The sequence below is a fragment of the Rattus norvegicus genome, chromosome 7, assembly GCF_036323735.1.
Source record: "Rattus norvegicus strain BN/NHsdMcwi chromosome 7, GRCr8, whole genome shotgun sequence".
In the NCBI taxonomy this organism is placed as follows: Eukaryota; Metazoa; Chordata; class Mammalia; order Rodentia; family Muridae; genus Rattus; species Rattus norvegicus.
The window spans coordinates 22260427-22403513 of NC_086025.1; the positions used below are offsets into that span (position 1 = coordinate 22260427).

Here is a 143087-nt window from a genome sequence, read left to right on the forward strand (position 1 = left end):
AAAAAAAGCAGCCGACTTATAAACTGCTAGGCAATTCATTCAGTGACAAGCTTTAGCTATCTTCTGTATGTGTTTTCAAGGTTAAGCCTAAACTCAGGTATACTTTTTTTTTTGACCCAAATGATAAGATATAATTGCCCACCTAAACATACAAAGCCCAGTACACATCCCTCAAGAACATTCATAACAACCTGTAAAGTACAGCGTGGAATCTTAACGTCAGCCTCCATGCTGTTCCTCGGCTACTCTCCCCTCCACCCCTCTTCCGTTTCTCTCAGGTATACTTAATACATAGAATGATCTTCGGACTCTTCAGAGATGGGCGGGATGTGGCATTTAAAGTGTTTAATAAAAAGCATCCCATTATAGAGACCTCTGCCTACCTAGTGGGAACCTAAGGTCTCCTAAGAAGGTAGTTGGAACACAATGACGCCACCTAAATCATGGTAACACTAACCACTGGGCAAAGCTGCCCTGTGCCTCTCCAGCTGGGAGGGCTCTGCTCAAACCGGACACTTTTGGGTTGATTGTCCTACTCTGCCCGGTCAAAGGTCAGTCCTCCAAGTTCCTCCATTCTATCAGAATCTATCAGGCATCTCTCGGGACAACTGGCACAAGCGCCGCAAGACCGGGGGTAAGAGAAAACCCTACCACAAGAAGCGGAAGTATGAGCTGGGACGGCCGGCGGCCAACACTAAGATTGGCCCTCGCCGCATACACACAGTCCGAGTTCGAGGAGGCAATAAGAAGTATCGTGCTCTGAGATTGGATGTGGGGAACTTTTCCTGGAGCTCTGAGTGTTGTACTCGCAAAACAAGGATCATTGATGTTGTCTACGATGCATCCAATAACAAGCTCGTCCGCACCAAGACCCTGGCGAAGAACTGCACTGTGCTTATTGACAGCGCACCGTACCGACAGTGGTACGAGTCCCACTATGCACTGCCCCTGGGCCGCAAGAAGGGGGCCAAGCTGACTCCTGAGGAGGAAGAGATTTTAAACAAAAAACGATCAAAGAAAATTAAAAAAAAATAAGATGAAAGGAAAAAGAATGCCAAAATCAGCAGTCTTCTGGAGGAGCAGTTCCAGCAGGGCAAGCTTCTCACCTGTATTGCCTCAAGACCAGGCCAGTGTGGCAGAGCAGATGGCTATGTGCTCGAAGGCAAGGAGCTGGAGTTCTATCTGCGGAAGATCAAAGCCCGGAAAGGCAAATAAACTGCCATAGCTCGTGTAATAAAGGTGTTTGCTGTTCTGTATGTATATTGTCAAAAAAAAAAAAAAGAATCTATCAGACCTGGGTCTGATGGCGGAAGGCCTGCTGCTGTGTGGCCACTGATGATTAGCTGCTAGGCATCCGCTGGGAATCTCCTGCCACTGCCCCCAACAAAGCCAGCGAGACCACACGGGGCTAAGACAACGGTCTAGGTAACGGGAAGCCTCTGTCATTTTAATTGACACATAAACCATTGGCTTATACCTCCTCCTGCTATAATTCATCCTTCTCAGATCTCTGACAGGGTTGGCTGACTAACTGTAGCTCTGTCAGTTTAATAACACCTCCAAGCACCCAGCTCCTCCCTCAGGGCAACAGCTGCCTTCTCTTCACAGGTAAAATGTCAGGCCTCAGGCCTCCCTTTCCTAGAGCTACCACTGGGTCTTCAGCCGAGCCTGCTACCGGACTCTGACGTGGAATAAACTCACAAAGCAGACTTCAAAGGAACTCTTTACTGTTCTTCTATTTAAAGAAACTTTCTTCGCAATGGCTGTTCTCGGCAACCAACCACCTGTGCCTCATGATGAATGGCTGGATGGCGGAGGGGGAGGGGCTTAAAGTTCATGCAAGTGATATAGGAAAGTGATCTAAGAAATGTAAACACAATAAAAAATGTCTCAGATGCCTTTCCCTCTGTGCTAGTATTAGATTAAGACTTCAAAAGTTCAGAGTGTTACCGTGAATCAATGGAGTTCTGGTAAGTTATTAATTCACCACTGGCAAAGACTTCTGATATCATAGTCACGAGCTCAAGATTTAACTTTTTTTTTTTTTCGGTTCTTTTTTCCGGAGCTGGGGACCGAACCCAGGGCCTTGCGCTTCCTAGGCAAGCGCTCTATCACTGAGCTAAATCCCCAACCCCGATTTAACTTTTCCTTTGGTTGTTTTCTTTTCTTTTTTTTTTTTTTTAAGATTTATTTATTATAGATGAGTACATTGTTGTTGTCCTCAGACACACCAGAAGAGGGCATCGGATCCCATTACAGAGGGTTGTGAGCCACCATGTGGTTGCTGGGATTTGAACTCAGGACCTCTGGAAGAGCAGTCAGTGCTCTTAACCGCTGAGCTCCGGTTGTTTTCTTTCTTTTGTTTTCTTTTCTTTTCTTTTTCCCGGAGCTGGGGACCGAACCCAGGGCCTTGTGCTTGCTAGGCAAGCGCTCTACCACTGAGCTAAATCCCCAACCTCCTTTGGTTGTTTTCTAAGTATAGACTTAAATTGCTTCTCACTATGCTAACACACACACACACACACACACACACACACACACACACACACACACACACACACCCATAAACCAGCCATCTGTAAAGACTGTTAATGCTTTTAACTCAAAATCACTTTTTGGGTCCCCAAACTTTCACTATGACTCAAAGGTGTGAGTCGGCTGCCTTTTCTAACTGCGGATTTTGGTAGAGTACAGACAGTGGTAACGCTAACATATCCAAAAGCTTTATCTCCTTTTGAAAACGTAAAGAAAATTCTTACAAGCTTCGAAGGATCAACTTGAATCCGCCTCTCACAGGTCAGACAGACGGACTCCAGGTAAGAACTCCTGTCAACCAAGCCTGAGTTTCCCCACCTGCTGCCTATTACTGAGGATGGCGTCTCTCCCTTTTCTCTGGTCTTGGAACTCATCTCCCTCAGCTACCAGGATCATAGGCCTAAAGGTTTCAAATTTACATGCAAAATAAGAAGTTTCCCCTAAACTCCTTAACTTTACCTTCTGACCTAGTCCACCACATCCCAGAAGAGTTCAGATCGACTGCCCATTTCTCCAGCAAGTCACCGGCTCCAGGTGTCCCTTTGGAATCTACGTCACAGCTCCAATGCTACAAAGAGGACTGCACTGCCCTCGCCCCCGATGGTCCTGAGAACAGGGACATCAAGCAAAGCAGACTTCACTCCTCTCTCCCCCTCTCTTCCTGGCCTTGGCCAACATTCCAGCTTTCTTCTGTCCCTACCAACGATTCCCCAGTGTCAGCAGGAGTTAGTCATAGAAAAATGGCATCTCTTCTTACCATTTATCATCAACACAGAAAGACTGGGACTTTAGGTCTCAAACCCTGGACAACTGGCTAACAAGTGTCCATCAACGTATCAAAGCAGACACTGGCCATCAGGTTCTCCCAGCATCCCTCAGTCCCTACCTGTTACAGGGTATGGCTGGCAAACCCTGCCCCCTACCCTAAACAGCTCCAGCCCAGGGGCTGGGTTACCCTTTCCCATAGAATTCAGTAACTTTTGTTACCTGGCCCTTCTGGTCTACCCTTTACTCTCTTGGCCAGTCTTTTGGCCCTGGCTTCCCATCTTGGTCAGGGGCTCCTCTCCCTTCCCTCCTCTCCCTTCTCCCCTCCCTCCTCTCCCCTCTCTCCTCTCCCTTCTCCCTTCCTTTCTCTCCCCTCCCTCCTCTCCCTTCTTTCCCCTCCCTCCTCTCCCTTCTTTCCCCTCCCTCCTCTCCCTTCTTTCCCCTCCCTCCTCTCCCTTCTTTCCCCTCCCTCCTCTCCCTTCTTTCCCCTCCCTCCTCTTTCTCCCCTCCCTCTCCCTTCTCCCCTCCCTTCTTTCCCCTCCCTCCTCTTTCTCCCCTCCCTCTCCCTTCTCCCCTCCCTTCTCTCCCCTCCCTCCCCTCCCTCCTCTCCCCTACCCCCTCTTTCTCCCCTCCCTCCTCTCCTTTTTCTCCTCCCTCCTCTCCCCTCCTTCCTTTCCCTCTTACCCTTCTTACTCTCCCCTCATTCCTCTCCCTCCTACCCTCCCTCCTCTCTCCTTTCTCCCCTCCCTCCTCTTTCTCCCCTCCCTTCTCTCCCCTCCCTCCTCTCCTTCCTCCCCTCCCTCCTCTCCCCTCCTTCCTCTCCCTCTTACCCTCCCTTCTCTCCCCTCCCTCCTCTCCTTTCTCCTCTCCCTTCTCCCCTCCCTCCTCTCCTTTTTCTCCTCCCTCCTCTCCCCTCATTCCTCTCCCTCCTACCCTCCCTCCTCTCCTTTCTCCTCTCCCTTCTCCCCTCCCTCCTCTCCTTTTTCTCCTCCCTCCTCTCCCCTCATTCCTCTCCCTCCTACCCTCCCTCCTCTCTCCTTTCCTTTCTCCCCTCCCTCCTCTCCCCTCCCTCCTCCCCCTCCCTCCTCTCCTTTCTCCCCTCCCTCCTCTCCCCTCCCTCCTCTCCCTCTTATCCTCCCTTCTCTCCCCTCCCTCCTCTCCTTTCTCCCCTCCCTCCTCTCCCCTCTCCTCTCCCTTCTCCCCTCCCTCCTCACCGTTCCCCCCCCTTCCCTCCCTCCTCTCCTCATATGGCTTGGCTCAGCCTGACCATGTTTACTGGGACAGTTTACTTGCTTCAGGTTTAATGTAAATTATTATTTCTATCTGTCTTCCAAATGAATGAGACTGAAACTGTGATTTATTTGCCAGGCTCTGCATAATTACTGGGGGGATTACCCATAATCTAATTCTCTTAACTAGACTGGCTACTTCCCCAGCTGTGCTCCCCAAATACTTGCGGTTTGAGTTTTCCTGGGCTATTTCTGCTCCAGCAGTCTGGTGTCCTGGGAAGCATTTTACTTGGGCGTGTGCTTCGGGTCCATCAAGACTAATGGAGACCTCCTCTTCCCCCCCCCCACCCCTCCCGCCTTGCTCTGAGACTCCCCTAGCCAGGTAACTGAAAGCCCTACCTCTATTCCCTCCAGAAATTGGCTCTAGCCATTTGTATTTAACCAATAGGGAAGCAAGGTTTGCACAAAGAAGGCCGGTAAGAATTTGCCCATCTTCAGCAACCAAGTCTTGGGGTACAGAATCTAGCATCTGAATAATGACAGCATCAGACCAACCCCCGACAGTTTAATCATCAGCTACCCCTTTAATTATAATGTCATCTTCATATGGTGAGCCACATGATCTCCTCCAAGTATCTTATACAGCAAGGCTCGGAGCTCTCTTGCTTCCATTCAGGCCTTCTCTAAAGTTTAGAAGTAAATACGTCACAGGCAAGTCTCATTACGTGCTGCCCTCTTAAAGTTTGCTTTGGACTCCACCTTAGTCCACATCTCTACTCTGGGAGTTGACCTCAGCAGCAGATCCTTGCATATTGTCATGGAGACTTTAAGTTTCCAGGCTCATTGTCCAAATTCATAGCCAACATTTTGACTTTAGTGACATCATCAAACTCAGCATATCCAAAACAGCTCGAATTGTCCCCTTCTGACTTCCCAGTGAACAAAAGCTATCTGAAGAAGCTACTCCGGAGAGGGCTTGGCCTTGGCTGGCTGGAACCTTGGGATTCTGCAGAGAAGCAACATTGTAAGTCAAAAGTCAGTCTTATCTTGAGAGTTCTTGGTCCTTCCAATAGCCAACAATCTTCCCCTTTCTCTCACGCAGCACTCTCCCGATGACTAAACTCTTCAGAAGCCGCAGATGGTGGTACTCATCTGTGGTCTCAGTATTTGAGAGGCTGAGGCAGGAGAATTGCCGTCAGTTTAAGGCCAGCCTAGTATATTGGTATGTATAGAGACCCCGAAGGATCCTAGTTCTTACTGAAGTGTAAGAGCTATTAAGAGGCTTGGCCTGGTAGAAAGTAGGTAGGTTATGGGGTTCCTGTGAAGGACCCTAAGGGCTCTCGCCAGCTTTACACCCACTGCCTCAGATCAAGATTAGGCCAAGTACCAGCTTCCCGCCTTGGGTCAAGGCTAGGCTGAGTTCCATTCTCCACTCACAGGGACACAGGGAGGAGCAGGGACATTCTTGAAAAACCACAGAATGTACTGATAGTCACTTGACCCTCTGGTCCCAGATAGAGTTCGAATGCACGTCCTATGCTTGCTAGCCAATAGATTCAAAGGTCAATATGCTTAGCCAATAAGTTTAAATTGTAGCTGATGTAACCTGTACCCCTAAAAAGTATAAAAACTGCTTGTTATAGCCATACGGGGTTGCTTCCAGTCACTTGCCATGAGGGGCTTGATTGAAGGTGGACACCAACACACCAGAAAAAAATAAGCCTCTTGCATTTGCATTGAACTGTGCTCTCGTGTCTCACTTGGGGGTCTCCTGGTAGTCAAGACTCACTTCCAGCCTTACATCCTATCTCAAACAGACAAAACAAGGGGCTTAGGAGTTGGCTTAGTAGGTAAACGTGTTGCTGTGAAAGCAAAAGGACCCATGTTCAAAGCCTAAGCACCCACATAAAAAGCCAGTCAGACATAGCTGCATGGCCCCACACTTGAATAGCAGGGAGGGCAGACACATCTCTAGACCTCCCTGATTAGCGAGGCTTACTAGTTTACCTTCTATTGCTGTAGGCAAAAAATTGGACAAAAGCAGCTTGGGGAGGGAGGTTTACTAGGCTCACACATCCTAGAGCAGGCACTCAAGCAGGGCTGGGACCTAGAGGCTGGAAGTAAAGCTGAGGCCGTGGAAGAATTGGGCTTACTCACTTCCTCCCCTGGCTTGCTCAGCCTGCTTTCTTATATAACCCAGGGCCACCTGCTTAGGGGAGGCACCGCCCACAGAGGGCAGAGCCCTCCAACATCAACTGTCAATCAAGAAAATGCTCCACGGATTTGCCTAGGGGTAAATCTGATGGAGACATTTGCTCAGTTGAGGTTCCCTCTTCTTGGATGACCCTAGCTTATGTTAAGCTGACAAAGGCAAAACAAAGATGCAAAGCAGAGACCCTGCCTCAGACACGTGTCTGTCTGTCTGTCTCTCTCTCTTACACACACACACACACACACACACACACACACACACCCCATAACTATGAAGACATAGACCCTGCCTCAGACATGTCACACACACACAGACACACACAGACACAGACACACACACACACACACACACACACACACACACCCCATAACTATGAAGACATAGACCCTGCCTCAGACATGTCACACACACACACCATAACTATGAAGACACAGACCCTGCCTCAGACACATCACAGACACACACACACACACACACACACACACACCATAACTATGAAGACACAGACCCTGCCTGCCTCAGACACATCACAGACACACACACACACACACACACACACTATAACTACAAAGACATAGACCCTGCCTCAGCCTCAGACATGTCACATACATACACACCATAACTATGAAGACACAGACCCTGCCTCAGACACATCACAGACACACACACACACACACACACACACACACACACACACACACACCATAACTATGAAGACACAGACCCTGCCTCAGACACATCACAGACACACACACACACACACACACACACACACACACACACCATAACTATGAAGACACAGACCCTGCCTCAGACACATCACAGACACACACACACACACACACACACACACACACACACACCATAACTATGAAGACACAGACCCTGCCTCAGACACATCACAGACACACACACACACACACACACACACTATAACTACAAAGACATAGACCCTGCCTCAGCCTCAGACATGTCACATACATACACACACACACACACACACACACACAGACACACACACACACACACACAAAAGACATAAGTCATGATATTTGCAGGAAGATGAATGTAACTGGAAATCGTTAACACTCAATAAAACACAATAGGGTAAACACTGCTTTATCCCAAACGAGAGAGATGTATATGTCACTATGTCCGTGTACATAGGTGTGTCTGTGTGTGTATACACATGTCTCAGAGTCTACCACTACATATAGCCAACCTCAGACCCCTGGACCACATATAGCTGAGCATGCTCTGAGGTAACATCTGAGAGAGATTTGCCTGCTGTGCCATGCTGGAGCCCATCTCTCCAGTGCTCCATATGCGTTGGTAAATGTATTGCTTTGTGAATTTCTGTTCCTCGGTGACTACAGAAATTTATGTAACCTCTTTCAGGCTGGAGCGTGTCATTTGAGGTAATGGATCTGTGTTCCCTGGGACGCAGTAACTCATACTCGCCTCTTTGTTGTCCATCCAACTTTTCATTCATCAGGCTCAGATCAAATGTCATTTCCTCAAGGAGAGATCTTTTACTCCACGGAAGACAGGCTCTTTTGTCAGCGTCTGTCACTCCCAGCCATCATTCCAAGCAGTGATCACTGCCTGCCTCGCCTCAGCTCTAAGCCACTTGCTTCACATTCGAAGTTGCCAGCACTTAGGCAAGAGCTGAAGTGGGACCCGTGATTCCGGCTGCCCGTGTGTCCCAGTACCTGTACAGAAGGGGCTGCCTCGACCCCCAAACTTAGTGAGTTATTTTCAGGATGATAACTCAATTTTCCATTTGAGTTCCTAGTTGAAGCTCCACACATTTTTTTTTTTTTTTGGTTCTTTTTTTTCGGAGCTGGGGACCGAACCCAGGGCCTTGCGCTTCCTAGGTAAGCGCTCTACCACTGAGCTAAATCCCCAGCCCCGAAGCTCCACACATTTTAGAACGCCACATCACACTGTGGCATACAGAATGAAGAGTGCACGTAAACAGAAAGCGACATTCCTCAGTCAACTGTCTGAGATGGAGGGCGCGTGACACCTCCAGCTTTCTCAGGAAAAATGGCAGAGGTTGGCTTCTGATGGGTAGTTTGTTGCTATTTGAGACAGGGTTTCTGTCTTGGGACTTACTCAGGAGACCAGGCTGTCCTCAACCTCAGAGATCTACTGCCTCTGCTCCCTGAGAGCTCGGATTAAACGCGTGCACCAATTACATCCAGCTCTGGATGGGTGTTTTTGAGTGGGAATTTTAAGAGGCTCCTTGAGCCGGGGAACCCAGGAGATGCACTTAACCTGTTAAACTTGCTAACCCTTTTTGGAGCCACTAATTACCTTCTATTAAGATGTAGTTGTGGTTTGAATAAAATGGCCCCATAGGCCCATAGGGAGTGGCACTATTAGGAAGTGTTGCCTTGGTGGAGGAAGTGTGTTACTGGGTGTGGGCTTTGAGGTCTCTGATGTTCAAGCGACGCCAGTAGAACTCTCAGGTCCCTGTCCAGCACCGAGTCTGCCTGCAAGCTACCATGCTTTCTGCCATGATGATAACGGACTGAACCTCTGAACCAGCCCCAGTTAAATGTTTTCCTTTATAAGAATTGCTGCGGTCATGGTGTCTCTTCACAGCAATAAAACCCGAACTAAGACAGTCTTTAAATCAAAGTGAAGACATCTGGAAATGAATGTAATTGCAGCTCTCTCACGTCACAGGACAAAAATTGCAACTGTCTAGTTTAAGGGTTTTTAAATTGACTTTATCTTCTGATTGTAGAACTGGGTTCATTTCACAAAATAGAATGAGCGTTCCAGTGAGGTAGGTAGAGGTCTCCTTCACAGACACAAAGGGGCCGAAGAAAGTGGGAACAAGAAACCCAGGAGCAGACTGGGCGTTGGAAAGTTCCTTCCCTTGTAAGATAGGGACGGGGAAACAATGGAAGACTCAGTACCAGGTTGCCTGTGTAAAGATTAAGGCAGAGGCAGCTTCAACATCATGCAATTCAAACAGGTTTCTGGGAAGGTGAAGCAGTTGGTTAGTGGTAAGTGACTCCATTTTGAATCCTAAACCAAAATAGTGACTCCCTGTAATTTTTAGTCAGCACCCGTGTTCTTCATAGTAAAGCTCTCATTCCTAAAGGTAAAGATGTTAAATTACCATATATGTGTGTGTAGGGATTGGGTGTGTGCTCTTGAATGCCAATCAATGCCTGTGGAAGCCAGAAGAAGACATTGGGTCCAGCTGAGCTGGCGTTTCGTGCGTGAGTGCGTGCGTGTGCGTGTGTTCAGGTGGGTGCTGGGAGCTAAATTTGTGTCCTATTGCAAGAGCAGTAGTAATCATCTCTCCAGTCTTATACACGCCACCCCAAATGTGTTCTAGGGCTGGGCGAAACAGTGCATACCTGTAATTCCAGAACAGGAGGGGTAAGAGTTTGAGGGCAGATTGGAGATTGCTGCACGCCTTCAATCCCAGCATTGAGAGGCTGAGGCAGGCAGACCTCTGTGAATTCAAGGGCAGTTTGGTCCTCATATCAAGTTCCAGGCCAGCCAGAGCTGCACACAGTGTGACAGTCTCAAAAAACAGAATGGAGTTTAAAAGCCAATCTGGGCTGCACAGAGAGACCGTCTTCTAGAAAAAGAAAAACCCACAAGAAAATGTTTTTGGTTTTGGTTTTGGTTTGTTTTGAGACAAGGTCTCACTATGTAAATCTGGCTTTCCTGGAACTTGCTAAGTGGGTGCCACCATGGAAGTCTCTCTCTCTCTCTCTCTCTCTCTCTCTCTCTCTCTCTCTCTGTGTGTGTGTGTGTGTGTGTGTGTGTGTGTGTGTGTGTGTGTGTCCTCCCTTTGCCCATCTGAAAAGGTGCTAAATCACCGCTGTGAAAACTTTGGTCTGACCCCTAAAATAGCTTCAGGATCAAAATGATCAGCTTTCCCCAGGAGTCAGTGCCTTGCACCTCACACCTTTGCATAGTGGGAGAGTGGAGTCCCACTAGCTGAACCGCACTTAATAGGTACTTAACAAATTGTTATTGAAGCTATTTGCCCGGTTTTCCTGGGCAAATTCTGGCTCAAGTCTACCTTGGCTCCCAAACTCGAGTGTGGGCAAACTGCAAAGCTCAGCTAGGCAGCGTCGTGCACTTGGCTCTGACCCTGCCAGTCGCTAGGAGGGCGTGACGCGCTGCCCGCACGTCTCCTCCCCGTCCTTTGGCCTCCCAGAAGCGCTCAACGAACGACTCCCACGTCCTCGGTTTCATTCCGGTCCGCAAGGAACGCGAGTTGGACCCCCGCCGAGGCCCGGGGCTGACGGAGCGGTGAGCGGAGGATGCGCGGGCTGGGATGCGGCTGGGAGGATGCGCGGGGCAGCCTGAGCTAACCAGCCAGCCAGAGTCAGAGCTGGCAGGAGGGCGAGCGGGCGAGCGGGCGGCTGCCGGGGCGCGGCCACGGATCCGGGTAGCCTCCGGGCGGCCACATCAGCGGCGCCCGGCGGGTCCGGGCCGGCTGCGCGCGTGCGCGGGGCGGGGCGGGGCGCGCGAGTGGCCGCGGGCGTGGGGCGACTGTCAGAGGCGGCGAGGAGGCGCGGCGGGCCCGCGGGGCTGGGCCGGGCTCACGGACCCCGGGGGCGTCGCCGCTCTTGGGCTCGGCGTAGGCGGCTACGGAGGGAGCGGAGGCTGCGGCTCGGCTGGGTGTGGGAGGGCGGCGTTGCGGCCGGACGCTGGAACCTGGGCCGGCGGGACCCGAGGCCGCCCGACTCTATCCAGCCCTGCCTGCCGCTAGCCTCGGGCTCCGCGCCGGGTTCTGGCGGTGGTGACCCAGGGCGCGCGCCGAGGGATGGAGGAAGGTGAGCTCGGATGCAGATGCTGCGAGCCGGGTTGCGCTCACCCCTGCTTTGGGGCTCAGCAGCGTCGCCACCCTTTATGGCTTTATGGATGGATGCACAGTATGCCTCAAATTTAAGAAGCCTCGGTGCCCATTTATGGAGAAAGCTGGCATGTTTGTGCGTTACTTATATATTACATTCTCAGGTATAGTGCCCGGCTGTCATCTTTTTGTAAATGGACGTTTGTTGACCGAAGCGTCATGTAGCATACGTGCTACTTTTCCTTCTAAAAGGTGGCTTTTCATGTATCCATCTAGTTTTGTAACTGTCACCACTGTTCAGGTAATTTTTTTTTTATTTCCAAAGGAACCCTATACCTTTTAGTTGCTTGTTACCCATTCCCCCCCCCCCCCCCACTGCCCCAACCCACTGGAAACCACTAATTTTTCTGTTCCTATGCATTTGCTCTTTGGAGACACTAATGAAACCATACAGTATTTGTGGTTCCCCACCTCCGTTTAAAGACAAGACTTTGGCTCTCCCCTTATAGTTCAGGCTAATCTGAATTTTCGGTCCTCTTGCCTCAACTTCCCAAGTAGTGATCTCACACAGACTTGTGCCACACCCCACCAATGTGTCTGTGGCTTTTTGTCTGGCTTCCTTCACGTAGCTTAATGTTTTTAAAGCTCATTCATGTTGTAATTATTGTGCATCTGTTCTGTACTTTCTTAGAGCTGAATGACTGATATGTGGTGTGTCACAACCACACCCGTTCACCCATTAATGAAATTGCATAGCTTTTTACTTTTCAGCCATTGGATATGATGCTGCTAGACTGTCTGTAGATGTGCGTTTTAAAGTCCCCGAACATAGGTGTGGAGTTGCTTGGTGCTTAACATTTTGGGGAAACTTTTAGACTTTAATCAAAGTCGTTGCTACATTTAATACTCCACCAAAGTTTATGCGGTCTGCATCTTCCTTAAACTGCTAACACGTTATTTTCTACTAGTTTTTTTTTTTTAAAGCTATCCTAGTGGGTGTGACTTGATATCTTTTCCTGGTTTTATTTTGCATTTCAGACCAGAGATTAAAAAGCCTTTCTATGCTTATTGGCCATGCGTGTATCTGTTTTGGGAAAATATCTGTTTAGATCCTCGGACCCTATTTTTTGCTGTTTTATTTGACTTTTTGTTATTGTTATTGAGTTGTCTTATTCGTTTTAGGAAAAGTTCTAGATTTCTTACTGGTACTGGCAAATTTGCATAAAAATATAATTAAGTGGTATTTGAATCTTTAATAATGCTTTACCCTTTTACCTGGTCATTTTTGGCATTTTGTTGTGATTATTTTTACTATTTATTTGGCTTTCTTGAGAAAAGCCACAGGAGGTGTGGTCCTGGGGTTCCTGCTGGGACTTTAGTTGGTGTTTTTGTAGAGTTTATGTTTGAAAAGTTTCACTTATTGTTAGCTACAAATAACCTGTGTTGGGTTACATAGAACAGAATCCCATGTGTTTCCCAGTAAGAAGGTTTTTTCCTCTTTTAGTCCGGGTAGTTTCTATTGCAATTATCATATATGTGGATGGTAGATAATGTGTTTGCCTTTTTGAGGTAGAGTCAGTCTCTCCCTCTCTCCCCCCTCCCCTCCCTCCCCTTACTCTTCCCCCTCCCCCTCCCCTCCCCCTCCCCTCCCTCCCCTTACTCTCCCCCCTCCCCCTCCCCTCCCTCCCCTTACTCTTCCCCCTCCCCCTCCCCCTTCCCTTTCCCCTCCCCTCCCCCTCCCCCTCCCCCCATGAGTGTGTGTGTGTGTGTGTGTGTGTGTGTGTGTGTGTGTGTGTAGCCCCGGCTGGCCAGGAACTCACTATTTAGATCAGGCTGGCCTTGAGCTTGCAGCAATCCTCCTGCCTCTGCCTCCCAAGTACTGGCACCCCAAGTGAAAAACATTTTACTGGAGCTGAGATTAAGGGTCACCTGGGACTGAATGTCAAGGTGCTTTCTTTTTTTTTTTTTTTTTTTTTTGGTTCTTTTTTTCAGAGCTGGGGACCGAACCCAGGGCCTTGCGCTTCCTAGGTAAGTGCTCTACCACTGAGCTAAATCCCCAGCCCCTGTCAAGATGCTTTCTACATGGGTGATTTCTGTGTATGTACAAATGCAGCCTAAGGTCTTTCTTTCCAAAGTTACTAGGAGAGATGGCATTTCTCTGAACTCGAGTTCTTTTCTCCATGGCTCTAATTGCTACTAAAGAAAAAAAGTATTTAATGAAGCTTGTACGGTGAAGAACTTTTAAGGCCACTGTAGCAGTATAAGGGCTATGACAATGGGTTTGGCACTGGGGAAGGAGATGGGACTTAACCCTGACTGTGGTGTGGAGGAGCAGAAATGCACAAGTGAAGGGCAGGGGTGGGGCAGTGGGTAGAAAAGTGCTAAAGGTTGGCATCCCTAGAGAGGAGGATTCTGGGAAAATCATCTTAAAATGATTCCTCCTGAAGATGGGCCTAGCCATGGGACACCAAGAATAAGGATCCAGACCCAGTTCATCACATACTGGGGGAGAGGGTTCCAACCAAACTGGCTCGGCAAGGTTCTTTGCGGAAGATGCAATTTGTAACAGGTGTGGGTGGTCCTAAGAGGAGGAGGCTGAGTAGTTTGGTCATGCAAGGAAATCTGTTACTGTTTAAACATAGGCTATCAAGTTTCAGGAACTTTATAGGAAAGAGGAAGGTTAAAGATTTCCAAGGAGAAATAGCGGAGAGACAACCGATGTCAAGTGGATGAGGGACAGCTTGGTCTTGTCCTCCAACCTGGACACTAGAAAGCACATAAGCTAACCATTCTGTGTCTCCCCATGGCCTCCCTCAGAGTTCAGCTGACAACATCATTGGAACCTCAGTGTGTTCTTTCTTTGATTTACCTGAGGAGCTTGATAAGCAGTGAAGGTATAAACCTCTATCTGTTATTGGCTGTTCCTCAGGTACGCTCTGCTCCCTGCAGCTTTCCTTGAGGAAGCTTTCCTTCCCTGCAGCTTTGGTACTTCTCCTTGAGGAAGGCTGTCTGTAAACTGGGCATAGTGGTACAGGTCTGTGCTTCTAGCACTGAATCTCTGTGGATTTAAGGCCAGCCAGGGCTACCTAGTGAAACTCTTACAAATAAAGAAAATCACCCCAAACCCCAAATTTTCTACAAATAGGTGGTAATGAAAACTGATGGGTTTGGGGGAGTTGATTTCTGGTTGTTTTAGGGGTTCGTTTTCTGAGACAGTGTCTCTCCTATGTAGCCCTGGCTGTCCTGGGATTCACTAAGTAGACCAGGCCGGCTTTGAACTCCCAGAGATTCACCTGCTTTTGCCTCCCTAGTGCTGGGATTAAAGGTCTATGCCATCCTTCACACCTCATCCTTGGGAAATTATGGTCTGATTTATGCAGTGGATTTTTCTAGGGACCTCTTACCTCTGTGAAATCACAGCAGTGACGTTTATTTACCCTTGAAATACATAGAAATGAGCATAGAGAGTCATGGGAGCTCCATGTGGGTCCCCAGGAAGAGCAGCCCCATCTAGTTTAACTTTGATGTTGGTGGATTTAGTCATTTTCCTTTCTTCCTGATCAGCTACTAAGGAAATGGGAGTTTTGAGTTAAGGGACAGGACGGGTAAGCATGGTATTGAAGAATGTTTTAGCCAGGCTTGGTGGGAACAGAGGCTTGCTAACCTCTCTGAATTTGGGGTCAGCCTGGTCTACAGCCAGGGCTATGTAGAGAGACCCTGCCTCAAAAAAAATAAATAAAATTAAAAAAGGAATGTTCTAGATTTGAGCAAAACTTGCTATATGTAAGAAAGCGTGGGTCAGAAGATGGAGAGAGAAAGCACGAGTAAGAAATAATTGAAGGTAATATTGTAGAAAGTCCAGAGATTTTTCTCCAAAGAAAAATCTGAGTGGGAAAAATGGGAAAAGCCTTCCTTCATTCAGTTCCTTCTTCTTACCCCCAAGATTGGATCAGTATTTGCTCTTTTTAAAAAACATACATGTAGGGGTTGGGGATTTAGCTCAGTGGTAGAGCGCTTGCCTAGCAAGCGCAAGGCCCTGGGTTCGGTCCCCAGCTCCGAAAAAAAAGAAAAAAAGAAAAAAAGAAAAAAAGAACATACATGTAAACATATATGTATATATCTACATGTATGTACATACATGTGTATTCTTGACTCAGAAGTGGAAGCTCTCATTGAGCAGAGCTTGCATCACTTGGTGATCCGTGCCTCCTTGTTTGCCTTCGAGCATCGTTTCTTCAGAGCGATACGTTTGTTTGTGCTGCAGGACGCGTGCAGTGAGAATGCTGAATTTTGGGTGCCTTGGTCCCAAAGGCTTCTTTCCTTCTTGGTGTAAGGGCTTTATGGCAGCACACTGAAAGACTTTCGGATCCTCCTAGCTCTTTTGAGCCCCAACCACTAAGCTGCAGCCCAGGGAAACTGCTCTCTTCTTGCAATAAGAATTCTTTTTGCAGTAACCAACTCATCTGCCCTGCACCCTCAAACACATTAGCGCTTCCTCTCTCCACCTCTTGGTCTGTTACAGGACTGCCATGACTGAACGGCAGGCACACTGCCATGGTGGGCAAACCTCGTTTGTCATTCCCACCACCGATTCGGACCACACAACCCTTCCGCTCCTCACCCAGAGCACGAGCAGCTACTTCGGCAGCCATGCACTTCTCTCACAAAATGTACAGCGTTTGAGTTTCATGGCCCGTGTTTCTGACAGCCTGTGGCTGAGGAGGAGACATTCAGCTCCTTCTATATATGGCTGACTGCCTAGGAGGTAATGCAAGGGAGCGGGGGTTGACAGAGGACAGCGAGAGAGGGAGGGAGACACAGACAGAGACAGAAAGGCTTCTTTTTGAGACAGGGTCTCACTGTAACCCTGGCAGGCCTGAAACCATGCTGACCTCACACTGCCAGGAATCCACTTGCTTCTGCCTTCCTAGTGCCAGGAAGGTCGGTGCTGCTGCGTGCCTGACCCATTCCGTCTTTCCTTTGTCTCACCTTGCTTCTCCATGATGACCTCTTTTTTTTCTTTTTTTTTTAAAGATTTATTTACTTATTTATTATATATAAGTACACTGTCACTTTCTTCAGACACACCAGAAGAGGACATCAGATCTCATTGCAGATGGTTGTGAGCCACCACGTGGTTGCTGGGAATTGAACTCAGGACCTCTGGAAGTGCAGTCAGTGCTCTTAACCACTGAGCCATCTCTCCAGCCCCCATGATGGCCTCTCTTAAGACCCAGGAGTAGGTCTATTTGATCCCGTTGACCGTTTTTTTTTTTCAATATGCTAATTTACTCCTTCTCTCTCCAGAGCCTAGTAAAATTGAGATCAGGCCTGAGGGTAAAGCTCAGTCACAGCTTAGCAGAGATAGTGTCAGGCCCTGGGCTTGACACCAGGCCTTCAGCAGCAGCAACAGTTGAGACCAAGCAAGGTGTGGTAGGATGCCCATAGCGTCAGTCGCTCTGGAGGCTGAGGTGTAAGGGTCCCGAGTTCAACATCACATCAAGAAAAAAAAAAAAACTGGGGCTGGAGAGATGGCTCAGAGGTTAAGAGCCCTGTCTGCTCTTCCAGAGGTCATGAGTTCAATTCCCAGCAACCACGTGGTGGCTCACAACCATCTGTAATGAGATCTGGTGCCCTCTTCTGGCCTGCATGTGCACATGCAGGTGGAACGCTGTATGCATAATAAATAAATCTTAAAAAAAAAAAAGAGAGAGAGAAAAAAACTGAGATTGGACTCAAGCAATTAAACAAGACTTAAAATTCCGGTAAGATACTCTAGAATTCATTTCTGGTAGAAGCCAGCTGGAGAACTAAGATTAAACCCAAACTTGGTTTCTTCTTCCCTCTTTTATTTTATTTTTGGTGTCTGTGTGCATATGGTGGGCGCAGATGTCTGGGTGGCTACACGAAGGTGCCTTGCCGTGTTACTCCCTTGAGGGTCTCTTGGTGAACCTGGGTATCTGCCGACAGGTAGCAAACCCCAGCTTCTGCCTCCATTCTCCACAGAGTTGGGGTTCTGCATGCAGGTGTGGCCACATCTGGCTTTTTGGCATGGGTCCTGGGGAATTCAAAGCCAGGTCCTCACGCCTGTACAAAAAGTGAGTCCTCTTCCTCACTGAGCTCATTCCTTGGCTATAAAGGATGGAAAAGCCTGGGCTACATGAGACCTGTTCTCAACGAAACACAACAAGACAACAAAGACCCCCAGGCTGAGGAGAACTCGGTACACAAGGTCATCTTTCCACCTCTAAGCGCCTAATGGTGGGTGGTCAAACAATGTAGAGTTGTGCGATCAACATGTCTTGAGAAATCAAAGTAGACCAGGCATGGCGAGATGTGCCTTTAGACCTCGGTATTGAGAGGCAGGTGGCAGGTCTCTGTGAGTCTGAGGCCAGTTCTCTATAGCAAGTTCCAGGCCAGCCGGGGCTACGTTGAGACTGTCTCACTAGGTTAATAAAGTAGAAAACAAGAATAGGTTGAACATAGACATTGCCGGATCGCAGGGTTAAGGGCTTGTTGTCCGGATTTGTAGGTTGATGTCTGTGTGCAGGTGAGGGCTGGCACAAGTTAGGTCAAGGCCATGATTGGACAGTAAAAAAAAGTGAGGCGGGGACAAAGTTTTGGTAAGGCAAGAGAGAAGGAAAAGTGAGAGAATCAAGATGGAGACAGAGGACAATGACCCAGATCCGGGTGGTTTAAAGGGCCCTAGGTAGTTATGTATATTTCTTAAGGGATGGATTTCTATAGGTCAATTGATCTCATCTAGGTGGGCAGTTTATATCTTCATCATTTGGTTGTGAGTTTATTGTTTGGATGTGTTGTGGATTGAGAATTTAGCATATAAATCTAATTATTAAGTTACAGTTTTTTGAGTCTAGATTTTGCCGGGTACCTGGAACCAGAGAGTTCGAGGCTAGCAGAGAGCCACTGGGAGAGATACTAACCAGAGCTAAATTATGGTTAGTTCCATATGGCCCCACGGGTGCCGGAACTAACTCTAGGTGCCACGCTGGAACGGCTCTCAGACTGCCTGGGTCAGAGAGTCCTTGGGGACAGCCTAGAGCTGCTGAGATAAAAGTACCCCGAAATGCCATGTGGCCGGACAGTGCCAGCACTAGTGTGAAATAAAAGGTTCCACCATTTTTAAAAATATTTACCAAAACAGGATTTAGTTAGCCTTCTTTAGGAACCTGAGTTTCTCATAGAGGAAGTAAGATCTAGTCAGAACTGGTCAGATTGCTATCTCCCGGAGATCTCTTTAGACCCTTTGTCTTTTCCAAGTCCGTCAGAAACTTTAGCTCTCTTGACCTGCTGATACAAGTATTCCAAAATCTGCTTCCAGTGTGATCTGAAAAATCTCCCCATTGTTTTTTGTCCCATTTTATAGAGTCCCTGTTTGTCTTCCCTTTTCTGCTCTGAGATAGAAAGGTCTAAGATCTTGCTTCTGCCTTTTCACATTGCGCCCGGTAACTGGTATAATACCTGGTGCATAGTAGGGACTAAAGACGTTTGTAACCAGTTAGCGCCTGGCACACAGTAGGGTCCAAGCACGTGTTCGTTGAATCTCATGACATTATGACCCAGTGAGCAGAGTACGGTGGCTTCCTTCTGTATTTCCAGCACTGGGAGAGATTGAGTCAGGAGAACGGTCAAGAGTTTGAGGGCAGCCTGGGCTAAAGAGAGAGACCCTATCTCAAAAGAATAGAACGAAAGAAAACAGGGCAGGAGGCAGCTCAGCAGGCGAAGGTTCTGGTCACCAAGCCTGACAACCTGAGTTTGATTCCCGGGACCCCTTGAAAGTAGTTCCCCGACCTCCACACACATCCAGCCCCCATGTTCATGATATGACACATGCACATTCACACACACATGTGCATGCATGCAGGCATGCACTCGAAGAGAACACACTCACAAATAAATGTGCAAAGAAAAACAGTACAACCGAAACGTGGTGTCCCACACCTGTAATTCTGGCACGGAAGGCCAAGGAAGGAGAATTGCTCCGAGCTTGACGTTAGCCTTGTCTTCACAGGAAGTGCCGGGACAGCCAGAACCACCTATCGAAGCCCTGTCTCAAACAAACAAACAAACAAACAAACAAACAAACAAACAAACACATGTAGAACAGCAACAAAAAAAGACAAAACGGCAGGACCGTTTTGCTTTTAGTTATACTTTCTTGGACAAGAAGGTTTTATTGGATTTTTTTTCCCCCACTTGAAACGGTAGGGTTCACTTATTTAAAAGATATGCAACCCAAAGTGCTCTCTTACGGTCACATAGTGGTGGAGATGTCGGAGGAAGGCCCTGGGTATGGCGAGCTCTCCTACAGCCCCAGCTTCTGGAAGACCAGGAGTTGGAGATCACGTCAGCTCCCTATCGAGTTCCAGGCTCGCCCAGTATACCCCAAACCCTGTCTCAAAACAGCAGCAGCAGCAGCAACAACAAACAGTAGTGAGACTAATCCGTCTTGAGTTTTACTTAGGAGTAGAGACCAATGGGACAGGTTGCCCACAGGAACAGAAATTGTGAACTGAGTGTGCAGGCGTTCTGAGCTTTTGACAAAGCCAGCTTTTTACAGGTGTGGGAGGCAAAGCGAATAAAAGGCTTAAAGTCCCCAGAGTCAACAGGAGAGAGAGGTTTTGATCTTAGATCAGAGCATCCGTGCGGCCAGGAGAACTTACGGAGATGGGTTTAATGGTGTCAGTTTGTTTCCAGAGAGTGTCTCCGCTGACGCAGCACTGTGATGTCACAAAACTACACCGAGAAACAAAGGAAGAATTCTGTTGGCCTACGGTTCTGATAGCTGGGAAGCAGCTTCGAAATTTTTCGTGAGAAGTAGAGAGGTTTCAGTTCAGACTTGCCCATCTGTAGATTTTTGAGGTGTTGAAACTTGGCTAGTTTTGTAAGTAAGTTTATAGAGGCCTATTTTAGACTAGATTGTCGGAATCAAACTTTGTTGATAGAGAAATGGCTTTGAAATATCCAAAGAACTTAATGGAAACTGCTAACATGTATAGATCTTTCAAATGTACTTCCGTGTGCGTGCGTGCGTGCGTGCGTGCGTGCGTGCGTGCGTGTGTGTGCGCGCGCGCGCGCGCGCGCATGTGTTGTGTATGCACAGGCGCACACACTTGTGCTGTGGGCGCTGGAGCGCTGAGGACAACTTGCAGGAGTCAGCTTTCACCTTAACACCATAGGGGTCTTGGCCATCAACTCAGTCCTTTCGGCCTGGTGGCAAGTGCCGTTATCCACTGAGCCATCTCACTGGCCCTCTGTAATTACCCTAAAGTAATTGCAGACGTTGGAAACTATTATGCACAAACTTGCTCATTTTCATTGCAGTGTAATTGAGTCAAGAGAGTCAGCTCTTGGGAAATGACTCATTAAGATGTGTCAGCCCTTTGAAGAAATCCAGCCTGCTCCCTTACTCTGCCCCCATGGGTAAATGCTTCTGAGCACTTAGGTGCCGCCCCTGTGCTTTCCCCCTGGCTAGGAATTCCAGGTCTTCTCTGATGGCCACTGGATGTTTGGTCACGTGAACTGTGACTTAGACCTCTCCTTTCTCTCTGTGTGGTTTCCTGTCTGGCTGCCTTTACTTCATTGTATTGCCCCACCCCCAGCCCCCGTCTCCTGTCTGTCCTCTCTCCACACTCAAGTTTCTTTGGATCTTACTTGTCCTTTAAAGCTTACTATTTTGGTCTTTCTCGTGGGCACATTTTGTCAAGCCCTAGGGACTATGTGGACTTCTGTATCAAAATCTCATAGACTCACAGAGCTTTGTGTAAGAGAGTGGGGAGAGCCGGTGCTCTAGTCTGCCCGGCTCCGCATGCCATAGCTGGTTTGTTTGTATGTGTCATGTGGAGCCGTCTGAAGGTATTTGTCCACTTGTTACCTCACAGAAGATAAGGCAAGGTGAGTTCACCTGTGAATCAGAGCGGACGGCCTCTTTGTAGCGTAGCCTTAGCCATACATGCCCATACATGCTGGCCTCGGGATAATCTGGAACACCTCCAGTGGCTTCTGTGTCACCAGGTGGCCACCCAGAAAGCCCTGAGTTCAAGTCCAGGGTCCTTACTCATACTAACTTGATAAATATGGGAATATTACTTCAGCTGCTTGCGACTCGGTTTTCCAAGTGTGAATTATGATTACGTAGGATTTTGAGGCTGGCCTGGGCAAATCCCAGGATAGCCTGCACTACTTAGCAGGACCTTGAAAACATTTTATAGTAATTAAAAAAAAAACATTTCAAAGCATCCGTTAGAGATCTCTATGCTAACCTTCCTAGGTTAGTGATATTTCCTTTTAGAGCACGGAGCACAGTGTAACTTGGCAGAGCATGAGCTTAATGTGCTTATACTCCAGGGTTCAACCCCCACATCCCCCCAAATAGGCAAACCATGGAAAAACCGCTGTAGTTCCTTAATGCCCAACATTGTTCAGTAGAAGTGTGTACCTTTTCTTTCTTCTTTCTTTCTTTCTTTCTTTCTTTCTTTCTTTCTTTCTTTCTTTCTTTCTTTTTTGAGACAAGGATTTGAACCCAGGACACGCTAGGCAAGTACTACACCACCCTTTGGTTTTTTGAGTCACTTCTGATCATGTATCACAAAGTGACCAGAACTCCTGCAAAGCCTGGGCTGCTCTCAAATTCACTATCCTCTTGGCTCAAGCCTCTGAGTACCGGGAGTCCAGGCTCAGCTGGACCTGCTCCCAGGCACCTCCCACGGAGCAATGATGTTCTGATAAAGCCTGGCCTATTTCCCCTAGTTTCCGGGCTCCTGTCCGCCATCTCTGCACCTGAGAACAGAGTGCCGAGGACGACTGTCTCTGGAGCGTTCACCCCTACAATAAATAGCTTTTCTTTTTCTGTAAATCGTTACTTACATTGCAGAAAATCTGTGTAGCAAACAAGAAAAATGAAGACAGCTGAGCTGTAGGGAATGGTTCTTTTAAATATGTTCTTTGACAGAGTCATACATGTGTATAACGCATGGCGATTGCTCTCAGCCTCTCTCGCGTCCCTTCCGTTCCCTGTGCACTTGGCCTTTTCCAGGAGCACAGGGTTTGACCAGTACAGTGGGGGTCCTCGGATTGGAAACAGCCATTGGAGCCTGGGGATGGGCTTAGTCTGTGGAGACAGTGGCTCCTCCTTCCAGAGTCTGTCAGTCAGCATTAGTTCACCAGTAAGGGGTAGGATCCACAAGCCCCGCCCACATCCTTGATTGACTGTTGGGAGCGTGCCCTGTGCAGACCCAGTGGAAGGGAATAGTTTTACCTTCAACTTTAAGTTGAGCTGGCAACCCGTTCATCCAGGGTGCCTTTCTTAATTTTGCTTTGTTTGGTTTGGTTTGGTTTGGTTTGGTTTGGTTGGGTTTGGTTTGGTTTGATTTCAACTGATAGCCAACTAAGAAGTACTCAGCCTTGACCAAAGGTAGAGGAGGGATTCGATTGCCAGAGTAAAGTTAGGAAAAGCCAGGTCATTATTTCAGTTCGATGCCAACATAATTGAGTAACCTGGTGCCAGGTTCCTGAAATTGGCCTAATCAGCATGTAGACTTTTCTGGTGAGTCTGAGCACCCGAGCTGACGGAAGGACAGCAGAGCCACTCCGGTGGGAGATCGGGCTTCATTCATGTCCCCGAAGGATCTCGCCGCTGTGAAGCTGGCCCGACTTGGGAAGGTGAGACTGGTAGGCGGTTGTCTGAGTTAGACCTGCCTCAGTGTGGGAGCCATCCGCGTCTCTCCTATCACCCCCTGAGGATGTGAGGTACTGCGATGGGGTCTGGTCAGGTGGGAGCTCTGCTCATTCAGGACAGAAAAGAGAACTGGCTCTCAGCTGACTGGAAGTGCTGAGTAGGCATTTGACCTGTGAAAGCGAGCTGTCGTTATTGTCCTTACCATTTGCCAGCCTACAGAATAATGGAATTCATGACACTTCCATACATATGTACGCTCATGACTTTTTGTGGGACGTCTTTGAACTTAGAGAATAAAAATGACAACTCTAACGGAGCGAGAAATTATTCTTTGTAAAGGGACAGCTTTGCTTTTTTTTTTTTTTCCGGAGCTGGGAACCGAACCCAGGGCCTTGCGCTTCCTAGGCAAGCGCTCTACCACTGAGCTAAATCCCCAACACCTTTGCTTCTCTTTTAAACTTTTCTATGTTGGCTTCGTCCTTTCTCTGTGCTCCATTTTGAACTTTGACCCGTTGGCATCTCTGTACCTGACCATTCCAGAAGCTTCTCTTTTACCTCTCATTTTAATTACACATTTAGTCAAGTGCAGGTTTTAGAAGTGGGTTTGCATTGAAAAAAATACTGAACCCTAAGAGTTGGGGGTATGTGAAAAGGGCAGAATATAAAAGCATATGTTGGTATGGGTTCTGAGTGACAGCGGCTCCTTACCGGAACCCTGGTGAGTGGACGGCTGTCTCTTAGTTTCTACATGTGGCAGTTCAGGGCTCTAAGAGCTGGAGAAATGGCGAGGAAAAGCGATTCTTGTTAATCTTATCATGACATTTTGTCAGCTTATAGAAACACCTCATAAGAACTATTGATTTTACTTTAAGCTTCTTTTTGGGCAGTTTCACATGTGTATACAATAGAGAACCTTATTTATTTATTTATTTATTTATTTATTTATTATTTATTATTTATTTATTTATGGCATTATCTGAACCTCACACTGGCCTCAAACTTCCGTTAGTCCTGCTTGAGTGCTGGGATTACAGGCATGAGCCACCACCCCTGCTAAGTTACTTTAAAGAAGTGCAGGTGGCTACGGGAAACAGAGGCAGAGGCAGGCAGGAGGATCTCTTGAGTTCCAGGCCAGCCAGGGCTGTATAGTGAAACTGTGGCTCAAGAAACTACAGACAAACAACAACAAAAATAGAAGTGTAAATGAAGAAGAAGATAGAAGTATAAAATCAGTTATATAAGAAAAAGAAGAAAGGAAGCAAAAAGAAAGAAAAGGAATGTATTGGATGAGTAAGTTGACCCTGGTATTTGAGCTTCAAGTTCTGCTGAAAGCTTCCTTTCTACTGAAGTGAAATCAGATGTTTTGACTTTCATTAAAGAAAAGCAAAACAGTGCAGTTTTTAGCAATGCGTGACTCTACACTTAGGAAGTGGAGACAGGAGCTTGAGACGTTCAAGGGCAACCTTGGAGATTTGAAGGCTGCCTGGGCCACACGAGATCTTACCTCAAAAGATGGGCCCACCAGGTTTACTGTTGTGTATTCTTAACCCTAGCAGTTGCAAGGCAGATCTTTGAGTTCAAGGCCAGCCAAGGCTAGATAGTGAGACCTACCCCAAAAACCGAAACGTCAGGCTGGCGAGACACTTCAGAAGTTAAGAGTGACTGTTTTCTCCCAGAGGACCCGAGTTTGGTTTCTAGAATCCTCATCGTACAGCTCACAACCACCTGTAACTCCAGCTCCAGGGGTCCTCATGTCCTCTTCTGGCCTCTGTGACCCCATATACCCAAAACATACGCTCACACTGAAACACACATTTGAAAAAAAGAAAGAAATTTAAAAAAATGCAAATCAGCATCTGCCCACCCCAAGTCTTCAGTAGCAGTATCTTGTGTGTAGTTTCTTTTTCTTTCTTTCTTTTTTTTTTCCTTTTCTTTTTTTTCAGAGCTGGGGACTGAACCCAGGGCCTTGTGCTTGCTAGGCAAGCGCTCTACCACTGAGCTAAATCCCCAACCCGTGTAGTTTCTAAATAATGTAAATAATGTTTACTGTGCCTTTCTGTTGGGTGCTAAATGGTATAATATTCTCTGAAACTGCAAGAAATTGATAAGCTTTCCATTCCGGTTGTAAAACAGTAAGGTTTTCTGGCGGTTTCACAGAATACCTATAGGAACTATTTAAGACAACTTTAAAGGAAGTATGTCCTTTGGTTGCCTAAAAGCAGTTTTTCAACTTCAAAACAGTTCTATGGTCCACTTGTTTTCTGTCACAAGCCTTGTTTCAGAAGCTGTATAAATCCTCACCATTGCTTGCCCCCCACAGCCCCTCTTTTGGCTTTTTTTTTTTTTTTCTGGAGCTGGGGACCGAACCCAGGGCCTTGCGCTTGCTAGGCAAGTGCTCTACCACTGAGCTAAATCCCCAACCCCCTCTTTTGGCTTTTGAGACAGGGTTTCTCTGTGTGATCCTGGCTGTCCTGGAACTGACCTGTGTAGACCATGCTGGGTTTGAACTCACAGATACCTGTTTGCCTCTGCCTCCCCAGTCCTGGGATTAAAAGCTTTTGACACCACATCGAGCTCTGCTTCTCACATGTAAAACCTGCTTATGCACAGTCACATTTAGATTGCATCTCGCATCTCCACGTGTTGTTTCGATAGACTAGACATAGTCTAGCAGAGGGTGCTCTATGGAATCCCGTTTGTGCCCTCCTTCTGTGGACACATCTGTGTTTATTCTCTCAACATTTTCTTAGTAAATTTGAGTTGGTCTAACCGTTTTTGGTTGATTTGTTGATTTATTTATTTTGAGATAGGTTCATTTAGGTAGCTCAGTTTAGACTTGAAGTTTTACCACTCCCTCCACCCAGTACTGGAATTTCGGGCATTCTCCCTTCCTGCCCTTTAAGGAGGGGATTTTGCTATTTTGCCCATGGTAGCCTTGAGCTCTCCTCCCCAGTCCTCCTCCCTCGGGCAGCAGAGTAACAGCCTGCAGGTGCACACCCTCAGCTTGTAGCGTGTTCCTGGTGCAGCTGTGTCCCCAGTTCTCCGTCTTCCCACTCTCTTTTTGCGAGAATACTGGAGATTATAGTCCCAAGAGTGCAGTCCGCTCCTCTGAGTCTCCTGCCGACTGAGATCTCTGAGATGTAGTAAGGACTTGGCACAGGAATGACTTGTCCTCATTTCCTTTTTGGGGGGACAGGGAGGCTCAACACAGTTTTACAAATGTTTAGTCTTCCTTCTAGCCATGCAGAGTTTTAGAGCTGCTGACTTTGATGCCATTTTATGGCACGGCAGCCCTGCAGTGACTGTCTGACGGCATCGAATGCCTGTTGAGTGGTGGCTGGCTCATGGCTGGACCTTGTCTAGTTTGGGTAGCATCTGGAGCGGTGTAAGGGGTCTGGTCATCCTTTCCCTCTTCTTGAATCTTCCCCAAGTCATCCAGAAAGTTGACATTGCTCTCGATTACCTAAGTCAGCCTTGTGAGCTCACGAATCAGTTTAGTGGGTTTGCAGCCAAAGCTACCAACGACAGCAGTTTTCCTAGATGCTGACTCTGTGTATTTTAGCCCCGTCTCCAAAGGAGACACTGTTCTTTTACTAAAAAAGAAAGGCATTTATATTTTGTTCTTTTTAAGTGTGTGCGCGGACATGAGGACACACTGTATGTGTGCGTGTAAGTGCAGCTAGCTGCCTGCCCATGGGGGCTAGAGGCTGGAGGCGTTGCGTTCCCCTGGAACTGGTATTTCGGGCAGTGGGAGTTGCCTGAGGTGGGTGCCAGGAACCCCATTTGAGGTTTCTGCTGGAACAGTACATTTTTTTTTATTACACTTTAGAGGTAAACGTATAATCAGGCAGGGGAAGTGTTTGGGGGAATAGTAACTCTGACATTTCCGAGTGCTTTTAAATCCGACGGCTAAAAGGATGTGAAGGTAAAGTGTGCACATTGCTGTAGTGTTCTCACCCACAACCAGAGCAGTTGCTCTCTCAGCCCCTCCTTTTTACACCTTTGCCTGGGAATAGGGTTTTATCTTGAGATATAACAGCAAAAGAAGGTCATATATCCACCCTCACCTCTGCCCATTTCCAACTGGGTGCCCGTCCGCCCCCTCCCCCTCCCCTGCCTCGCCCCCCACTTCCTCCCCCTGCCCAACAGAGATAGCATCTCCACATGGCTGCATTGCTTAAAGTTCTGGGCATCAAACCAGAGACCCAGTACATGCTAGACAAGCTGTACCCCCAGCCTGTGTTTTTAGAGGTCCTGATAAGTAGCACAGCCTGGCCTTGAACCATTGGTACTCCAGTCTCACCCCTCAAGTGCCTCAGATGACAGGTGTGTATCACCATCCCCAGCGCCACCTTGGATGTTAACCCCTGGGAACCAAGAACTACTTACGTAGCACAGGAGGTACAAGGTGGCTTCCTTCACATAGGAATTAGCGGTGGGAGACTAAATGGATATTTTTTTTACCTCTTACAAGTTATTTAAAACATTGTAAGTGTGAGCTGTATGTGTCTGTGTGTACTGCACCTGTAATCCCAGCACTTCCGAGACAGGCAGGAAGATTGCTGTAAGTTTGAGGCCAGCCTGGTCTACATGAGACAGGTAGGAAGGTTGCTATAAGTCTGAGGCCAGCCTGGTCTAAGTGAAGAGTTCTAGGTCTGCATAATGAGTTTTCACTGTCAGTTTGGTTGATTTATAATCACCATGGAAACACATCTCTGGGTGTGCCAGGTATTTCCAGAAATGTTTAACTGAAGAGGGAAGATAAGCCTGACACCCGAGGGCAAAGTTCCATGGATCAGTGAAATTGATTAGAAAGGAAATCAGGTTGGGCACCAGCGCTGCTCTCTGTCTGCTTCCTGACTTCGGGTCCAGCATGACCTCATGTTCCTGCGCTGTCTTCCCAAGACAGATAAGCCCTTCTTCCCTGTCACGCATTGAGAAAGGCTGACCCAGAGTGGGCACCAACTGTGGTTTGGGCATTTTGGTGTTTACCGTTCTCTCTGTTTTCTTGGCTTGGTATATTTTTGTTGGGTCTTTTGCAAGAGGCCGTAGAAATGGGGAGATTTTAAAGGAGGTTGGATTGGGTTGCAGGAGTCTGGGTATACAGCTTAGCTGATAGATTGCTCACTTATCATGGACAGGCACCTATGCTCAATTCAGGAGAAAACCACACGTGCAGAATTTAGTTCCTTTACATAACCCAGAGAAGCAGTGTAGGGAGTCCAGTGGATTAGAATGATGAAGTCAAAAACGAGAAATGGGCTGGACCTGGTGGTGCACAACTTTAATCCCAACATGAGTTCCAGGCAGATGGCTATATTAGGATAGCCTGGTCTACATAGTTTCTGGCCAGCCTGGGCTGAGACTTTTTGTCTTGGGGGAGAGGGGAGAGGAAGAACGAGGGAGGTACACAGAGAAGTAGGGATGGCTGACTGGAGGGAGGGAGGAAGGGAGAGGGAGGGAGGGAGAGAGAGAGAGAGAGAGAGAGAGAGAGAGAGAGAGAGAGAGAGAGAGATGGGGGAGGACTTAAATTTAATCTGGCTTGGGTCTCTAAAGGAGAATTGGGCAGCCATGGCAGTCTCTGCTGATTGGTCCCTGCATAAAGCAAATCAAACAGAACTGATCCCTGTCCTCAGAACCACTGCACAGTGAAGCACTTAGTGGACAGTGTTAGGAGTTAAGATCTTTCAACTAGAACGAGGGGAGGAAGTGATCTGTATGTGATCGGGCAGGTTTACCTTGGCATACCTCTCCCGAAGGCTAACTGGATACAGAGAGAGGGGAAGGAGCAGAACACAGGCCTCAAGCGTCAGGGCCCAGAGTTCGGGAAGTCAGGCCAGACCCCACACACTTCTTTTACCTTTTATAAAGAATCGAGTTTAGCATCATTGCTAAATTCTCTTGATTCAGATTTCTTTCACTACAGGGTGCCTGGTGTTAGTTTATTTCTGATAAGACTGTTACTCTGACACAACTCTTTCATTGTAGCGAGCCTTTTGGGGAACATGGAAAAAATTTTCCATGAACCTAAGTGTGTAGTATTTCTAACTTTTCAAACCATTGATTGATTGATTGATTGATTCATTCATTCATTATTCTTCTTCTGCTGCTGCTTCTTCATCATCATCATCATCACCATCATCATCATCATCTGTATGAGTGTAGATCAGAGGATGGTTTCACGGAGTTGATTTTCTCTTTTAACATTTCTGTGGGTTTCACGGATTGAACATAGAGTCTTCAGGACTCCCTTGGCCAGGCCACAAATTGCTGAGTCATCTGACTGACTTTATCTGCTGAGTCATCTGACTGACCCCAGGAAGTGCTTTCAACTTGGTAAAGTTTCAGAAGAAATTGTTCTGCTTTTTGAGATTGAGATCTTTGGAAACTGTTGTTTTAAAGCCCTTGATCATCGATTGTAACCTGTAGTTGCTCAGTATGTCAAAGAGACTGTCCTAGAGGAAAGACAGTATACATTTGGGGTAGGTCAGCTGGCTTACTCCTCATGTGACAGCTGCCTTTTCATCAGCCAAAATGAATCATGGCTAGACCGGATGCCAGCAGACATGAAGATGTGTCATCCTCCTTGGTGTCCAGGAAACCATGGCAACAGGCCAGTATCATCGTCCTCTCATGGGAAGGGAACAGTGTCAGGACTAACAATAGATAAGAAGCCGGCACCACTCAGACTGAAACTCTTTAAAAACCTCAGAGTTAGGGGCATGAATGCTTTATCTACATGTGTATACATACATGTACACGGTACATGGGTCTTGTGCCTGAGGATCAGAAGAGGGTGTTGGATCCCCATGGATCTGGAGTTATAGGTGGTTGTGAGTAGCCATGTTGGAGCTGGGAGTTGAACCTGGGTTCTCTGCAGGAGCAACAAGTGCTATTAACTAATGGGCCAAGTTTCTAGCCCCACGCACTTTTGTAAGATGTCCACACACTTCAAAGACCAGCAGTATGTGCTCGCACAGGCCATGAAGCGTAAGAAACATGAACAGTACCCGTGAAGGACCCCATGCTTTTATACCATCGCTCAAGCCAATCTACTTGATATATAATTGCAACTTGTGTTGAATCCTCTAATGGAACCATCCCAATGTATATTCTCTCTCTCTCTCTCTCTCTCTCTCTCTCTCTCTCTCTCTCTCTCACACACACACACACACACACACACACACACACGTAAAGCCCAGGGGTTTCTTCTGGATGTGTTCTTTCTTAAGGTGCAGTTTTAACTTGTAGGGCTGGAGGGTGTGTGCTGCTTCTGTGTTAGCCGATTGTTCCAGGCTGTCCCCCACTGTACCTACTTTGACTAGGAGTGCGTTGTGCGTATTCACACTGTCTGTGTACAAATTCACATTCACGCTTGGTCTCATGAAGACAGCCCAGATTAGTGAACGCATTAGAAAGTGCTTCTCGCACCTGATTATGTTTGCAAATCACCAGGGATGTTAGGGGAAAGTGCAGCTTCTGATTTACACCTCTCCTTTATTAAGACAGGGTTTCACTATGTAGCCCTGGCTGTCTCTATGTAGACCAGGCTGCCCTTGAAGTCAGTCAAGGAGATCCGATGGTCTCTGCCCTGAGAGTATTGGGATTAAGGTATACACCACTACAACTCAGCTTCTCTCTCTACTTTAAGTCTGTGCCTGGTTGCTCAGGCCTATGATCCTAACTACTCCGGACAGTGAGGCAGGAGGATTACAGATTTAAGATCTGTCTTGGTAACTTAGTAAGACCCTGTCTCAAAATATAAAAAGGGAAAACAGTTGGGGCGACATCTCCGAGGGGGAACACTCACACAACATACGTGAGACCTTGTGTTCAGTCCTCAGAGGTGGAACGCTCCCACAACATACCCGGAACACTGTGTTCAGTGCCACAGAAAATACAGCAAAAGCCCCAAGAATACTTGAAATAATATGAATGGCGTGTCTTAATCGCCATTCTGTTGTTGCAGGCAGACACCATAGCCACGGCAGCTCTTACCAAAGAAGCATTGAGTGGTGATTACAGTGTCAGAGGGTGAGCCCCTTATCACCAGGGCAGGGAGTGTGGAAGCATGCAGGCGGGCACGGTGCTGGAGACATAGCTGGTCAGCAGGCACAAGCAGAGAGAGACACACTGGCCCTGATGTGGCCTTTGGAAATGTCAGAGCCGACCTCCAGTGACACACCTCTGCCAACAAAGGCGATCCTAGTCCTTCCCTGGCAGCTCATCCACCGGGGACTAAGCGTCCCCAGATTGGGGCCCATCTCATTCAAACCAGCAGAGCACATAAATCGTGTGTCTGCTGTATCAATGGTTCAGGAACTGGGGGCGAGAGCACGGGTACAGAATCAGTACAGACAGGTGTTCTCCCACCACCGAGACACAGGAACTCACGTAGCCCAGGCTGGCCTCAAACTCCGTACATCTGAGGATGAGTCTGAACTTTCGATTTTCCTGCTTCTACCTCCTTAGTGCTGGGACTGCATCATGCACCACCGCGTCCCGTTTATGTGGTGTTGGGCCTCAGACCTAGGCCACAGTGCGTGTTTAGGCAAGAACTGTGACAATGAGCCACCTCACCAGTCCGTGGGTAACATTTCCCCCCAGATGTTTACCATCTGTGATGGCTGAATTTGTAGGCGTAACAACCCTGGAACATGGAGGTCCAACCGCCGTATTTAATCTAGTCAGATTCCTGGAGCGAGTCCATAGGAAGTCATACCATAATCCTGTGGTGAAGGGTATAGGATAGTGGACCCATATGTACGTCATGTTCTGAATCAGGAGGCCCAATGCTGTAAGAATGTTCTGTTACCAGGTTTCTCCCAGAAGTAAAGAGGCCTTAGTACCTGCCTTTCCGACCGACCCTCATCTCTCTCTCCTCTGGTCGTTTCTTATGGTCAGCCTTCCTGTCTCAGGATTGAAGACTCAGCGTGTCTTCATTAAAGTCAGCAGTACAGTGTGCAGTGGGGCCAAGTGTCCCCCCTCAAATCATTGCTGCCTCCATTCTCGTGGAAGGTGCACGGCAGGCTTAGATGTCCTGAGAGGCCTCTGAGGCTCTGGCCCCTTGGGGATAGATGTGGCCATGAAGTCACTGCTGTCCAGCCAGGTGTCTGTGGCTGTGCAGCTCAGTGTCACTTGGTGACTAGCGCCAGTATCTATCAGTGTCTCCTTTCTGGCCTGTGAGACCCCAGTCATGAGCCATCTAGTCAGAGACCTATGTGGAGGCCATAGACCACAGCAGGCTTGAGGAGCAGGCAAGGGCATTCCAAACCCCGTTCTGGTTGGCTTACAAAATGGAGGACTGAGTATTTAGAATCATTCCTTTGAGTTATTTCCTAAATATTCCTAAATAATCAAAGGAATATATTTTTAAGTCGATTTAATGATTTTTTTTTAATGAATGTGAGGTTAGATGGCTCTAAGCTAACTTTATTTGTAAAATAAGGTGCCATACTGTATTCAGGATACCAATGAAATGCCTTTATCATAAATGCCATCTTTGTCTCTTCATATTCTGATGAAATTAATATGGAGTAGCTTATAAATAAAGGAATGTTATTACTTAACATTCACACAGTATCATTTTATCGTGACTTTTATATTGACAATTTAAATTTTTTGATGCTGAAACTCTGGAACAAGCTCAATGTAATTTTCAGTCCTCTCCATAGTGATAGGAGCCATCATGTCTCTCCTCCCCCTCCCCCCTCTTCCTCTTTTTCTTCCTCCTCTTCCACCTCTTCCCCTTCCTCCTCTTCCTCTTCCTCCTCCTCCTCTTCCTCCTTCTCCTCTTTGTAGTTTTATTTGAAAGAGGGTCTCACTCTGTAGCCCAGTCTGGCCCTCTATCTTTGGGCAATCCTCTTACCTCAGCATCCTTAGTGAGGAGAGTACCGCCATGTCTAGCAAATTCCGTTGTCTTCAGAGGCAAAGACCTCATTGGGCTTCAGTTACATGAATTATACAAAAAAAATAAAAGCATCTGCATCCAACATAGATTATAAAACATTCCTAATTTTGTTTGTTTGTTTTGTTTTTGATGTAGGATCTAGGTAGTCCTACCGGGCTTGGAGCTCACTACGTAGAGCAGGCTGGCTTCAGACTCACAGAGATCTACCTTCCTCTGCCTCCCAAGAGCTGAGATTAAAGGCGTGCGCCTCCACACCTGGCTTCGGCACTGCATTTTTATAAAACAGAACAAAACATCATCACTTTTATGTCTCAGAACAGATCTGCGTCCAACTCCTAGAGTAGAGTATCATTCTTGCACTTGTATGAAAATCTGTATGCGCTTAATTTATCTAAGTTTTAAATTTCATCCTTTTCTTTGCAGATTGAATTCCTCTCTTAAATTTCTGGATGTGTTTTCACTCGTGGAAACGTTTTCTACAGAGCAGTCAATGGCTTAATTCGAGCAAGTGTTGGCTGTGACTTGCTTTCGCTGTTCTTCAGGAAGCTCGAGTCTGCCGGATACAGGGCTTTTTGTGATGACAATATGACCCACAGTAAAGGAAGACCTGCCACTTACAAGACAAGTGCCAGTCCGGAGAGCGGAGGGGGTTTTGTAGATTGGACTTTAAATTTAAATACAATTCAATCTGACAAGTTTCTAAACTTACTGTTAAGCATGGTGCCAGTCATTTACCAGAAAAACCAGGAAGACAGGCATAAAAAAGTCAACGGCATTTGGCAGGACGGGCTGTCTGGTGCGGCACAAACTTTCAGCAAGAGATCGGAGCCACATCTGGACTACCATGAGTTCTCCGAGCAGGCCTTCCACAGCGGCGGTGGCCATACCCCAGCCAGCTGCAGCCCCAGGTACGACGACTATGCCGGCTATAACTACTGTGACGGAAGGGAGGCCTCAGAAACCACCGCCATGTTACAAGATGAAGATCCGTCCAGTCAGGGCGATGACGTTATTGTGGAAACAAGCCAGAGGCTCCCGAAGGAATCCAGTGGAGTCATGGCTCTGCAGATACTTGTGCCATTCTTGCTGGCCGGTTTTGGAACTGTTTCCGCTGGCATGGTTTTGGACATAGTGCAGGTGAGATTTTATGTTTAGTTTTCACTGTGTGTGTGTGCACATGTGCGTATGTGTGCATGTGTGTGCGTGTGTGCATGTGTGTGCATGTGCTTGTGTGTGTGCACATGTGCACACATGCCTGCCAACCTTGGGTCTCTTCCTTGGTTGCTTTCATCGTGTTTATGAGGCAGGGTCTCTCTTCCCCCTGAAACTCGCTGACTCGGCTGTCTACCATTGAAGCTCTAAGGCCTAGACTGCCTTTGCCTTCTCAGATCCAGGATTATGTGTGTGTCACCATGCTTGGCTTTCTGTCTGTCTGTCTGTCTGTTAATTAATTAGAGACAGGCTCTTTCTACATGGTCCTCACTATCCTGGAACTATGTGTGGTCCAGACTGCCTTGAACTTACAGAGATCTGCCTGCCTCTAACTCAGCCTCCCAAGTGCTGGATTGAAGGGGTGTGTCACCACTCCCAAACGCTTTCCTCTTCTTCTTTTTTTTTTTTTTTTTTTCTTTTTCTTTTTCTTTTTTTTTCAGAGCTGGGGACTGAACCCAGGGCCTTGCGTTTGCTAGGCAAGCGCTCTACCACTGAGCTAAATCCTCAACCCCCGCTTTCTTCTTTAACCATGGAATTAAATTCGTTCTAGGGTAGCTTCCCCCTCCTTAGGATTCTCTGCACTTTATAGAACATTGTAAACGAACAACCCACATACTTTTGAAGTGTATTTTATCTTTCTATAGTTTACTTGCAAGGGTATTTTCTTAATTACTTCACAGTATGAATGTGCATCTGTTTTTTTTTTTTTAAACAAATGATGGTGTAACATTTTGACATCCATAAGGACAAATGTAGATATTTTTCTAAAAAAGCTGTGAGGGACTGACAGCTTGGTCAATGTATATTGTAGTACATAAACATGAAATCTCACCAGGTTTATTTGACAGAAATGTGATATAGATGTAACTTGTGCCATGGACCCAAAGGTCACATCACCCCAGCTTAAAATTAATTACCATAGCCGCTTGATGGTTATTTTATCATATTCCTTTAAGCAAAAAGGAAACGCTTGATATTCTAAAGGTCTTAGGCCAAATACCATGACATTTTGAGCATTAAAAAAAAAAATCAGAATCCGCTGTCGTCCATATGTGAAGTTGACACCTACTGATTTGTTAATACCAAACATCAGATTGCAGTATTTCATTTTTATTTATTTATTTTCTTATTGTATCAGAAGATGGTTATGTCCTAACTTTTATGGCCTCCCCAGTTTAAGTTGTATATGCATAGTTGTTATTTACATTGTTCTAAGGTACACGAGGCAAGCACCTCCCTGACCTTACACCAGAGAAATAAACGGCTTTCAATGGAAGAGGATTTTAGTGCTTTTTTAAAAAGTTGGCGTTAAGCTGCTGCTGTAAGGTCTGATTTGCAGCTCTTTAGCATATATCTAGAGACATTTTTTGTTTGTTTGTTTTACGTCTATTTGAGTACCCTGTAGGTGTCTTCAGACACCCCAGAAGAGGGCATGATTGACAATTACAGATGGTTGCGAGCCGCCATGTGGTTGCTGGGTATTGAACTCAGGACCGCTGGAAGAGCAGTCAGTGCTCTTAACCGCGGAGCCATCTCTCCATCCTAGAGACATTTTTAATTTATGAGTATTGATACAAAAAAGTGATTCTGTCAAGATGACTGTTCTATATCACCTGAGAATGACATTATTTAATTAAAGAACAATTTTCGGTTTAAAAAATAACAAAAAACCAAAAAAACATGGGTTCTGAGGATTGAGTGTAGATTCCCGAGGCTTCACTAACCCTCACACCATCCTCTTCCTCTTTCTCCCCTTCTCTTCTCTTCCCTTTGGCTTCTCTTTCCCCCTTCTCTTCTTTCTCTTTTCCTTTTCTCCTTCCTCACCTCTTTCTGGCTTCAGTAGGGTCTCACTGTCTCGCTTTGACTGGCATTGACAGGCTTTGACCTTTCGGTCTTTCCTGCCCTAGACCACCGAGATCCAGGATCACTCTACTTATGAGCCCACCTCTGGCTTCACTTCACTTTTTAAAAAAAAATTTTCCCATGCTATGTCAGTTCCTGAACTCTCCTACTGGGACAATCCCACCTTTTAATTGCATTTGTAAAATATCTCTCTGTGTTGTGAGCTGTTTACATTGCTTTCAGTTCAGAAAGCAATTTTGTATCATCCGCTTTATGGTGTTGTCTGAGGGCCTTTATCACTCTCTTCCCTTCATAGATCCCAGAGATGTCTCCTCCAGGATTACAGAGCCGACCGTGACCGGTCCATCCTGAGGGGCAGGCATGTCATTTCATCAGGGCATGGTGGCGCATGCCTGTAACCTGGGGAAGCTGAGGCAGGAGCATCATGAGTTTGAGATCCACCTGTCCTACTACACAGGGAATTTAGGATAGCCTGAGCTACACAGTAGCACCCTGTCTTATTTTATGTTTGTAAATATACTATCACAGCCCTCGTGTATACCAGAAGAGGGCATCAGATCTCATTACAGATGGTTGTGAGCCACCATGTGGGTGCTGGGATTTGAACTCAGGACCTCTGGAAGAGCAGTCAGTGCTCTTAACCTCTGAGCCATCTCTCCAGCCCCTCAGCACCCTGTCTTAAATAGGATTATTTTCAGTTTGGTGCTGGTCTTATGAGCCTGTGTTAGGCCACAGCTTAGCTTCATACCTAAGATGAGTGGCAAACATAGGGCTACTAACTACTTCAGATGTCAACTCTCAATTCCTTCCTTCCTTCCTCCCTCTCTCCCTCCCTCCGGGTCTTGGGAATGTGGTTGTGCCTCTTCAGATCTCTCTCCTCATCTGTAACTGTCATAACAACAGTGTGACTTTCTCATGAGACTGGAACCCAGACTCCAGTCCAGATGATGAAGTCCCACCGGTTCTTAACCTTTAGAGGCATGGATTCTGCAGTCAATGATGCGGTAAAGTAACTGGGCATTGCGGTGCACGCCTGGCGTCTAGCATTTGGGATGCAGAGGCACGAGGCTCACGAGTTTATGGCTGGCCTAGGCTACCGTAGTGAGTTAATGGCCAGCCTGAGCTGTCACAAAAACTCACGGGCTGGTGTGCAGCTCAGCGGTAGAGTGTGATAGTGTGGACTTCATCTGCAGGACTGCCAAAAAGAGTGTGAGAGTAAATAAATCTCAGAGCGTCGGACTTAGTTGTGGTTATTGATGTTAGCTATACAGTAGGCGTCCTGATGCCAGATGTGAAAAGAACGCCAATGGAACTGTCTAAAGTCCTCAGATCCTGATCTCAGGAGGGTGTGGTGATGAGACAACCTGTGCTGTCCCTTAAAACAGGGAAGCAGCCAGGATGCTGTCCCAAGGCTTTAATCCCAGGCACCCAGGAGGCCGAAGCAGGCAGGTCCCTGTCTGAGGCTAGCCTGGTCTACACAGTGGCATTCAGGCCAGTATCCTAAGAGAAGCTGCTGCTTTGTGTTTCAGCACTGGGAGGTGTTCAAAAACGTGACAGAAGTCTTCATTTTGGTGCCCGCGCTTCTTGGTCTGAAAGGGAACTTGGAAATGACATTGGCGTCTCGATTATCCACTGCAGTAAGTTTTTTTTTTTTTTTCTATTTCCTATTACACATGTTACTTATTTCTCTCTACTTAGAGTCTGTGTGACAAGGAGGTTGGTTTTCCTGTCTGGTAAGTTTCCCGGCCTCAGAGTTAGGCGCCCTGAAAGATCGTGGCGTTCTCTCACCTGAGGATGTGGTCCTGCTTTCCCTTCTCACCAGAATGCTTGCCTCGTTCGATGCCAGGCCACACTATCAGGTATCATTGCTGTGCAGTACATGGGGCAGGCAGATACTGAGAGTCTGTGTGCTCTGTGGTGGTTGGCTGAGTTGAAAATAGAGCTAGAATCCTTGGTATTCCTTTATAATCCGACCTGTTACATACTGCTCATCCGTTCATATCAGGGGATCCATATTTATACTATCAGCTCTTGCTTTTCTTTTGTCAGACAGGGTTTCAGATTTGCTGTGTAGACAAGACTGGCTCTGAACACGGATCCTCCTGCCTCTTGAGCATTCTGGGATTAAAGGCATGCACCGCCCTGCCCATTGCTATCTCCTTTTATACTATAGAAACCCGTAGTTTCACTTATGACCGATGACTAATACTTAAACAGCTCTAACGGTCCATCCTTACAGAGAACGTTAGGATAGGAGAGATGTGGCTCAGAGGTTAGGAGCACTCACTTGCATGGGATCCCACCACATGGCGGTTCACAACATCCGTAACTCCAGTTCCAGGAAATCAGAGGTCCTCTTCTGTCCGCCAGGCACCAAGCGTGTGTATGCATGCACGTAGGCAAACACTTATAAATAAATAAGTAGTGCTGAATATATAATATATAAATATTTATATGTCATATTTATCATACTTAATATGTTAGAAGATATTATATAACATATATAATACATATTACAGATATTATAAATTATACATATTATAAATACATACTATTATATATACATATAAATATATAATACATCATATGTTATAAATACACATATTTATGTAATATACAATATATACTATAATGGATAATAGATATTATACATATACATATATACATTTATATAACAGTTGTGATAAGGTGTCACTCTGTAGCCCTGGTTGGCCTGGAACTCACTGTGTAGCCCGAGTTGGTCTCAAGCTCACAGAGATCCCCTGTCTCTGCCTCCGGAGTGCTGGGGTTGAAGGTGTGCGCCACCATGCCTGACTTGACAGTTAGGATAAGTGAATGACGGTACAGGCATAAAACAGACACAACTGGGGTTGGGGATTTAGCTCAGTGGTAGAGCGCTTGCCTAGGAAGTGCAAGGCCCTGGGTTCGATCCCCAGCTCCGAAAAAAAAGAACCAAAAAAAAAAAACCAAAAACAAAAAAAACCAGACACAACTGCGAAGTGACAGTGAGGCATAGCAGACCAACCATTAGATACTGACTTACTGCTCTGTCCAGTGGTTTACTTAGAGCCTCTGTGCCAAGCATGACCTTACCTGAAACAGAATGACCTGGAGAACTAGCTGGACTGGGTCACACTGCCAGGAACGACCTGCCGATTGCCCTGTTTGCGTCTATGAGCCCTGGCTATGAGGCACTGTGCTTACACAGGTTTTCTGTAACAGTTGGGCGAGGGGCGAGACTACAGTGGAGACTCAGGGCATACATTTACATAGCATAAGATTATCCAGACTTAGAGACTTTAAGCAATTATCTTACGATCTGAAAGCCCAAGCAGGCAGTGGTGCCACGTGTGTTTAATTCCAGCACATGGGAGGCACAGACAGTTAGGTCTCTGAGTTCAAGGCCACCTTGGTCTACAGAGTGAGTTCCAGGAGAGTTAGGGCCATTACACCGAGAAATTCTGTCTTGGGGAACCCCTCCCTCCCCAAAAGCAGCTTCCTGTATTACAGATTCAAACCCAAAGCGTAAGGATCCCTTTTTCCCAAGTGATAGTGTGGTGTGATAAATACATGTCAAACTCTTAGATGAGTGATGGGGCTGGCATCTTAAGTTGTGCCCTGGCCTCTAATGCATGTGTACACAATGTGCATGTGCCCCTACAAACACACTAACTTCATGCATATAACACACACACACACACACACACACACACACACACACACATTTTCTTGAAAAAAAATCTATTAGTCAAATCTTGATAAATGTATAAAATTTAAATTTTACGCTTAAATCTATCATTCCGGCACCTTCTTATTGGATCGTGACAATTACTGATATGCTGAATTTGGGTTTTAGTTCTTGATTATTTGGGTAGACCCCCAGCCTTGAAGAAGGGAAAATGAAAGCATGTTTGGCTTTCCTGTAGTTTTGAGAATTAGTGGACGGACGCGACTATCACCCTCCCCTGAGCCCAGGAGGCGTCTCCAGGAGAAACTGAGGCAGTGGAAATGTTTGAGGACACTCCTGGACGGGAATGGAAAGGTGGCTTTCTCGGCACTTGTTGCAAAGTGGACTTTGTTCTGATAAATGCAGCTAAGCGTGCAAGCATTTAAGCAACACGATAACTTTGCCAGGAAGAGTGAAGTTTCCGTTCGATTGCCTCAAAGAACATTGCTCTAAACACACGTGTCATTCTTGAGCCCCGTCCTAGACTCGTAATAGATTATGTCACTCTGTTTCGAAATAGGTCACGCTGTAGGAAATCCAGTTAAAGAAGAGTATGTTTTAAATAAGACTTGTCATCCTTAATCCACATGTTGACATTAAGTCTCGAAAAGGTGAATTGATCTTGTGGGGCAAGTTCGTTGAGACGACGTGCTGGCCAGTTTTATGTTAACTCAGTCCAATCTAGAATTAGCTGAAAGAAGTTATCAGCTGAGAAAATGCCTCCCTAAGACCCAGCCATAGTGCAGTTTTTTGGGGTTGGGGATTTAGCTCAGTGGTAGAGCGCTTGCCTAAGAAGCGCAAGGCCCTGGGTTCGGTCCCCAGCTCCGGAAAAAAAAAAAAAAAAAAAAGAACAACAACATAGTGCAGTTTTTAAGAAAAGTGATTAGTGATTGGTGGGGGAGGGTCCAGCCCACTGTGGACGGTATCATCCCTGGGCTGGTGGTCTTGGGTTTTATAACAAAGCAGGCTAGACAAGCCGTGGAGACTGAGCCAAGAGGCAGCACCCCTCCATGCATGGCCTCTGCATCAGCAGGCCTTCATGTTCGTGCCTGTGGAGCTCCTATCCTGATTTTCTTCAATGATGAACAGCGAGGTAGATGTGTAAGCCAAATAAATCCTGTGTTTCATCACAGCAACAGGAGCTCTAACTAAGGTATAGCCATGACTAACTTGGAACTCACTCTGTAGACCAGGCTAGCTTGGTACTCGTTACTGTCTCCTGCCTCCTGCCTCCTGCCTCCTGCCTCCTGCCTCCTGCCTCCTGCCTCCTGCCTCCTGCCTCCTGCCTCCTGCCTCCTGCCTCCTGCCTCCTGCCTCCTGCCTCCTGCCTCCTGCCTCCTGCCTCCTGCCTCCTGCCTCCTGCCTCCTGCCTCCTGCCTCCTGCCTCCTGCCTCCTGCCTCCTGCCTCCTGCCTCCTGCCTCCTGCATGCAGGGATTGCAGTGTTTGAATTCACACCCAACTTGGCCTCAATAATTTTTTTTTCTATTCTTTTTTTCGGAGCTGGGAACCGAACCCAGGGCCTTGTGCTTGCTAGGCAAGCGCTCTACCACTGAGCTAAATCCCCAACCCCAATAATTTTTTTTTTTAACTCCGCTCTAGTATCTGTTTCAAGTGTAGTATTTTACTCATGGGTCTGTATATATCATGTTTCCTGTTCATATTTTAGAGAGGAGAGTTTCAAAATGGTGTAGAAGCCCAGCACTAGGAGGAAACCTGTCCCGGGGGGTCCCTAGTTGAGGGATCTACCAGAGCATCTCTGTGGGAGGTAGGGCTGGGGTTTCTCTCTTCCGTGGACTGAGAATTGTCAAATAGGTGGGGCTTTTGGAGGTGGGGGTGGAGGCAGGGGCCGGGAGATCCCTGGGAATTCAAGGCCATCCTGGTCTACAAAGAGAATTCCTAACATAGTGAGACCCCGAAAGACGAAGTAGGGGGAGGGGCAGCAGAGGGATTGAGAATGAATTGTGTTGCTGCTGATAAACTGGTGACGCGAATGAAGATAGAGCGAGGAACTGAGGCCGAGATAGGGACAGTCCAGACAGTGAGAAGGGTGGAGGCCAGAGTGTGTGTGGTGTGTGTGTTCGTATGCTAGCTGGACGCTTCTTCCTCAGAGCTGTGTGCGTGTGTGGAGGGAGGCACGGCGGGGTGTACAGGTGCCCTTGCCAGCCAGAGAGCGTGCCTCAGAGTGTGTGCCTCATTCACCTGATGTGGGTGTGGGGACTGAGCTCTGGTTCTGCTTTGGATTTTTGAAACAGGTTTCTCTTTGTAGTTCTGGCTGTCCTGCAACTCTCTGTAAAACAGGCAACCCTTGAACCCAGATCCCCCTGCCTCTGCCTCCTAAGTGCTGGGAATATAATCGTGCACTGCTACTGCCTGTTGGGCCGAGACAGTTGCTTCTCAAAAGTGTGGTCTCTTAATGTCAGCACCAGCAGCCTGTTAGAAGTGTAAATGTTTGGCACCATTCCAAAACTGCTGAACCAGCTCGCAACCAGTAATCTGTTTTACAATAAACCCTCTAGAGACCGGAGAGACGGCTAGCAGTTTTGAGTACTTGCTGCTCTTGCAAAGGTTCTGAGTTAAGTTCCCAGCGTCCACGTGGTGGTTTACAACTGTCTGTAACTCCAGGATCGGGGAACTCTGCCACCCTCTTCTGACTTCTCTGAGTACTGCATCCTTGTGGAGCACACGTGTACGTGCAGTGACACTTGGATGAAATAAGGTTAACCTACCAAAATCAAATAAGCCCTCCAAAGGTTTGTACAGTGTTCACGGAGGTTCGAGAGGTCCTAGGGGTGGAGTCAGGTGAGAGCGGTAAAACCCAGAAGACCAGGGGGGAGAGCTAGCAGGGGCCAGTTGGCTGACAGAAGGCCGTGCAGACTGTTGTAAGGACTTTGGCTGCTTGTGAGATAGGGGCCATTGGAAGGATTTGAGCAGAGGAGCGATGTGGGCTTAAACACATCTTTAACAGATTATCATGTTGTTGGGGCAGAGACCAGTCTGCCGCTGTGATTTGGGATAAAGATGGTTCTGACTTGGACTACTAGTGGGTGTGGTGAAGCTGTTGGGACCTAGAACGAGTTCCCAGAGGATGACAGATTTGGGTGATGGAGTCACAGAGATGGGAAAGTGGCCTCCTCTGAGATTGTAGGTAAATGCTCATTACTGGGAAAGGGTAAAACGACAGACAGGTTTGTAGGTGGGAAAGTAGTAGCTTGTGGCCCTGAGCTGCGGTGCATGGTCAGTACCCAGACATGCAGACCTCAGGTGCATGGGGTTGAGTGCGTGTGTCCTTAGGTCACTGGCAGTAATGTAGCTCAAGGTAGTGGCTTCTTAGTGTCACCTTTTCTAGACACCCACCACGCCCTCCACTTGTCCACTCGCTCACAGACAATGTTGTTTTTCTCTGCTTGCTTTCATGTCTCCTTCTTTGCTCTTTTTCATAATTAAAGGGTTTAAAAATACATAACCAATCTATAATTACATGTTTCCCCTTCCTTTTCCTTCCTTTCCCCCTCCCACGTCTGCCCCCATTCATGCCTTCTCTCAGATCCATGGCCTCCTTTCCCCTAACCCTGGTCCTTACATATCCGTATAAACAGATACAGAAACACAACGTACTAAAGCCCTTCAGTGCTACCTGGATGTGTGTGTTTCTAGGGCTGACCACTTGGTTCTGCAGGACCAATCCCAAGACTCATCCCTGGGAAGGACGCATTTTCCCCCCTCAGTAGTTACCTGCCTGTAACTTTTCATTAGGAATGAGGCTGCGTCCACACTGGGATGGCAGCTGGTCCTGTTCAGGCTGCCTGATTGTTGAGATCTCAGGGGTGTAGCTTCTCTGTCATGGCTAGAAGACACAGTCCCACACCCTGATCTCTTGGTTCTTGTAACCTTTTTTACCTTCTCCTCTTAGACGATCCCTGAGCCCTTAGCATAGGAGTTATGTTGTAGACAGATCAACTGGGGTAGGAGTTGTATTGTAGCCAGATCGACTGGGGCTGGGTATCTGTGGTCAGCTGTTCTCTGCATTTTGAACAGTGGCAGTTTTCTATAATGATCTCTGCTGCCAAATTATCTTCCTTTTATTTATGTGCATGAAGGTGCCTGGTAAGGCAGAAGAGACTAGAGAGGGCATTGAATTCCCTGGCACCGCAAATATAGACAGTTGTGAGCTGCCATGTAGGTGCTGGGAACTGAACCCCTGTCCTCTGGAAGAGTAACAGTGCTCTTAACCATTGAGCCATCTCTCCATCCCAGGATAAAAGATTCTTCTTTGATGAGGGCTGAGGTCTACCTACACTTACCTATGGCCAGAAGGCTGCGTGTTTTAGAGTGCAGTTGGGAATTATACTAGTTTAGGAAAGTGCCAGCAGCAGGTTCGTCTCTAAGATCTGTGACCTCATCAACCTTGTGTGTTGTCTGTGGGCTTATGGTTATGTGAGGGGGGAAAGTGAAGGGGCATGGCAGGATGATTGGAGAAACAGGGTAAGCACTGGGTCAGGGAAGAAAGCCGTGTAACCTTGGGAATGTCTCCATGCCTGCTGTTTCTGTCTTCTAGAAATCATGCCCCTCCCCACAACACACACTTCACTAGTGCCTTCCTAACATTACGTCCCATCACACAATAGCCTGAACATTTGTATGGACAGAACTTTGTGGAATGTAGCTCTCTCTCTCTCTCAGAAGACGTCGGCAGTGACGGTACCAAGTGAATCTGGCTAAGATGCCTACGTCAGTTCTCTGACTCTGCACTCTGCCAGCCGTGGTCTCTGTAGAGCCTGGAGTGTGTGCACCTCTGCTGCTAGTAACAAAGTGACTGTCGGGGGCTGGAGAGATGGCTCAGTGGTTAAGAGCACTGGCTGCTCTTCCAGAGGTTCTGAGTTCAAATCCCAGCAACCACATGGTGGCTCACAACCATCTGTAATGGGATCTGATGCCCTCTTCTGCTGTGTCTGAAGACAGTGACAGTGTACTTTTTTTTTTTTTTTTGGTTCTTTTTTTTCGGAGCTGGGGATCGAACCCAGGGCCTTGCGCTTCCTAGGCAAGCGCTCTACCACTGAGCTAAATCCCCAACCCTGACAGTGTACTTATATAATAAATAAATCTTAAAAAAAACAAAAACAAAACCAAAGTGACTGGTGGCTCTACGTCTCAGGCTTCTTCTGGAGTCACTATAGATTGTTAACTACGGCTATTGACATCTTTCTAATAGTTACCAGAACTGCAACACTAATCTTTGCCTGCCTCAGGAGCTCTAAGTCTGAGGGAGATTCACTCTTTAATCGTTGCTCTCTAGACCACTAGAGCTGCAAACATGACGGAATCGATAGTTACTGTCCGGTTTAGTAAATCCGTCCGTAAAGACAGCGTGAGTAATTGTTCCAGAGCACCGAGAAACCTCAGTGTTTGCAGTAGCTGCACACTTAGAGCCTGAAGGCCAGAGGGAGAGTGCAAAGTAGACTATGTTTTCTCAGTTGAATAGACTTCTGGATGTCACACTTAACCTGCTGCTCCGTTGCTCCTGAAACAGCTGCGATTGATCCATGGTTAAATCTACCCGTAGACAACAACTTCACGTGCTTCCGAGGAGCTGGATATTGGGCCAGGGCCTGGCCTATCTCCCTTATTCACCCTTGTGAACGAAAGCTTAAATGCTTTAAATATTACTGTGTGTGTATGCTTGAGCACACACACACACCGTGTATATGTATGTGTGAGCACACATACGCCATGTATATGTACTGTGTGTGGGTGTGAGGTCAGGACAGCCTGCTGGAGTTGTTTCCTCCTTCCACTGCGTGACTTCCAGGCATCAAACTCAGGTCGCCAGACTTGACCAGTGACTGCCTTCACCTCTGAGCCATATTGCAGGCCGCAGATGTTTTTATAACACTTGAAGGTCTCCCATGAGTAGATGAAGAATAATTAAAGTCTAGCTCAATGTAATATATTTATAAATTTTGCGTGTGCGTGTACTGCGAATGATCGTCCATTGCTTACCAAATTACGACAATAGAAAAACTTGGCAAATTTGGGTGATTTTTTTTTTAATCCCAAGTGGTTAAGAAAGAAAGCTACCTGGATCGCAGAGCAGAAGAGTATGTGAATTCTAACCTTATTTGGGGAAGCGTCCCTCCATTTACCGGAAAGCCGTATATACATTTTGATAATCGGATGTATGCTGTGAACATACTGAGCTCTTACTGCTGACGGCCGCACTCATGACTCAGATGTGGACCTTTTGTTTATGTCCTACTCTTTGGCCAGTACCTCTTTGGTTATAGTCCTTTCATGCCGTGGACTCACGTGCTAACAGCTCAGAATTCTACCACTCTTTCTCTTGACACTCAGCATACCAAACTTGTTGTGAGGATGACAGTTGGTGATGTGGTTATAGTGTCTCTCCCAGCGGATGGATGACTGTAACTTGTCCCCTAAGATCCTGTTTTCCCATCCTGTCTGAGCTGGGTGTCACGTAGCAGGCTGGTTGTAAGTTGGGCATTGTTCTGAGCACTGGCTACACATAGCAGTTATTACTAAAGGTGCGTTTTGTATTTGAAGACTTAGGGTTCTGTGTAAATAAAGCAGACAACAGAGTGGAGCCTAAGAGTGTCCTCCTCCTCACAGGTGAATGTCGGGAAGATGGACTCACCCATTGAGAAGTGGAATCTAATCATAGGCAACTTGGCTTTGAAGCAGGTGAGCGGCGTGTGCTTATTTTTAGAGCATGGATGTGGTTTCCCATTCAAGAATCCAAACAATAACTTAGGACCCCCATCCCAGCTGACCCCATCATTGCCCCATCCTTATGGGTTCTGAAGCAGACTTCCAGTGTTGTTCAGGATGGCCTTACACTGAGACAGAATCCCCCTGCCTCAGTCTCTCAGTTCACTCGTCAGACCCTGCTTTTTGTGTTTTGTTTTTATTTGTTTTAGTTTTAGGTTTTTGAGATGATATCTGTGTTTCTTGGTCTGACCTCAAACTCCTGTGTTTAAATTAATCTTCCTGGGTCTGCAGGAACCAATACCAAAGCTTCCTACTTTAAATTTTCTAAATTAGTATTAGAAGTAAGAAACTAGCATTAATTTTTCCAAGAAATGAAATTATAAATTTTTTTTTGGAGCTGGGGACCGAACCCAGGGCCATGCGCTTCCTAGGCAAGCGCTCTACCACTGAGCTAAATCCCCAGCCCCGAAATTATAAATTCTAAATCGGTATTAGTTGCATAATTAAACTGAGCTCTTTTCTGGTAATGTGCTCACCTGTTGGTTTATGCTGATTTTCCTTTCTTACTGCTACCATTAATATTATTATTAATAAATCCACTCAAATACCAACTACATATGTACTGAGCCAGGAATCATATATCAGTTACAGCTTTCTTCTAGTCTAAGGTGTCTCTTCTGCCTCTTTACCTACTCTTCCATAACTCTTATGTCAGAGGTCTCACCTGTCCTGAGCCACTCTTTGGCGAGTATGAGCACCAGGAATATTCACTAATGTCAGTGTTACTCAGCGAGGCCGCAGGTTGAGAAGATGGTTGTGGGAGTATAATTTTGTGATGTGTCTCAGGGACATAAGGGCTCCTGGGGATGGAGCTGAGCTGCAATCTCAGCTCTAATGCCACCCAGCTGTAGAGCCTTTCTTACTTCATAGAACTTCCTGGGCTTCTCTTTTTTGTGTTTTCAGTCATTGTATTTTCTTAGAAAACTCTGAGAACCTTTCAGCTTGACCTTGTAGCAATCTAAGCAGGGCGGTAAAAACGTTTAAGGATGTTTGTCAGTGGGAGAGTACTTGCCTAACACGTGACATGTTCCCTGTAACAGCAGCACAAAACCAAGACCGTCCAAACATTTATACATCAATAGAGCACTATAACAAATTAAAAAGTTGAGAGGGACTGGAGACATGGCTCAGCGGTTAAGAGCACTGGCTGCTCTCCCAGAGGTCCTGAGTTCAATTCCCAGCAACCACATGGTGGCTCACAGCCATCTGTAATGTAATGCCCTCTTCTGGTGTGTCTGAAGATAGCGACAGTGTACTTATATAGAATAAATAAATCAGACATTTGAGAATGTGTGGATTTAAGCAGTAAGCACCCTTCAGCTGTGAACATGGCCCTCTCCTGGGTGATCCACACAGGTCATTGCAGTAGTCTCCAAGCCAGCCTCTGGCAGTCATTCCCTTGCTATTCTCTCCTGTAACTTGGCTAGGATGGTTGCCAGAGATGGCTAGGAATTTGCTCACCCTAGTTGCCCACACGTTTGGCTCTCTCCCCCAAGGACATGTGATGAACAGGGAACAGTGGTTGGCAGGAGCGGTTACCACTGAGGAAGGGAAGAAGCCTCTTCAAAATGAAGCTCAGTTACCACACACAGCGCCCCCAATGGCCTTGTTTATACTGATTAGCTAATGTTAATTTGATGCTTTAAGAATTACTAATCTGGCTTTTATAAAAATGGCTCTTAGGTGCAGGCCACAGTAGTTGGTTTTCTGGCAGCTGTGGCAGCGATCATACTGGGCTGGATTCCGGAAGGGAAATATTACCTCAGCCATTCCATACTCCTGTGCTCCAGCAGTGTGGCAACCGCCTTCATTGCGTCTCTCCTGCAGGGTAAGTGGATTGGTAAAGGCCGGCTCGGCAGTTTTTGACGTTTCACTAAAAGGATTGATTTCCCAGGATGGGGACTTTTAAAAATATTTGCTCATGATAAAAATGGCAGAAAATGTCCACATAAGCTTGAAAGAGCCTTAGTTCAGATCTATTTCTTTTATTTTTAAAGATTTATTTATTTCTTTATATAAGTACACTGTCGCTGTCTTCAGACACACAGAAGAGGGCATCAGGTTCCGTTACAGATGGTTGTGAGCCACCATGTGGTTGCTGGGATTTGAACTCAGGATCTCTGGGAGAGCAGTCAGTGCTCCTAACCACTGAACAATCTCTCCAGCCCCATCAGATCTATTTCTATTTCTTTATCATCCATCCATCCATCCATCCATCCATCCATCCATCCATCCATCTATCCATCCATCTATCCATCCATCCATCCATCCACTTATCTGTTTATTTTGAGACAGAATTTCTTTGCATGTAGCCTTGGCTATCCTGGAACTAGCTCTGTAGACCAGGCTGACCTCAGATTCACAGAGGTCTGCCGACTTCTGATTCCTGAGTACTGGGATTAAAGGTGTGCACCACTACCTGGTTTATTTTGTTTCATTATTTATAAACACAGTGGAGAGCAGACTTTTCAAGGTTGTCCCTTTGGCCATAGGTAGATGTTATGGCCCCGTTTTCAATAAGAATACTCCAATGGCGAAGACACTGCTTTACCAAAGAGTTAAGAAATGCTTTCCTGGAAATCTCACTGGGGACTTCCTGGCTTGTCACAAGCATTCCAGGACTTCCTAGTTCCTAAAGCAATCCCTCATTTAAATTTTTGGTTGAGGGCACTTCCTGTACCTCTAGAAGACCTGAGTTCAGTTCCCATAACCTTCATGAGGCAGCTCACAGCTGCCTGTGACTACAGCCCAGGGTGAAGGATGAATCCAGCACCAAGAGCTTCTGAGGGCGTCCGCACACCTGTGTGTACTACATTGCTCAGATGCACAAGTGTACACGTAAAAAAACAAACTAAAAACCCCAGACTGCACGTTTCTGTGATAATATAAATATAGACTAGTACTTATGCCTGAGGTAGCATTTTTCTGGCTATATGTTTAAAAAACAGAAGTAGAAAAAAATTAACTGAGCTGGGCAGTGGTGGCACAAGCCTTTGATGCTAGCACTTGGCAGTCAGAGAGAGGTGGATCTCTGAGTTGCGGGCCAGCCTGATCTACAAATCGAGTTCCAGGACAGCCAGGGCTACACAGAGAACCCTGTCTCAAACACCACACCCCCAACTAAATGTTAACAGCATCAGAATTTACAGGACCGTCTTCTTTGTATTTGTTGATATGAGCGCTATATTAGGCACCGTGGATGTAACAGAATAGAGTCATTGAGGCTTTGTCTTCACTACATGTTTTTAAGTTTTTTTGTTTTTTTTTGAGACAGTATCTCTCTATGTAGCCCTGGTTGTCCTGGAACTCTCGATGTAGGCCAGGATGGCTTCAAACTCACGATGCCCCCTACCTCTGCCTCCAAGTAGTTTGTGATCAAAGGCATGACCCATTGTGCCTAGATAGATCTTGCTGAATTAAAATAATAATAATAACAATAACAATAATAACAATAATAATAATAATAATACCTCTTTCTGACTGTTCAGAAAGTGCTACTTAAAAAATTTCAATATATCAAGTGTAAAATATCTGCAATTTTCTTTTTTTTAAAGATTTATTTGTATATTATACATATACACACACACACACACACACATACACACACACACACACACTGTACACACCAGAAGAGGGCATCAGATCCCATTACAGATGGTTGTGAGCCACCGTGTGGTTGCTGGGATTTGAACCCAGGACCTCTGGAGGAGCAGTCAGTGCTCTTAACCACTGAGCCATCTCTCCAGCCCCTATCTACAAATTTCAAAGCTCAGATTTTTAAGTGGCTTTCTACGCTTCTCGCTTTATCTGGCTTGACAATCACTTTATATGGCGGCTTGGTATTTTAGCCGTTTTAATACATGTAAAGCAGGTACTGGAAACTACACCTCACAGGTTGAGGAAGCTTCACCTCCTTCAGCAGTACGGTCAAATGGCAGCTGTCCGCTGGGCTGTGTGTGCAGTGCCAGGGTGGCAGGCCTGAGAAGAGTCTCCATGTAGGGCTCTAAGGGTGTGATCTAGGGAAGGCTTCTCCCATGGCTGTGAAGACATTTCCTCTCCCTTTCAAATGCACTGTGAGAAGAGCAGCTCTGCCGAGCAAAGCCTCCTGGAGTATAAGACGCGAGCATCGCTTGGTGCAGACATAGAGTCTGCTGCTTGCAGGTTTGGCTTCATGAGCTCCAGTGTTGGGCACTCACCCAGCATCATTCACGGTGTGGCCTCTGGCAAGAGTCTAAGCACTGTTCCCTAGAACCCGGGCTTACCGTCTGTGAAGCCGGCATACCACAGTAAAGAGTTTGTCTCCACGGGAACTCCGAAGGTGTGCTGAGATGCTGTTGATTCCTTCCCACAACCGCTTACGTTTCAGACTGACGTACACGTACCGTGTGCGAGCTGCGCACTTCCCATTTCTTTGTATAACACTCTTTCCTTTTCCTCTTTTCTTACTCTTGGTTATAGACGTAAGCGTTACCCTTCTCCCACTTGTGTGAGTCAAGAAAATAAGGATCTGACAGTGTAAGCACTCAGCCACATTTCCTGTCGCTGGCTTAGAGACGGGGACTTGAGCCAGAGTCTCTTGTAAGCTGGATATGGTATTTGACACCTTCAGTCCCAGCACAGAGAGGCAGAGGTGTGTAGTTCTTTGTGAGTTCAAGGCCAGCCCGGTCAACATAGCAAGTCCCAGGACATGCAGAAGTGACAGTGAGACCCTGTCTCAAAACTCTTTGTTTGTTTGTTTTTGTTATAGGGTCTTGTCAGATGTCCTCAGCTAGCCCGGAACTTACCGTGTAGACCAGGCTGGCCTTGAACTCATAGATAACCACTGGCTTCTACCTTTCCCTTCCAAATTCTTGGATCAAAGACATATACCAGCACACCCTTCTTTTTTAATCTTTTAAAAAGATTTAGTTATTTTTATTTTATGTGTATGCATGTTTTGCCTACATGTATGTAAAATATGTCCTTGCCTGGTGCCCTTGGAAACCAAAAGAAGGTGTTTCCCCAGAAACTGGAGTTACATATGGTTGTAAGTCACCAAACTCAGGTCTTCGGCAAGAGTAGCCAGTGCACTTAGTGACCGAACCATCTCTCCAGCCCCAAAGACTTTACTGTTTTTTTTGAAACATATTCTTGCCAGTTTCCCTTTCTTTTTTTTTTTTTTTTTTAAAGATTTATGTGTATGACACTGTTGCTGTCTTTAGACCCACCAGAAGAGGGCATCAGCCACTGCGGATCACCATGTGGTAGCTGGGAATTGAACCCAGGACCTCTGGAAGAGCAGTCAGCGCTCTTAACCGCTGAGCCATCTCTCCACCTCCTGCCACTTCCCCTTCTTTTCTCTCTCTCTCTCTCTCTCTCTCTCTTGGTTTTTATTTTATTTTATTTGCTGTACATGAGTGTATATTCTGCTGGTATGTGTGTCTGTGCACCAGAGTGTCAGGTGGATGCAGAGAATTGAACTCGGGTCCCCTGCAAGAACAAGTGCTCTTAACCACTGAACAAATCATCTCCCAAGCGTATCTTGTATCCTCTGTTCTGAACCATAGAATTCACAGTGTAATTATATCCTGCTTCCTTATACTTCGCTTTGGACAATAAGAAGCATTTTTAGTTACCATATTTGGCATATTTGGTTTTTTTTTTATACTATGCACAGAAATAGGACTTCTCTTTTTAACATTTTCACACTTCAAGGGTTAAAATTAAAATCTTTGGTTTTATATATATATATATATGTATATATATATATATATATTTAAAGCATATACTTCATTTAATTAGAAATTTTAGTTTTAGTCAATGCCACACTGAACCAATACGTTTTGTGATCTCTTACAGTTTGCAGAAGGGCATTTTGCCAAAGTGGTTATAGTGAAATGTTTTGTTTGCTCAGTCAGTTTTTTGAGCATTTTAACTGAGACTGGTGTGCTGTTCATCCATGCTGTGTATTTCAGTATTTGGGGAATGGACTTTCCAAGTCAGCATCAAAAGTAACCAGTGTTCTTTCTCCTAGGAATAATAATGGTTGGAGTTATCGTTGGCTCCAAGAAGACAGGCATAAACCCCGACAACGTGGCCACACCCATTGCTGCTAGTTTTGGTGATCTGATAACTCTGGCCATATTAGCTTGGATAAGTCAGGGTTTGTACTCCTGTCTTGGTAAGTTAACTTGAAACTAAACAATCCATTATTCAGAGTCTCTAAGAGAAACGTAAAATGTCACGAATCCATGGTGACCTTCATCTGTTAGAACTAGGGGTAAAATTGACTGGAACACTGTAACTTGTATGTTAATTACGTGTTGTTGTAATAATATAAAAAATAAAACATGTATAATTGTCTTTTACCCCGCTAGGTCTGGCACCTCAGTGCCCCAAGATATCTGCTAGATATCTTGGCGGAAACACATCCCAGCTGCACACTTTCCTACACTCAAACCCTCACATAAAAGAACACACAACACAATAATCTTAGATCCAATTGATAAGATATAATTGCCCACTTAAACATACAAAGCCCGGTACCATCCATCCCTTAGGAACATTAATAACAACCTGTAAATACACAGAGCAGAATCTTAACATCACCTGCCATGGCTTCTCACCCTCTCCTCCTCCTGTCTCTTCCTTTCCCTTCTAGTCTCCTCCTCTTCCTTCCTTCTCTCCCGCCCATCCTTCCTTCTGCTCCAATGACAGGCCTCCTTCTATCCTGTACCTGCCCCTCACCTGTACTTTACAGATTCAAGGGGGAGAAGGTTCTGGTGAAGTCACCTGATTACTGAGTAGTGACTAGGCAGCTGTCCTTGGGGCAGTGGAATTAGCATCAAAATACAGATAAGTCCAGGGCAAACCACAACATTTACATGCTGTGGTTCTCATACATTGACTGGAACACTGTAGCTTGTATGTTTATTCTGCGCCTGGTTCTCATGTATATTTTTCCCCTTACTGAGTCCAGAACTCTGAGGTAATGTTTATCTTCTGTAATCTTTTTCCTTTCTGCCCCATCCCCAGCTTCTCTTTCTTGAGGAAGCCTCTTCTTGTAGCCCTGGGCTATCCTCAAACTGGCTGTGTGGACAAGGCTCACCTTTAGATCCCCCTCCCAAGTGTTTGGTTACAACACCTAGGTATCCTTTGTAACTTCAGTTGAGAAAATAGAGGATCACAGGCGTTATATACGCTACCCAGCTTTATTCATTACGGGCGTTGTAGTTAAACACGAGCCTGTCATACTCCATAATTTCTGCGCTTTCTTCTAGTTGGCTAGCCAGTTAGGAGTTACCATCCATTGTTTTGTTACAGATTTTGAATGCGTGTGTGCGTGCGTGTGTGTGTCTGCGTGTGTGTGAGAGAGAGAGAGAGAGAGAGAGAGAGAGAGAGAGAGAGAGAGATTGTGTGTTTTAATTTACCAATGGTTATTTTTTTCTACTGGAGAAGGAAGGTTGTCTAGGCAGGCATGGTGGCACACACACGTAATCCGAGCACTTGGGTAGCTGAGGCAGGAGAACTGTGAGTTTGGGACCAGGATGTGAGACTCTGTCATCAGAAGGAAGCTGTAGGAGCCAAAACTGGGTGTTCGGTGCCCCTTTGACTAACTGTGAAGCTAGAGAAGTTTCTCCTGCTTTGAGGGGGGCCTAAGTGGAAAGGAATATACAAGAGGACGAAGTGAAGAGTTTCTCCCAGCACTTCTCCCAGACATACTTGCCTGCCACAGATTAACTGGGCATCACTACAAGCCCGTAATCCCAGCACCCACATGGCAGCCCACAAACCCCATAATTCCATCATAGGTGATCTGACCTCTTCTGGCCTCCTGGTGCACCAGGTCTGCACGTGGAATAGAGACTTGCAGATCAAACACCCGTACAGATTAAATCAACGCCATGATCCTAATGGATAGGTTAGTTCTCTGCCAGTGAAAAGAGCCAATTTCAAGCTAAATTAGATTCTATTAAATGCAAGTGTATTGGGAAGCTGCTCTTTTCTCTCTGTCCCTAAGGACCAAGCCACCATGGGTTGGGGGACAGAGAGAAAAGGCACCAACCACACAGAGAGGAGAGGAGGGGGAGAAGGAGGAGGGGGAGGAGGAGGAAGAGAAAGAAGAGGGAAAGGAGGAGCCCAAAATGTTGGAAAGAGCCTTTGGGGAAGGGCAGCCTAGCCCCTGGGCTGGAAAGTTCAGTGTTGGGGACAGGGGTACCTTAGGTAGGATGCTGGGAAAACCTGGAGGCCAGGTCTGCTTTGATATGTAAAATATGCACCTCAGTCCCTTGTCCTGGAGTCCAAAAACCAAACTGTAATGTCTCGTTTAAATTAAAGCTTCCATATTTTGAGTGCTATGTGGTGCCACATTGAGATCAGGCCTGGGTCGGGTTTCACGGCGTATCTGAGGCTGCCTCTCAGTCTCGTCCCTCCTCCTCAGCTTTCTGAGTGCTGGGATCATGGCTGTGAACCAGCACACCCGACACCACTCTGTTCGTTTTGCAGAGTTGAGGACTGAACCCAAGGCCTTGCACAGCCATGTTGAGTGAGGAGTGAGAGCAAGTTCAGTGTTCAGTAATCTTAGACAATAACTATCAAATGTTGTTGAGGGAGGATATTCCAAGCCTTTGTTTGCCTCTCTGAAAGTTGGCTTAACTTCATTCAGTTTGTAGGGTTCCAGATTCCTTTCATTTCATCTGTGTAATTGACGGCCCCGAGGGATTTCCTTTTTAAATGGGCCATGGGTTAATCCCACAATTAATGAGCAGTTTAAGGTGTTCTGCACCGCCCTTTGTGCTTTGGGTTGTCAAATTGCTGCCCTCTGAGCACTAGGGGCCTCAGAAGCTCAGTGTTTTCATTCTGAATACAAAGATTAGAAGGAGGCACATTTAATTTTTAAGATCCCATTCATCTTGCTGAGAAGCCTGGTCCTTGGAAGCAAAGTTTAATTTCTGAACTACTCTGGATACACTGAGCAGTGTTTAGAGAGGAAAGGAGGCTCCTTTTGGAAGTTGGAAGTTTTGGCTATAGAGACTACATAGCTCAGAGGCTCTAACCACACTGCTCGACCAACTGGACACAGGAAAAGTTTCACAGGATCAATTCACGAAGAGGACGCAGCAGTTGTAAATCTGTATGTGCCGGATGTCAGTGCTGGGAAATACGTAAAAACTACTAACGGGTTGGGAGGGAAGAGAAGGAATGACACAAGAACAGTGGGGGTTCCAGCACCCCCCTTTCCACAGTGGGTGGTAGGTAGGTCATCTAGATGGAAGTCCAGTGAAGAAACGCTGAACTGGACGTGCACACTGGTCCACAGGAGCCTGACAGTCTGCAAAGTGTTCCGGTCGACAGCCACACGATGTGTGTTCTTCTTGTGGGTGTAGAGCACTTTCTATAATAGACCCCATGTCAAGCCACGAGATAAGTGCACATTTAGGAAGCAGACATCATGTCCTGCCTTGTGTCACCGTGATGGTGTGAGACTGGAGGATAGATGACTATATGCAAATTCAGAGAATTCAAAATGGAAACTAAACATCTTAAGCCAGAGGAGCCTGGAGACAGGCTCCATAACCTACCGTATGGAGCACAGACAGGCCTAGGGAGGAGGACTCTCGAGACTATAAATGCCTGTATTAACAAAGGAAGATGGCTGGCAGCTGAGTACCACACAGCAGGGAGCTGACAGAGCAAACAGCCCAGGGTTAAGAGGAGCAGTGAAGTAAGGAACCCAGTGAGAAAGCTGCAGAACAAATCAAGAAATGATGGCTCGGTTTTTCTTAAAGGGAAGAACATTGACAAGACCAAGCTAGACCAAGAAGAGAAAAGGCCCTGAGTAGGAGCAGAAGAGAAAGCAAAGGCATCATAATGGGTGCCGAAGAACGGAGAGGGTCACAGGGCGCTATGAAGGATTACACGCCAAAATCTCCGCCTCCGGGAGGGGGTACGTTTCTGTAAGCATGCACCCACCGAGACCTGATTAGACATGCAGCAAGTGCACTGGAGTAGTAATTACAGAGAAAAGAGGATTACCGGGCGTGTGAAGCCAGCCTGGGCTCCAGCGTGAGACCCTGCCTCAACAATGCAGATAAGCACACACATAAACGTGTTAAAAACCCCAGACAACAGAAGCTTCCGTGAAGCATTCCGAGAGAAGGCGCCCAGGTCGGCACTCAGCCTGGTGTCCTAGCCAAGGGACCCCAAGGAAGCTATCGGCCAGTAGCACTGATGGGCAGAGACGATGCACTCTCAGTAGAGTAAGAGCGAGCAGAATTAAACCAGCATCTGCCGGAGCAGCGCCTGGGTGACAGAGCTGAGGGATAGCACCCACTCCTTCCGCATCCGCTCAGCATCATGCTGGGAGTACAAACAAGAACAATTAGGAAAACGGTATGAAAGGCATCCGAACAGAGAGGAGTTAGTTATCACTGTCTGCAGGTGACATGCTCCTGTGTCCGTTAAAAAAACAACAAAAATCCTCAAGATTTCACCAGTTAGTTTTAGAAATGACAAAAGGGGAAAGAGTTCAGAACATGAACCAGAACACAAAACTCGATTCATTTCTTTATACCAATAAAGACAGTGCCTGAGCTGAGATGGCGTTGTGCACCTGTAGTCCTAACCTTGAGAAAGCTGAGGCAAGAGCTCTTGAGTTCCCATCCAGGCTGCAGGCCACCCTTGTTTCACAGTGAGAGTCTGCCAGCCGACTTAGGTGTCCATCGGAGCATGTCCGCTTTGCTACGGCACTCTGCTGAGGCTCCGGTCATGACTTTCTGTGGGTTTGGTCAGGGATTATAGTGATTATTTTGTCTAAATACAGTACTCTCCCCCTCCTTTTTAAACAGATTTAGCTCACTGCAGGAAGTCAGTGGGCTGGACAGTAGCTAGAGTACTGCCTATGGCTGCATCTCTGTGTTTGAGAGCACAAACCTCTTGACAATACTGCGGGCTTTTAAACTTTTTCATTTTAATTTCTTTGTAGCCTCTTTGGCGCCGTATACATATTAGATGTTGAATAAGCACCGTTTTGCAAAGTACATTGTTCCTCTTGGAAACGATTTAGTTCATAGGATTAGGACTTATTCCAGTGGCCCTCTAAGGATTTTGGCAGGGTGACTTGTCCAGTAATATGATTGGTTGTAGCAAAACACCCTTTGCAGGAGGACGCGGGATTAGAGGAATTGTGTCCGGTGTCTTGCCTCAGGAAAGAGCTCAGTAGAGTAGGATCATTCCAGAAAAGTAGAAATGGCCAGAACCGGATTTAAGGTCTAGTTCAGGTGGAGAGAGAGAGAAGAGGAGCCGTCGTAGTGTGAGCTCTGGGGTGCTTCTGTGTGGCTTGCTGGGGAAGTGCAAAGGCTTGTTTGTATCCGTTCATAGGGCACTGGATACATGCACCGTAATCTTGGAAGCTAGTAGAGTCCATCACCCAGTGAGCAACTGGGATAACAAGCGGGTGCTGCTTGTTTCATTTTCTCGTTTCCGGATTTCTTTCCAGCGCAGAGTGGGAGCGTATCAAGGGAACGTTTCCACAGAGATTTATGCTCTGCATCGGGAGAGAAAGCATGGAGGACGAGGACAATCTACCTAAGATGTAGGTGTGGGCTGCTCCAAGAGTTGTGCTCAAGTGTCTTTAGCAGTGGCCTCATGTAGGGGTTTGACTTCTAGAGTTTAAAGGGTTTCTGAGGAACTCCATTTCTTTCAGTCTAGGACCCCACAGTGAGGTGCATCCCTGAGGTGCGTGGGAGTGGATGGGTAAGTTCTAATGAAGGACATCGATGATGGTGTGTGTGAGGTTCTCAGTCTACATCTGGGAAAGGAGTGGGCTTCAAGCCCCAGGTCGTAAAAGACACTTTGGCCTTAGCATGGCTCACTGCTGTTTCGTCAGTCATTCATGTTTGCAGCATCCCTGTAAAAAGGGAATCCTGTCTCTGTGCAGACAGTCTTCACAGCAGAGTGTTTATTGTGCTGGAATTCCTGACTCTGAGCTGGACAAATCATGACCAGACTCAGGGGTAAGAGCTTCCTTTCCCTTCCACTCCCTCATGATTTTCTCTACTCTGCTATTCTGCCTCATTTTCTCCTTCTGGGACCCTAGTTTCTTAATCTTAAGTGTTTCTGAGGCTGAACTCTGTTTTTGTAACCTCTGCACATCTAAAGGATGGAGAACCAGGGGCTAAATGTTATAATATGTCTGGTCTAGGGGAGGCCCGAGATGGTCCCATCACAGGGATGAGAGGAGCCTCACCTAGAAGGGACTCTAGGATGTAAAGCCAGGATGTAAAGTGTCGGCGCCAGCACCGACACAGTACCGAGAATCGGGCGAAAGCCTACAGGATGAAAGAAACACACACACACACACACACACAGGTTATCATGTCAAGCCAGGAGAGGAAGAGAGGAAGAGAGAGAGAGAGAGAGAGAGAGAGAGAGAGAGAGAGAGAGAGAGAAAGGAAGAGTGAGAGTGAGGAAGAAGAGTGAGAGTCTCCTGTAGCTTTATTCACCACTTATATACCCAAGTTCTCCAGGTAGAAAATATCTGGGAAGCACAGTGGGAAACCCTGGCTCATGACTTACCTTCGGTAACAAAAGACCGACTTCGAGATCTGAATTAATTAGGGAGAAATCCGAGAAGACCAGCCTAAATCTCAAGGATAAAGGCTGAGGAAGCAAAAGGCAGAAGTAAATTGACCACCACCCAGGTGTGGCCCAGGTGTGTCGGTTCCACATGCATCAGCCGGGCTCAGCAGAGGTCATGCAGTGGAGACACCGGGTGTTTACTACTTGGTCTTTTCTTCCTGTGCTGTAAATACATGGGAGAGGCCTCTGTCCAACAATCCCATGACTTCTTAACTGTGGCCATGCAGTTACAAAGCAGCCAGGCCCAAATCCAATATGGCACTACAGTAAAGACCCAGAATCTTACCCCACAGAAACAGTAATCATGGAATTATTTGACCCTAAAATCATCACCAAAATAGGACTTTAAAAAATTATCTCGCACCCGAGAACTCTGATGGTAAGTCATTGAAACTTGAGGCAAATTTTGACATCGAGTTAAAGAGGACTGAGGGCATCATTGCCCCAACTTCAGATGTGTTTAGGGAACTCTGCCCCTTCCTTCTGTTTGTGGGTGGTGTAGGGAAAGTGGGTGCTGTGTTCCATGGCATGCTTTTGGGGGCCAGTGCACAGCTGTGGGCCTCAGCTCTTCTATCCTGTGGACGCTAGGGGTGAACTCAGGTCATTATGCTTCGGTGAGCTTACCCGTGAACCATCACCCCAGCTTACCCGCTCCTCTTTAGGGCTAGCAGATGTTCTCCCTCCTACTGAGAAGGCCTATCAGGGGCAGGGTGGGTGTATTTCAGGGACAGGGCAGGTATATTTCAGGATGGTGGTGTTCAGTTTTTCTGTAAGATGACTCAGTTAATTTCTTGTGATTGGTTCAAACACACAAATCATAAACTCTAGGACACCAGCAATGCATCGGTGTCTCATTAAGGAAAAATCAGCTGGGCACTGATGGCACATGCCTTAATCCCAGCACTCAGGAGGTAGAGGCAGGTGGATCTCTGAGTTCAAGGCCAGTCTGTTCTACAGAGTGAGTTCCAGGACAGCAGGACTACACAGAGAAACCTTGTCTCAAAAAAACGAAAGAAAAAAGGAAGGAAGGAAGGAAGGAAGGAAGGAGGAAGGAAGGAAAAGGAAGGAAGGAAAGAAGGAAGGAAGGAAGGGAGGGAGGGAGGGAGGGAGGAAGGAAAGAAGGAAGGGAGGAAGATGGGCTGGATTAAATTCTCTACTTCACTCTCCCTGTCTCTTCTGTCCTTGTTGTATGAGTCCGGGGATGTTCCTGCTGGAAGTCTGTCTTAGGAATCTGTCTGTTTCTGAGTATGTCTGTCCCTGTATGTGCCCTGTCTTAGGATTTCCATTGCTGTGACAAAACACCATGATCAAAAAGCAAGTTGGGGAGGAAAGGGTTTACAAATAAGCTTACACTTTCACATTGCTGTTCATCACCAAAGGAAGTCAGGACAGGAACTCACACAGGGCAGGAACCTGGAGGCAGGAGCTGATGCAGAGGCCATGGAGGGAGGCTGCTTACTGGCTTGCTCCTCATGGCTTGCTCAGCCTGCTTTCTTATAGAACCCAGGACCACCCACCGCCCACAATGGGCAGGGCCCTTCCCCATCAATCATTAAGAAAATGCCTTACAGGCTTGCCTACAACCCAGCCTTCCAGAGGCAGTCCCTCAATCGAGGTCCTCTCCTTCCAGATGGGTCTAGTCTGTGTGCCAAGATGACATAAGGCCACGGCAAAAAAGGGACTGTGCACAGAAAGGTGTCCAATGGGAAAGGAATGAAGGGCACTTTATAGAAATCTGTCATAGGCTTTACAAGGAATGGAAGTAACTGAGTTCACCTGACCCAGATAACAATAACCATATTGTTTTCAGCAGTAACCATATTGTATCATAACACAATGGACTAGTTTTTAGTCAGGCATGGAAGAATGCATAATTTAACGTTACAGTTATGCATTAGCTTGGTCGACTACATGGAAAATCCAAGGCAAGTAAAGTTGATGCATTGTTTCTGAGAAAGGCAGGTTAAACAGGCTGAGCACACAGTAGGGCAGCACCCTTAAGTCTCAAGTGACCTCAGAGTGTATTATTAACACTCTGGCTGTAAGATCCAGCAAAAAATCCGGTCTCTCAGAACGTTAAGTTATTTTGATAATATTGCATTGCCACACCTTCTAGGCTTAAGAGTAAGACCTCTTGGGCTGCAAAAAAAGACTGAACCAGAAATGATATCAAATAGCCCAGTAGAATATGAGAGAGCCGCCCCAGAGGGGATCCAGTGGTGGAATGGGTCCAGTGGAAACGGTCGGTCATAGTGACTGAGTGGGTGTTAAACCAACAGCAAGGGAAAGACAGCGCTGCAATCGAAGATGGAGCCGGATCCGGCTGTCGACAGATCCCTAAGTGGAGCATGCCTTCGTGAGTGAGAGGTTGTGTTTCTCTCATCTGAAGAGAATGTTTGTGTCTTCCCTCAGTTCCCTGGTGTAAACAACTTTGTCTTCAGGACGCTCTTGGGGCTGAAAGACTCAGGAAAAGGTTTTATTCCAGAGGTTTAGGCCATGACAGCATTTTCAGTCCTGGGTGGAGTAGACATCCTACCCTAAGCAAGCCCCAGATCATCTGAAGACGGTCTGATGTCATTCTGGGCGTGGCGGTGTGCGTCTAACTCCAGCACTGAAGCAGAGGCAGGTGGATCTCTGTGAGTTCAAGGCCAGCCTGGTCTACAGAGTGAATTCTAGGCCAGCCGGAAATACACGGGGAGATCCTGTCTTCAAAACAGAACAAAACAAAAACCAAAGATTTAATTTCCGGTTTCTCACAGGGCCCATGTCTCTTTTTAATAGTGGGTTATGTCAGGGCGGTGGGATGGCTCTGCCTCCTGGGTTGTTCTAGATGCAGAACACGCAGGCTGCCACCATTTGGGTGTGCAGACTTCATAGTCCTGTTTACCGAAAGGTGAGCAGAGCAGTTGGTGTTCTTGTCCCTGGGCGAGCTGAGACAGGAGTGAGAACTTGTTCTGATGATCTGCTGGGGACCGCAGTACCTATGCGCTCTCTGAGGGCACCAGTCATTTTTAGTCACCCATGTCCTTGCTGTGTGGTCCATTTATCTCTTGCTTCTGTGTACGATGGGCTTAGGTTGAATTCTGAGACATAGTTATTAAGCCATTTCTGTAATGTCACCTACCAGCATTGCTCTAGCTGTTGTAGCTTTTACACACCTTGGCCATCCACGTGGTACATACGTTATATGGTATATACCCTATATGATATATATAGGCTAGATATAGAAGAAAATGGAGGGTTGGGAATGTCCCCGTATTTTAGGTAAGGACTTCCAGTGCCAGGCTTTATTATTGAGCTGTGTACAGACTGATTTTCGAGGCTTCGGTTGACAGTAACAGATCCTTTATCTTTTTTTTTTTTTTTTTTTTTTTTTTTTTGGTTCTTTTTTTTCGGAGCTGGGGACCGAACCCAGGGCCTTGCGCTTCCTAGGCAAGCGCTCTACCACTGAGCTAAATCCCCAGCCCCCAGATCCTTTATCTTTAAGACATCCCTGGTTACTGCAGAAGTTTATTTGAAAGGAGGTTGACCAAGACAGAAAACAAAGTCTTCTTATCAAAATAGAGCGAATACGTATTGTCTTGAAAAAAACCTGCCAGCGTTTCTCTTTTTAGGTAAGATCTCAGAAGCAAAGTCGGGTTAGTCTTCATTCTCCAGGTTACCTCAGGAAGGTGACCGGCTAAAGTTCTGTTACAGCATTGACTCCAGCTATTTCAGTCTCTCAAGAACGGCGAGGCGCCCCCTGGCTGTCATGTGTGCTCCAGAGTCTCACTGACTTGACTGGATGTTGACTAATGACTAATGTTGGCATGAAGAATCCACACTTACCTGACTGCCAACGTCCCCGAGTGATTTCTTTAAAGCAGCGTGTCGCCTGGGAGTGATTTTTAGAACATTGGTTCTCAAGAAAGTGTGGTGGTTATTACTGGGTTTTGGAGGAAAAGTGTACAGTGTGTGCTACTGTGTTGGTCACACAGGAACAGTGGCATGTGAAATGTGTTACTCCATGGTTAGAGGACTTTAGACGATGGTGAATGCCAGTCACAAAGTGTAGAAGCCGGGACCTCACAGGTGTGGCTGTGTTTGCCAGTTTAGTGGAACCAGTGGTTTGCACAACTTTGGCTTGACTCCTCTGTAGTTTATTTCAGCACAGGATAAAAGCTGCACATGTGAGCTATGGTGGGTACGAAAACTCCAATGTCCCGTGCTTTCTGGTTTTCAGGTGTGGAACAATTTGTCACATTGGCAAAAACTTGGTGGCTTGAGACAGTGTCTTTTCTTAGTTTTAGAGGTCAGACATCCAAAAGGAGTCAGGTAGGACAGATGCCAAGGTGTTGGTAGTGCTGGTGCCTCCAGAAGCCCAGGGAGAACCTGTTTCATGCCCTTTCTTCCCGCCTGGCAGCCGCTAGTTCTTGTTCCTTGTAGAATCGCCTTCCGTCCACACCACTCTTTCCTCTGTAGCTGCATCTTGCCCTGGCGCTCTCTTACAAGGATGCCAGTGATCACACAAATCACCCACACAACTTTCTCAGGACAAAACCTTGACTTTATCATATCTGCTAACATTAATGGTTTGAGGGGATCTCTGCGGGTCAGTATACAACTTACCACAGTACTCAAGATGTGTTGATGTTTTCATACCAAATGCTATTCTAGCCAGGATTCACTAAACGAGTTTCATTTAGAAAAGGGGCATTATCTTACACTTTAATATGATGCATATGCTTGTGTTTGGCTTTTAATTGACCATTTTCTTCTGCTAATTGTGCCATTAATGGTTTTCTAAAAGTAATTCTTTAATTTTATGATCTCCATTAAACGCCAGATTGAAATAGATCACAGCTCTAGTAAGTCATTTGGAAGTTTTGATTTCGCAGTGAGTTTCCCACTTTTTTTAATGCTTAAGAAACTGACTTGGTGATACCTGTGCACTCTCAGAAGAGCTACAAACAGAAAGGGCTCTCAGCCCCACCCAGCATTGACACTGCATCCCGTATTTCTCCGTTTCCGCCTGCCTTCCTTTACTACCAAGCCTGTAAAAGTCAGGTAGCACCCGCTACAGGGCTCTGCCTCCTGTGTGGACAGCTCAGTCTTCACGAGTTCCAATTCCAGGAAGTCTCACCACCGACAGAGGAGCCTGATGTACGCCCCCAGGTCCGCATGCTGCCCTTCCCTGGCTCCCGGCAACAGCTAATCTCTGTCTGGTTGGATTTGCTTCTTTTGGACACTTCATGCAAATGGGATCATAATGTGAGGCTTTTGATGCCTGGCGGCTTCCACTTAGCATGGTGTTCACTGCTGAAGAATATCCCAGGGTAGAGAGATGACATGTCGGAGTGGCAGTCTCTTGGACGGCTATACTGTCCTTTCTTCACTAACCACTCGGCAAATGCTTAGGTCGTCCCACGTCTGCACTTGTGCTTTACCACTGCGGTGAGCAGTCGCGAGATTATGGGAAAATGCCTGTTTTCAGCTCTCTTGGGAGACTTGTAGACGCAGCATTTTGGCTTATGTGGTAACTTGGTTTAATATTTTGCAGATCCACATGGGTACTCATTATTTTTAATTTTTTCCTCCTCTTTGAGAACAGGGCAGCAGTGAGTGTTGGGGGGAAAGGGTCTCAGCTCCCTAATCCCTCCTGATATTTAGGTTAAAGCCTGCAGCAAGCTTCCTCTGGACCTGACCATGCTGAGGTGCACTCCCCTCAGGAGCGCTCCTTTCTTTCATGCTCAGTGGAGGCTCTCAGCCCCTCCTTCAGCCCCTCCTTCAGCCCCTCCTTCAGCCCCTCCTTCAGCCCCTCCTTCAGCCTCTCCTTCAGCCCCTCCTTCAGCCCCTCCTTCAGCCCCTCCTTCAGCCTCTCCTTCAGCCCCTCCTTCAGCCCCTCCTTCAGCCCCTCCTTCAGCCCCTCCTTCAGCCCCTCCATCAGCCTCTCCTTCAGCCCCTCCTTCAGCCTCTCCTTCAGCCTCTCCATCAGCCCCTCCTTCAGCCCCTCCTTCAGCCCCTCCTTCAGCCTCTCCTTCAGCCTCTCCTTCAGCCCCTCCTTCAGCCCCTCCTTCAGCCCCTCCTTCAGCCCCTCCATCAGCCCCTCCTTCAGCCCCTCCTTCAGCCTCTCCATCAGCCTCTCCATCAGCCCCTCCTTCAGCCCCTCCTTCAGCCCCTCCTTCAGCCTCTCCTTCAGCCCCTCCTTCAGCCTCTCCTTCAGCCTCTCCTTCAGCCCCTCCTTCAGCCCCTCCTTCAGCCCCTCCATCAGCCTCTCCTTCAGCCTCTCCATCAGCCTCTCCTTCAGCCTCTCCTTCAGCCTCGCCCTCAGCCTCTCCATCAGCCTCTCCCTCAGCCTCTCCTTCAGCCTCTCCATCAGCCTCTCCTTCAGCCTCTCCATCAGCCTCTCCTTCAGCTCCTCCTTCAGCCCCTCCTTCAGCCTCTCCATCAGCCTCTCCATCAGCCTCTCCCTCAGTCTCTCCCTCAGCCTCTCCTTCAGCCTCTCCTTCAGCCTCTCCCTCAGTCTCTCCTTCAGCCTCTCCTTGGTGCTGTGGAATTGTTGGCATCTTTAGGTGCTTTGGGAGGTTGGAATGTTTCCAATTGGTTTACAGTAAGTTCATGTTTCTCATCTTTAAAAAAGCAGTGGAGAGGACCAGTGAGGTGGCCCAGCAGGCAAGGCCCTGCTGCTCAGCCAGTGACTTGGAGTTGATCCTAGAGTGGGAGGAGAGAACCAACTTCCAGAGGTCTTTCCAGAGTTGAATTCCCAGCAACTACATGGTGGCTCACAACCATCTGAACAAACAAGAAACCCAAGGAGTAATGGAGTAACAACTGAAGTTGTATACATTACATGCTTATTTTAAAATTCCTCATCTTTTATATTTTAAGAAATGTTATTATAGTAGGCCTGTGTGTATGTCTGGGAACCACCTGTGTGGAGTGCCAGAAGATGGAGCCCAGTCCTCTAGAACTGGAGTTTTAGATGGTTGTGATCTGATGGCAGCTCCCGGGATCAAACCTGGGTTCTCTGGAGGAGCAGCCGGTGCTCTTAACCACTGGGCCATCTCTCCGGCCCTTTTGTTTTCTTTGTGAAAAAAATTACACTTTGTGTATGTGCGTGTGTATCTGTCCATCTGTCTATATCTGTGTGTGTGTGTCTGTGGGGGCAGGAACATGTGTGTGTAGCTGTTTATGTGTCTGTGGAAAGGAGTGTGTGTGTGTGTGTGTGTGTGTGTGTGTGTGTGTGTGTGTGCGCTCGAGTGTGCACGCTGCAGTGTTCATGTGGAAGCCAGTGGCTTTCAGGAGTCCATTTTCTCCCACCAGGTTGATTCAGGGGTTCAAATACCAGTGTCAGGCTTGCCCAGAAGTTCTCCACTCTGAGCCTTCTCGACAGCCCTACTTTACAGGGTTTTGTTTTGTTTTGTTTTGTTTTGTTTTGTTTTGTTTTGTTTTGTTTTGTTTTGTGTGTATGCTGTCTTTTTGTGCCCTAGACCGGCCTTGAACTTGTGATCATGTGTGTACCACTTGACCAAGCAAGTCACGTTATTTATACATTTAAATTGCTAGACATGTAAAAATTACTTTAGGTGCTTGAAAAAAAATTGTGAGAAAAGTGAGCTAAAGTAAAACATCTCAGAGATGATCTTGCAGTCAAATATTCCAAGCTTAAAGTTTGGTTGGCTGCCAGGCTCCGAGGGCACAGTGCAGTGCAATGTCCAGTTCTGTTTCCACACCCAGCATTGGACTTCATTCCTGTGCCATGTTGGTTGTGGCTTAGCTTGAGCTCTGTGAGGCCTGGTTCAAGGTTATGTTGGGGAAGTCTAGGCTAGACCTTGTCCTAAAGCCAGAGCATTTCTCCTCCTTGGACTAACCTTTCCCAGGTCTCCGTTGACTGCTCTCAGAGGTCAAAGGGGCTTCTCCTCTGCATGTTGGTTTCTTAATGATCCCAGTGTCTGCAGGCTCTGGAAGGCTGTTGGGCTTTCCCCTTCCTTCTGTTTCTGTGACGTTCACCCTATGCACAGGTCATTGTCATTTGCTCTCGTGCTCCTCTGCTGGTTTCCTCTTCTGCTCTGTGTGTTACCCCAGCCTCACTCTCTGAGCCTCACTCTTCTGAGTAAGAAGCAGGACAACCTGAGGGTTCGTTTCTCCCCTTGTCTTTGATCTTGTAGTGTCTTCTGTCTGGTGTTAGAAGATAGTTTACACAACACACACACACACACACACACACACACACACACACACACACAGCATTTCTTAGAGCTCATGTAAAAGTTTGTTTAGAAATGGAATGGATGCAGCTGGGCGGTGGTGATGCTTGCCTTTAATCCCAGCACTTGGGAGGCAGAGGCAGGGGGATCTCTCTGAGTGGAGGACAGTGAGTTCCAGGACAGCCAGGGCTACATAGAAAAACCCTGTCTCAAAATCAAAGAGAGAGAGAGAGAGAGAGAGAGAGAGAGAGAGAGAGAGAGAGAGAGAGAGAGAAATGGTATCACAAATCTTTTCTGTGAAGTGTCCTGCAGCCAAGCCTGTTGTCAGAAGGTGGAAACAGAGTCGTGGGGTGAGGGTGGGGTGGGGGTGGGGAGAATGACCCAGACATGTGCACAGAGAAGCACAGCAAGGTCTCAGCCACTGTCAGGGTGGCTGCTCTCCTCTTGTCCATTCTGATGGCCTTTGTTTACTCTTGCATAGGGTGCATTGTTATCCCATATTTGTGGGATTAATGTATTTTTCTTTCAGTTCCATTATTTAATATTTTAAAAGAACATCTTACTGTGAAAGCACAGGCTAGCCTAGAGTATGCTGTAGTGCAGGCTGGCCTTGTGTTTCCCAGCTCCAGCCTCCCGAGGGCTGGGTTAAGGGAATGGACCACTGAACCCTGCATTGAGTTTCATTATAGATCTAAATTTTAAGTATGTAAAAGAGGTAAGACACTTACTGTATTTGATAATAAATCCGCTAAAGTGTTTCTTTTGATTGTTTAGATTTACCGTTGGAAAGGAGGGGTTGAAATGTTTCTCTTTCTTTCTTCTAGAGACATATTATTACATTTCTCCATTAGTGTGTGCCTTTTTCTTGGCTCTGACTCCCATCTGGATTATCATAGCTGCCAAGCACCCAGCTACCAGGACAGTGCTCCACTCGGGCTGGGAGCCAGTCATAACAGCCATGGTTATAAGCAGGTGAGTGTTGGAGTGGGGGGAGGGGATGCGGGATGGGGAGGGGAGAGCGACCATGTCTACGTTATGTACGTACTTACTAAACAAGCTTCTTGGACTGGAAATAAAGCATCAGTTAGATGATGCCTAATACAGTTGCAAAATGGAATATTAGCTTCCCAGAATGACACCGTTGTGCTCCTGTTTCTGTGGAAACATGTTCAGTCCACACTTGATTGAAGCACAGTCTGGGAAAGAGAGGCATGTCCTGTTAGGTGTGGTAAGCTAAGAGTCTGAGGCAGGATTTGATTTGGGTAATACAAAGGCCAAAGTCCAGCATGAAGAGGAGAGGGGGTGATGGCTGGGCCTCTGTTCTCAAGGCCAGATACACGGAGTGTAGGGGACAGAGAGCAGAAGAAACAGCATCTCTAAGAATTTAAAACAAACCATGGAAATTGAATCGATCAATGATTACTTGTGGGTTTGGTGTATCAAGAAGGCTTCACCATGATTGACAGGATACAGAGAGAAGGGACTTGTGGAAGCTGTGAGGAGCATGCTCATCTGCCGTGAGGAAGTCACTAGATAGAGGTCCAGCACTAGCATTAAGAAATAGCATGTAGGCATGCTACTTAGACACAGAAGCGACAGTGCACAGAGGGTCTGGGAATGGGGTGGGGCTACTGTCTGATGGCGTCAGAGCTTCCGCTCTTTTGACTGTCTAGTCCATTCCGGGCCAGCATCCGGCTCATTTTGCTTGTAAGTAGATGCATTTTTTTTGGGATATTTGGGCAGCCGGTTCCTATGGCATTGCCTTACAGTGAATAAACCACAGACTGAAGGTAACCAGTGAATACAACCTTCAGAATCGTAACCAAGCCTCCAAGTTCCGTTGTCATACTGAAAGTGAACGGCTTGCCACCACGTTATATTAAAACAACCCTCGTGTTTGCCAGATCCCCCTAGCTCAGCTCTCTGTGATTAAATGGTAATGATCAGTCTAGTTTTAGTACAATAGAATCTGCCCTTTAATGCCTGGTGAGTTCAAAAATGAAAATGCAGTTAGCTTTAGAGTTGAAGAGTCATGGATGACAGTGTGAGCCTCTGTAAGGCTGAGATGGTGAATCTCTAGGAGGTTCGGGCTAACCTGGTCTACTAGCAAACTCCAGGCCAGCCAAGGCTATATAGTGAGACCCTGTCTCAAACAAAACAAAACAAAAGAACACTGTGTAGAAGGCTATGAAGGGCTCATTAGTCCCATTGTTCTAAGCCCCAGAAATAGGTAAGGGTGCCCTGAAGATTCTTCTAGATAGTTTAGTGTCATTAACATATGTATAATCTGGGAATTGTAACACATACCTATAATCCCAGTACTTGGGAGGCTGAGGCAGGAGGATTGCTGTAAGTCCAAGCCATATTAGGCTGTATAATAAGACCCTCTTCCCCAAGGGGGGAAAAAGGAAGGAAATAAACAAACCCACACAATAAACAAAAACTACGATACCCGCACACATAACTGATGGTTGCAGCTTTCCTTATTTATTTATTTAGTGTGTATTTTCTGTGCGTATGCTCCTGTGTGCCCAGGAATGCACCTGTGGAGGTCAGAGGTCAACACCAAGTACTCTCTTCTGTTGTGCCTCATCTTCATTTCTTCTAACTCAGTGTTTGAGACGGGCTCTCCCTGAGCCTGGAGATCACTGATTGGCTAGGGAGCCCCTGAGATCCTTCCGTGCCCTCCACACTGCAGGTCCCCCTTCTCACCCCTGGAGTTTTATGTGGGTGCTGGGCTCTTAGCTCCCGGCTCTGTGCTTGTGTAGCCAGTTCGTCACCTGCTGAACACCTCCCCCGTCCCAATGGCCGTGCTCGATTCCCGACTTTTCCCGTTAACATTGCTTCCTACTTTGAATAGTCCTTTGTTTTTTGCCTGATTTTGACATTGCCCAAACGTTGAAGCGTACAAGGTGGAGACCCGCTGAGATCATTTGCCACTTCTCTTCCCTGATTGTGGTTTTCTCCCTTTCAGCATCGGGGGCCTTATTCTGGACACAACCGTATCTGACCCAAACTTGGTTGGGATTGTTGTTTACACGCCAGTTATCAACGGTAAGACTTGAAGGTGCCGTCTCTTGATGACCTCACTCTTAGAGAGTCACAGGCGTGGCCTCCTGCGCCTTCCATTTGTTCCTTCAAACTCGAGGTGTAACTCAGAGTGGGAATTACCTTCCCTGGTCTCACTGCATAGAACACTTTGGGAAAGAGCTGTTTCTCAGTTTTTGTTACATGTTGGTCTGACAGCCACACCTTAACTTTTTAAGGCTAATGTGACAAAATACAGTATTTCAGCTTACCTGGTGGGTTTTTCTTCTTCCCTAGATGTCCTGTAGACCAGGCTGGCTTCAAACTCAGAGATCCAGCCTCTGCCCCCCCGCCCCCCTCAGTGCTCGGTGTGTGCTAATCCACCTAGCTTATTTTTTTTAATCATTTTAATTATGAGTGGATGTATGTGGTGTGTGCATGTGAGTGCAGCTGCCAGCAGAGGCCATAGGCATGGGATTTCTTTCCCTGTAGCTGGAGTTACGTACGTGTCAATTATCTGTCTGACATGGGCCATGGGAACCAAGCTCAGGTCCTCTGCAAGAGTACTGCATGCTCTTAACCACTGAGCCACCTCTCCAGCTCCCTCACCCTGCCTGCTGTTCTCACATTTGCTTCTGTTGGTTATCTTGGAAGAAGCAGAGTCAGCCGGGTTTGATCATTGCCCGAGTTCATTCCAGTCACTAAGACCCGCTGCTCTGCTGATGCCCGAGAACTATGCCTCATACTTTCCTCGCCTATAATGAAAATTATAATCCTTATATTAAATACTTATAATATGTACATTAAAGAATCATGTGGAATAGTCTCAGGGATTTCCCATGAAATATGCTGAACAAGATAATTCAGTCCATCTCGGCTGTTTTTGGACGTGGTGGGTATTAAGATGGACTTCAGTAAAGCCTAGTTGACATGATTTAAAAAGTATTTCTACCTTGGCATACCATACATTTTTCCATATAATGTTTTTTTCCTAAAGATTTAACTTTCTATATTCACATAAAGAGTTATACAATGACATTTTCTGCAGAAGTCTCATATTTGATCTAAAATTTCTACTGAACATTGTAATTTTTGTCTACCTATAGACTGTCGAGGGCAAGTTTCCTTATGATCTCCCTCCCAGCTGTCTGTTGTCACCCATTCTTAAGGCCATGGAACTGTCAGCTTCTACCTGGTCCTTCTCCCTGACTTGAACATTACCAGTCCCGGTCGTTGCCCCTCACAAGGCTTGCTTGTTCATTTGTGTATACAGTGGCGTGTACTGGGAACATCCTTTTGAGTATTGAAGTAACCACCCTGAGTTACTGCCTGCTCAACACACATTGTTGCTAAGATGCTAGTCTTCCATAAACATTGCTTGTGTCCTGTCAGTCAGAAGATGAATTTCTTGATGGGTTTCCCCGGGTGCCATATCAAATCTGAACTCTACTGTCTTCCGAAGTCCTTGATACACTGTTGGGCTCTGTGACCCATAAGATGCACCCAGTTGCTAGTCACACAGTTGCTAACTAGTAAGAGGCACCAAACTACACCAACGATTGCTAGTAAGGTACACCAAACTAGCACCACGCTTGCCAGTTAGGGGCGGCAAACTTGATAGGTTTTGTGCCATCCTAAGACTGTCCTAGTTTTCACTGCAGGAACAGGCATGCCGTTCTCTCACCCCTTCCTCCTCTCTTCAGTGAATATTAATCAATATTATTCAATATCATTGAGTGCCATCACATGGCTAAGTCCTTCTTGTTATGTCAACAGTAAACCTCTTAGCTGGACTCCACTAATCCGTCCTTGGAAACAGTGGTAGAAAGTTGTATTCTCAGAGTGGTACAGCGTTTAGAGCTGAAGTGCTCTTAAAACAAGCTCATTAGATTTATTCATCTTCCAAATGTGAGTATTTGCCTGCATGTATGTCCATGCACCATGTGCCTGCTTGGTGCCCACAGAGGCTAGAAGCAGGCTCGGAATCTCCTGGAGCCACCCCGTGTGTTCTGGAAGAGGAACCCGGTCCTCTGCAATGAGAAGTATATAAGGGGCATGCTGTTCTCTTTCCCCTTCTCCTCATATCTAATATTTATTATGCATCTACATAAGCATCAAATGACTACAAGTGTTTTAAGCATATTATGCATAATTTAATACTCATTTAAGTAATTAGTCCAAGATTAAATATCTAGTGAATGATGGTAAGTCACACTTTAAAGGCAGCTTAATTCCCAAACCCATGTTTTTTTTTTCCCTCAAAGCATAGAACTGCTAATTTATCTAATTTATTCGATACACAGATGCATGTGTTTAAAGTAAAGCTTATCTGTGCCGATCTGACTAAAATATCATTAAATGTTTGCAGGCCTCAGAACTAACAGCATTTTCTACAATGCATTGGTCACACTTGCTCTGTAAGTGCAGTGTGAGAAGTGAGTTCTGTGATCAGCTACACATTAAGTTTACAGAGTCCTTGACTACAGGATCTCGTAAGCCATTCTGTGAGTCTCTTTTGGGTACGTCTGCCAGATGTGTTGACAAAGCCCACTGAACTTGGGCTTATATATTGTTTATTTTATTAGTGGGACTTGGGAGAGGACTGACAGCCTCTCACGTGCTGTAGGAAAGCACTCGTCACTGAGATTTATCCTCAACCCACAGTCTATTTTCTTTCTAAATATTTTATTAATTCTTTGAGAATATCACCCAGTTTTGATCATCTCCAGCCCCACTCCTCCTTTTGACTACCCCCCGATCCGCCCACACTCCTACTCTCCAAACTTCTTTTTAAACAACCTATCATCTCTAACTTGTGTCCAGGTTTGAGGCATCCACTGGAGTGTAGTTTACCAGGAACAGCATCCTTAAAGAAAACGGACTTTCCATCCTCCAGAACCCATCACTGTTACTTACTGTCTATGACTTGTCGGTTAGGGTTAGAGGCCCATGACACTCCCCCGCCACACACACAAATATACACACTCCAGGCAAGAATGTGGACTGAGCTGGGTAGATCTTATGCAGGCAACCACGGCTACTGCGAGTTCGTGAGTGTGGCAATCCGTCATGTGCAGAAAACATTGTTTTGGTCTTGCAGTCTTCCTGACCACTCTTCCAAAGTGGTTCCTAAGCTTTGGGGAAGGGTGTGATGTGTACTGCCCATCTGTGGCTGAGTATTCCACTGACCTCTCCTCTCTGTACGTTGACTCGTTGGGAGTTTCTCATTAACAACTGACCATGTCTCTAGAGAGAGGGCAGCTCTGAACCAGGTCCGTTTAGCAGAGTAGAGTAGTGGTTCAGTTCAGGCATGGATTCTTTTTTTTTTTTTTTTTTGGTTCTTTTTTTTCGGAGCTGGGGACCGAACCCAGGGCCTTGCGCTTCCAAGGTAAGCGCTCTACCACTGAGCTAAATCCCCAGCCCTCAGGCATGGATTCTTGCTAAGGTTTTACACCAGGCATGTGTTAGTGGAATTAAATCCAGCCAGAGAGTGGTTGGTTCCCCCAGAGCACCAACACCATCTTCACACCTGTAGGCCTATCTTGCTTACGCTAGTTTTTATTGAGGTTTACAAAGTTCACAGCCGGGTAAGGTTGTTGATGACTCCCCCCAATTAAGCAGCCCACACAGCATCTTCCAGTATTATGAAACTAGCCACCAGGGAGAAAGCTTTCTGGGTTAGTACCAACCTGATCTCTCCAAGTTCTGTAACCAGTGCATATGGTATCTTCAGTGATATTGCTGGATCTTGGAATAGATCTGTTTCCAGCTTCCTGAGGAACCGGCAGGCTGACTTCCACGGTGGCTGTACAGGTTTGCAGTCCCACCAGCAACGCATGAGTGTTCCCCTTACTCTACATTCCCACCAGCATGAGCTGTCACTTGTTTTATTGATCTTGATCACTGTGACTGATGTAAAAAGAGATCTCAAAGTAATTTTTATTTACATTCCCGATGGCTAAGAATGCTGATTGTTTCTATACGTGCTTCTCAGCCATTTGAGAACACTGTTCAGCTCTCTCTCTCTCTCTCTCTCTCTCTCTCTCTCTCTCTCTGTGTGTGTGTGTGTGTGTGTGTGCGTGTGTGCGCTGTATATCTGAGACTATCTGTATCCCATTTTAAATGTGCTGTTTCTCGAAGTCTGTTTTTTTTTTTTTGAGTTCTTTATATATTCTAGATATTTTCCCTCTATTGAATGTATAGTGGTAAAAATCTTTTTCCCACTCCGTAGCCATGTCTGAATGATGGTGACTTTGTTGTACAGAAGCTTTTCAGTTTCCTGAGGTCCCATTTTTCATTGTTCTTAGTGCCTGTGCTATCGGTGCCCTGCTCAGAAAGTCTCTTCCCATGCTGGTGTGTTCAAGACTATCCCCGAGTTCTCTTGACCATATTCAGTGTATTTGGCCTTATGTTGAGTTTTGGTCCATCTGGAGTTGAGTATCGTGCAGGGCAGTAAGTGTGGATTTCTTTGAGTTCTTTCACATGCAGCCGTCCAGATTGGCCAGTGCCATTTGTTGATGCTGTCTTTTTTTTTTTTTTTTTTTTTTTTTTTTTTTTTGCCAGTGTGTACTTCTGGCTTCTTTATAAAAAACAGGATTTCTGTGGACACAGAAGTTTATGTCTGGGTCTCCAGCTTGCTTCCACTGACCAATGTGCCTGTCTTTATACCAGTGCCATGCTTTCATTACAACCATAGCTCTGTAGAAGAGTTCAAGGTCGGGGATGGTGACACTGCCAGCAGTCGTCTACTATTTAGGGTTGGTTTAGCCATCCTGTCGGTGTGTGTCTGAAAATTTTCCTTTCACGGTCTGTGGAGAGTCACATTGGAATCTATGTTGCTCTTGGTCAGGTAGACACTTTTACGATGTTAATCCTTCGGATCCGTCAGCATTGGGATCTTTCCATCTTCTGATGACTCTTTAATCTCTTTCTTTAATATCTTAACATTTGTATCATACACGTCTTTCACAGCTTGGTTAGGGTTCCCCCAACATATTTTCTATTCTTTGCAGCTATTTCTAAGGGTGTTGTTTCCCTGGTTTCTCTCTCAGTCCTTTTGTATTTTGCGTCTAGGAAGCTGACTGAGTTTGGGGGGCTAATTTTGTATCCTGCTTGTTTGCTGGAAGTATTTATCAGCTGGAAGAGTTTCTCAGTGAATTTTTAGGGTCACTTATGTATACTGTCATATCATCTGCAAATAAACATACTTCTTTCTGGTTTGCATTCTCTTGATTGCCTTCCGTTTTCTCACTGCTCTAGCTAAGACTTCGAGTACTGTGCTGAATAGGTATGGAGAGAGTGGGCAACCTTGTCTTTTTCCTGATTTTACTGGAATTGCTTCAAGTTTCTCTCTATTTAGGTTGATGTTGGCTATCAGATTGCTGTAAATTGTATCTATTATGTTGAGGTATGCCCATTATATCCCTCATCTCCTCAAGACTTTTATTATGAAAGGGTGTTTGATTTTGCTAAGGGCTTTTTGTACATCTAATGAGATGATCATGCAGTTTTTGTGTTTCAGTCTGCTTATACAGTAATTAATTTATCAATTTATATACATCGAATCATCCCTGCATCTCTGAGATGAAGCATACTTGATCATGATGAATGGTCTTTTTTTAATATGTTCTTGTATTTGGTTTGCAAATATTTTTATTAAAAAGTTTTTCATCTATGCTCATAAGGGTAATTGGTCCTCTTTATTGGGTTTTATGTGAATTAGTATACCTTGGCCTCATTAAAAAAATTGTGCAATGCTCATTGTTTCTATTTTATAGAATAATTTGAGGAGTATTGGCATTAATTCCTCTTTGAACATCTGATAGAATTCTGAACTAAAACCATATGATTTTTAGAGTTATCATTGAGCAGTATTGTTGATGCCTGTTATTTTGTTGTTGTATTATGTCTACCCCTCCCCCAGCTTGGCTTGTCGGTCTAAGATCATTTGTTTCTGTGTTTTGTTGGGTGTGGTTAACCTCTTTAGGTTGAACTTTTCCCTCTAGTGCCTTCTGTAGAACTTGATTTTTAGGTAGATATTATTTAAATTTGGTTTTATTATGGAATGTTTTTCCATCTATGGTGATTGAAAGTTGTGCTGGGTATAGTGCTCTGGGCTGGCATCTGTGGTCTCGCAGAGTCTGCCGGACATCTCTCCAGGCCTTTCTGGCTATTGGTCTCCATTGAAAACTCAGGTTTCATTCTGACAGGTCTACCTTTATGTAACTTGGTCTTTTTCCCTCACAGCTTTGAGTATTCTTTCTTTGTTCTGTACATTTGGTATTTTGATTATTATAAGGAGACTTCACTAATGGACTTATTCCTGTCCTCTTTCAGGTCCGTGAGCATATTCCTAATAGCTGTTTTGAAGTCCTTACATTGTGCTTCAGCTGTATGCTTGTAATTCTTGGTGTTGATATCTTGGTTTTTAGGGATGGGTTTTTGGTTCATTGATTTCTGTTGTCCTTTTTGGATCTTAGGACCCAGTGGTGGCTGTGGGTTTCTTGGTAGGGGTGCTTCTGAGTCCCTGTCAGATGTGGCTACTGGGGACTTGGTAGAATTTGTTTCTCAGTTTTTTTGTTTTGTTTTGTTTTTTGGTTTTTTTGGTTTTTTTTTTTTTTGTTTTGTTTTGTTTTTTGGTTTTTTTTTTGGTTCTTTTTTTCGGAGCTGGGGACCGAACCCAGGGCCTTGCGCTTCCTAGGCAAGCGCTGTTTCTCAGTTTTGAGGAGCTGACTGAAGGTATAGCGATGGACTGAGGGTTCATAGGAGTGAAGAAAACTGGGTCTGCCGTAAAGACCTGTGGAGTCCACGGGGAATAGAGGAAGAGAGGGAAGACGGGCAGGGCCTCTGCTTCAGGGCCAGGGATGAGACTGGAGGTTGGACCTGGAGGACAGGAAGGAGAGTGAGGATCGCCCACCTGCTCTCCCTCTGTCAGGTAAGACAGAAGGATGGGGTAAGGAAGGACGGCTGTAGGGGAAGCATACTTGACTTTTTTTATTCTTATATTTGGTCATTATTTTTCCAGAGTAGATCCCCACTAATTCTCTGGCCCTTCTCCCATTCAGTTATCCTGCTAGTCATCTGTTGTAAAAATTATCTTCTGGGTTGGCGAGATGGCTCAGTGTGGTGAAGGCCCTTGCCACCAGGACTGAGTTGCATCCCCCAGGATTCACATGGTGGAAGGAGAGAACTGGCTCCTGCAGGTTGTCCTCTGACTTTAATGGGCACCTGATACATGCAAACAGTAAATAATAATAATAATAAAATCAACTTATTTCTAGCAAACCAGATTGTGCCCTTGCTTGAAGATGACTTCCCTTTCTCTTCCTGTGGAGTAGAGCATCAGTTATGTAGCCTAACTCTCTGGACCCAGTCTCACCTCCTCCCCACACATGAAGGACTCCCCTTGTTGAGTGGCTTGTGCCAGGAGCGTCCCCTTTACATCACACTGCTGTGCTTACTCTCACTCTCCGGCACAGCGGCACCCATCCCCAGGCCGGTGTCTGCAGAGCCGTTGTCTCCCTACTCTAGGCCTCCCTGCTTCACCCTGAGCAGCTGTCCCGCAGTGGGTCTTTATTTTGAATGATAACTTCTGTTTTCTGTGATTCTGAATAATGCCCGCAGTGTTAGGGTTTGGCAGTCGCTGTATGAATAAGTGTATGAGTTAAGGAGTAAATTTCATTTTGCTGCAAACTACATGTCAGTGAATCAGAGGGAATTATCACGTTAAATAACACAACTTAGAGCATAAAACAAATGCACAGATTTTTAGGGGAACTGTTAAGGAACACGTAAGGAGGCAAAAATGGAAAAAGCCAGGGTTGGGGATTTAGCTCAGTGGTAGAGCGCTTGCCTAGCAAGCACAAGGCCCTGGTTCGGTCCCCAGCTCTGGAAAAAAAAAATAGAAAAAAGAAAAAATGGAAAAAGCCGCTGTTTCTGTTTATATAAAACTTTTAGCAGTGTTAGCAACATTAATTCTTCCCTTAATCACCTCTCCTGGCGATAACTAGAGAAACTGACTTAATATTGTTCTCTCATCCCTTCTGCGTGTTCAGCCTCCAAAACTCTGTAGATAGCAATATTTAGGCGAGGCATCTTCAGATATTAAGTGTGAATTAAACACCAGAAGAGAATTATTTGCAGGCAGAAGGAAGTTGAGGCCTGTGGTACGGGCTTAGTGGAGAAAGGAGTTTGGGTTTGTCACCAGGGGCGACAACCTGAGGTCAGTGGCTAGAACCCACATAGTGGACGGAGAGAAAGGACTCCTGCAAGCTGTCTCCTGACCTCCACCCCACAGAAGTAAACAAACAAATATCAAGAAGGAAGGAAGAGTTGGCCCGGGTGTCCATCCTCAGCAGAAAGAGAGCACCATTTATTTGGCAGTGTAGGAGTAAAGTTTGGTTAGTAGCGGGTTAAGTAAGTGAAGGTGTAGTCTCTTGGTGGATGGAGTATTATTGATAGTGAGAGTGAACGAGAGCGTGGTGAATCCTGGGAATGCTGTATACTGTGTGACGCCCTTTGTATAAATCCTACAAGCATGGAAACTAAGTGCCGCGTTGTTTAGGAATACACAATTTGAGGAAAACACAAAGATGCAGAAGAATGGAAGACTAAGGCACCTGTGGGAGGGGAGAAGGGGTGGGAGGGAGGACCTCCTCCTGTGATGGGGAGGAGGGGTGGGAGGGAGGACCTCCTGTGATGGGGAGGAGGGGTGGGAGGGGAGAAGGGGTGGGAGGGAGGACCTCCTGTGATGGGGAGGAGGGGTGGGAGGGGGGACCACAGGGCACTGCAGAGGAGAGGGACTCTCCTTGTGAACACAGCAGGCCCAGGCGAGATGCTTCATAGTCTACATTCGCTTAAGCATGGGCTTTTTTATTTAAAGGTCTTCACTGCTTCTGTTCTTCATGTACAAAGACAGCATGACCAGTTTCCCTGGGTAGACACTGTTGAATAACTCATTCACAGTCGCTTAGTGCAACTTAACGAAGCCTTTGACGGCATGTGTTCAGCCCATGTGTCCAGATCAGACCGTCAGACCTGGTGGTCAGAGCGAGAACCCTGGTTGAACGGCCATGGGTGACTCCAGTAGAGCTGCTGGTCACCCATTTTGCTTTCAGACAGCCATGAGGAAAAGTCTATTCTGTAGATTTGGGGGCTGGGACGGGGAGACAGGGCTTCTCTGTGTAGCCCTGACTGACCTGGAACTCACTCTGTAGACCAGGCTGGCCTCGATTTCACAGAGCTCCTCCTGCCTCTGCCTCCCTCTAAGTGTGTTTTACTTATTAAATGTGAGAGTGCTGAAGGCCTTGGAAAGGCAGGCCACGCCTTCCCTTCAGCATAAGAGAAAGCATCTCGAGGAGTGGTAGAAACAGGAGGAAGGGTGGGAGGAGGGGTTAAGATGGAGGGGCTTAGTGCTGTAGCCTCCCTTGTCCCAAGTCAAGTAGACAGGTTTAGTTCCCTAGCACAGTACTTCTTATCCTCCATCCATGTCACGGTGCATGAAGAAGAAAGCCATAATGTTTGGATGAGGTTGAAGGAGGCATTGTGGCCCTCTAAGAATTTAGAGGGTTGTCCCAACGTGCCCATAACTCATGTCCACATCCCAGGTGGGGAGTTCTAATCTAAGGCAGTCATTTTTTTTTTCTTTTCTTTTTTTCAGAGCTGGGGACCGAACCCAGGGCCTTGCGCTTGCTAGGCAAGTGCTCTACCACTGAGCCAAATCCCCAACCCTTAGGGCAGTCATTTTTAAGTTGGTTTTTTCCCCACTACCACTTTCTGAAGGAGCTATTTAAAATAATTTCCTCCAAAGATGGCTACAGTAATATTAACATTGCAGATTCCCTGTATATCTATTTAAATCCATTATATAATACTGCAAAGTTACACATATACATACGTATCACATGATTATATTGCAAATATGTACAGAGAATATACTTTATACACTAAAGAATGTTACACACACACACACACACACACACACACACACACACACTCTACATGAAAGGAATACAGTGTTTTTTCCCTCATTAGAAATGAATGAGCTGGTTGGGGATTTAGCTCAGTGGTAGAGCGCTTGCCTAGCAAGCGCAAGGCCCTGGGTTCAGTCCCTAGCTCCAAAAAAAAAGAAAAGAAAGGAAAAGAAAAAAAAAAAAGAAATGAATGAGCTAGGGTGGAAAATGCAGAGAGGTCAGACATGAGCCAGTTTATGCACATTATCATCAATAATAAAGACAGTGTGTGGAGGTCGGGGATTAAGTGTGCCTGCCCATACCTAGGTGAAAAGTCCTCCGCCCGCACCTGAGAAACCGGCGAATGGAGGCCATGTCTCTCCATCCCCGTGCATATTTTAAACCTGAAGAGTAATTACTGTAATTACTGAACTCTGGCGGGGAGCTGTGCCTGGAGGATGATCTTCAAAGGCAAGTGGAGGTGTTTGAAATGCACCCACGGAAGGGGCCGCATCACTTGTAAATACAGTTTTTAAGGAAACGCACTTTTGTGTTAGGTTCCATTGAGAACGTACAAAGAGAATTCTTGATAGAATCTGCGCTATGATCTATGACGGGAGTGTGAGACATTTACTGGAAACAGGGCTTAAAGAAGTCCCTAGATGAACCTGCTGCTAATTTCTTCTTAGCATCAGGTATTTACACGATTAATGAGCTTATTCCAGCATAATAGACCTAAAATTAGGTCCTGTGGATACTGGGGAGTCTTGCTAATATTGACAGGTTGTCTCTTCTGATGTTTTTAATTTATACGAGACTATCTTTAGATGCCTCCTGCTACCTTTAATCACGCAGTTAGTGTCTGTAGAATTTAAATAATTCAAAAGCTTTATTAATAACAAGTTCTTAAATGCGACAGTGTATAAAACAGTACCAAGAAAGCATGCTGACATCAAAGAAGCTGTTTTATGGTAATAATTTTGCAGTAATTAAAAATTACTTGTCAGCGATCCTGACAAGACCATGAAAGTCTGTCGCTCACTAGTCGCTCACTGGTTACTGTTTTCTTTACATGGAATTCACTTAGTCTGGAGGAAGCCCTAGGGTGTTTGTGAAGTTGACTGAGGAAGCCTTTGGGATGACTTATCCCATGTTAGCCCCTAGCATATGGTAGCACGGAAGTGACAAATGCTGCTTCTGTAGGGTTCTACCAAGGCATCTGCGCCTTCCGTGAGAGCCACAAGGGATCATTAATAGCTTAGTCTCTGCAAAATGGCAGCTATGGTAGGTCAGCTCAAGCCTTACGCACATGCTGCCTGTATGTGCACTGAGGCATCCCATGTCTGGTGAGACACCAGATGGAGCGTTGCTCCCGGAGATTCCCTAGAGTGAAGAAGACAAGAAACACACGGAGGTCCCTGCATTCCTGTGGCTGGCGGTGAAAAATGTTATCTGCGATATCTTGCTTTCTTACTGTTGGATTCTTCTGCATTTTGAAAGGCTGTGAGCCATGGATGTCCATGGATGGTTCCAAGGTCCCATCTTCCTCTCTGTGTCCCCAGAATCTCTGTGACAGTGCTTCAGTTCTTAGGACAAATGCTCTCGTTTCTTTTGGTCGCTGGGATGCATTGATTCACTATCAGCAGAATGAGTCGCTGGCCTTGTGTTGTACTGTCAGCAGATGGACAGTTCATGCTAGCTGTGGGGTTCTCTGGTCTCATTATTAACTTTCAGAGGTGAGCTCTGATTAGAAAACTCCAGATTTAAAAACTACGTTGTCATAAGCATCCAATAGAAAAGTCATTAAGCAGGGGCTGAGGCAATGGCTTAGTGGGTGTCACATTGAAGACCTGAATTTAATTTGTCCCAAACCCACATGAAAGCTGAGCACCGTAAGCTCACCTACAGTGTGGAGACGAGACTTCCTGGAAGCTTGCAGCCACCTAGCCTAGAGTACACAGCGGCAAGATGATGGTGAGGAAGAGACCTTTATCACACACGAACACCTGGGGCTCCTACACATGTGTGTTATGGCGCCAGTACACACACACACACACACACACACACACACACACACACACACACACACACACACACACACGAAATTCAACAAGGAAGCAGAAGTCATTTTAAGTTGGTATGGATACTGGTCATGGTGGTGCACACTGTTAATCCTAGTACTCAGAAGGCAGATGCAGGTGGATCTCTGTGAGTCTGAGGCCAGCCTAGTGGAAGCACTTCCAGGTCAGCCAGGAGTGCACAGTACGATGTGCCTGTCTTAGTTCAGGTTTTATTGCTGTGTTGAAACACCATAATACCAAGGAAGTTGGGGAGGGAATGGTTTGTTCCAGTGTATATTTCCAGGTGACAGTCTGTTACTGAAAGAGATCGAGGCAGGAACTCAGCAGGGCAGGAACCTGGAGGCAGGAGCTCATGCAGGGCCCACAGAGGGTGCTGCTTACTGGCTTGCTCCCCCTGGCTTGCTCAGCCTGCTTTCTTACGGAACCCAGGACCACCAGTGGCATCACCCTTAATGGGCGGGGCCGTCCCCTATTGATTAAGAGAATGCTCTACGGCAAGCCCGCACCCCAATTTTATGGAGGCATTTTCTTAATTGAGGTTCCTTCCTCTCAGATGACTCTGAATAAATTGAAAGGCAGAATAGTACCGTGGAAGCTTCTGACTGACTGATGAATTTGACATCATGCTAAGCGAAGGAAGGGCTTACAGTAGGAAACAGTGAGGCAGGACAGACTCCTCGTGCACATTGCTTGTTGTTGCTGATGCTGGCAATGAACACACATGAATGAATGAATGAATGAATGAATGAATGAATGAATGAATGAATGACAATTACGTCAACATCCTTACAAGGATTGTTGTACATTCACACTAGAAAAGGAGGTGTCTGAGAGGTGCCTGCCGCTGCAGGAGTTCTTTCTGTGTGACTGGGGCAGGATTCTGGGCCTTGTGCTGGTGCTGGGATCTTCAGGGGACAGACCTCTGCATTGATGTGCCTCAGTGACGCTGCCCGACCGTGTGATTTTCAAACATAATTTTAAAGAAATTTGTTTTCACTAGAAGAGTGCCCAGAACATTGTAGGATGTAGTTTTTTAAAATATTTTTTATGATAAACTGAATTAATTAATTAATTTTTAAGTTCAGTATTGTTCTTTGTGTGTGTGTCTGTGTGTGTCTGTGTGTGTCTGTGTGTGTCTGTGTGTGTCTCTGTGTGTCTGTGTGTGTGTGTATGTGTGGGTGTATGTGTGTGTGTCTGTGTGAGTGTGTCTGTGTGAGTGTGTCTGTGTGTGTGTGTCTGTGTGAGTGTGTCTGTGTATGTGTGTGTGTATGTGTGTCTGTGTGAGTGCGTGTCTGTGTAAGTGTGTGTGTCTGTGTGAGTGAGTGTGTGTATGTGTGTGTGTCTGTGTGAGTGAGTGTGTGTATGTGTGTGTGTCTGTGTGAGTGAGTGTGTGTGTGCGTGCGTGTGTGTGTGTGTGTGTGTGTGTGTCTAAGCCAGAAGACAGTCTTAGGAGTTAGTTCTCTCCAGTTACCTTATCTTAAGTTTAGTTGCAGAAGTAGCAGGTTTTCCACGCCCCTTTGTTCCCGAATAGTGACAGAGACCTGGTATGTTTAGTGAACTCCTTGCATTATAGCGGCAGAGTCCTCATCTATCGTAATCTGACTGTGCTGCCACCCAGCCATGAATCCTGTTAGCTGCCATCTTAGTCTTGCCCTGCCTGCTCCTCCTCCAGCCCTCCTCCCTTAGTGACTGTCGCTCATGAGAACTCTCTCCAGTGATTTCTCTCTCCTGGTTCCCAGCAGAGACCCTGTAACAGTGAGACAGGAGATGCTTGACAATGCCAACATCTCAACTGCAGCCAGATCTCTGGGCACAGAAATCAGCACCTGATTCACAGTACACAGAGCCATCCCCAGCATTTAGTGTTGGTGGTGTATGTGAGTGGGGTGGGGCTGAAGACGGCCTCTGCTTAGTGTGGTGATTGTGTGTGGTGTGGGAGGAGGTTAGACAGCCTCTGGGTAGTGTTGGTGTGTGTGTGTGTTTGTGTGTGTGTGTGTGTGTGTGTGTGTGTGTGTGTGTGGTGGGGGCTCAGACAGACTCTGGTTAGTATTATTGTTGTGAGGGAGGAGGGGTCTGAAGACAGCCTCTGGGTAGTATTGGTGGTGGTGGTGGTGGTGTGTGTGGTGTATGTGTGTGTGCGCGCACACACACACACACACACACACACACACACACGCACTGGGGACAGCCTCTGGGTAGTGTGGTTGTTGTTAGTTGGGGAGGAGGAGGACTGAGGACAGCCTCTGGAGTTGGTTCTTGCCTTTTCACAGTGGGGTCTGGGGATCAAACTTGGGGTTGTCAGGTTTTGTGAGCTGAACTGTCCCTCTAGTTCTAAGTGATTGTCTTTATTATCTTTTAAAAAATGTGTTATTTATATATGTATGGGGGTAGTTTTTGCATGTAAGTGTAGATGCCCACAGAAACCAGAGGTGTCAGATCTCTTGGAGTGTGACATAGTACTGGGAACTGAACTTAGGTCCCCTGCAAGGACAGTACAACCTGTAACCACAGAGCCTCCTCTCCAGCTCCGAGCTCCGTTCGAAATCATCCTGTCTATTGTTTGAGTCTGAGACAGGACCTTGTTATGTAGCTGAACTCCTCATTCTCCCGCTTAGCCCCCAGTGCTGGAATTACAGGCGCGCACTGCCACACCCAGCATTTGCTCTCAGTGACATTTGTTGCTGAAGACACGTGACAATGAAATCGTGTGGCTGCATTTCGGTTTTGCCTTTAAAAATATAACAGAGTCGTTATAGCTTCAGCTCACTGACAGCAGCTCATGATCTTCTCTGTTGGGCAATGGTAAGTCCATGCTTGCTTGTGACTGTTTTCTATCACATCTTTCCTGGGATTACAGTAATTCAGTTCTCACTCCCATAGTGAGCTAACTTCATTAGGACATATCCAAACACCAACATTTCACCAGATGACAGATAGGCAGTCACTGAACTTGTATTTATTTTTATTCTTTGAGACAGTGTCTTCCTATTCCTAACCCTGGCTGGCCTGGAATTCACAGGGAGCCTCCTGCCTCTGTCTCCTGAGTTCTTAGGTCAAAGGTGTGCCCCACCATGACTAGCTCCAAAGCTGTCGTTCTGAATGTAACTGCATGTGTGCCCAGCCCGCTGCCCAGCCTCAGAAGCTTCTGACACCACCTCTGTCCTGCCTCAGTTCCTTTAAGCCATCTCCTAAGCTGTGCAGGAAAGACCCCATCTTCCAGGAGCAGCCCCAGGACCCTGTTAGTGAGGCAGTCTCACTGGGGTGGGGTGAGTCTCACTGGTGTGGGGTCTCTCTGGTCAGGATTCTGACCAGTCTGGAAGTCTCTGGTCTGGAGCACTGGGATTCATAGGAGATGCATGTCTTAGTTACTTCTATACTTGAGTGTAAAGCACCATGACCAAGGCAGCTCATAAAAGAAAACACTTACCTGGGGACTTACAGTTTCAGAGGGCGAGTCTCTTTCAGGGAGCATGGGGTAGACAGTCAGGCGTGGTGATGGAGCAACGGCTGAGAGCTTAGAGGTTGGCATGAGAACTAGGAGGCAGCGTGCATGCCAGAAACACAGAGACGCTCTCCATCACGGCATGGAATGGCCTGGGCTTTTGAAAACTCCAAGTCCATCCCCAGTGACACACCTCCCCCAACCAGAGGCCACGCCTCCTAATCCTTCCCGAACAGTTCCACCAGCCGGGAACCAAACATTTAAACACTGATCCCCTGCGGGCCATTCTCATTCACACCACCGTAGTGACAGTCTACAGCAGAGACTTGTCAAAGCTGCTGGTTCTTGGCGCCTGGTTCCGACATCCTCTTGAATGGTTTTTACCATTTGTATCCAAAACTCTCCCTCTCTGGAAGCCATGTACAGCAGAGTGACATTTTGGGCAATGACTTCCTATATGATGACGGTATTAGTTTGTACAGCAGGCTTCGTCTGGGCAGCTGTCTAGTCTGTCATGTAAGAAGAAATACACCAGTGAGTTCAACAGAGCGTGCCTCCGTCATTAAACAACATGGGACTGTCCGTCCAGCTCAGGCGGAATCCTGGTGAATCCGTGTTATCAGTCCAGCACTGGAACTAAATAGACCGCTCTCTAAAGATGCACAGATGGCCCTCAGCCCCAGTCCGGGATACACAAATCAAAACCACAGTGTTCCAGGTTGGCTGTCTTTCTGGTAAGAGTGTCTGTGCTTCAGAAGACAAAAGGAAAATACTGGTGAAGCAGTGGGAAGAAAGGAACCCTTGCATCCTGCTATGTAGTCACTAAGGAAAAGAATCAATATGACTACACAGTTCAACAATCCCACTGCTGGGGACATAGCCAAGGAAATAAAATTGATATGTCAGAGGCATTTACACTTCCCTGTTTACTGAAGCACTGTTCGCAATGGCTATGGGATGGAAGCAATTTAATATGTCACCAGATGAATGGATAAAGGAAATGTGTTCCAAACAAACAGAGGGATACTGTTCAGGGATAAAAGAGAATGAAGTCTGGCCACTGTGTCAACATGGATGAAATGTGGTTATGTTGACTGAAACAAGCCAGACACAGAGAGACAAGTGCTGTAGGATGTCAGTCAGATGAACCTGAAAAAGTTAACTTCGTAGGCTCTCACCGTACAATGGCGTAGAAGCCAGGGAGGGTGTCGGCACGCGCACATGCATGTGCGCTTGTGTGTGTGTGTGTGTGTGTGTGTGTGTGTGTGTGTGTGTGTTGAGCTCCATGTTATTATCAACACTTTATGTGTCCAGAATTAGTTTTTTCTGCTTGTCCTGGTAGGTGTGAAGACTTCCGTTTGCATCTGCTGTATTTCTTCAATGCCCAGTGGGATTGAGTCTCTCCGGTTTACTAGTGATTTCAGTTAACTTCTCCCATGTGTGTGAAAGCATGTGTTATATCCATGTGGTGATGTCCACGTGTGTGCGCAGAGACCATGGCAGGATGTCAGGCATTCTGCTCTACCACTCTCTACCTTTTCCCCTTGAGATGGTGTTCCTCACTGAGCCTGGCCCTAATGCATGGCCAACAAGCCCCATCGAGTTCTGACAGGATGCGGGTTATAGGCTAGGCATAGGCCCAGCGTTTACATGGATGCTGGGTTTAGGATTCAGGTCCTCAAGTTTGTGTGGCAAACTGTCTCACCCACCAGCTCCTCTCTCCAGCTCCTCGATTAACCTCTTTGGTTAATCTGCTAATCTGCTAATCCCCTGTCCTTTTTCTGGTGATAGTTACACGTGTTTGCAGGTTTTCTCCACTCTGTTGCTTGTTTGCCCTCTTTGACTAAAGTGTTTTCTGGCCAGCCAAATTTTCAAATTTTATAAACTTTCCCTCATGCTTACAGTTTTGTTAAAAAAGACTTCTTTCCACATGTATTAGTCAGGATTCTCCGGAGAGTGACAGTGGAAAGGAGGCGTGGGGAGGGAGGGAAAGGGAGAGACAGGGGGAGGGAGAGAGGGAGAGACAGAGAGACAGAAAGACAGAGAGACAGAGACAGGGGGAGGGAGGGAGACAGACAGACAAACAGGGAGAGGGAAAGAGAGAGTGAGAGAGAGAGAAAGAGGGAGAGGGAAGGGGAGGGAGAAAGAGAGGGAGAGAGAGAGAGAGAGAGAGAGAGAGAGAATATGCTAATTGATATACTAGAGAAATTGGCATTTGGTCATGCAGTTATGGAGAAGCCTCTCCAGGGGTCAGTTGTAGTGAACCTCATCCCCAGCCTCAGAACCCACACAGTGGATTCCATCCCCCGCCCCCCTAAGGACAGCTCTTCTCCCGCAGTCTTCCAACTCACATGCTCATCTCGTCGAGAAGCACTCTCCATCCACACCCAGCAATGGTCTTTCTCCATTCACCCTCACGTCCTCCTCCCGGTTGAGCTGATTTGTAACATCAGCTGTCTTTCTGTCATCTTTCTACAGCTTAGCAATTTTACCTTTTGGATTATGTTTTTAACGTACCTGGGATTGGGTTCTGGTTTAGCATGAGAGTCAGGACCAGATTTCTTGGTGGTTTTACACATTAATAGCTGGCTGGCTCACACGGCTTACTAAGACTGCTGCGCCCCGTCTGTCCCGGTGTGCGTGTATATTGGTTAGTTTTTTGCCTTTAATCACGACTGTTGAGTTGTGTCAGGTTTCCCCCCACATATTCTTAGAATCACGTTACACTCCCGTCCATTCACTGGTTAATGAATTAAGTTCATTTACCTCCACTGTTAACTTGGTCTTTCATCCCTCAGATAAGCCCAGTTTGGCTGTGACCTGTTTGTCACACATAGAACATTTTGTTGAATTTGATTTGCTAATAGTTTCGAATGGAAGTTATTTCATGATATCCCTATAATACCTTTTTTTAAATGTGTGTTTACTGGAAGGGTGGTGAATTCTGTTTAATTCTCTGTTTTTAATATTGGGCTGCTTTTTAAAAACGTCTAGTTCCGTGCGTAGAGGGGGCAGTTTGTTCACAGGTGTGCAGTGTCGGCCTTGATCCCCTGGAGCTGGAGTTAGAAGGCGTTGGAAGCCTGAGTGGGTCCCCTGCAAGGACACTGCTCTCACACTTGTCCACCTCATTTACATGTTTATTTCTGGGATAGCCTTCCTCTGTAGCCACCTAAGTAAGGTTAGCATAGATCTCGCTGTGTATGCCAAGGTGGCTCCAGACTCACAACAGTCCCTCCCCTTCCTCTCCTCCCCACCTCCTCTCCCTGCCCCTCCCCTTCTCCTCTCCCTGCCCCACCTCCTCTCCCTGCCCCTCCCCCTCTCCTCTCCCTCTGTTATAGATGCTGAATTTGCCTTGCCTCATTCAAGGTGTTACCTGAATCTCCTCTCTTTTGTTCACTTGGTCAAAGGCTTCTGGTTTATTTCTTCGCTGTGTTTTCTCTGCTGCTGACTTGTGCTCTTCTGTCTACTGTTCCACCTTTCCTCTCTGTTTTGCACATCTTTTTGAAGTTTTAAGAATGTGAGCATCATGGATGTGCAAACTTGTCCTGTGTGAAAATGGGAGGAACACCTCTGATTTCAGGGCACTGTTGCCTCTGTTTCCTTTTAGCCCTGTCTTGTAGTTTTATTAAAAGTTTGACATTGTTTAGAAAAGACCACTGGAGACTCGGATAAATATTATTTGTGCCTAGCAATGAGCATGTCTCTCCTTTTGTTAGTGTAGGTTTGGGGCAGTCTGTGGACGGCGGTTCCTTCAGTATTCTGGCTACAGGACGTCTCTCCATCTCTGGCTCCCACTGCCGGTTCTCGGTGTGACCGAGTGTGCGTGATGTGGCGTGGCTCCTGGTGGTCTTGTTCTTCTGACGCTTTCTCCTCCTACATGATGTGGGCTAGGCTTCTCTTACCTTACCTTATCTTCTCCACACCTGAACCTGGTCCTGAGAGGCAGGGTGGAGTATACCAAGAGTTTCTCTCTCCCCTCACTGGCTGACTTTCCTTCATCCTGTGGCAACTGCAAACCCCAGGGCCCTGCAGATAAAGCATTTCCTCCACCTCCCAGGTGGCTTGGCTTGACGTGAGATGATTTGCGTGGCGCCAGGTCTGAAAGTGGTTAAGATGGTATCCTGGGAGCTTGACTGTAGTCTCTGACCCTCCCTCAGTCTGTGTCGGAAGTACCTATTAGAAACGTTTGGAAGTTCGCTCACTGTCTGGGAAACATGGCCTGTATCCCGGGTCAGCCTCCTGATGGGTTATGCTGGCCCGTGTGCCCTGTGTAAGAACTTGGAAGCTGAGTCTGCTGCTTCCCGTTTGCTTCTGTGACTGTTCTCTCTCCCTCACTGACTCTGCAAGTGGAGAAAGAGTTCGGATGCCCTCTCTCACCTTGGAATTCATTTCAGACCTCAGCATCGACTCTTCTGCACCTGAGTCAGGGAGAGGCTGTTTCTAGGCTGAAAGTGGGACTTTCCCGAGTAATTTTATTCAACTCCTAATTCATGTTCTTCAGTGAGATGAGAAGGTACCTAGCCCGGCAGTGTGAACAAATCCAGCTTATATTTTCTCTCGTGAAGGCGGCAAACATAAATATCTTGTTTCCTAGTTTTATGAATTGATTGTAAGAGTGATTTTTTTAAATTATTATTCCAGCCTACGTTTACATTAGACAGCTAATCAGATTTGAAAACAATAGTGGTTTTTTTTGTTTTTGTTTTTGTTTTTTTACAGTAATAATGTTATGGGTTATTTCCCCTCTCAACATTAAAGAAACCGATGTTCCAGGGAAAGATGTGTTTCCTTGGCCTACCGTGGGGGCAGGAAGAGGCTTGCCTGGGTGGAATTTATGAAGTTGTTTAAGTGAAAGGGTAACCTGCAGGCTTGTTTTTCCCCACTGTTTTAGGGATCGGTGGCAATTTGGTGGCCATTCAGGCTAGCAGGATTTCTACCTACCTCCATTTACACAGCCTCCCCGGAGAACTACCTGAGGAGCCCAAAGGCTGCTCCTACCCATTTAGGACGTTTTTTGGTTCAGGTAAGTGTTGTGTGGGGTTGCGTGTATTTTGTGAGGAACTGCTGCCCGCCGAGACCCGAGGCATGCACAACTTGTCAAACCTATATTTTACGAATGCTGTGCTGAGCTAATGTCAGGGAACAAAGGCCTTCTGTGTCCGTGTGGGTCATGTGGCATTTAGGCTTTCTCTTCCTGCCTCAGGGGCATCTTGTTGGCTAAGAGAGGAGCCACACGTACAAACCCAGGTGGCTCCCTTGACTGAGAGACAGATGGCCTTTCTTCTGTATTACTGCTGTTGGCTTTAAAGTGTGGCTATTTATTTACTCCGAACCAGGATGTTAGGAGACAAGCTGATGACAGGAAACAGCGCGTCACACACATGAACAGCTGTGACAACCATTACAATGTTAATCATTATTTTATTATACGTACGGCTGTTCACCTATAAGTGTGTCTGGGCACCATTTGTGTGCCTGGGGGAGGCTGGAAGGGCATCAGACCCCTGGAACTGGAGTGACAGAAGATTGTGCGCTGCCCCGTGGGTCCTGGGAATCGAACCCTGGTCCTCTGGAAGAGCAGTCTGTGCTCTTAGCACTGAGCCCCTCCTGTGATATCAGTGATGGAGCTATTAACGAAGACATAAAATTAACATTCCAGTTTTTGCATTCTCCTTCTGTTTCTATGGTAGATACTAATGTTCTCCAAAATAAGTTTTTAATCAACCATCTTTTACTTGACTTTATAATTACACCTAATGGGGGAATTTTCAAGAGTTAAGTGGATTGTAGATGACTGAGGTTTACTCTTGGCAGTTGAACTGACGGACGCTGTGAGCTGTAGTATCGAGAAGAGAAAGTCACCTTCAGTTTGTCGTTTTGTGTTTCTGAGATTGGGACTCACTGTTGGGTTAGGGCTGGCCTTGAACTCTAGGAGCTCCTGCCTCTGCCTGCATTTTGCTAGGATTACAGGCAACCAAGGCTGTCTTCTGAGGTGGTAACTTGGATCACAGTGCCCAGTTTACAGGTTCACTTTATTTTTCTACCGGTACTGGGGCTCGAACCCTGTGACTGCCTGACAGGGGAGCAACCTTTCACTGGGCTGCACCACCAGCCGCAGCCCTCACATGCGATTTTCAATGCTGCTGGCATTTCGTGTTACAGGAGTGAACAATAAGTCTGCCCAGGTTCTCCTGCTCTTCGTGATTCCCGGCCACCTGATCTTCCTCTACACAATCCATCTGATGAAGAGCGGCCACACCTCTCTGACTGTAGTCTTTGTTGTTGTGTACCTGCTTGCTGCTGTGCTCCAGGTAAGACGACAGCGTGTAAAGCTCTCCTATGCTCGCCCAGACTGCTGAGAAACTGTGCTGATGGCCGTCTACGTACACAGAGTTAACGTCTCAGTAGACTGGGACAGTGCAGTACACAGAACCCGTGGGTTGCCTGGGTTTCACAGCATCCTTTGTTGGTTACCCTGTCCTGTATGACATACCTTCCAATAGATTCTTGAAGCAGAGAAAGGAAGTACATTTTGGGGTGGTGCCTGGTGTTTTACCCCACCTTCCAGATTAATAGGTGGACTGATACTTTTCTTGGGGACTCTGAAGGCAGCCTGCCTTGTTGCCTTCAAGCTGCTCGAGTTGCCAGTGAGAATGGGAGCCATCTGGCTCCTGAATCTCTTGCAAGAACTTGGTTTGTTTGTTTGTTTGTTTGTTTTAACCTTTATGTTCACCAGTGTCTCTGTGAACGAGTGCAGGTGCAGGCATGTGTGGTGAGGTCAGACGATAACCTTGAATGTTGAGGCCTGCCTTCCACCCTGTTTTATCGGATTAGCCGTTCCATGAGACTCTAGCAAGTCTCCAGGCTCTGCCCCCCACCCTGCTGTAGATGTGCCCCTCTGCACCCGGCTTTCGGAGGGTCCTGGAGGTGCGAACCCAGGCCCCTCACACTTGTGGGACAAGCGCTTTTCCCTCACAGCTGTTTCTCCCACACATGTGACGTGTGCTTTGATGTCCTAGCAGCTGTAAGAGCTGTGCCTCTTCTCTTTTTCTTGTTGGCATGTTGGCAGCTTTTAAACTCTGTGCTGATAAACTCTGGCATGGGTATAAATTATCTCTTGTTTGATTCTTATCAGTTCAGGAGCTCACGTTCTTCAGTTCTGGGGAAGACGTCTTTAAATGTTATTTTTTGGTGAATTTCTTTTCTTGACATGTAACCCAAGCTGGATTCAAAACTCAAATGTAACCCAGGCTGGCCTCAAACTAGTAGTCTGCTGGCCTTTGCCTGTGAGTACTGGGTTACAGTGGTGTTCACCATTAGATTTGCATCAGACTTACTTAAACCTTCTCTGTTTCATTATTTGTTTTCTTTTAAGATGTCTATTCCTCTGTGTTGTGTAGAACGCCTTTACTGCCTAAACTTTAGAAAATTTCTTTTATGTAAGCAAACCCTTCCCTATGCTCCGGTAAACAACTCTAATGAAACTCATAGACAGACAGACAGACAGACAGACAGACAGACAGACACACACACACACACACAGTCTCAAAAAATGAAAGCAGAAGGGGTCCTGGTTTGGAAAAGGAGTTTGGAGAGGGTGATAAATGGGATGTCTGTGAGAAGATCAAAGTACATCATGTCCGTGTGCGAAAGTATCATAATGTAAGCCATTATTATATATAATTAATCTATGCCAGCAAAATATTTAAAAGTGTGCTGCTATAGTAAATGGACACATTTTAAATATTAAATAGTACCAAAAGGTTCGAAGTCCTTAAATCTGTTTCTCAGAGACCATCGGTTTGAAATACCTTAGCTATTTTTTCTGCCATTATTGGTAAGTTTTAAAGTAATAGACCTAAACCTAGAGTTCATGATTAATTCCATTTTGACTTTGGCTTAAAAAACAAATCAAGGGGCTGGGGATTTAGCTCAGTGGTAGAGCGCTTACCTAGGAAGCGCAAGGCCCTGGGTTCGGTCCCCAGCTCCGAAAAAAAAGAACCAAAAAAACAAAAAAAACAAAAAACAAATCAAGGTGCTTTAGGGTTGTTACAAGGTCCCATATTTCTCACAGACTTATACCACAACTTAAAAAAAAAATAGTTGAAGCTGGGTGGTGGTGGCACAGGCCTTTCACCCCAGCCCCCGGGAGGCAAAGGGATCTCTGAGTCCAGCCTGGTCTACAGAGCAAGTTCCAGGACACACAGAGAAACCCTGTCTCAAATAAATAAGTAAATACATAAATAATTAATTAAACAGATGGATGGATGGATTGCCAGTGTGTAATTAAGCCTACTTTGTTCACCAAGGCAGGCGGCTTTGCTCTGCCTGTATTTTTTTGTGTATCGTTTTCTGTGGCATCAGTAATCCTTTCCTTTCCCACTTGGGTCTCTTCCCATAAGCCTTAGTGCTTCAACTGCCCCAGCTCCTCAGGACCGACTTCTTGTTTAACCTCAGGGACTGGGTGTCCCCACAGTGAGGAGTGCCTGCGCTTTCAGAGACAGATTATGATGGTGCCTGGGGAGGGACTTGCCCTGGAGGAAGCAGGCTCGGGAAGGCGGATAGAGAGGATTCCAGTCAGAAGAGGCCACGTCGATAAAGCAAAGCACCACACCATGCCCACACCGTGCCCACACGCCACTGCGTTCTCAGCCCCCGGGAGATGTATTCTTTGATAAGAGGCAGTAAGTTTCAAAAGTGCAGAACAGTGCAGTATGTATAGAAAAAAAGACTCAATCCTCTGTCTGCCTGATGTGCTTAGAGTGTGTTTTATTATCTTCACGGTTGCTTAATAACAAACACATTGGCACAGTACTTAATAAGTATGCTCAGATATTTTCTACAGGAGGCTGGCATCGTGGGGGACTCTAGATCCCTGATTTAATTCACAGAGAAAGCACAGAACTGTGCTGGGAAAGCAGGGTAGACCCAGATTCGGGGGGTGGGGGGAGAAGAGGAGACCTTAAGGCAGGTTGAGCCTGATGCATACAGGCCTTAGGTGCCAAGTCAGGGAGGGTAGAGTCGATTCTAAAATAACCCAGTCCTGGCAGCTTGATCGAGACTCTTACAATGTCTCTGTAATGCTTTCTAATCTTCTGATTTTATTAAGCCACTGTTAATTTTTTAACGTATTATTTATTCAACAACTCTCCCCTTTGGTTTGCTGCAGAGGTGGCCTTTAAGCCCCCAGAGCAGTGAATTCAAGCACAGTTGAAGGGCCTTTGGTCTGACACTCCCTGACCACACCAGTTCGACATAGTATAAATGTGAGGTTTTCAGGGATGATACAACCGTGGCTTGCCCAGGGAGCTGTCTTTCTCTCTGCTGGTAAACAGGGCACTCAATCCCAATGCTTTTGCTGCTGTGAGCTTGCACTGCCCAAGAGTTGGAAGAGATGGTCGTTACTGTCACCGGTGTTCGCTGCTCTCCTCTGTCCTGAGGGAAGCACGCAGACAGGTATGCTCTGAACAGCCATTTCTAGAGTAGGTTCCTGTGTGTGCTCGCCATGTAGCTTTTCCATGTCTGTATGCCCGGCTGCCCTGTGTTCTTCCTGTAAGTTGAAAGAAATAGAAGTAATTTTTCCAAGGTTATAAAACATTTCATTTTTTTAAAAAAGATTTCATTTAAATCGTGCATGAGCACAAGGCATGGGGTGTGTGCATGTGTGTGTGTATGTGTGTGTGTGCGCGCGTGTGTTCGTGTGCATGTGTGTGTGTGCATTCGTGTGTGTTTGTGCATGTGTGTGTGCATTCGTGTGTGCATGTGTGCATGTGTGTGTGTGTGCGCATGTGTGGTGTTTGTGTTTGTGTGCATGTGTGCATGTGTGGTGTGTAGCTGCAGAGGCCTGAGGTGGTTGGTGGATCCCTTGGAGCTCTAGTTGCAGGCAGTTGTGAGCTGCCTGATGTGGGTGCTGAGCCTTGAACTCAGGACCTTCTGAAAGAGAAATAGGCCCAGGTCTCACTCACAGAGTACGCTCACGTGCCCTTCCCCTTTCTGAGACAGGGTCTGTTAAGTAGCCCTGCTGTCCTGGATGGCCTCAGATTCACCCGCCTCTGTCTCCTGAGTGCTGGAATTAAAGCTGGCTGTCCCTACATGTGCCTTTGGCTACCCTCCTCACCAGTGAAGGCTGCAAGGGTGGGGTTGAGCCAGCGCTTGCTCACTTACTGTGTTGAAAAAACACTTCCCCTCTGAGAAGTGGAAAGGGTAGCGGCGGTCCCTTTGTTTTGAAGAGTGAATGAGTTACAGGGCAGTTTGCTGCCACCACGCAGATTGTTGCCGTTATTAATAAAGGATAGAAACGGCGTGCCTCAGAGTGACAGCTGCAGGAGCCTTTTTAAAAACGCAAGATGTTCTGGGTTCGGTCCCCAGCTCCGAAAAAAAGAACTAAAAAAAAAAAAAAAAAAAAAAAAAAAAAAAAAAAACGCAAGATGTTCTTTCTTCAGCAGTAGAGTAGGTTGGTATCGCCAACCATCCCATAATACTCAGAGCCAACTAGCTGTGGATAGTACAAGCATTGGTTTTAGGTTGCCCTGTTATTCGAGAAGTCTGAATCTCACATACCTCGCGTGTTTCCTTCCACAACTTTGAGAAGACGTGGGCTCTTCTCCAGAAGCATCAGCTTCTGCTGCTGTGCCCCTGACTGCTCGCAGCCGCTAGGAGACAGAAGTGTGGTTTAGCATTCCACTCCTCGATGGAGCTCGCTCCTACTCCTGCCTTTTTTCTTTTTTCTTTTTTTCGGAGCTGGGGACCAAACCCAGGGCCTTGCGCTTGCTAGGCAAGCGCTCTACCACTGAGCTAAATCCCCAACCCCCTACTTTTAAGTCGTAAGGAATCTGTCTGTCTGCGAGAGGTTTTTGTTGTTTGTTTCTTTGGTTGTTTTTGGTTCGTTTTACTCCGGGTCTTTCTCACGAGCATAGAGCCGGGACAGCATAACAGACCTGGAAGGAGCAAAGACAGCGCCAGCTGGGTCAGCACGCTGGGCTCTGCAGCCGAGAAGCCGTGGCAGTGCTGCGTTTACATCCTCAGTACGTTCTCCTGTGGGTGACACAGTGACACGGTGACACGGAGGCATGAGTCTGGTATACCTAGAAGATGCCCCCGGATGACCGAGCAAGGATAGATACGGTAGACACTGTCACCGCGTGCTGCCAGATGTGAGAAGCCCCAGTGTTTTACAGTCCTCTCGCTGTGACTAAACACGAACCAAAATCCCTTCTGCTTTACCATCTTGTCGTCTTCTTCCCTTTCATCGTGATGATTTTAGATGTGTGCGGGACATCTTAATGTTTGATGCTAAAAAGCACCTCAGCGGAGAAAGAAAAGGGGACGTTTCTAGCCCTTGATCCCCATTGAATTCCAAGGAAGCGTTTATTCACGCAACCCATAAACACTGACAGTCGCTTGTCACTGAAACTTTTAATTATTTTAGGTACTGATTGTTACGTGAGAAAATCACTAAGATCACTAAGAATGCTACGAATACCTTCGAACAAAATTCTGCGGTAAATTTATCATTAAAGTTTCGTTATATAAACCTTTGCCCCCGAGACAGAGAAAACCGTTTCCCTTGTAGCTGGCGAGAGGGTTCAGTGGGTTACAGCATGCGCTGCTCTTCAGAGGACCTGAGGTCATTTCTCATCCCGAGGCTCACAATTGCCTGACATTCTAGCTCCTGGGGACCTGACGCCTTCTTCTGGCCTCTGCGGGAACTGCACTCATGTGTACACTGAATTAAGATAAAAATCTTAACTAAGTCTCCCTTAATGCGAAGTGACAACAGATTCTCAGTATGTAAAGTTGGAAATGAGAAATACCAGGAGTTCGTCAGGCAGTGCGCTAGTCACTGTCAAAGAAATTGATGGCACTGTTTTTGTCCCTGTGCACCTTCTCTAAGCCGCAGGGTATAAGAGAATTAAGAAGGTTAAGAGCAGTTAGAGAAGAGGAGGTCTTGCCTTCTTATTAGTAGTGTAGTCTTCTGAACTCTACAGTCAAACTTCCTGTCTGACACTCTTGGAAAGCACTTGGATATTCTGAAGGGAAGGATCAAAGGGTATATGCTGTGACTGGTCAGTTACTATCTGCACTGGTCTTAGCAACATGTGTGTGCTTCCTAGTAACATAACTTAAAAGACGGGTTTCTGTTCTTTTATATCTCAGATTTGAAATTTAAACTTACATACAAATTATGACATCTAATGTATGCCATTAGAATATGACAGATTCGTATTCTAAATGAGTATTCTCAGCAAACCCCATACCCACTTTCAACAAGCAGATGATACCCTTCACAATAAGACTTGATATCAGGATGTTGTCTAGTAACAGTTGCCTTTTCATAAGAGATAACAGCTTGTGATTGTCCACAGGTATAGTTTCAATATGAGCATGCCCACAAGGCTGATGGCAACCGCGGTAGGATATGCTTAGGCTGGTAGTCCAGACAGTGGCCTCCTCACTTCACTTAGGAACGCGGGCTGCATCATAGCTCTCAGGTCTCACATCAGCATCGGTAACTATAGAGTATTGGAGTACATGGTGGTGGGACCAGCCCTGCCTCCCCACCACTGTTCTGAAACTCCGCTTCGTTCCTTGGAGTCAGTCCTCTAAATAATGAAGCTTAGAGCCCCATGGTGATAGCGTGGCCTCGCTGGGAACCTCAGGACAGCCACCCACAAAGCAGGTTAATTAGCTTTGTCTCGGGAAGGTATTAGTTCTGCATCTTGCTGTCTGTGCTCAGAGTGCATGGGAGCTGTAATAGTTGAGTAGCTGAGACATGTTCTCTTATTGGTTCTCTTAATGGTGGAGCCACAGCTCACACTCCAACATGGCCCTCCCAAAGAAAGAGCCAAGCAGCCAGGGGCTGTGTCTTCATTTGGGTTTTATTGCCAGGAAGACACACCACAACCCCAGCAGCTCGTATAAAGGAAAACATTTGATTGGGGCTGCTTACAGCTTTGACGGTTTAGTGCATGGTTGCGGCTGGAAACACGGCAGCGTGTAGCAGACATGGTGCTGCAGAGGACCTGAGAGTTTTGCATCATGATCTGCAGCCAGACTTGAGTTTTAAGACCTCAAAGCCCACCCCCACACTTCTCCAACAAGAACACACCTACTAATTGTGCCACTCCCTATGGACCAGACGTTCACACACGAGTCTATGGGGCCATTCCTATTCAACTCTCCACAGGGTGAATTGGCCTTATTCTCACTCATGGTCAGTCTTCATTGCTGCTTGGTCTTCAGGATTTAAATCCATCAGATTTCAACTAGAAGGACGTTCTTTACTCCTTCTTAGTTGTTTTTTAGAGATAGAATCTTGTAGACCAGGTTGTCCTGGAACTTCATATGTAGCTGAGGTTGGCCTCGAACTCTTGACCCTCTTGCCGCCATCTTCTGGTTGCTGGTATCACAGGTGTGTGCTCCACACCTGGTTGCTTTATTCTTTCCATGTGACTGGTCTCCCTTTGCCTCTTGGTTGGTTTTGGTTGTCAGCTTTGGTTAAAGGGGTCCTGTGAAGAAAAGGGAGATGCCATGGCAGGAGGAAGCATGTAGTTCCTAACTTTTCTTCTATCTGGAACAATGTCTACTTTGAGACTCGATTGGTAGGAAGCAGGTAGATTGTTGAGATTTCCCATTAGGAGTCTTCAGTTGCCTATCTGAAATACTGTGGTCTTATGGCTGTTGGTATGTGGGCCGTGTGGTCTTACGGCTGCTGGCATGTGGACATGTGGTCTTATGACTGTTGGCATGTGGGACGTGTGGTCTTATGGCTGCTGGTATGTGGTGATATTATGCTGCTGTTCTGGTAGCTGAAAGATCTTCATATCCAGGTACTTTCCTCAGATCATGTTTCTCAGTAAAGCTTTAGGTGAGCATGCCTAGGTTCCCACAGAAAGTCAACAACTGCATCTTAGAAGCAGCGCTGTGGATCCCAGGGTGGGTGGGGCACTGGGGAAGGGTCCCTCTCAGTCTTGTCAGGCCCCGCCCTAAAAATGAAGCAGCATCAGAGCTTTCTCCAGATGTTCTGCCTTGGGTCTCACTGTCTGTACTCTGAATGCAGCCAGAATCTCACATTTAACTTAGAGGAATGCACGCGCCGCGCGCACACACACACACACCTCAGCTCTGCCAGAGTACAGTGTGATAAAGCAGAGAACAGCTGGGTACAGCGTGCTCGCCCGTAACCCCTGCATTGGGAATCTAAGGCAGGAGGAGTTCCACAAGTTTTGGGCCATCTGGTCTACAGAGAGGCCTTGTCTCCTAAAGCAACAGTGTCAGAGGACGATGGAGCGGTCACTCAGTATTGGAGATAAAAGACAGCTTTTACCATGTGGTGACGGGGGGGTGGGGGGGGGTTGGGGATTTAGCTCAGTGGTAGAGCGCTTGCCTAGGAGGCGCAAAGCCCTGAGTTCGGTCCCCAGCTCCGAAAAAAAGAACCAAAAAAAAAAAAAAAAAAAAGAATACCATGTGGTGACGGGTTGGAAGAGTTGTCTGGGAAGCTTAGCTAGAGCACTAAAGGATCTCGGCTTCAGGGACCAGCCTGAGTGACTGGATTTCACCATAGAAGTCTGATGGTGGACATCACTGTCTAGTTGTCTCTTGCTGTGTGATTCCTGGAAAGAATTAGTTCCTAGCTGGCTACTTTATAAACTAGGATTTCCATTGGTTGGTAGTTCCCAGAACTTGCTCAGTGGGGCCAGCGGTTTGTTGATGAGAGGAGCTTAAAACCACCTAACACCTACTCTTACTGTGGCTGAGAACAGGCCAGTCTTGTAGGAGTGTGGGGATGGTTTGTCTCACTTCCCGGCCTTGGTCCTCATCACGGAGAGTCCTGCAGACACCCCTCCCCCCAAGCCCACCCCCCATTGCTCCTCCTTGACTTGGGGTTTGTGAAGGCTTCCAGCTTAAGTGTTAGTTAACACCCTTTCTTCTGTGTTTTCTTTCCTTGTTGTTGAATCATTTGTAGAAACATCTGCTGGGACAGTATCCAGACAAAAGCATTTGAGACACTGAGCAGTAAACATTAAATGGCTGAGACAAAAAAATTAATAATAATAATAATCAGATATATTTTAGGGGGGATGGGAAGGCTCTTCCCTGGTCGGTCTCTGCGGTTCCACAGGCAGCCAGATTGCTTCCCTGTAGTTTAGAAATTCCGTTCAGCCTGAAATGTTAGCAGTGCTGGTCAAAAGAAAGTTCAAAGACACTTTACTATCTTAATTGTTTATTTTTATGTTCATTGGGTTTTTTGCCCGCATGCATGTCTGGGTGAGGGTGTCAGAAACCGTGGGACTGGCGTTAGACAGGCGTGATCTGACCTGTGGGTCCTGGGCATCGAACCCTGGGCCTAAACTGCTGAACAATCTTCCCAGCCCCCACTTTAGTTCTTTTGATTATTATTTATTAGCTGTAATTATTTGGGTTAAGGAAATTAACTCATGTCTTCGGGGCCTTGAACTGTTTTATTTAGCATGTTTGCCAAAGTAAGGAGCCAATTTTCTTGTTGTTGACGGCTTCAGACTGCTCAGCTCTTCCCGAGGGCTCGATGCCTTCATGCCACAGCCCGGTGAGGCGTGTCTGTCAGGGAGCTGGGGGAGGACAGCCTTGGTTGGCAGTGCAACGCTCCGTAGAAAGATTTCCCTAGGTCCTGGCTGGCATTGAAGACCTTGATTCTGAAGCAGAGACCAGGACCAGGAACTGGGATTTATAGAGATGAGAGCACAAAGGACGGTGACATGGAACTTTGGGTCAGTGGTCTCGCCTGGGACTGTCCGCTTTGTGCAGTCACACAAAACCTTCAGTTAATAGGTCAAACCATTGTGACCCACTGCGAGGTAGGTCTTGACAGGGCCGCAAAGGTCTCCTCCACTTCTATGGTGGATAGAGGGGGGGAAGGTAGCCAGTGGATGGAGGGGGGGATAGAGAGGGTGGATGGAGAGGGAGGGAATGGAGAAGGGGGATGGGGAGAGGGGGGATGGAGAGGGTGGATGGGGAGAGGGGGGATAGAGAGGGTGGATGGAGAGGGAGGGAATGGAGAAGGGGGATGGGGAGAGGGGGGATGGAGAGGGTGGATGGGGAGAGGGGGGATAGAGAGGGTGGATGGAGAGGGAGGGAATGGAGAAGGGGGATGGGGAGAGGGGGGATGGAGAGGGTGGATGGAGAGGAAGGGAATGGAGAAGGGGGATGGGGAGAGGGGGGATGGAGAGGGTGGATGGGGAGAGGGGGGATAGAGAGGGTGGATAGAGAGGAAGGGAATGGAGAAGGGGGATGGGGAGAGGGGGGATGGAGAGGGTGGATGGAGAGAGGGGAGATGGAGAGAGGAGGGTGGAGGGGGGATGGAGAAAGGGGGATGGAGGGGGGATGGAGAGAGGGGGATGGAGAGCAGCAGGGATAGAGAAGGGGGATGGAGAGGCGGTAACAGAGGGGGGATAACAGAGTGGGGAGTGGAGAGGGGGGACGAGAAGGGGAGTAAAGGATGGGGGGATGTAGCCAGGTCAGGCTCCTCCAGAGACTTCTTTTATTTGTCATTTCGAGCTCAGCTGACACATCCTTGCAAAGTGAGTATTTCGTCATGGAGGGTCTAGTTTTTGAAAGCCGTGTCTTATTCTCAGAATTCTCCAGACATCTCACTGGTGTGTCTTACAGGTTAGTCATAAATAACCACAGTTGTTAAAGATACACTGAGTCTGTCTAGTGTTGGTGAGAGGCGAAACGTTTGGCAAAGCTCTTCCCACAGAGCAGTGACAGAGCAGTTGAAGACCAGAATCGCACACCTTAAACGAACTGACGTTTCCTGAAGCCACAAGCTCTGCTCCACAAGGACAGGTACAGCCTTGTACCAGTAACAGAGGCATCGCAGCCATGTGCATGCTTAACATCTGAGCCGAGTGACAGAGTGCGTGGACCGATGTCCCTAGTCACCCTTTGGCTCAGATCATCTGCACCCCCTCTCTGAGCCTTTGAAGGTTCATCTTGATCTTAGTTTCAGAAGGGACTCAGTGTCCGTCCCCATCACGCTCCTGGTACGTCACAGTTCGATAGTGTGGAAGCATTCGTATGTTTTAATATTCCTGGAGCCAAGTCAAATGTAGTTGTATCTGGCACCATAGCTCCTGCCCAAGCCCCTGGTGTTCAGACACGTGAGCAGTTAGAGCCACAGACCTGGGACACGTGTGCAGTTAGAGCCACAGACCCTGGGACACGTGTGCAGTTACAGTCACAGACCCTGGGACACGTGAGCAGTTAGAGCCACAGACCTGGGACACGTGTGCAGTTAGAGCCACAGACCTGGGACACGTGTGCAGTTAGAGCCACAGACCCTGGGACACGTGTGCAGTTACAGTCACAGACCCTGGGACACGTGTGCAGTTACAGTCACAGACCCTGGGACACGTGTGCAGTTAGAGCACAGACCTGGGACACGAGATACAAGCTGAGGCTGCCACGCTTTCCCGCCTGCTGACTTCTGAGAGCTGTCCCGCTGCCTCATTACCATTTCCAGAGTGCTAACTGGATTAATTAGTGTCTCTTCCTCTTGTCCAGAGAACTGGCTGGCCTCTGCTGTGTTCCAACTGCGGAGGCCTTCCATGAATACAAGAGCAGTGTTCTCAGTTCATGGTTTTCTTCCATTCTGTCCTTTTGTACAGTCTTTTCAGCTTTCCAGCCTTGTGTCAAAAATGTTCCTAAAGTTGTTTCTGTCATTGTGTTGTTTCTGAGATTGCAGCTGCTCATATAGTCCAAGCTGGGTCTCAATTTGTAATCCTCCTGCCTCGGCCTCCAGAACACAGGATTTTCTTTATTAGCTATGAACCCCCCTTTTGTTACCGTCTTGCATAGGCTCCTGGCTGTGTGTCTCCTCGTGCTGGGCTGTATCTGGCTCGCTCTCTCTGGTGTGCTCTGGATAGAGCCACACTGAGTACATTCTTAGGATTTTTCTCTGTAGTCATTGTTTCCGAGAGTTGTGTTAGCTCTTACTCATACGTTTCTCTGTTAGATCATGTTCCTGTGTGGATATTAGATAATTTCTTCACTTTCTAAATTTTCTTTTCGTTTTTCTATTATTTCATGTATTTTTTGCCTACACGTCTGTGCACCGTGTGCACGCTGTGCCTTCAAGGACCAGAAGAGGGCAGCAGATACCCTTGGATTAGAGTTACTGCCACTTGTGAGCTGCCCTGTCAGTACTGGGACTTGAACCTGGGTCCCTTGGAAGAGCATCCAGTGCTCTTAACCACTGAGCCATCTCTTCATGCTAGGGATTTGAACTGTAGGCCTCCAGTGCAGTAAGTCACGCCCATTGGGCCACGCCCCTAACCCCTCAAATCAAGTTTTAAATGCACAGTAAATTGTAGCCCTATGAAAGAAAATGTCACTTTTTCCTCTCTCCAAAATACATGCATATTTTAGCAGCGTTTTGTGCTGTCTAACAGTCATGACTTTTCAAGTATAAACATAAAACCAAAAAGAAAATAACAATTAGTACATATACTGACATTAAAGGCTCTATGCAGGCATTAATGGTGGAGGCTGTGTGGTTGTTTCGAGGTGTGGTTGCAGGCTGCCAAGGTTGGCTGATCATGACCTTGAACCCCTGATCCTCCTGCTTCTTCCTCAGAAGTGTGGGGGTCGGGGGATACCTGGATTGAAGACTACACTGGGGACTCTGCACTCTTGTGTTGAAGCTAAACAATCAAGAGTGAAGAAGTGTTTTCCTAGGCGGTTTGACTTAGGCAAACATCTGTGAAGTCTGTGAACAAAGGTCTGTGTTTAAATGCTCGTGTGAGAATGAGAACGGTGGCAGAATGCCAGCAATCATGACCCAGCCCAGCTTGTATCTTGAAAAATGACATTTGTTTATGTATCGTATGGTGTGCATGCGTGCATGCATGCGTGTAGACCAGAGAACTTATTTGCAAGAGTCCTCTCCATCTACCATAGAGGTCACGAGTGAACTCAGATGCATGTGTGCCCTGATGCACGTGTGGAAGTCACAAAGTCCTCACCTTCCACCTTTTGCCACCACACGGGCCAGAGCATCAGTGCAGAGACAAGGCCATGTGGCCATCTGATGCTGGGTTCGGGTCCTAACTTGCAGTTAGGGGGTTTTCTGAGGGATGGTCTTTTTTTTCTCTGTGTGTGGTCAGACTCGTTTCCCACCTTCCCCTGCAGATGGCGTTTACACCTTACACAGGGTAGTTCCTTTCTAGTCCTTGCACCTTCTATTAGATGCCCCACACGGGGAAGATGTTCTTTTTACCTTCTGCTCTCTGCCCCATGCTTCTGTCCAAACCAGAGGGGCAGAGAGCACAGACGGCTGGGCGTGGTTTGTGTCCAGTGACGCAGCCTGTCTAAAGCCTTTGGGTCTTGCAGATCCTTCAGGGCCAGCAGCCTCCACATGCCGTGTCCCACTCCTCAGAGACCTCTGAGATTTCCTGCCAGCTCAGTGATGCTTTTACACAACAGTGCTATAGCCAGGTGGTGGTGGCACAGGCCTTTAATCTCAGCACTTAAAAGGCAGAGGCAGGAGGATCTCTGTGAGTTCAAAGCCAGCCTGGTCTACAGAGGTAGTTCCAGGACAGCCAAGGCTGTACAAAAAGACCCTGTCTCAAAAATAAAACAACAACAGCAAAAAGACATTGTTTTTCAAAATTCGATAAGCATTCGAAGTTCTCAATGAACGATTTGTTTGCAATGAAGTCGTCTCATGATGCTCATCTGGGAGGGGTGTCTGTCTAAGGCTTGGATCTGGCCGTGCCTCGTATTTATCTACAGGTAGAAACCTTTATTTTCCTGGCTGCTTTCAGTCTCTGTTCCTCACAGCCAGCCTGGGATGGGGTGGGGGACAGTGTAGGCTTTGGAGTTCAACAGCCTCAGTTGGACTTATTCTCTGTGGTTCCCTGACCAGACAACTCACATAGCCTTTCTCTATCCAAGTTTCCCCTCTGCAGATAAAGACGACAGTGCCCACCATAGTCCTCAAGAGCAAAGCCTGTCGCCTGTCAGAACTAAGCAGCACTCCCACAAAAACCTCATCAAGACGTGTCAGATCAGAAAGACGCTTTATCTAAGTATCGGAGGAGACTGAATTCCTGCCCCACTGCCAATCCTGAGTGACTCCCTGCCATTTAAATCCTAGCTGCTCTCTAGTATTTCAGTGGTTTATTCAGTGGGTGGTTTTCAGCCTGGAGACAGCCTGTGTTTCAGAGGGCATGAATTCAGCCTTTGCAAAGTTCTGAGTTGGGAAGGACTGTCCTCATTGCTGTTTCTGAGGTTTATCTGTGTCACATTCCTGAGCCTTCCTCCTCCAAAGCAGTCACCCTTCTTCACACAGTACAGGCTCCTTCTTCACACGGTACAGCCTCTGGTTGGCATCCACGGCTCTGAAGGACTGCTAATGCATGCGAATGTTGATCTGAGCTCAAGGAGGAGCCGGCGAGAAAGGCAATAGCGGCCAAAGCAAATATATATTCTTGTGCTCACATATTTATTTAAATTCTAAGCAGCGCATTTATAACTTGCATAATTAGCCAGGGCTACAAAGTTGCCTTTTAGAAGGCATATTTACCCAGAGGAGGCATGAATATTTCATACAGAGCAGGCGATGTTAAAACACGGTGTACCCTCGGTTTGGTGTCTGCTGTGAAAGCGTTTGTTCCTTAATGAATGATTTAATTTTGAGGCAAAACATATTGCATTAAGAAGGCTCTGATATTCACCGCGATTTTTGTAATTTATACCCAGAGATCCGAGAAAGCATGAAAATATTTTGCCTACCTGAAAAAAAAAGTTTTAAAAATGTAAACCTGTTTAAAGTCATTACATCGTCTTTTAAGAGAAATCACATAAGAAGCTGACTTGACTCTGGGGCCTGTTGAACAGCGCACATGGGGTAAGAATCTGGAAGAGAGAGCACACAGAAGAGGTCACCACGTATGTGTGACCATGTGTGACAGAGGCTCTTCCCTCCGTAGTTTACAGTTAGAACGCACTGTAAAGGCAAGTCCACTCATTCTAAAGAACCGAGGCACGGAGGAAAGGTCACAGCACTTGGCGGTGTTAGGACCGGCGCTCACACTTCTGTTACAGTCACCTTTAAATTCTGAGCTGTCGGTGCCGACTGACAGTGGTGGAGGCTGTATGAGGTAGGCACTGGGGCAGCCTTAGATGGCATTGTGTACAGTGCCAGAGCCAGCCACATGTAAGTGCCACCCACACGCCACTCCTACTCAACTTCATTCCACTCCTCGCTATCGGCACCCTGACCTGTGGCTGGCTCTCTGCACCTGTGCTGATGTATGGATACTGTGTTATTTTTAATGTCTGGGATCTGTATTAAAGTGTTGTGCTTTACAGAGCTGCAGCTCTTTACTGTCAACCTTAGGCTTTTGATACATTGTCACACAGGCCTGTCCTTTGCCGTTCATGGTACACTCTGTCTGTGGCCACGGGTCTGACCTGAGACAGTACAGGCCTTCTCCGCCAGGTCCTGTCCAGCTCTTGGCTTTCAGAACAGCTCTTTGCTTCCCTCTCAGTATACGCCAAGGAGTTTCTCTAGCTTTCCATAAGGACCCTGAGGTTTTGCTTTTGATCCTATGGGAATACCCAGGGACCTGAGAACAGGAGAGGCCCCTTTCCTTAGCCCTGAAAAGTTTCTCCTTCTATCCTGGTACTTCAGGGAATGAGAAGAGAGCAGGACATTGTTTCTGCATGGAATCTGCATGTAACACATACAGACGGTTGTCCTCTGCATGGGATCTGCATATGACACCTGCTGACTGTTGTCCTCCAGGAGAGTGACCCGTGTCCGCTCCTGTGACTGGACAGTCTGTCTTACCGTCACCTTTGCCCTAAAGGTGCTCGACCTGGCATCGCCATCCTGGGAACCGACTTGTCCTCTGAGCTCTATCCATGTGCCATCACACACACACACACACACACACACACACACACACACACACACACACACACACACACACACCTAATAAATCAGGGGCACACAAACATTTTTATTACATTGTCTTGTATGTGTTTCATTCATGCTTGATGCTTGTGTGGATGCCTGTGTGTGTCTGTGTGGCCCGAGGACCGACCACCTTGGATGTCATTCCCTCTATTTCCCCCGCTTTGTTTTGAGACTTGGTCTCTCTGTCTGTCTCTGTCTCTGTCTCTCTGTGTCTCTGTCTCTGTCTCTCTCTCTCTCTGTGTCTCCCTCCCTCCCTCCCTCCCTCCCTCCCTCCCTCCCTCTCTCCCTCTCTTCCTGTTTTGCTCCCCATGGCCTCGATGCTGTGTCGTACCCCACCTGGTCTTTACCATGGGTTCTTGGTTGACTTTGGGCCTTCATGCTTAGAAGACGAGTGCTCCACAAGCAGGGCCGTGTCCCCAGCCCTCTGGACACTCCAGCAGAGGAGCCACTGTGCCCCGTGCCGCTGCTGCTGAGGACAGCTTTGCTCTTCTGGTTTTCCTCTCTTCCTCTCTTCCTCTTTAGATTTTCCCCTGCCTTCTCATCCCCCCCCCCCCCCCGTCTTTATTTTCTTCTTCTTCCACTGTTTCCTCTTTGTCTTCAAGGACCTCCCCAACCACCTTGGCAATGGTTTTCCTATCTTGGTTTCTCCTGCTAGCAGGGTATCTTCCATGACACTCTTTCTCCTTTCTCCTTGTGTTTGATAAAGACTCATCCTTTTTTGTGTTGTAGACTTTTTACACTCAGCCTCAATGGGTGGCCCAGGGCCTCCCTGAGTGCGGTCAACGCTAGCCCCACGGTTCCCAGCACTAATGCTCTGAGCCATTTTCTTACGCTCTGTTTAGTTTTCTCCTGTGCCAATGAGGGATGCTAGCCCATCCTGTATTACAAGTCTGGTCTGGGAAGTAAATCGGCTCGTGCACGTGGGCCTCTTTGAATGCCACAGGGTCCCATTACAGACCATTTAAGAGACGGTGTTTGCTGTTACCGCGGTTTGCAGTTTACTTTTTCCTTGACACGAGCGTGGAATGGAATACACAACACTGCCTTCCACTTCACGCTCACCTCTCGGGAAAAGCCAAAACGATCTGTGTGTCTCCTTCTCAGTGAGGTCAAGCATCTTGTTTCTTGGCTCTTGGGTCTCTCTTCTCTCGTGTTGGGATTCTTCTTGTGAACTGTAGGAGTTCTCAGTAGTCTCTCAGAATGTTCTGAACACTGACTTCATCGGTTGAACGCACGGTAGCTCATTTCACATGCTGAGGCAAGATTTTCATTTCTTGAACTACGGAGGTATTCACCGCAACCTGCATTATTCATTAGCACGAGTTTCACTTATAGATTCCTCCCCCAAGTCAAGACCAGATATTCTCTCGTGAGGTTTTTACTATACATTTTGCATATAATTTCTGTTGAGGCGTAGGGTAAGGCTGACAGTTTCTGTTCCCCTCCCTTCTTTTTGAGAGGTGGTAGCATCTGAGACAGGGTCTTTCTAGGTAGTCCAGGCTGGCCTTGAACTCAAGGTTCTCTTACCTCAGCCTCCTGAATACGAGGAGCAGACATTTTCTTTTTTCCCTACGTTCTCCTGGGTAGGTCCACACCTTCTTCTGTAAATTGCCAGATTACAAGGTAATAAATTCTTAAAGCTCTGTGGGTTGCCTTTCGGGGACGACTGTGTAGCTATTTAAATCTCTCTGATTCAGTTTTTCCAAGTGAATCTTAGGAGTAATAAAACACTAGAATCCAGAAGTAGACGCAACCAGAAATAAGGACGAAGCAGAGTTGTGTTCTGATGAGACTTGATTTACGGATACAGTGACAGGTTGATGATGCCATGAGATGTCATTACCGATGCCTGCTCTGGACCAGGGCTTCATAAACGTTTTCCATTTGTGATCTTTTCCTCCTAAAAAAATTATGTGACCATGGTATACGGCTCTGTAAATAAGGGTATACATAGTATATTTATGGATTAATAGATCATAACAAAATTTATTTTAAAACAATTATTTGATAAACTGAATTTTTTTTTTTTACCATTGACTATAGGTGACAGGGCCATCAAGAGCTTCAGCAGGTAAAGGAACAGACAACCAGGTCTGGTCCCCAGGACCCACGAAAAGGCGGAAGAAGGCCATTAGCTCTCCAGAGCTGTCCTCCGACCTTCACATGCACAGTGGCACGCACCACTTCCCATAATGTGCGTGAACATGCATGTGCATACACAATAACAAATTTTATTAAAAAGTTCTCATCTCATACCAGTGACATGGATGTGCTTGGTCATGTGTAAGGGATGAAATCTCAGCTCACTATTTGGTTCTGCACAATGTAGAGCGTCTTCAGTGTTTCCCAGACTGATCAATATTCTGACTCTGGTTTTGTAAACATCAATGCCAAAACACCACTTTGAAAACAAAGTACAAAATGGAAGGAGTGTGCTTAGGCTTATCTCAGAAATCCTGTCCTAATCCCAAACTAAAATCATCACATACACACACACACATACATACACACAGATACACACAGACACACACAGACAGACACACACACATGACACACACACACCACACACACATGACACACACCACACACACAGACAGACACACACACATGACACACATGACACACACACAGACACAGACACACACACACATGACACACAACACACACATGCACACATAGACACACACACAGACACACACACCACACACACACACACACACAGCCATAATGACTGATATACAGTAGCCTCACATTTGAGCTGAAGTGTTTGAAGCAACGCTCCCTGGTGTTGTAGGGCATGGACGGCCTGCACAGTACACAGTGCACTTGTATGCAGAATGTCATATAAAGTGAGCAGCATGTCTTGTATGCAGAACCAAGGCCACAGTGACACCACCTGACTCATAATGGAACAGAAAAATGCCTGAGTCCTCATGCATTTGATTTGAATTAACTTTCAGTCATTGTATATTCAGAAGCCTTTTCCTGTTGCCAGGTTTTTTGGCATCTCCATATTTAGTTATATAACCCACGTCGGGTTGAGACACACAGTTGAAGAAGCTCGATTCTAGGCTGGACCCTCACCCATGTATATCATACCAGGAATTAGTAAATTATACATGTATCACACATAGCCTTAGAATTATTAAACTTACACTTAGAGGGTCACAGTAGCATCATAGAAGGAGCTAGCCCTATTTCTTCAAAACTCTTGTTTACGCTTCTGTCCACATTGTCACTCAGCTAGCAGATCAGTCTTTCCATCGTGTGCTAGAGCTCTAAAACTTTCCCTTCTGATTTCTTCAGTCACCCACTGGGCATCTAGAAGGTGTTCCTCGCTTTCGTGTGTGTGCGCTCTGAACTCACCTGTTGACTCATAGTTGTATACCATTGTCATCTAAGAATGTGCATGTATACGTGTTCCAATATATATGTATTCAATATAGTTTAAAATTTATTGGAACTCGATCTGTGGACTCTGTGTGTATGTGTGTGCTGGTGAGCAGAGCATGGGGTCTGCCGCTGTTGAGCGACACCGTGCATACGTGTGGTTGAGCATTTTCTTCTGCTTAAACCCCAGCATTTCTTTGTTGGTTTTCGTTCTGGCTGCCCTGTCCACTGAGGACAGAATGTCACTGTTCCCACTGTTACTGGAAAGAATCTTTCCCTCACGTCTAACATTTGCTTTATGTATTTGGGGGTCACATGTCGGGTTTGCGTATTTGCAGCTTCTGTGTCTCCGTGTTGACTCAGCTCTTTCTCCCTTTCCTGATGACATTCTCTGTCTCATCGCGTTACGTAGTCTTAGGTCTGCTGTGTCTGGTGAGGACAGCTACTGCAGTCTCCTGTTGGTTCCATTTGTGTGTGATTTATGCCTTTGACATTCACGTCTTCACCAAAGGGAGTCTTCTAGGCAGTAATGTAGCGCTCTGACTTTCTTTTTTAACCGTTTAGTTCGTGTGTTTATTTTGACCGAGTTTAATCTGTTTAGACTCAAGGTTGTTAATAATTGTGCACCGTTTTCTACTGTTTCACTAACTGTATGCTGCCCACTTTATATGACTTTCTCTTTTTGATTTAGTGACTTTGTTATGCCAAGGTCTCTCTTCTACTTACCTGTTCTTCTAGTGAATTTTGTAACGCACATTTTCATGACCGATTCTTGTAAGTAAAGTGTGTCTTGCATAGTGATGAGTTTCCTCAGTTTCTGCTCACCTGACTTCGTTTCTTCAGGGTTTGAAGGCTAATTTTGCTGGGTATAGCATTCTTGGTTGGCAGGTGTCTTTTCCTCTTAGTATCTGGCCATATCATCTTACTCTCCTTTGGCCTGGAAGCTTTCTTAAGAGCTTTGCTGTGAGAATCTCTCTATGACAATGGACCTTTGTTTATAACGTGACTGACACGTCGTTCTATCTTTAGGATCCTTGCTTTGTACTGTTAGCACCATAACTGTGATGTACTCAGTGATGGTCTCTGGCTCTTTGCATCTTTGAGCATCCAGGATCTTCAAAAGATTTGGGGGCATTTCCAGCTATTGTTTTGTGAAATAAACTGTTGTGATGATGATGATGATGATGATGATGATGATGATGATGATGATGATGATGATGATGATGATGGGGTGCTCACATGCCACAGTGTGTATATGGAAGTCATGGTTTTCCCCTTCTGCCTTTACCTGGGCTCTAAGGATTGGATTTAGGCGGTCAGTTCCGCATTGGTGGCAAACACTGTTCCCACGTAGCCATCTCACCAGGCTGCTGTGTGGGATTTAATACTTGCTTCCTTTCTTTCCTTTCCATTGAATTACTGTGATGCAGGCATTTGCTGAAAGTTTTCCATGTGTCTTAAAGGCGGTCTGTCTGTCTGTCTAATTAGGTTAATTCTACAGCCTTGTTTGATTTTGGCCTATTGTGGAAGTATTCTCTTATAATTTTTACTTCATGGATTGACACTGTCAGCTCTAAGGGGTCCTGTTCAGCTCTGAGGGTTCCCATTCAGTTCTAAGGAGTTCCTGTTCAGCTCTAAGGGGTTCCCCTTGGTTCTCTTTTCTGTCTTTTCTGAAGTCATCATTCAAGTCCCAAATTGTTTTTCTCCTGTCTTCATACTGCTGCTCTCTGTCTGTATACTGCTGCTCTCTCCTGTCTGTATACTGCTGCTCTCTCTGTATACTGCTGCTCTCTCTGTCTGTATACTGCTGCTCTCTCCTGTCTGTATACTGCTGCTCTCTGTCTGGCCTCTGGCATCTTGCTAGGTTTTGTTAGGAATGCTATTATCTCTTTTCTGCACCTCATAGGTTTCCTTCAAACTGAGATCCTTTCTAGAGAATTAAGCTCTTCTTTGGGGTTCGTGTTTCCTCTGCCTTCCTCATCCCCTTATGTTGGTGGCTGGTGTGTGTGTGTGTGTGTGTGTGTGTGTGTGTGTGTGTGTGTGTGTGTGTGTTTTGATCCTGACCTCATGAAGGACCTTCCATAGGAAAGGATGTTTGTATTTAGGTGGGAATGCCAGCCAGCTTGGGTACTTGGGCTTGGTTACAGAGACCCCCCAACAGGACATCTTTGTGCATTTTCTCCCGCTCACTGATTCCTGCATATCTTCGACTGCAGCCTGGAGGAACTGTACGACCTTGCAGTGGAGGTAAATGTCAGAGGCCTCTTCAGGTTCCACAGTCTGGCTCAATGGCACTTTGGCGGCAGCTGCTGCTGCAGTCCTGGTGACCACTGAATGTAGAGAGGATTATGTTTAGGTCCCTCAGGGCAGGGGCAGGTAAGACCAAGGAACAACCCTCTTAGCCACAGGATCTCCACAAGGAGATCTTCCCTGGAACTCCCAGGGTTCTGTGGGAGAGGCCTGCGGCTGTGGCTTGGCTGTCAAGGATACAAGGTAGACCTGGCCAGATGAGTACAGGCTTTGAAGGGTTTGGAAACAAAGGAGACACTCTGTGGGTCCTGCTGTGTGGCTGCCTGTGTTGGTGGACCGCCGAGGAGGCTCTCCCGATTCCTCTTGGGCCAGCACACGTGGACTCTGGGTAGTAACTACAACAGCCTCTGACCCAAGACTCCTGGATGCCAAAGGGGACTCTCCCGCCAAACGAGCCACACACTGACCAAGGCTTCCGGTGGGCGGGCGTTTGGCTGCCGGCTAGGGCGGTGTTTATCAGTGACTGTTAAGGTAAGTTTCCTGAGTTTGGAGGAGATACAAGGTGAGAGCCTTCTGTGGAGCAGAGGCTTAGCTTTTCGACCAGCCAGCTCCAGGGGCTGCCTCTAAAGCTTGTGGAGCTCTGGGTCAGGACGGCGGCTGGGCCTCTGGTGCAGGTTGCTGGCTTTGCCACTTTTGAGTTTTTTACGGCCCTGTTGTGGTTTTTTGTTTCATTCTGTTTCTTCGAATAAGAGATAGACACTCAGAATCATAAGAAACATTCCCAAAGAACAAATCGAGAATCAAATCTAAACCTTTTGGTTCTGAGACGGACTTCATCACAGACCAGAGAGCAGGCCTTGAACTCACTCCAGGGGCCGGGCTGGTTTTGAGCTCCCGGCAGTCCTTCTCAGTATCCCACAAGCTGGGATCACAAGCCAAATTCCTAGTCCTACAACGCACAAGTTGAGGATTCTAATACCCTCTGCATTCTATATACCTGAAACAGACCGAATTAGTTCTGTATGATCGCAAGGCAGCCTACGCCAGGAAGCAGGAAGGAAGCATCGGCCTCAGGGGCAGCAGGGCCCGGCGTGCGATGTCTCTGACAGAAGTCCACAGGCGTCTGATGGTTGCCCCTTGGAGCTTATCTTTGCTTTGGACAACCACCCCCCTTTCTGGTAAAGGCGTCAGAGCCGGAATGAGAGCTCTTCAGAGGCTGGTGCTAGATGTGTCCACCAGCGGCTAGGTGAGGGGGAGGCGCTGCCCGTGAACAGTGGGGCGCGTTGAGCATCTCAGGAGTCCCTCGGATGTTTGTGGTAAAGCGTGTGTTTCCCATTAATATAGCAGCCTCTCCTCGAGCGTGGCTCTTGACCTGGACATATGCTGTTCCTTCCGGAAACAAGCAGCTCGGGCTCGTGGACCGGTCAAGCGCAGGGAGAGGCAGACATCCCCTCTGGCCCTCTCTTGCAGGTGTTCACCCTGCTGTGGATCGCTGACTGGCAGACATCACCTCTGGCCCTCTCTTGCAGGTGTTCACCCTGCTGTGGATCGCTGACTGGATGGTCCATCGCTTCTGGAGGAAAGGAAAGGACCCAGATAGTTTCTCCATCCCGTACCTGACGGCGCTAGGCGACCTGCTTGGGACCGCTCTGCTGGCCTTAAGCTTCCATTTTCTCTGGCTTATCGGAGACCGAGATGGCGACGTTGGAGACTAACGGACCGACAAGCTGCCGTGGGGTCACCCGGGGGGAGAACACAGGCAGCCATTGCTGCCCCTCCAAAGCTCTTCATCTGTCCTGTGACTTACGCCAGGGTAGTCTGCGGTTCACCCTGACTCCATAAATGGCCTTAACGTACTTTTTAAGGGATTTGTGAATCTGAAACCACATGAAAGGTATTTGTGCTGCTTTTTTGTAGAATAAATAATTTGACACAGACATAGATACAAGCTCACACTCTAAAGTCAATTAGGGAAGAATATAGGATGTTTACAATGAGTTAATTTTGAAACCACAGACCCGGCAGAAGTATACTTTATTATTAAGTTATAATGCACAGTTAGAGGCAAGGTGGCTTTACCCTTCTCTGTCTTACGGCTGTGTCACACTACAAAGAGTGCCATGACCTGGTACCATCTGAGCTTCCCTAAGTGTTAATTAACTAGGCCTTCCTCCTCGGGAGCTAAGGTTCATTCCCCGAACATGGCAACCAGCTCGCTTTTACCCGAGTCTCAAACTGCCCCCGCCAACTCTGCGAGTTCTCAACAGCCAACCCTTTGAGTAGATTCTTTTTCTTTTGTGGAGACAGGGCTTGCTCTCTGTGTTGTCCCCGCAAGCCTTCAGCTTGCCGTCCTCTTGCTTCGGTTCCCTCCACCTGGTGCTAAAAGCACTGAGCAGTCTCACTCATCCTGTGTTGAAAATGTTGATCTAATTTAGGAAACTGTGATGAAAGCAGGAGGTCAGTTGAGCTGTGTTTGTGGGCACAGGGTGGTGTGTGTGTGTGTGTGTGTGTGTGTGTGTGTGTGTGTGTGTGTATGTGTGTGTGTGTGCGCGCGCGTGCGCGTGCGTGTGCGTGTTTGTGCCGTGTGTATATGTGTGTGTATACGTGTGTGCACATGTCTGCATGTGTGTGCGTGCATGTGTATATACATGCATGTGTGTACATACGTGTGTGTGTGTGTATGTGTATGTGTGTATGCGTATGTGTGACATATGTGTGAGACAGACCAGAGAGAGGGGGGGGAAGCACTTTTCAAAAATAAGTACCATTTAATATAATGCAGCTGTAAAATCTGGCAAGAGCAGGCGGTCCTGTTGCCCTTTAAGGCGCCCTTCCTGTGGATGTCCCTCCAAAGGAGAAGTTGGTGACTTACCTCATTACCTCAGCATCCATCTTATCACTTCATCTACAGGGACCGCCTCACGTATGCGGCTGTATTCCTCAGATATCCTGAAACTTTGGCCAATATCGTAAGCACCTTAACCCCTGGCTACTCAGTTGTAAGCACTTTTAGATCACTTAGCACTTAAAAGTGCCGTGCAATCTTTCAAGGCCGTTAAATGTCTAATAATTTAAACTGCTGAGGGGATAAGACCCGCATGGCGTTGGTTGTCATGGCGAGGTTGTGCGGGTGGCTTTTGAATAGACTGCAGAAGTATTATTATTAAGTCTTCGTGGAGTCTGTGGTTTAGAGTGGAGTATTTTTGCTTTTTTTTAAACTTCGTTCAGTTCTCCGGCCTTATAATCAAACTTTTAAGGCATAGAACTGAATGAACTATGGATCTCTCCTTTGGAGAGTTAGTGTCACAGAGGGGACATTCTGACAAAATAAGCGTAAAGTTTAAGTTAATGAGTAAATAGTTGCAAAGATTATTTTATTTTTGAAAAAGTTAATGAATACTCCCTTTCATTTATATAAAAACATTTGTGAATTTGGGTTTTGCATTTGGCTGTATGCTCTTTTTTTGTTTGTTTGTTTTGAGTCTTGCCCAGGCTGGGTTTAAACTTCGGATCCACCTGTCTTTGCCTCCTGGGATTCATTTTCTTTAACTCACAAAAAAATATGCAGAGTAAGCCCCAGTGTTAGCCAGTGTTAGCCAGTGTTAGCCTGTGTTAGCCAGTGTTAGCCTGGCTGACAGTGTTCTGCACATTCCTAAGCACAGGAAGATGCGTGCTGACAGCATCAGCACCTTGTGGGTGGGTTGAATGGAGACTCCTGTCTGGGTTTTGTCACAGGGGCCATGGACATGCAGAGGAGTGACATTTGTAAGATTTCACAGCCACACAGTGGGCAGACCCGTCTGGACCAGTACATCTTGTCATACATGTGTGTCCCACCCCCAAATGTACAGTGTCCACCTAGTTACCTGAGAGAACGCCCCAGTCAAGTGTTACTAGTCTTTTAGATTTCAGCAGGGAAGCCTCCACCTAATGTGGACCAACTCTGAACTATTCCTGTCCCTAAGGTCAGAGAGGCCATAAATGAACATTTACCTTATATTTTTATTTCATAATGAAATCTTTTAGGCCAAACAACAATGTCTCGCTTCTTAAAGCCACAAAGAGCCAACCCCCCTCCTAGATCCGCTGTGCCAGGACGGATAGTGGGAGGCTGATTCTCAACCTTTACCAGAACAGCAAAATGTCTAAGACACATGTAACGGGCAAAAACAGAATGCTCAGACCAAATGCGTTGTAAAGTGATATGCACTGTTAATTACAGATCTTTGAAAGTCTCTGTGCACATATGTAAGTTTTATTCAACCATAAAATTTATTATCAGTCTTAGGTAAATGAACAGTATTTTTATACCACATAAACCCTGCTTTCCAAAACTCATTTCCCTCTAACTTACCAGGCACATTATACACACAGCTTAAAAAAGATCATATTTTTTTATTCTTGACCATCCACTTATTTTGAAATTTCCAAAGTTTCTTAGAAGCGAATTAAATAGAAACTCATGGGGAGTGTCTTATGGAGACGTCAGAAAATGTCACACCAGAGATCATCCATGCTGTAGCCAAATGCATCTTCTAAGTCTGTCAGTGGTGGGGTGTACCCACCTTCCCTGTGTCTAAAGTATACTTTGCCCACTGACAGTGGGCTCTGGCACCTTGGGATTGCTGTGAACCCAAATCAAAATAAAATCTGAGAAGCAATTTCTTGTGCCATTGCAGTTTCTTTCATAATTGCTCTGCCAGCCACAGATCAGGTCTGTGTTTGGAATCCCCTAGAAAGGTCCAGGGGGACCGCCTACCCCGCTGTGTTCATGAAACATGGTGATTGGGCTCTGATGGCAGTCAGCTCCTCCAGCCCTCTGCTCCACGGTGAGTGCTCCTGCCTTCCCTCCATCATCATCCCACAGAGAGCCTGGGGTCCATCAGTCCCTCCCAGGCAGAGCCTGGCTCTAACAAAACATAGCTCACACTCTGTCTCCTGTTCCTCTCTGTCTCTGACTCTTTCTCTATGTGTGCCTGTCTCTCCTCTCTCTCCCCTTCCCCAGGCCCTGAACCATGGAGTATAGCCTGAGAAGTACATATGCCCACGCTGTCCCCCCTTACATCAGACGCCTTCAGTGGCAGGCAGCCGTGGGTACTGCTGACTACTGTCTCCACCAGTTCTATAAAGTACACTCATCCAGGTCGACAACAGTCTGTATTGTGCCAAGCCTAGTGGCTGATTCCCATCAAAGAGTGTCACCTTAAAACCACGACACAGCGTGGTGGGAGGCTGTCACCTGATTGCTTGGCATCTGTCTTAACTCTGCTCCGGGGATCTGCCCGAGTTCTCTTCCCTCTACCCTGAGGCTCCCCTTCCTTCTTTCCCACGGGTTTCTCGGTGTCAGGACACTCATCTGTCTCTTCAGAGTCTGCTGTATCTCCTAGGCCTCCCACATCACTGTTATGTGGTCTATGCTAATTCCTAGTTTACCTCCCTCCCCAGTCCCAGCCTCCCCCACTGGGTGAGTTCCCAGTCTGTTCTTCCCAGTACCAGAGGATGGTTCTTCTTAATGACTGACAGCTGTTTGAACAACACTGTCACCACCAGGCGTAGCTGCAGCCGGCTGTGGCTATTAGCTACAGAGTACACATTAAAGTCTGACTCCCATCACCTGTGAAGAACTTCTGTAAGTCAGGAACCAGCGATCCTGACAGCAGCCTGTGGAGGGTGGCTCAGTGATACAAACAGTGGATAATCAGTCCTTAAGAGCAGAACAAGGCCAGGGCTGGGGGGCTGGTGGTGTGGTCCAGCCCTTGGGAGGTGGAGACAGGAGGATCAGGGTTGCAGGCCATTCTGTAGCAACAGGTCGAGTTTGAGACACATGAGGCCCTGACTCCAGAAACAAAACCTGAATCGAAGTGATCCTGACATACTGTATATACCACTAGACTGGCAAAACCCCAAAACTGGATAAAACGTGTCCTTGGCAAGGGAGGTGGACAGACTTGATGTGGTAGAGCCAGACGGTTAACAGTCTACAGAGGGGACCCTGGCCATCTGTAACAAAATCACAAAAACACTTACCACCTGGTTGTCCGGTTTCCCCATTACCTCTGGACAGGCGACCACAGAGTTCCTGTCTTCGTCCTGTGCCCTTCAGTGGTGTGTTCATCCCCTGCCTCAGCCCCTCACAGTGGCCACATGTCAGAGTTACCATCTGGGGAGATGCCCCCAGTCTGGGGCTGGTCCCTTTCACAGCTCGGTAAGTCACCCTTTATAGCCCGAGGCTTCGAAAACTTGGCTGTCTCTCTCAGGAGTCCTCTAGCCTCTTGCTCTTTGGTATAAGGTCCTGCTGATTCCAGAGATATTGGCTTCTGGGCTTGTTTGAGGCTTCTAAACAGCCCCAGGAAGGCAAGTCTGACCAGACCACTTTTCCTGCCTAGAATGTGTTGTTTTGGGGTGACCCACACATCAGACACAGGACAAGTTCAGAACTCATAGCCCTTGGGCTTATCAACCTGATTCTAGCAGCACTGTGTCTGGACCCGAGCATCTACAGAGTGTAGGCACAAAAGGCTCCATCCCTCCTGGAGGTTCTAGGCCACACCACAAGTCAGTAGCCCTCTGAGTGGGAGGTGGAGTGTCAGAACCCTAAAGGCATCCAAACACTGTTGCCCCGGGTGGCCCCTACAAGTGGTATTCTTTGGTGGCTATGACAATGCTTTCTCTCATCAGTCTTTTTCTTATTTGTTTTTTGTTTTTATTTATGTGTATGGCACATGTGTGCCGGTGCCCACAGGGGCTGGAAGATAACATCAGGTCCCCTGAAGTTAGGTAGTTGAGGACCACCTGATACCGGGGCTGGGAACTAAAGTCAGGTTATCTTGGAAAACCTGGAAACACACTTCACTGCTGAGCCTTCTCTCCAACTCAGTCCTAAGGAAACGGAGCCTGGCTAGGAACGGGTTTCATGAGTTCCTGACATCACATTTTCTGCTCTGTTCTGGACCCCTTAGGATCTCAACCTCCACCGGTCACTGTGTGAAAGGTGGAGATGCAGCCCACAGGGTGAGCACTCACAGGTTAGGAATGCAGGACTCATGGCCCAGACACGACTAGAGGATCGCCATTCTACACGTCTACTCTAAAAGTCCAAATGTTAAGTTTAAATCGGCATGACCCCGGCCACATGGGGTGAGCATATTCTCAGCCAGTCTATGCAATTGGCTTTTATCAGAAGCCAGTTTTTTTGAGGGTGAGGGAGGCTGGATGGAAGCAGTTTTGAATAGATGGTCTTAAGGAAATGCAAGGCCAAAAATATCCATTCAGTTTCACCAAGCAGGTTCTGAGGAGCTGTGGCAGTGTACGGAGCAACAGCGATGGGCCTTTCCCTCTTGGTGGAACTAGGAAGTTAGCCAGGAATGACACACTTGACCGAGGAACACACACACACACACACACACACACACACACACACACACACACACACACAAAGATGGTCCCTGTGCTCACTGGACAATACTCCAGTACAAAAGTACCTCTTCTTAGGTTTAAAGTGAGCTCGCCCTCAGTCCCCAAAATGGCAGTGCCTCTGACCGTGTTGTGAGTTGCAGACTGGGCTCCACTCAGGCTAGACGGATCTGCAAAGAGAGTTGCTACTTAAAATTTGTGTTTCTCAGAAACCTTACAAAGGGGGTTTCTGCCTGCCAGGAAAAGCCATTACTTTCTTATCCGCCCTAGCTCCGGAAAGGAGTCTCTATTAACTCAAACCAACCTCTGATAGATCAAAGCCCCACACTAGTTCCCAGAAAAACTCACCTACCTCCTGCCCCCAGCAGAACCCCTCCTAACTGGCATGACTCTCCCACCATTTCTCTTCTTTCTGACCCCAGAGAGCTAGCCTTGGCCCATTGAACTTTTCCTCCTCCATCAACAGAGTGGTCGTTTGTTGGGGTTCATGGGGCCCTCACACCTCTTTTCTCCCCATTGCCTGACAGCTTTTCAGGGATAACCCACTCCACATAAGCTCAAGGAGTTTGTCAAACAGTTTCAAGTGAGGACAGGGTCCCCGAAAAGAATGTTTACCCAGAATCCCCCCCCCCCCCCCGTGTCCTAGAGGTCCCTCGAACACAACCAATCCGAACATTCCCAAACATGAGAGCAATGTACGTCAAGGCTTGTAACAGATGAGACGTGGGTTTACGAACTGCTGTGCTGAGCGCACCAAGATACTAAGGGTTTAAAAAAAAAAACAAAAAACAAACCCTTGAGATAGAATAGAAAGTTTTCCATTGTGTGGGACTGAGCAAGATACCAGAAGGAAAAACAATAGCCAAAGGAAAAAGAATCGTGGGGTTGGGGATTTAGCTCAGTGGTAGAGCGCTTGCCTACCAAGCGCACGGCCCTGGGTTCGGTCCCCAGCTCCAAAAAGAAAAAAAAAAAAAAAAGGAAAAAGAGTCGCAGGGAGGGAACAAAGTACAAGTGGGACAGAGAGAGATGACTTGTACGCGCGCACTTCTTCAGATCCAAAGGACTGTTGGAGTCGGATCACCCCCAAAGCCTCTTACACATTGTTAAGATCATCTAGACACTGTTCAACAAAACACTGATTCAGGAAGGTGGGTGTCGAGACTAACATGACCTCAGGTGGGGTTGGAGGTTGGCCAGGGTAGCCTCTGGGTTCTTTTTTTGACCCTGTTTCTCATTTACTTACTGAGCCATCTCTCTCAGCCTCCAGAAATACGGGGAGTCCTTACCACAGGTGGGATGAAGTTTGCGCTCTTCAAGATAGGATGGGGTGAAACCCTGTAACTCCACACAGAAGGCTTGAAAGCCAGGTGTGGGTCAGGAGGCTCCCCTTTTTACACAGCCACATTGTCTTCAACACTCAACCTCCCACCTCAGTACAGAGGGAAAGCACCTGTCTCCCCCAGGAAGCTCTTCAAATAAGCTATAGTCTTTTATGCAGCGGGAGGCAGCGTACCATTGGCCATTAGCCAAGTGTCCCATGAGGTACAGGTGGACAGTGTGGCTCCTGACACACTGAAGTCGAACAGGTAACTGTGTGAGTGGCTGGTGGGGGAGACCAGGTTTCTCACTGAGGAGGTGGGAGGTTACAGGAAGACAGGGGAGAGGCTGGAGTGACCTAATGGAGTAGGGAAAGGAACTGCGATGTCTAGGAACAAGGCATGGGAGTGGCTTGCCACTTTCATCCAAGGTCTAGTCTAACTGCAAGGGATGCTGGGAAGTATGGTCTTTCTGTCTGCCCCAGAAGAAGGAAAGGAGGCAATACTTAACCGAACATGAATCACTTATCCTCACTCAAGACATTTGATGTTCAAGGACACTGTGGTCCAGAAGGCAGAAGGACTTGAGGCGTCAGGAAACTCAAAGCCATATGACTAATAGACATGAGAGTCGCTGTTCCCAGTTCCTCATAGTAGAAAATCTAAGTGAGTCACTGGAGCCCTGGCCATGATAGCAGTGATCATATGTAACTGGTTGCCTCTTCCAGCACCAAGCCAAAATGTAAAGAAAGGGCCACACACGAGGCCAGCATGCATGCCATGGGCTAGTGTTCTATTGCTGTGAGGTGACACAGAGACCAAGACACAGTATAAAAGAGAGCATTTAATCGAGGACTTCCTTACAATTTCAGAGGGTGAGACCATGACCATGATGGTGGCAGATAGACAGACAGGCATGGTGCCGGAGCAGTAGCTGAGAGCTTGTGCCTTATGCACAAGTTGGAGAGAGAGAGAGAGAGAGAGAGAGAGAGAGAGAGAGAGAGAGAGAGAGAGGCTTGATGTGGGCTTTTAAAACCTAAAAACTCACCTCCTAATGACATACCTCTCCTCTCCTAACAAGGCCACACCTCCTGGTCCTTCTAAAAACAGTTCAACCAAGTAGGGACAAAACACCTAAATATAAGAGCGTGTGAAGGGGAAGGGAAGACCACACGATTCTCGTTCAATCCATCAGGCCAACAGAAGGTGACTGTCATTGTATGACTTGCTCAGAGCAAACCAGCAACCACTTTTGCCTTATACTTCATGCTTTTCTCATCTAAGTGTCTTCAGTAGGAAAAGTAGCAAAATTAAGTCACATGACATATGGGATGACTATTCCTGACTATAACTTGACTACATCTGGAATGAACTATAATCCAGAAATGGAGGGCTCACCTTTGATCTAGATCTTGAGGCTTCTGACCCAGATCTTGAGGCATAGTGACTATGACAAGCTTAGGCTCAAGCAAGGTAGTACACACCTTTAATTCCAGGAAATTGAGGCAAACAGATCCCTGAATTCAAGGTCAGCCTGGGACAAAGCAAGTTCCAAATCCAGGTGTGGTGGTGCACACCTTTAATCTGGGCCACATCTACTGGTGGCCTCCATAAGGACGATGGAAGAAGGAAGGCTCACTCTTCGTCACCTGCTTGCTCTTACGTGCCAGCACATCTGTTGGAACCTATTTCCACAGAAGACCAGCTGAAACAACTAGCCTGGTGGGACTGAGCAACTACTAGATTCTTGAACTTCCTGTTCCCAACCACCCATTGTTGAGTTAATTGGACTATAGACTGTAAGTCATTACAATAAATTCCCTTAATATATAGAGACATTCCAAAAGTTCTGTGACTCTAGAGAACCCTGACTAATACACCACAGAAAGACGCTAAAGCCTAAAAGTAGCTGTGAACACATGACCAGAGAGAGGGAAGGAAAGAGGGGGGAGGGAGGGAGGGAGGGAAAGACATTATACACAGCAAATATGTAGAAAGTATTTCCTCAAACAAAAACTGCTTTTCAAATGTTAAATCTCTTTTCATTTGTTTAACAAATAAGATATCCTTCCAGATCCTTTCCATTCAAATAAAAATGACAATGTCTACAGAGAAATCTGGAGCCTGGCCCAACCCTTCCCAGGGGGGTGGAAAGTGTCCTGTCCACCTGAACTTCACTGCAGTTAACCTGTAATCTCCCAGAAACCAGGGGTTCAGGAGAGCCCCATTTAGTTCAGGCTGCATGAGGGGAAATTTGAAACTGGTCTTTAAAAGCTTCTGGAAGCTTCCTCTTCTGCTTTGGGGCAAAGGTCTCCACTCACCCGGCATTACATCCCTCAGTGGACTGACAGATGATGCCTGGATCCACCATCAGAACATCGACATCTCACATGCAGCCATGTATGTGCACACACATGTGGGGGTCATCCAATCCAGACTTTGTGAAATGATCTGAATATATGTATATACACACATATATGGGATCATCCAATCCAGACTTGAAGAAATGAATGATCTGTACACATGTATGTGCACACACACGTGGGGTCATCCAATCCAGACTTTGTGAAATGATCTGCATACATGCAAGCACATTCACCTTTTGCTACTGCAACATGACATCATCTGCAAGCCATGCAATCAAGCTACAAAAGAGAAAAAAAAATCTCCTTGTGTTTTAGGGAAGCCTTAGAACTTTGTGTAAACTAGCATCTACTGATATCTTTGGCCACATGGAGTCCATGGGCCTCAAATCAGACATGCCTGCCTGTACAGCACAGAAAACTCCAGAAGGTAATTTGAACTAAGAACTGTCTATGGCGTGTCAGGGAGAAACTCTTACTTAATTTCATTTATTTGTCTTGTCTGTCTGTGTGCGCCTGGTGCCTGCAGAGGCCAGAGAAAGACCTTGAATTCCCCAGGACTGGAGTTACAGATGGTTGGGAACCACCATGTGGGTGGAGGGAATTGAACCCTGGTCCTCTGGGAAAGCAACCAGTGTTCTTAACCACTGAGCCATCTCTCTAGAGACACAGTTCCCTTTGTAATGACACCCTTGAATATGGAGTCTGCTCCTGTGGCTATAGACAAGTATTACAAAGTATCTGAAAGTGGCGTTTAGCTTCTCTGGGCACATAAGGGTTTCTGCTAATAGCAATTCAAAACTCAAATAGAACCAAATGGGAAATGCCTGTTTGTGGCTTGTGGTGGGTGGCTAATTGGATCTGGCGCACTCAGATGCATTCGTATGGCTTAGTATTAAGGATACAGGTGTTACTGGGCTTCCATGCAAGCCACTATGGACCATAAAGGAAGTTAATAAGTCTTTATTACACGCCATAAACCATTCCTCCTCTCGACATGGAGTTCAGCGTTCCTAGAAAATAAATGTAGAGGGCCAGTGATCTAGACGTGAGAGGGTACATGTGTCCATACAGGTTGATGATTGTAAACACACCAAACATTCAATGCTTCATTTGTAAAGTACGTGCTGTTGTGTGCAATTCTCTCTCTCCAGATAATGCGTAAGGGGAAAAGCAAATTATGTGGGTGCACCTCGACGCCCTGCCCCAACCTTGTCCTTCACCGCCCCCTACCACCCAAGGGTCAGGGAGAAACCAAAAAGCCAGTGCAATGTAAAGGAACTCATGCAACCCAGGCAGGAGCAGCTGCAGGGGTTCAAGCAAGCCTGTGACAAGGCATAATGTCTCCACCCTCCGTGGTCCAGCTGTTCACCACTGCCCCTACTGGAGGAAAGAGGAACTGCAAGGAGAGCTGGTGTCCCGGAGATGAGGAAGAAGAAAGGGTCTCACCGGGAGGCCACAGGGAGGAGGGAAGGCCAAGAGAGATCCACCTGTCTTTGGAGGGTGTGGGGGCCAGAGGCTGACATCAGATGTCTTCCTTTACTGTTCTCCGTTTTATTTATTTTGTTACATTATTTATAAGGAGGATGGGGTGGGGGTACTGTGCTCATCACCGCATGCATGTGGAGTTGGAGAACCGGCTGGAGTCGGTTCTCTCTTCTACATGTGGATTCTGGGGCTGAATTCTGTTCTCCAGCCTTAGAAGCAGGACCCTTGGCCACTGAGTAATTGCACCAGCCTTCTTGTGGCATAGTCTCTGAGCCTAGAGTTAATGATTCAGCTACAGGGGCTGCCCAGTAAGCCCCTGGGATTCATCTGTCTCCCCAACACTAGAGTTACAAACAAATGACAGCACACACCACGTTTTGTGGGTCCTGGGGACTCAAACTCGGGTCCTTGTGTGTATACAGTAAACATACCCACTGAACCGTGTGCCCAGCCCCTCCGTGAAAGTTCTGCTGGAGAGGGTTGGCTCTGAGCGTGAGTTTGATGCTATTGTGACTAATCCCACCTAAGGAAGAATTTGAGATTTCGTGATCTTTTCTCCAGAGACTCGTTACAGATGGGGACTCTTTTGTGGAGCCTCGGCTATGAATCTGGACACCAGCCGATGTGGCCTCCGAGGAATCAACATATGAAGCATCAGGCAGGAATTTAAAACCATTCTGCATGGGTTAATGGGCACAATTAACACCAAAATTAGACAGACCCTGTGAGTAATTGAGGCTATTGAACCCAGCTATTGACTCTGCCACCCCTGGTGTGTGGATCAGGCAGCCTCACAATTCATTAGAGAGTGTAATTAGCAAGACCTTATCGGATTTTATCATGGGCTCCGAGGGTAGCCTCACGTGGAAAATACTTTCTAAGAATGACCCAATGATGGCCATTTTGGGGTGTGCTTTTGAGATGAAGTTTACCAGAATAAATTAAGCTTCCAGCTCCCCCCTCAGATCCCCATTTCTCTTCAGTCTCCAAAGGGTCCTCCCCAACCACATCAGGTGGCTTCCTCTGCCCAGCCAACAGGATCCTTCTCAGCACTCGGTTATCCATTTCACTTTTGAGTCAGCTGGTGTTTTATCTCTCAGCTCCTGCGTGGCTGGCTCCTGTCAACGCTGGGCAAAGTGCTATTTACTGAGGGGGTTGGGGGGGGGAGCCTAAGTCGATAAGCTACAGTAGGGAGAAAGAAAAGAAGTAACGGTTTGAACCTCTCAGGAGGGTTGTCGCGGTGCACAAACCGGTTTCCATTACTGCGACAAGGATCTAAACCAATCCGCGTACCTAGAGAAACAGTTTGTTTTGGCTGGTGTTTTCAAAGGGTCCAGTCCATGCCCCATTGGTCCTAAGGCAAAGCAGCAAGTCAGGCTGGAGCGTGTGTGTGTGGCAGAATGAATCTGTTACCTCAGGGCTGGGTTCCAAAAGAGAGAGAAGGCCCATAGTCCCCTGCAAGGGCACACTAGACAGACAGACAGGCAGACAGACAGACAGACACACACGCACGCACACATGCACACGAGCCTCAAACTAATGTGCAGGTCTATCACTTGGAGCCTTTGCTCAGGGAAGATGCTAGTTTTGTAGGTCTGGAGCAAGACCTGGGAGTCTCTACTTCCTAGATGCTCTCAGATCTGCTGCTGCTGCTGCTGCTGCTGCTGCTGCTGCTGCTGGTGATGATGATGATGATGATGATGATGATGATGATGATGACGACGATGACGATGATGATGATGACAAAGCTGTCTGCGCATCCCTCCAAGATGAAATCAGCCAATGGTGAGGACGGTGAAGTGGCATGGGACGTGTAGACTGGAATGACGTTGCATCCAAAAAGCAGCTGCTTTACAGATGAGAACTCTCTACCCAGACAAATGAAAATCGGGTCTCCTCGGAGCTCATCCGCATGGGTACAAATGAGGTCCTAAGCTGACAGTTGTCTTCACAGCCAGACTCAATGCCCGATGTGCTCAGCACAGACACCGGCTCGCTGTTATTTCTAAGACTTGGGGGATCACATGTCCCTTCAGCTATGGTCCTCTGGGCTCTGTTGTTTAGGATCCCCTCTGATCCTAGGATCCTTTAGGATCCATGCAGAGCTCGGAGCCCCATTTGGAGAGAGAGGTTATGTGTGCGGGAACAGAGACTCACCCTGAAGGCTCAGATCTCCACACTGAAGGCACATGTTCATGGGGCCCAAAGTTGTGAGTCACCGGGACGCCTGAGCCAGTCTTTGTTCCTGAGCCAAAGTCCTCCTATCTCTCCCTCCCCCGCACCCCGCTTGCCCAACACCCTCAGTGTCTTCTAAGCAGCTTGGCTTGGTCCCTGCTGTGTCAAGTTTTGGTCTCTTTGGAAGTTGTATCAGGTTCCAGATGTTGCCCTCCCTGGGCCAAATCCACAGCTGGCAAAGAAACAGACATCTTATCTGTCCTTTTGGGATGCGCATGGTTTTACCGGAACAGAGCTCATAGAAGGACTATATATTCCAAAGGGGTTTACTAGAATGGCTTACGTAATAGAATGGTCTGGAAAGTCCAACAGCAGCAGTCGGCGCACTGGGGAGGCTGAGAAGCTGGCGCCTGCGCAGTCTAAACGGCTGGACGCCTGCGCAGTCCCACTCTGGTGCTGAAGACCTGGGAGATTTCTGGAGAGGCACTGGTCGTCAGTCCAAGCTGAAGGGCTAAAGAAGTGGGATTCTTGGGGGCTGGGGATTTAGCTCAGTGGTAGAGCGCTTACCTAGGAAGCGCAAGGCCCTGGGTTCGGTCCCCAGCTCCGAAAAAAAAAAAAAAAAAGAACCAAAAAAAAAAAAAAAAGAAGTGGGATTCTGACTTCCGTGAAGGACAGTGCCAGCAGCCTGAGGTGGCTACTCTTAACTGCCTCTTCCTCAGAACTCTATCTCTGGGCCATGCCTGCCAGTTGGTGCTGCCCACTCCGAGGGAGGGCTTTCTCACCTTAGTGCGTCCTTTCTAGAAATGCCCTCACCGATCCACCCCAGTCAGTTCTCTTAGTTGATTCCAGATCCTATCAAATTGACGATCAAGATTAACCATGGTATCAATTGGACACATCAACTACATGACTTCAGATTCCCGGAGCGTGTTTAATGTGCCGATACATTATGCTTTGCACATCTGGAAGTGGGTTTTCGCATATCTGAGCTTTCGCAATAAGTCTTTGCACATGTGAAAATGTGTTATGATCCCTAACACTTGATTCATATTTAAGTCAATTCTACATTAAACATCTTTCTATTCGGTCAGAAACTTGGAAGCAGCTCTTTTCCGATTTCTGAAAGGAAGTGGTGATTAAGGAATTAAAGTGATTGGTCAGATTTCAGGTATGAACCCCATTCTTCCATTAGTCAGCTGTGTGTCCATGGGTAAGTTCCTCATTTTCTTTTCTTTTTTTATTTTATATTTATTTATTTATTTATTTATTTATTTATTTATTTATTTATTTTGGTTCTTTTTTTCAGAGCTGGGGACCGAACCCAGGGCCTTGCGCTTGCTAGGCAAGCGCTCTACCACTGAGCTATATCCCCAACCCCCTTTTCTTTTTTTTAAAAGATTTATTTATTTATTATATATAAGTACACTGTAGCTGTCTTCAGACTCACCAGAAGAGGGAATCAGATCTCATTACAGATGGTTGTGAGCCACCATGTGGTTGCTGGGATTTGAACTCAGGACCTCTGGAAGAGCAGACAGTGCTCTTAACCGCTGAGCCATCTCTCCAGCCCAAGTTCCTCATTTTCAATTGGAAAAAACCCACAGCAAATAGTAAGTAGCCCTTCTTAGGAGTATTTTAAGGTTTAAAGGCTTATTTTTTAAATTTGTATCTGTGGTGTGTGTGTGTGTGTGTGTGTGTGTGTGTATGGTGTGGTGTGTGTATGGTGTGTATGTGTGTGTATGTGTGGTGTGTGGAATGTGTGTGTATGCGTGTGATCTGTGTGGTGTGTATGGTATGTGTGTATGTATATGATCTGTGTGGTGTATATGGTGTGTGGTATGTGTGTGATGTGTGTGTATGTGTGGTGTGGTATATGTGTGCTATGTGTGTGGTGTGTGGTATGTGTGTGTATGTGTATGTGTGATGTATATGTGTGGTGTGGTGTGTAGTATATGGTGTGTGTGTGATGTGTATGTGTGTGATGTATGTGTGGTGTGTGGTTTGTAGTGTGTGTGGTGTGGTGTGTGTGTATGTGTGGTGTATGGTGTGTGTGATGTGTGTGGTGTGTATGGTGTGTGGTGTGTAGTGTGTGTGGTATGGGGTATGTGTGTGTGATATGGTATGTGTGTGATGTGTATGTGCATGTATGTGTGCATGTATGTGTGTGTGTGTGTGTGTGTGTGTGTGTGTGTGTGTGTGCCATGTAGGTGCAGATGCCTAGGCTAAGGCTTTGTTTTATTTTTCTGTTTTTTTCCAACATAATATTCTTACTGATTGCTTGAGGATTTCACATCATACACTGTATCATTTGCTTCCCAGTCCTTCCTTGTAACTCCTCCATAAACACACCTCCTGTTGTAATCTGTATTATCTGCATACTCACTGGAGTGTGGTCAAGCTCAAGGGCCACCCCTTAAGTAGAGCTGAGTCCCTGCCCTCCCCCACTCCTGCTGGATGACATCTACTGTGGAGAGTAACATTTCAGCATCCCATCACAGTGTTTAAGAGTAACTAGGCTGTTACCATTTGGTGGTGGGGAGGGCAGAGGGAGGGGTTGTCACAGAAGTCTTCCATGGCCCTTTCTCTCAACTGTCATTGAAGTCACTGTCAAAGTAGTTTATTTGCTTTTTACGGACTGAGAGAATGTGAATCATGGGCTTCCCATGGATTCTGGGGTCAGCACAGACTACGAACAGAGTTCCCAGTTGCAGTAGGGCCAGGACCCAGACAAGGCCCTCCGGTCTTGGGGTCATGGACATCAACATGACTTCAGGCAGGAGCATACACCATAGACATCCATGTGGCCTTCGGTGGTAGCACAAGCCAGGGACATCAGCATAGACTTTACTGCACCAATAATTACCTGAGTGGCCTGCAAAGTGAGAAAAATGAACTTTAACGGAGCTATCCTAGAATAAGAATGAAGGGTGGCATGGAATTATTTTTAATTTAAAAATTTACCATCGCTCCCTCCCTTTTCTCTCTTTCTCCTCTTCCCCAATGGCGACCCCCCCTCCCGGCCTCAATCCTTGGGGCCAGTGAACTCACCTGAGACCAGCTTCCCGATAAACCAGCCTTTAATATTAAAAAAAAAATCCTTTTCAGATCTAAAGAATGATGTTTTAATGGCCTCCTAAGTCCCAAGTCTGATGACCGTGAAATGGCTCAGAGAGCTTTCAAATTATAACATTTCAGAACCCTCAGGATAGAGGCTGAGGAGCTGACTAAAAAAACAATAGCTGGCCTTTAGTCTCGTTCCTATATACTTCTTGTCTTTCTTTTCCCCTTCAGATTCTTCACCCTTTGCCTTTACACTTTATATTCTTTTAAAAATAATTTATTTATCTTATGTGCACTGGTGTGAGATTGTTGGGTCCCTTGGCATTGGAGTTACAGACAGTTGTAAGCTGCCATGTGGGTGCTGGGAATCGAACCTGAGTCCTTTGGAGGAGCAGTCAGTGCTCTTAACCACTGAGCCATCTCTCCAGCTCCTCGTTTTATGTTTTGAGAGATATTTCATCCATTTTTTTTACCTAGAAATTATTAATTTATGCCTTTGTATCTTTACTTTTTTTTTTCTTTTGGTTCTTTTTTTCGGAGCTGGGGACTGAACCCAGGGCCTTGCGCTTCCTAGGCAAGCGCTCTACCACTGAGCTAAATCCCCAACCCTGTATCTTTACTTTTCAAATCTTACTTCGTGATCTCTGCTCTCCTTTGCTGTTGATGATGATGCTTTGAAGTTTTTAACGAGCACCATGTCTACCCATATGTCTTTGTGATTTTTCAATGGAATTTATTTCATGGCCTCTGCTTCTGCTCTGTCACTTCTCTTGCGTCCACACCATGACTAACAGCTATCATTTACAAATCCTCAGCACCCGCATCGAATGTTGTCTCCATCAGACTGTTCTTCACAATATCAACTCCCCCTTCTTATAACCAATGTTTATAAAATTGCATTCCCAGCTCCCTGTAACTAGAATGTAGATGTCAGTTTTTCCATCAACATCTTTTGTTTCTGCTGCTGTGGTAAGACTCCCTGATAAAGGCAACCGTAAAAAAGAAAGTGTTCATTTAACTCACAGTTCCAGGAGCAGCCTGTCACTGCAGGGCAGTCAGAGAGCAGCTACTTGAAGCAGCCCTCCACATCTGCACTCAGCCCAACCTCTCCACGCTTATACAGTGCAGGACCCCTGCATAGGGAATGGCGCCGCCCACAGTGGGTTCTCCCCAGATCAATGAAGACAGTTGCCTCAGTCTCCATAGATACGCCCATAGACTAGACTGGTGTAGACAATCCCTCATCGATACTGTGTTCCTAGGTTATACAAAATTGCGCCAAGTTGACAGTTAAAACTAACAGTCACACTCAACATACATTCCTTAGAAAACTGTGATTCCATAGTTTCAAGAGGAAACCACTAGGGCCACGTGGTACTGTTTGGCTGATACAGGAGGGCAGGGAGACAGAGGCATAGCACCTCTGGTGTTAGTTGCTGAAAGGACCACTTTGGTTTTCCTTCCTGACCAGCTATTGTGCACATCACTGGAGACTCAGCCTAGAGGTGATTCCTCCTGTTCCTTTAAAGATTGGCTCGGAGGCTAAGAGCAGTTGCTCTCAGAGGGCCCAGGTTCACTCTCCATCACTCAAGTGGTACCCATAACCTGTGGTTACTCCAGTTCCAGGGGATCCAGACACATGTGAAGACAAAGCACACGTATGCATAAAGTGCTAAAATAAAAAGATTGACTAAGTATATACTCCTGGCAGTGAAGTTCCCCCAAATTACAGCTATTTTCCCAAGTGTCCCTATAACCTTACCATAGGATGTTCAAGGAGACACAACACCACGTATTCCAGCTCCCGTGTAGTCCTCCCTCACAGAGTGTGGGTAGGTTGGGCATATTGACTCACTTTTAACTGAGAGAAGAAATGTTAAACATTGTTACTTCAGTTAGGGGATAGAAGACTGCCTGGGAGCTAGGGAAATGGCTCTGCCGTGAAGACCTTGCCTCACAAGTATGAGGACCTGAGCTTTGATCCTCTGAAGTCAGGTAGAAAGATGGATATGGGGGGGTGTGGTTACAAGCAGGTGGGTCCCTGGAAGCCCATGGGCCATGTGAGGTCCCATCTCAAACCAAAGATGGAAGGACTCACACCCAAGGCTGTCTTCTGAGCTCCACACAAAGCCATGCATATGAGCCTCCCCTCTATGAACACACAGACAGACAGACAGACAGACAGACAGACAGACACACACACACACACACACACCGCTGTACCTTCATTCTTAGACATTCTCTAGCTGTCTCTTGGCCCTCCCTCCCCCTGGAGAAAGCTGATTCCCACACCATCAGCTGGCCCTCTGGACTGCCTCCGTGGCTGGCACGCGGGCAGAGGTGTCACAGCTCTGTGTGCGAGCTGGGGAGCCCCTCACTCTCTGTCAGCCAGCCTTTCAGATGAGATCGCAGCATCTATTGTGTCTGGAACCGGCTCCAACCCGAGGGCCTTTGTACCTGCTGCTCTCCCTGCGGTGCTTTCCTGGTGGGAGGAGCCTTGTCTGTTTGGCTCGTTGCCCTGTCTGCAGCACCTCAGCTCCCACGGGAGCACCTCAGCTCCCACAGGTATTTCAGAAGTAATTGGAAACCTGGCTAAATGCAGTTAGATGAGACCCTGAGCTCTGCATCTGGAAGCAGGATTGATACACGGTATTCACCATTTCCTTAGCCCTAGCTCTCTCTCCTTTGGGCATGCGTGTTTCCTTGGGTGACACCATCACGTGACCTGTTCCTATTCGTTGCTGAAGTGCTGGGCCCATTCATTTAGGTGATCCGTGTGTTTTCTGTTTTTATTGGTCTTTCCCTTGAATGGCAGCCTACGATACGTCCTTTTTTCTCTTTGCTCTCCTCTCTTGTGTGAGGTGGCAGCGGCTGGAGCATTGAAGGGAGGCATCGCTGAGAGCTTGCACTAAAGCCTGTCAGGGCTGGAAACAGGCAAAAGACTGACTTTATGTCAACCCCAGAGTTATCCTAAATCTTACTTTTATTCCTTTTGATTTTGCTATTTGCTTTATTTTTTTTTCAGGGTCTCACGGACCCTAGTACCTTAGGCTGGCTCAGAACTTGCTATGCAGGCACGGATGGTCTCGAACTCCTGATCCTCTTGGCTCCCTTCTTGGGATCTGAGACTACAGGCATGGACCTCCTCACCTGCTTTTATGCTCGGCTGGGAACTGGACCCAGGGCCTGATGCAGACTGAGCAAATACTTCACTGACCGTGCTATTTGTCAGGCCCAGTTGGATTGTAGGGATTGGTCCTGCTTGGAGAGAAGTGCTCCATCCAGGTTAGATGTGAGGAAAGCTAGTGTCTGAGACTTTCCCTGACACCCACTGACAAAAGCTCTGTGGCCTACACCAAACCTTTACTGAGGCCAGGAGGGTCTTTTGAGAGAGAACCTGTACCGTGTACCCAGAGACGGGAACCTCCCTGCTCACTGGGGTCACCCCGGCCTTTCTCCACCCTCTGGTAGTCAAGCCCTAAACCCACGGAGACAGGCTCCCTTTCTGGCCTCTCCCCGATATCGGCATCTTCCTCATCCCCCTTCGCTGCTGCTGTGTTTCCAGGCAGAGGAGAGGTTAAGCTCCGTGGTGGGCACAGAGGCCCCAACACCCCTCATTAGGTTGCAGTTTTCAGCTCACTGCAGTGATCAATAGCTTTCCTCACTTTGCGTCCTTCTGCAGGGAGCGTCTTCCTACCGCCGCGGAGCTTTAAGATGATGAACCTCCTGTGGGTGGGTTTAGTTCATCGTGTTGAACATAGGCTCTGCCCTTTACTTCTGGGAAAGCATCTGGTTCTTTCTGATCATTTCCTGCTCGCTATTTTCTGTTCTCAGGGCCCCAATTAGCTGGGAACTGCACCTCCCGGGGAGATTAACCACCGCCCTCCTCTCTCTCGCTTTCCTCTCTCTGTAATTTTAAATGTTCTTTCTTTGCGTTTTCTTCAATTTTACCTCCCCATCCTCCAGCTACATTTGTTTTGGCTAAGTTATTTTTAATTTTCTGGAGCCTCTTTCATTCACTCGTTCCTGGCACCTCTATATAAACCGTTTCCTCTCTCGCCTCTTGGCTGCTTTGTTTTCCTGCTATTTCCTCTAGGTTTATTTTTTTTCCCTCTTAGCTCCACGTGTTTTCTTCTGCTGCAGATGGCTTCCTGAATATCTGGGGGCTCCCGGCTGTGTGCTTATGTTCAAGAGTCACGTATGGCCTTCGCTCGTCAGTAGTGAAGAATTAAATTATTACGACAGTTGGGTGTTCCTAGAGGGAACCTTCTCTGGGCCTGCCTGGCAGGTGTATTTATTACGAGGCCTGCTCCCACCCGGACTGACAGTGTCAGCAGAGAGACGGTCCTGTCTAAACGTGACCCTTCACTATGTCCTTACAGAGGGCTGTGTGTGGTGTGAATGTGCCCTCCACCCTGCCAAGCTCTTGTCGAAATTTGATTGCCATTGAGACAGGGTGGTGGGCAGGACCTGGGGGAGACACTTAGGTCCTCCGCTGTCACCGGTGGGTTGATGTCTTTGTCACAGAAGTACATTAACGACCGTGTGGGTTTCCAGTAAGAGGGTGAATATGGGCTTGTCTCTCATGAGTCTGCGTCTCCTCCCCCATGTTAGGACACAGCAAGACCTTTCCCAGGAGGCGGTACCATGCTGGTGGCTTCCCAGCCTCCAAAGCCAAGAACCAAATGACATCTATTGTTTGTAAGTTACCCACTCTCTGACATTCTGTTGTAGCAACAGAAGACAGACTAAGGTACCACATCTTACCCTCACGGCCTTCAGGGCTGACTGGACCAGAGTGTTGTTACTGGTTCCTCTTGGTGGTCCCCAGTGGGTTTTGTTTTTTTTTTTTTTTTGTTTTTTTTGTTTGTTTGTTTGTTTTTTGGTTTTTGGGTTTTTTGTTTTTGGTTTTGGTTTTGGTTTATCAAGACAGGATTTCTCTGTGTAGCTCTGACTGTCCTGGAACTCACTCTGTAGACCAGGCTAGCCTCGAACTCAGGGATCCTCCTGCCTCTGCCTCCCAAGCGCTGTGGATAAGCCTGCCTAGCAACCATTTGCTTAGAACACCCCCATCTAGGGTGTACACGTCTACTAGATCCATAATCTAACAGTGCCAGCCAATCACCAAACAAACAGAAGGCCCCACGAAGTCCGGCCAGTAGGAAGCCACCCTGATGGGTTATGCTTTGCTCCTCCCTACAGCCAGACTGTCACCACTGGTGTATCCTAACTCCACAACAGGGACAGTAACGGCTTGCAGTGCAGTGAGCACAAACCGCTTGAGACTATTTACTGTTCTGGAAACTTCCCTATTCAGGTACTAGCCTTGTGTATTAATGACTCATCTTCCCCCTTGATAGCTTGAAGAGCCCCCTGTCTTCTGAGACCCTAGAGAATGTCACACTCTCCCGTTACTGCTGCTTCTCTCGTTCCCCCTGTAAATCAGAGCCCATGGCTTTGTCCAGTGCCGGGATGATAAAATCTTCTTTTCTTTGCTTATTTAATTTGTCAAGGTCCAGATTGGTGTCAAACTCAATATATTGGAGTATAACCTCTGCTGTCAGCCTCCTGCCTCCAACTTCTGAGGGTTGAGAATACCGGTGCGTGTCACATAGTTTGTGTTGTGATGGGGAGTCAACCTAGGGCTTCCTGTGTGCTAGGCAAATGCTCCACCAACAGACTCCACACCTAGCCCAGTAAAGCCTTTTCATAGTTCCTTAAGACCTTAAGGGGGACTGGAGAGATGGCTCAGTGGTTAAGAGCACTGACTGCTCTTCCAGAGGTCCTGAGATCAATTCCCAGCAACCACATGGTGGCTCACAACCATCTATAATGAGATCTGATGCCCTCTTCTGGTGTGTCTGAAGACAGCTACAGTGTAGTAATATATATAATGAATAAAGAAACCTTAAAAAAAAACACTTTGAGGAGAATAGAAGTAATCAAGCTTTCCCCAATTAACTGTGCCTTATTTATTTGCATAATGCAAAGCTATATACTAATGTATTTTATGAAGCGTTCTCTTCAGTCTTACAATGTCGTAGAGAAAAACCACATAAACATAACTACTATCAGTTCAGCGAATGCTGTGTTCGTATTAACACCTCAAAAATAGTACTCAGGGGTGAGGAGTAAGCCGGTGGCTGTCTGGGAGCCTCGCTGCATGTGCGCATGTGCGGAGGCTCTAAGCAATCCTTGGGCACGGAAGCAAACTTCCAAACCGGGGAAAATCACCTTGGGCTCGGTTCTTATCATTTGCAGCTCAGATCTGTAAATTAGCACATGGAAATCCGAAGTGACAGGCAGGTGTGAAATGGGACTCGGAGAGACAGCTGCTTTCAGGGATAATATTGAAAATACATAAAAGCTGTTAATAAATAAAAAAGAAGCCCATATGTGTAGTCTTGAAACCCAAAGTTCTTCATTTCTGGCTTCTTCCCACTCCTTTAGTGTAAATAGATTTTTTTTTTTTTAAAGTCAACCAGTTCAGCCTAGATTTACAACGATCCTTAAGAAAGGGTCAGGACGGGGTTGGGGATTTAGCTCAGTGGTAGAGCGTTTGCCTAGCAAGCGCAAGGCCCTGGGTTCGGTCCCCAGCTCTGAAAAAAGGAAGGAAGGAAGGAAGGAAGGAGGGAAGGAAGGAAGGAAGAAAGAAAGGGTCAGGATAAGGTTTGGAATCACGCAAAAGATTAAGAGGTGATAGCTCTTTTCAAAACAAGAAGAGTGCCTAGAAAAGATGGAGCTTAACTCGGGTGCACAAATATGGGGGGCTGGGGGAGGCGGGTCCCTGAAGTGAGAAGGCAGCTTCCACCTGAGGAGCTGGAGCCAAAGCGATCGCGAGCTCTGGGACTCCCAGCATGCTCTATGGGTCTTGTGTTGCGCTAGGCGACAGGGATGAGAGGGTAGCACACTCCTCAGTTCCCTTCCAGCACCACAACACCAGAGCAGACCCCGGCATGTCTCCTTTGGCAAACATCACTTCTACAAAGGACGCTGCGTGAGCCCGGTGTTTTTAGTCTCTGCGAAGCTCACAGGAAGGTTACCATGTTCACACAAGGAGCCACTCCACGGGGTGGAAGACAGGCCTGTGCTTAGCGCAAGCTACAGAAGCAGCCGCCCTCAAGCAAGAAAAACGGACTGGCTTTGCTAGTCCTGTCAGGAACTCGACGGACTGAGTGGAGTAAGATGCCGCGGCCCTTCTCATGGGAAGGCCAGGGCTATCCGAAGTCACAGAAGATCGGCGTTCTGACCTGCGTGGTAAGCTGTATCCAGACAGTGCAGAGAATGATACGTGTACACACAGGGGCAGCAATCGGAAGACGACTCTAGTCAAAGCTGGAAGGACCTGAAGAAAAGAAGCATTGAGATATAAGAACGAAACGGATTTCAATTACGGAGAACGAAGTGGAGTAAGAGAGGCCATCTAGTATTCCCTAGGGCTGGCCAGGTTGACCTATGAAGGCTGGGTTGACCTTCCTCTTGTCCTTTAACCCAGGCCAGGCTGACCTTTCTTTTGGAATAAAAAGGTACTGCAATAATTCACTGGCCCTAGGTTCCACAGCTGCAGGGCCTTTCGGGGAAGGGCAGGAGAACCAGCTTCAGTTGGATGGACGTTCTCCTGAAATGGAAGCTTTCTAGAACATTCCCAGAGGCGTGGTCAGCAAGGGACTGTAAACGTTTACAAATCAGACTACGAAACACGAAAAGCCACAATGTAAATTCCCTAGAGTTGGAATTCCTGGGTCACTCCACACGCCTGTCCTCTGTAGAGCTCCTAGCAGGCGTTCAATAATCACTTTTTCTTGAAACATAATGTCTCATGTAACCCAGGATGCCTCAGAGTCACTAGGTGGCTGAAGAGGGCCTTGAGCTTCTGATCATCTTCTTGCTCCCAACTCTGAGGTGCTGGGATCGCAGACGTGCGTCAGCGGGTCTAGTTGATGCGGTGCTGGGATAAAGCCTAGAGCTTCCAGCATGCTAAGTAAACACTTCACCAGCTGAGCTACATTCCAGCCTCTGGCAATTTCATACATCAGTACCCCGGGGACAATACTAGGACTAGGACTTCTTGGTAACAAGTAGTCATGGTCTACCTGTGTGGAAAGGGAGAAACTGAGACCTGGCTATTTCCTATAGCACACATGCTGATACAGAGAGGAAGCGAGCCACAGCAGTGATAAAAACTGAGTTGAGAGAGTGATAAACAGATTCATCAGTGCCAGACGAGGTGGGGAGGGCAGGATGGAATCCTTTGGAGAAAGACATCGGGAACAAAATCTGGAGCTGGCGCCGTGGTCCGGTGGACGAAGTGCTTGCCGCAAGCAGGAAGATCTGAGCTCCGATCCCAGCACTTAAGGAAAGGGCTAGATGTTGTGGCAATGGGGTGCCTATCATCTCCCAGCTGGGGAGACAGAGCCAGGAGGCTCACTGTCAGCTCCAGTTAGCCTTCCGAATTGGTCAGCTCCCTGCATACAACACCTACCCAAGAGCAAAATCTAGTCATTACGGCTCAAAGAAACACAATCATAAATGAAAGTTATCCAAAAACTAGAAGAGAATTAAGGGGTTAAAAAAAAACCTACCAGAGGGAGTATCTTAACAGTCCTCCAAAATGCCACAAGGTTACACAGTATAACAGGGTAATTCCACTTGATCTGTCATCAAAACTCAGGAATACTTTGTACACAAGGAGATTCAGACATCCAATTATCCAATGTGAAGACGCACAGTTTTCCTACTTATAGAAGGAAAAATAAACCGAACCATTTTCTAGGTGCCATTACTCACAGTTCCAGCTGAAGAAATAAAGCAGATGAGCCCAGAGCCAGCCATCGCCAGAGATCTGTAGTCCTGTTCCCAGGGCAACAGGAACACGTGTAGCTTTCTGGAGACAATAAGGAAACATGGTAACAGGAACATGAAATGGCTCCCTCTCATCCTTTGTCCTGGCAACAGGGTCTTAAGGAGATTGACCTCAAATGAAAATAAAAGGAGGTTGTTTTTGTTTTTAATAGTAACGTTCACATTGGCATATATCTCCTAAATCACTAGACAAAAACAATAGAAAATTGGTTACAAGTTTAAAATTTTTTGTGTACATTTAAAAATGTTGTTTTAGTGTATACACACACACACACACACACACACACACACACACACACACACGCTACAGCGCATGTACAGAGGTGAGAAGACATTGCCTTCCACCATGTGAGTCCTGGGGATCAAACTTAGGTCCTGAGACTTGGTGGCTGGCACCTTACTCTCTGAGCCATCTTGCAGGATCTCCCTCTCCATTTTCTTTTAAGTTATAGAAGTGTCACTACGTTTGCAGTGTCACAACGAGTTACACATCCATTGCACGTGGGACTGATGACATCATCCCACATGTGATGCAGACTCCACCACAACAGTCAGATTTCTGTGACTGACAATGACAGTGAATCAGGGCCAGAATCAACCCGACACAATTAGAGTCAAAGCAGGGGCTAAGGAGATGGCTCAGCAAAGCACTTGCTGGGCAAGTGTGAAGACTCGAGTTTGGATCCTCAGCGCCACATAAAAAGCTGCACACTTGTCATTTCCGTGCTATGGAGGCAAAGAGGCGAATCCTGGGGCTCATTACCCAGCCAGTCCAGCCAGTCAGTGAACTCCGAGTACATGCATAAAAAGTAAAGCAAAGAGCAGTTGAGAAAGATTCATGGTGGGCCTCTGGCCTCTGCATATGTATGCATGTTCATATTCACATACATGCATGCACAATGTACATGTATGCTTGTATGTGCATGCATGTGCACATGCATACATACATATTCACATGCATGCCTGCACATATAAACATGTATGCACACATGCACACACATGCACATAATGTATATACTCACATATGTGCATGCACATATGCACTTACATGTATATATTGGTACACATACAAAACCTAGGAAAAGAGAAAAAATGCAACAGACAGCTATTTTCAGGCACTTGGACCCCAAGATCCACTGGATTCCCAAGGAAAGGGAGCAAAGCAGGTGTCAGGTCCAATATTGCTGAGACTTCATTTTTCCATAGATAGAATCTCTTGCATCCAGGCTGGCCTTGAACTTACCCTAGCTGAGGATGCCCTTGAACTTCTGATTCTCCTGCCATTACCTCCTGAGTACCGGGATAAATAGGTGTGTGCTACCACACCTGCTTTATGAGTTGCTGGGGATGGAACCCAAGACTTGATGCATACTCTACCAACATTCCCAGCCCTGTTGTGAAGACTTTCTGTCTGGAGGGAATTAATACTCAGCCTGCGATCACAGAGGGGGGGATGCCTGCAGTCCCGTTAATACTTAAGGACCAAGTTCTGGAAGGCCAAGCAGGCTAGAGCAGATCTGGTACAGAGAGTCACGGAAGAATGAATGTACATGCGGAGTAAAATCCCGAAGTCCAGCTAAGAACGTATTTAAGAGCTGAGCCTCTCAAAGGTTCCAACACTGCCCAGTAGCATAATGGCCTGGGGACCACACCTTTGGCACAGTGGCTTCTGGGGGATATATACCTCCCGGAACTGTAGCAGGACACAACCTCAACTAAAACAGAAGTGGAGTAATTCAGTTTCATTCAAATGAAAGATGTTTGCTTTCTTTTGCTGCAATGAACACCATGGCCCACTGCATTGTGGGAAAGGAAAGGGCTTATGTGCTCCATCACTGGGGAAGATGCTGCAGCAAGAACTCAAGCAAGAACCTAGAAGCAGGAACCGAAGCCGAGATCCTGGTTTATTGGCTTGTCTCCTCTGTGTTGCTAGGCTACCTTTCTTATACATCCCAGGCCCATTGCCTAGGGACGACCCCGCCCACAGTGGGCAGGACCCTCCTGCATCAGTTACCAATTAACAAAATGCCTGACAAACGTGGACACAGACCAGGCTGATCCAGGCAGTTCTTCAGTTGAGGTCCTCTCTTCCCGGGTGACAGGTTTGTGTCAATTTAACAGCTACATATTGAGTTTGAGGCTAATCTGGACCACATAGAAAGACCCTGTCTAAGAAACGAAAACCACACAACCAAACCAAACAACCACGATAGCAAAGGGACGAGTCCTTAAACACGGAAACGGGCAAAAACTGGTAATAGCTCCTTTGAAGGAGATGTAGAACTATGTATGTATGTTAGCATAAGGCAATGCAAACTGTCTAAATGTGTGATTCGGATATACACAGCGAGGTTCAGAGATGAATCACAAAACGGTTCTGAGTTCCACATTCCCTGGAATACTTTAAAATGGAGTTAAGGAGACATATTTTTAGGGAGCTTAAATTGATTTGGGTGGGTGATGGATAACTTTGGTGACATGATCCTGGATTTTCAATCCTCTCCTGGCACGAAGAGAGGGCAGTCACACTGTATCCCGGGAGCCTCCTTTTCGGATTTACGTTGTCTCTAGGCGGAGGGTGCTGGGGGCCCATCTCTGCTGATGCCTTTGCAGGGCTGGCTGTGTTTCATTGAGCAGAGGGAACTCTCTCTGTCCTGGCTGGTACAGACGTGGGAGCCTGGCTTGTTCTGGACGCAGCAGGGCCTGAGGAGCAGGACCTGGCAACGCGTTCAT

The 143087-nt window shown here is 46.9% G+C and overlaps 2 protein-coding genes, 1 long non-coding RNA gene and 1 pseudogene across 13 annotated transcripts; 3 read left to right on the forward strand and 1 right to left on the reverse strand.

Moving 5' to 3' along the window:
* LOC120093766 (40S ribosomal protein S8-like) overlaps nt 1–1256 on the forward strand; it is a 7506-nt pseudogene extending 6250 nt beyond the window's left edge.
* A 9615-nt stretch (nt 1257–10871) lies between these two features.
* On the forward strand, nt 10872–118338 carry Slc41a2 (solute carrier family 41 member 2). Of its 10 annotated transcripts, XM_039079423.2 has the most exons (12): nt 20355–20483; nt 23106–23260; nt 33610–34323; nt 37791–37898; nt 46614–46685; nt 48456–48600; nt 52786–52932; nt 68401–68548; nt 70551–70630; nt 90968–91099; nt 92239–92387; nt 115207–118338. In XM_039079423.2, the coding sequence occupies exons 3-12, from the start codon at nt 33772–33774 to the stop codon at nt 115390–115392; spliced, it is 1719 nt and encodes a 572-aa protein (XP_038935351.1). In that variant the 5' UTR covers nt 20355–20483; nt 23106–23260; nt 33610–33771; the 3' UTR covers nt 115393–118338. The 10 variants fall into 10 exon arrangements, with proteins under 10 accessions (XP_063119827.1, NP_001388010.1, NP_001102212.1 ...); XM_063263757.1 differs by lacking the exons at nt 20355–20483; nt 23106–23260; nt 115207–118338 and adding exons at nt 10872–11031; nt 110081–110298; NM_001401081.1 differs by lacking the exons at nt 20355–20483; nt 23106–23260 and adding an exon at nt 10887–11031.
* On the reverse strand, nt 19528–21829 carry LOC102550067 (uncharacterized). Of its 2 annotated transcripts, XR_593358.4 has the most exons (4): nt 21353–21829; nt 20263–20335; nt 19852–19919; nt 19528–19646 (listed from the first exon to the last, which is right to left on the reverse strand). It is a non-coding gene; the product is annotated as an uncharacterized LOC102550067 (long non-coding RNA). The 2 variants fall into 2 exon arrangements; XR_010053196.1 differs by having other exon boundaries at nt 19852–20335; nt 21353–21811.
* Nucleotides 52941–67919, forward strand: LOC134479650 (uncharacterized). The gene has a single exon (XM_063264405.1). It carries the CDS (start codon nt 65076–65078, stop codon nt 66126–66128), a length of 1053 nt encoding a protein of 350 aa, XP_063120475.1. The 5' UTR covers nt 52941–65075; the 3' UTR covers nt 66129–67919.
* Nucleotides 118339–143087: the final 24749 nt, after the last annotated feature.

Coding starts and splice junctions, on each gene's coding strand:
- Slc41a2 (NM_001401081.1), top strand. CDS start 33,772: ATGACCCACAGTAAAGGAAGACCTGCCACTTACAAGACAAGTGCCAGT. Junction 37,899..46,613: donor CGTCTCGATTATCCACTGCA/GTAAGTTTTTTT, acceptor TCCTCCTCACAG/GTGAATGTCGGGAAGATGGA. Junction 68,549..70,550: donor ACAGCCATGGTTATAAGCAG/GTGAGTGTTGGA, acceptor TCTCCCTTTCAG/CATCGGGGGCCTTATTCTGG.
- LOC134479650 (XM_063264405.1), top strand. CDS start 65,076: ATGCTGAGGTGCACTCCCCTCAGGAGCGCTCCTTTCTTTCATGCTCAG.